This window comes from Puma concolor, chromosome A2, assembly GCF_028749965.1.
Source record: "Puma concolor isolate L17-30 chromosome A2, mPumCon1.1.hap2, whole genome shotgun sequence".
In the NCBI taxonomy this organism is placed as follows: domain Eukaryota; kingdom Metazoa; phylum Chordata; class Mammalia; order Carnivora; family Felidae; genus Puma; species Puma concolor.
This window is the reverse complement of record NC_141668.1, coordinates 54612262-54756440: the sequence shown is the minus strand read 5'-3', so window position 1 is coordinate 54756440 and position 144179 is coordinate 54612262. Positions and strand designations below refer to the sequence as shown.

General features: G+C 38.5%; 2 protein-coding genes, 1 long non-coding RNA gene and 1 pseudogene across 9 annotated transcripts; 2 read left to right on the top strand and 2 right to left on the bottom strand.

Annotated features, from left to right (window-relative positions):
* Window positions 1-44150: 44150 nt before the first annotated feature.
* LOC112866358 (heterogeneous nuclear ribonucleoprotein A1 pseudogene) lies at window positions 44151-46578 on the bottom strand (annotated as a pseudogene).
* Window positions 46579-48144: 1566 nt separating this feature from the next.
* Window positions 48145-110658, top strand: KLHL7 (kelch like family member 7). 7 transcript variants are annotated; one of them, XM_025929615.2, is made up of 12 exons: window positions 48173-48228; window positions 63704-63834; window positions 69529-69631; window positions 70427-70520; window positions 70800-70924; window positions 79128-79303; window positions 81733-81907; window positions 94102-94244; window positions 100814-101054; window positions 103217-103418; window positions 108333-108430; window positions 109336-110658. In XM_025929615.2, the coding sequence occupies exons 3-12, from the start codon at window positions 69553-69555 to the stop codon at window positions 109617-109619; spliced, it is 1617 nt and encodes a 538-aa protein (XP_025785400.1). In that variant the 5' UTR covers window positions 48173-48228; window positions 63704-63834; window positions 69529-69552; the 3' UTR covers window positions 109620-110658. The 7 variants fall into 7 exon arrangements, with proteins under 7 accessions (XP_086550544.1, XP_025785401.1, XP_025785399.1 ...); XM_086694405.1 differs by lacking the exon at window positions 48173-48228 and adding an exon at window positions 48557-49186; XM_086694411.1 differs by lacking the exon at window positions 48173-48228 and adding an exon at window positions 59646-59977.
* Window positions 84146-117428, bottom strand: LOC147583206 (uncharacterized). The gene is made up of 3 exons (XR_015246326.1): window positions 117085-117428; window positions 85726-85799; window positions 84146-84428 (listed from the first exon to the last, which is right to left on the bottom strand). It is a non-coding gene; the product is annotated as an uncharacterized LOC147583206 (long non-coding RNA).
* Window positions 117429-117436: 8 nt separating this feature from the next.
* On the top strand, window positions 117437-135690 carry NUP42 (nucleoporin 42). Its single transcript, XM_025929871.2, has 7 exons — window positions 117437-117633; window positions 119832-120060; window positions 123197-123291; window positions 130004-130080; window positions 130816-130902; window positions 133417-133501; window positions 134722-135690. The coding sequence occupies exons 1-7, from the start codon at window positions 117522-117524 to the stop codon at window positions 135288-135290; spliced, it is 1254 nt and encodes a 417-aa protein (XP_025785656.2). The 5' UTR covers window positions 117437-117521; the 3' UTR covers window positions 135291-135690.
* Window positions 135691-144179: the final 8489 nt, after the last annotated feature.

Sequence of the window (144179 nt, the reverse complement as noted above, 5' to 3'; positions counted from 1 at the left end):
CTGGATTTCTTCTAAATTTCTAGCTTGAATTAGCTTCGTCTGTTTTGAGTTACCTCCCAGCAGGAGTTAACCAGCTTTTCAATGTTTACTCAAAATCTTTTCCTTACCCGGTAGCCATTTTTTTTAGCGTTTATTTATTTTTGAGACAGAGAGACAGATCATGAACAGGGGAGGGGCAGAGAGAGAGGGAGACACAGAATCTGAAACAGGCTCCAGGCTCTGAGCTGTCAGCACAGAGCCCGACGCAGGGCTCGAACTCAGGGACTGTGAGGTCATGACCTGAGCCAAAGTCGGACGCTTAACCGACCAAGCCACCCAGGCGCCCCCCTGGTAGCCATTTTTAAATAAAGTTTACTGGGGTATAATTTGCATAGAGTAAAATTCACCTTTTTCAGATGAATAATTTTATGAATTCTGATAAATACATTCAGCCATATAACCACCACTACAATTAAGATATAAAACATTTCAGGGTGCCTGGGTGTCTCAGATGGTTAAGCATCAAACTCTTGGTTTCAGCTCAGGTCATGATCTCATGGTTTGTGAGTTTGAACCCCATGTGGGGCTCTATGCTGGTGGTGTGGAGCCTGCTTCAGATTTTCTCTTTCTCTCTCCCTCTCCCTCTCTCTCTCTCTCTCTCTGCCTTTCCCCTGCTTGCTCTCTCTCTCTCTCTCTCTCAAAATAAATAAATAAATATTTGAAAAAGACATAAAACATCTTTACCACTTAAAAAATTTCCCAGATGCCCCTTTATGGTCAATCCCTAGCCTATGGCTGTCCTATGGTTTTAACTTTTCCAGGGTACCATATAAATTAAAACAGATAGTGTGTGGCCTTATAAGGCTAGCTTTTCTTTGGTTAGCATAATGCAATTAAGGTTTGTCCTTTTTGTTGTGGAGTAGTATTGCATTATATGGAATTCATGGTATAGGATGTATCACAGTATATGTGTACACAGTACAGATATACCATAGTTTATACTTATCCCTTTACAAGTTGATGACCATTTGGGTTGTTTGCAGTTTGGGATGGTTACGAATAAAGCTGCTATAAATATTTATGTACAGGTCTTTGTGTGGACCTATGTGTTTATTTCTTTTGGGTAAAGACCTAGAAGGTAAGTTAGGTTGTGTAGTAAGTACATTTGATTTTATAAGAAACCATCACACAGTTTTTTCAAAGTGTCTGCACCATTTTATATTCCACCCACAACGTATGAGAGATCCAGAGGCACAGCATCGTTGGCAGCACAAGAAGTCTGTAGTAATATCTCACTGTGATTTTAATTTACATTTCCCTTATGACTAAAGATATTTTCAGTGTTTATTTGCCATCTGTATCTCATTTTGTGAAATGTTTGTTCAAATAAGTTGTTGATTTTTTTAATCAGGTTGTCTGTTTTCTTATTATTGAGTTGTCAGAGTTCTTTGCATATTAAAGAAATCAGTCTTTTATTAGATAGTGTTTGTAAATTTTTTTCCCCCAGCGGCTTCTTTTTTACTTTCTTAGCAGTCTCTTTTGAAGAATAAGTTTTTTAAAATTTTTATCAAGTCCAGTATATCAACTTTTTCTTTCCTAGTTTGTACTTTTTGGATGCTAATTGAGAACTGTTTGCCTAGCTCAAATTCACAAAGATTTTCACATGTTTTCTTCTAGAGATTTTATAATTCAAGATGTACATTCAGATCTATGATCTATTTTGAGTTAAGTTTTTAAAAGGCTGTAAGATATGGGTCAAGGTTCCTATTTTTATACATATATGTCTAGCATTTATTGTTGCAGCTGTATGTATTTAAAGTCTGCACTTTCTCTATTGAATTGCTTCAGCACATTTGTCAAAAACCAGTTGACCATATATGAGATTCTATATCTGGATTCTATTTTAGGAGTTAGACAACCTTTCCTGTAAAGGGACAGATAAGAAATATTTTAGATTTTGCAGGCCATACAGTCTCTGTTGTAACTACTCAACAGCCATAGACGACATGTGAACAAATGAATCTGACTATATTTCAATAAAACTTTACTTACAAAATAGGCAGCAAGCTAGATTAGACCTTCAAGCTGTAGTCTGACAATTTTTGCTGCAGTCTGTTTCATTGATCTGTGTCTATCCGTTTATCAATACCACGCTATCTTGATTACTATGGCTTGTAAAGATTTTTTGTTTTGTTTTTTCTTTTTTTCTGCCATGTTTTTATTTAAATTCTGGTTAGTTAACATACAGTGTGATATTAGTTTCAGGCGTAGGATTTAGTGATTCATCACTTACATACACCCAGTACTCATCACAACAAAGTGCCCTCCTTAACACCCATCACCCATTTAACCCATCTCCTCACTCACCTCCTCTCTAGCAATGATCAGTGTGTTCTCTGTAGTGAAGAGTCTGTTTTAGGGTTTGCCTCTCTCTTCCACCCACCCCCCATGTTCATCTTTTACATTTTTTAAATTCCACATATGACTGAAAACCATATGGTATTTGTCTTTCTCTGATTGACTTATTTCACTTAGCATAATGCACTCTAGCTCCGACAACATCATTGCAAATGGTAAGATTTCATTCCTTTTTATAGCTGAATAATATTCCAGTGTGGGGTGGGGGTGGGTGGGTGGGTGGGTGTGTGTGCGTGTGTGTGTATACACTTCTTCTTTATCCATTCACCAGTCGATGGACATTTGGGGTCTTTCCATAATTTGGCTCTTGAAGATACTGCTGTAAACATTGGGATGCATGTATCCATTCAAATCATTATTTTTGTATCCTTTAGGTAAATACCTAGTAGTGCAATTGCTGGGTCGTAGAATTGTTCTACTTTTAACTTTATGAGGAACCTCCATAGTGTTTTCAGAATGGCTGCACCAATTTGTATTTCCACCAACAGTGTAAGAGGGTTTCCTTTTCTCCACACCCTTGCCAATAGCTGCTGTTTCCTGTGTTGTTAATTTTAGCCATTCTGACAGGTGTGAGGTGATATCTCATTATAGTTTTGATTTGTATTTCCCTGATGATGACTGATGTTGAGCATCATTTCACGTGTCTGTTGGGCATCTGTATGTCTTCTTTGGAAGAATGTCTATTTACTGCCTATTTTTTAACTGGATTATTGTAAGAACTTTTATTAGGATTGTACCGAATCAATATTCAATTTGGGAAGAATTGGCATCTTAACAATAGTGATTCTTCCAAACTATGAACACAGATACTTCTCTCTTTAGAGATTTTATTCTATTATCAATGTTTTATAATTTTCAATATACAAATCTTATACATATTTTGTTAGATTTATACATAAGTATTTAATGATTTTAGTTCTATTGTTAAGTAATTTTTTATTTCAATTTCAATTGTTCTTAGCTAACATATAGAAATACGATTGATTTTTATGTATTAAGCATGTATCCTGCAAGCCTGCTAAATTCACTTATAGTTCCAATAGCTAATTTATAAATTCCTTGGGATTTCTTTTCTAGACAATCATTACCTGTATGTAGAGACAGTATTATTTCTTCCTTTTCAATCTCTCTGCATTTTTTTTCTTTCCTTATTGTACTGGCTACAACCACCAGTGAGGTGTTAAATAGCAGTGGTGAAGAGTATACATTCTCCTTTGTTCTTGATCTTAAAGGAAAGCATTCAGTCTTTCACCACTAAGTATGATGTTAGCTATAAGTTTTTCATAGATGTCCTTTATTATATTGAGGAAGTTCCTTTCTATTTCTTCTCTACTTTGAGTATTTATCATGAATAAATACTGAATTTTACCCAATGTTTTTCTGCATCTATTGAGATGATCATTTAAGTTTTCTTTCTTTAGTCCATTGATATGGTGAATTGCAGTGATTTAGCTTGACTGAGCCACCCTGCCTTCTTTTGCTCAAGATACATTATCTTTTTGATATATTGCTGGATTTGATTTGCTAATACTTTGTTGGGAACTTGGGGGGTCTATGTTTATGCAGGATATTGGTTGTTAGTTTTATTTTCTTGCAATAGTTTTGTCTGGTTTCAGTATCAGGATAATGCTGACCTCACCAAATTAGTTTCCTATGTCAACCTTCCCACTACAAATTAGACAGCTTTTTGATTTTCACCCACTTACTTGATGAAACAAAGTACTTACTTTGAAACAAAGTAGCCTCTTTTTTTTAAATTTTTTAAACATTTATTTAGTTTTGAAAGACAGAAAGAGACAGAGCACGAGCAGGGGAGGGGCAGAGAGAGAGGGAGACACAAAATCTGAAGCAGACTCCAGGCTCTGAGCCATCAGCACAGAGTCCAACGTGGGGCTCAAACCCACAAACCATGAGATCATGACCTGAGCCAGAGTCGGATGCTTAACCTACTGAGCCACCCAGGTGCCCCAACACAAAGTGGCCTCTTCAAGGTGACTCCCAACATGAAAAAGAGTGTGCATTGGCAAAACCTCTTTAGGATATGGGGGGAAAAAAAGAGGGGTGCCTGGGTGGCTTAGTTAAGCATCCGACTTCAGCCCAGGTCATGATCCTGTGGTTCGTGGGTTTGAGCCCCACGTCAGGCTCTGTGCTGACGGATCAGAGCCTGGAGCCTGCCTCAGATCCTCGTGTCCCTCTCTCTCTGCCTCTCCTCCACTCTGTCTCTCTGTCTCCCAAAAATAAATAAATATTAAAAAAAAAACAAAAAAACCTCTTTAGGATATGGATGCCCAGCAGTAAGTTAGACGTATTCATTGGTTTAGTAACTGAATCCAGAACCTTAACCCCTTAATATTAAAGAAAAATTCTAAGCCTCAGAATTGTGTATTAGTGTATCTTACTGATTTCTTACTGGCTTACTAGCTAAAACACATATTAAATCGGATTGAGTCTGGGTCTATGTAATTGCTAATCTAATTTTTGTTTTCAAAGATAAAAACAGAATTCCTTTCCCTAGAATAAAATCTCCTTATAGGCAGGGTATGTAATTTATTCACCTTTGTATTTGCAATGCTTGTAAAAGGCTTGGAAAATGTTGGGCATTAGCATAATTTATTTAATCAATGAATGAGCACTCTAAAAATTAAAACAAGATTTCTGATTTTTAGTTCATCTTTTCCTTGTAAAAAATTCTTATTTCACCATTGAATACTCTCTGAAACAACATATATGGCATAAACACTAAAATTTAAATCTTTCACTGCTACTAGAAGCATTCAATTTGTCTCTGGGTTTTATAGGAGAAAAGCCAATGTTGTTAAATGTAAGTAATGATTATTATTGGGTTTTCTTCACATGGAGACTTTAATAAACCTCAAGATCATGTTGAAAGTTTAATAGGCTCAACTTGCCAACTACACTATATATTAGGAGTTATATTGTTGGTTATACATATTCCCTTTGCATAAATATTTATTTAATCTTCAAAATCTCCTTTAACTTTCAAAATAACCATGATTTAAACTCATGGCAGCTCTATGTCTGTGTCAGTAAGAGAAAAAAGTCCACATGATGCTTTTTTAATATGTATGTACACCATGCATCAGGACACACACAAAAAAAAGACCTTTCTCAATTCCATGCCTTCATGTTAGCAGATCAGTTAGTTGGCCTACACTATAATGACATCTACTGGCACAACCAGGACTGAGCACCCAGAGTTAATCTTCAACATGACAGAGTGATTTGAGTCTTCCTCTATGATTAATGATAGCATGAATTACACCAGCTTGAATTTCTTAAGAACAGAGATCATGAGTTGTTGAGCTCTCTATCTCTAGCATCTAATATTTGTGCTTGTCACCTTAAAGATGCTCTAAAACATGTTGGACGATAATGAACCCGATTGCCCATGATCTAATCTTTTAAAAAGCCTGGAATCTGAGAAATAATCTGAGAGTTAATTGAATTAAAAAATAATAATAGTACAATGCTCTAAAATGGATTGTCTTTGTGGTTGATAAGCTTCCCTTAAATTCCAACAATAAATATAAGTCCCATGTTCCCAAAAAAATCACACGCAACTTTACACACAATTGCACAAAGGTCCTAAATCTGATCTGTCAACTTCAGGTTAAGCATTTTTGATCAAAAGGTAGCAATATGTTTTAAGACACTTTAAAATGCATGCACACAGGGGCGCCTGGGTGGCGCAGTCGGTTAAGCGTCCGACTTCAGCCAGGTCACGATCTCGCGGTCCGTGAGTTCGAGCCCCGCGTCGGGCTCTGGGCTGATGGCTCAGAGCCTGGAGCCTGTTTCCGATTCTGTGTCTCCCTCTCTCTCTGCCCCTCCCCCGTTCATGCTCTGTCTCTCTCTGTCCCAAAAATAAAAATAAAAACGTTGAAAAAAAAAATTTAAAAAAAAAATAAATAAAATGCATGCACACAAATTAAAACAACAGTGAGATGTCACTATGTACCTACTGGAATGGCTAAAGTCTAAAACATTAACAATACCAAACGATGCCAAGATGTGGAACAACAGGAACTCTTACTCATTGTTGGTGGGTAGTGAAACGTTACACTTTAGAAGACAGTTTGACAGGACCTTGTAAAACCAAACATGTCTCATGTGTGATCAAGCACTCACACTTCTTGATACCTACCCAAATGAGTTGAAAACTTATGTCCACACAAAAATCTGCATGCAAGTGTTGATAGCAGCTTTATTCATAATTGCCAAAACTTGAAAGCCACCAAGACATCCTTTAGTAGGTGAACAGATAAACAAACTGTTATGAACACTATGAAACACTATGAAATATTATTCAGCAATTAAAATAAACTGGGGACACCTGGCTGGTTCAGTCAGTAAAGCATGCAACTCTTGAGCTCAGGGTTGGGAGTTTAAGCCCCACGTTGGATACCAAGATTACTTAAAAATAAAATCTTAAATAGGAGACCTGGGTGGCCCAGGTGTTTAAGCGGCAATTCTTGATTTCGGCTCAGGTTATGATCTCATGGTTTGTGGGATCCAGCCCTGAGTCAGGCTCTGCACTGACAGCACGGAATCTGCTTGGGATTCTCTCTCTCCCTCTCTCTCTACCCATCCCCCACTCGTGCACATAGGCTTTTGCTCTCAAAATAAATAAATTTTTTTAAAAAATCTTAAAAAAACTTAAATAAACTCAGGTCACAAGAAGATGAATGAACCTTAAATGTGTATCACTAAATGAAAGAAGCCAGTCTGTGGGGCACCTGGTGGCTCAGTCAGTTGAGCATCTGACTTGATTTTGGCTCAGGTCACGATCCCAGGGTAATGGGATTGAGCCCCACATCAGGCTCTGCGCTGAGCATAGAGCCTACTTAAGATTCTCTCTCTCTACCTCTGCCCCTCTCCCCCACTCGTGCTGTTTCTCTCTTAAATTTTTTTTTAATTAAAAAAAAATAAAGAAGCCACTCTGAAAAGGCTACATACTGTGTAATTCCAACTATATGACACTCTGGAAAAGGCAAAACTATGGAGACAGAAAAAGTTCAGTGGTTGCCAGTGATTAAGGGAGAGGGAGGAATGAATAGGTGGAGAACAGGGATCTTTAGGACAATGAAACTATTCTGTATGATACTGTAATGGTGGATACATGTCATTATACACTTGTTCAATCCATAGAATGTACAACACAAAGTGAACCCTAATGTATTCTATGAAGTTTAATAATAATAGATCAATATTGGTTCATCAATTGTAATAAATTTGCCACACTAATGTAAAATGCTAATAATAGGAAAAATGGTGGGGGGGGGGTGGGGAGGGCGAGGCAGTGAGGGGGGGAGTAGGAAGAAGGGAGATATATGATAACTCTCTACTTTCTGCTTGATTCTTCTGTAAACCTAAAACTGCTCTAAAAATAGTCTATTAATTTAAAAAAAATTAAAAGAAATAAACTTTTATCATACTGAGACATACTACAGAGTCTCTTTGTTACAGTAAAAGAAAAAATGCACGTGGTCCCATAAAGAATGAATAGAACAGGTTTACATTCCCATATTTTTCTCTGCTATAATTTTAAATGACACATAATCTATGCCAGAAGTTTATTTTACAAGTGTTCGTGTAAGCAAGTCTCTCTAACAGAGGCTATTTTGCTATTGTAAGCCCTAAGGAGAAAAAGACTTTTTACTTAATCCTTGGGTTGATGAAATTAAACATTTCATTTGGTGGGCTTTTCATTTTGATGTCCCTTAGGACTGAGAATTGCCTTTCACAGAAAGTATTATAAATCAACTGTGAATTGCTAGGGTGATAAAGGGAAAAAGGATGATTCCATTATAGCTTCTGCCAAGAGCTCTCAGGCACATCTAGCAAGGCCCTGCCAAGAAATGTTTAATAGCATGGTAGGGAGTTCTACATCCTGGATCCTTGTGAAAAACTGAAAATTGCTTTTGGCCTGTCAGTTCCATTGTAAAAAGTCTTAGGCTTTAAAATTGATTACATTTTATCCCAGAAAGCAGAATGGCAGTCCAGCAAATCATGATTTCTATATGCCCCCATCTGAACCCCTGATACCCACCAAAGTGGAAATATTTTTCATTCATCTCCATAAAACTCAAAGGGAAGTGGACATTTGGGCAATGGCTTGAGAAATTTCAAGACAAAAATTTGTCTTTTGGCCTGAGTTATTTGGAGTTTGGGTCTGTTATAACAAAAATTTCACAGGATAACAACTTTCTGTCTTCAGTACCAAGCAGGCCTAACCTTAGTGAACAGCAAAAATAATAATTGTAAGAGAAGATCACGGCTATAACTGTTCACATTATTCAGGTTAAAACATATTATTTTGGTCTCAAGCTATTAAATGTGGTTGGTTTGTGTCTAAGGAAAAGACCCTGTGCCAAATGGAGACATAAAGCCAAAAGAAGTGAATCTCTGCACACCCCTTGGAGTCCTACCTTGCACTTAGCCTGCTCTGGCATCACCTGGTGCATTTACAAAGCCTAATCTACTGGAGCTTCTGAGAGAAAAACAGACCACATGAGATGTGGGGAGCCTTAGAAAATCACCTACCAGCCTACACTCGGGTTAGAAATGCATTTCTTTATCTTATTTTGTAAATTGCAGTTCTTTCTGGTTGCTCATTGTATACTGCAGTCACAGTGGTCTCTAACACTCTTGGGTGAATCCTTTTGTCACATTTCCCTCTTCTGTAGCATCTGGTTAAGAACAGGGCCCTAAAGAAATCACAAACTCTTTTCTGTTTTTATTCAATTATAATTAACCTACAATGTTATATTAGTTTCATGTGTACAACATATCATTCAACAATTCTATACTCTATACATTACACCATGAAAAGTGTATCACCATACAACATTATTACAATATTATTGATTATATTTCCTATGCTTTACTTTTCATCTATGTGACTTATTTATTTTATAACTGGAAGTTCGTACTTTTTAAATATTTTATTTAGGGGCGCCTGGGTGGCGCAGTCGGTTAAGCGTCCGGCTTCAGCCAGGTCACGATCTCGCGGTCCGTGAGTTTGAGCCCCGCGTCAGGCTCTGGGCTGATGGCTCAGAGCCTGGAGCCTGTTTCCGATTCTGTGTCTCCCTTTCTCTCTGCCCCTCCCCCGTTCATGCTCTGTCTCTCTCTGTCCCAAAAATAAATAAACGTTGAAAAAAAAATTAAAAAATAAATAAATAAATATTTTATTTATTTTTATTTTTTATTTTTTTAAGTTTATTTATTTATTTTGGAGAGAGAGAGAGAGAGAGAGCACAAGATGGGGAGGGACAGAGAGAGGGGGAGACAGAGAGTCCAAAGCAGGCTCCAGGCTCCGAGTTGTCAGCACAGAGCCCAACATTGTATATACACAATTGTACGATGGAATATGTATGTATTTGTTTCTATCCATTTATCTATTCGTGGATGCTTGAGTTGCTCCCATATCCTAGCTATTGTAAATGATGCCACATTAAACATAGGGGTGCATATAATTTTTTGAATTTGTGTTTTCCTTTTCTTTGGGTAATCATCTCTTATATATCTATTGAAGAGAGAGAGGAGGAATAATTTTGGAAGAAGAATTGGAACACTTAGAGGATTGTCCAATGCACCATAGGAACAGCCATTCTGCTTCAGGATGTTTATTACAAGCAGCAACAGCAGGTAGTCATACATCTTCGCCTCCTACCTAGAATCCAGATTCCTTTGCTGAGAAGTTAAGAAAATAAAATACCTAGCGGATAACTATTATCACTTTTCCTAACGTTTCCCTCTTCTTTTAGTGCCCTCTTTTACTTGTGGCACCCTTTCGGCCAGATGTTAATTTCAGATACTATCCTGAGGTCTAGTTATCTTTAAGGCAGAGGAGTCTGAGCTACTATAGTCCAAGCAGCATCAACTTGATTTTAGTTAGTCATCTGTCATCAATTGGACTTATCAAAATAAGACAAATGAGTATAGAAGAAGAGGAAATGCTGCAGACACAGTATTAATAGCAGGTCATGTTCTTAAAACCCATTTATTAACACAAGCCATGTATTGGGCACAGAGAGTCTAGAATTTCAGCCCAGGTCACACACCTATTAAGGAGCAGAGTCAGGATTCAAACACAAGCCCATCTGATTGAAGTCCATATTATTTCTACATCCTCTCAATGACACATTAAGTTTCAACTACTGTTTTACGTGCTTTATATCCACTAACTCACTGAATCTTCCCTGTAGCTCTGTGAAGAAGATATTTACACATTTACACATGAAGTCAAGGCAGCAGCAGCAGCTGAAATAACTTGCAGGTAATAAATGGTAAAGCTTGGACTTGACTCCAGGTAACCTTGAAAATACAATAATGATTCTCTAAAAACTATAGATCAAGATTTGTCTTCTTATACATAGATCAATGGAACAGAATAGAAAACCCAGAAAGGAACCCACAACTATATGGTCAATTAATCTTCAACAAAGCAGGAAAGAATATCCAATTGGAAAAAGACAGTCTCTTCAACAAATGGTGTTGAGAAAACTGGACAGCAACATGCAAAAGAATAAAACTGGACCACTTTATTACATCATACACAAAAATAAATTCAAAATGGATTAAAGACCTAAATGTGAGACCAGAAACCATAAAAATCCTATAGGAGAGTACAGGCAGTAATTTCATTAACATTGGCCATAGCAACTTCTTTCTAGATATGTCTCCAGAGGCAAGGAAAACAAAAACAAAAATGAACTATTGGAAGTTCATCAAGATAAAAAGCTTCTGCATGTGAAGGAAATAATCAACAAAACCAAAAAGCAACCAACAGAACGGGAGAAGATATTTGCAAATGACCTATCAGACAAAGGGTTAGTATCCAAAATCTACAAAGAACATATAAAACTCAACACCCAAAAAACAAATAATCCAGTTAAGAAATGGGAAGAAGACATGATTAGATATTTTTCCAAAGACATACAGGTGGCAAATAGACGCATGAAAAGATGCTCAACTTCACTCATCATCAGGGAAATACAAATCAAAACTACAATGAGTTATCACCTCACACCTGTCAGAATGGCTAAAATCAACAACACAAGAAACAACAGGTGTTGTCAAGGATGTGGACAAAGGAGAACCCTCTTGCACTGTTGGTGGGAATGCAAACTGGTGCAGGCACTGTGGAAAACAGTATGGAATTTCCTCAGAAAGTTAAAAATAGAACTACCCTATGATCCAGCAATATCACTACTAGGTATTTACCCAAAGAGTAAAAAAAAATAATAATGATTCAAAGATATATATGAATTATGATAAATATTTGATATATATATTCAAAGATATATACCAAATTATGAGAACAGTCCAAGTGTCCCTTGGATGATGAATGGGTAAAGAAGTGGTGTATACATACAATAGAATATTACTCAGCCGTAAATTAGTCAGAGAAAGACAAAAACCATACGATTTCACTCATAGTTGGAACTTAAGAAAAAAACAAACAAACAAGCAAAGGGGGAAGAAAGAAAGAGAAGGAGAGAGACAAAGAGAGAAACAGACTCTTAACTACAGAGAACAAACTGATGGTTACGAAGGGAGGTGGGTGGGGGGATGGGTTAAATAGGTGATGGGGATTGCGGAGTGCACTTGTTGTGATGAGCACCAGGTGATGTGTGGAAGTGCTGGAGCGCTAGATTGCACACCTGAAACTAATATTACATTCCGTTAACTAATTGGAATTTAAAGAAAAACTAAAAAAAAAAAAAAAAAAAGATTTATCTTCTTACAAATGAATTTTGAATTCCCCCTCAGTAGTGATCAGTTTCAGCCATTAGAAAACATCCCTCTTGGGGCGCCTGGGTGGCGCAGTTGGTTAAGTGTCCGACTTCAGCCAGGTCACGATCTCGCGGTCCGGGAGTTCGAGCCCCGCGTCAGTCTCTGGGCTGATGGCTCAGAGCCTGGAGCCTGTTTCCGATTCTGTGTCTCCCTCTCTCTCTGCCCCTCCCCCGTTCATGCTCTGTCTCTCTCTGTCCCAAAAATAAATAAACGTTGAAAAAAAAATTAAAAAAAAAAAAAAAAAAAGAAAACATCCCTCTTCCTATTGCTTTTTCCCACCCTGGCTCTTCATCTGTAGCAGGTGATGTCATGAACTTAGCGAAAGCAGCACACCACAGACATTCAGCAGGCTCTCTCTGAGTCAGCAGACAGGATTCAGAGCCTAGCTCGCAGCTGTGTAAAGTTGGGCAAGCCCTATAATCTCTCTTTTAGTTCTCTTGTCTGGAAAATGAGGATATTCAACCCTATCTCATGTAATTGTTGTGAGAATTAAAAATGTGTGTATGTATAAATATTCTCAGCCCAGTGGCTGGCACCATTCAATAAATGGTACATGTCGTCACCATCACCATCACCACCATCATCATCATTATCATCACTGTTGTAATTATATCGCTGTGTTACCATTATACCAGGAACATGAAACATGATGGTGAGGATGCTTGCAATTTTTGATGTGTGCTATTTGTGTGCTATTCCAAAGGGAAGTACTTAGATTTCCAGTCCTGTGAAAGATGATTCATACTGTTCTTTCCTCAAAAACATTTGAGCAAAGAGTGGGAATTTAGAACAATAGTGTTCTTTATGTTAAAAACACCATGTACCAAAGAATGGCAGTTACTTTTCACAAGTGCAAACTCAGAAACTTGAATCCAACTTTTTGCATTAATCCATGGGGCAGGGATGAGAGAGGAGTGTTAGTTATTAAGAAGCATCTCCTCCAGGGGTGCCTGGGTGGCTCAGTTGGTTAAGCGTCTGACTTTGGCTCGGGTTATGATCTCACATTTTGTGAGTTCAAGCCCTGCGTTGGGCTCTGTGCTGACAGCTCAGAGCCTGGAGCCTGCTTCAAGTTCCATCTCTCCCTCTCTTTTCCCCTCCCTCTTTCACACTCTGCCTGTCTCTCTCTCTCTCTCAAAACTAAATAAACATTAAGAAAAAATTTTTTAAATAAAATAAAGAAGGAGGGGCGCCTGGGTGGCTCAGTCGGTTGAGTGTCTGACTTTGGCTCAGGTCATGATCTCACAGTTTGCGAGTTCGAGCCCCACGACAGGCTCTGTGCTGACAGCTCAGGGCCTGGAGCCTGCTTTGGATTCTGTGTTTCCCTCTCTCTCTGCTCTTCCCCTGCTCACACTCTGCCTGTCTTTCAAAACTAAATAAAGATTACAAAAAAAAATTTTTTTTCAAGAAGGATCTTCTCCAGCACATAAGAACAGTGACTTATCACAGTAGCCCTGCTCACACAGATCCACCATCATGAACCTTTGGCTGAGAATCCTGTAAAAGACACTATAGATCCAGGTGCTGTTCTTGCCTTCCCCATCACGCCTAGAATTCAAATTTGTTCAAGTGTCAGGCAGCAATATGCTCAAGGAAGGTCAATTCTGCTTCTGGGAAGGAATCATAAGCAGCCAAAGCCAATCACAGTAGTCCTATTACCCTTTATTTACACTGGTATAAGAATGAGTTTGTGGGGTGTGTGGGTGGTTCAGTCAGTTAAGCATCCGATTCTTGATTTCAACTGGGGTCACGATGTCACAGTTCATGAGTTCAAGCCCTGTGTTGGGCTCCATGCTAACAGCATGGAGCCTGCATGGGATTCTCTCTGCCCCTACGCTGCTCATGCTCTATCTCAAAATAAATAAACTTAAAAAACAATGAAAAAAAAGAATGATAAACAATGGGGGTCAAACAATTGTAAGGAAAAACCAGCTAACAGTTATTAAAAATATTTTCTTCCCTGATAAAAGAGAAAGTCATATGAGAAGAAAACCCTTTCTTTTTGTTGGTATGGTCAGATGAGGACAGAACATTTGGATCAGTGACAACTGTCATGTGACCATGAGGAGAAAGCCAAGAGAATTGCAGTCTAGATGACCAAGAGCTCAAACATCCTTAAGCCTTCCAACACCTTCCACTTCCAGATTTCTTTTTTGTAAGATAATGGACCCTTACTGTTTAGCCATGGTTAGTCAGACATTCTGTTACTTACAGTCTCCTAATTAATTCAAGTCATAATCCATGTGGTTTGGAGCTGAAACCATTGATGCATAAATTTAGGAGTATTCCAAAGCTGTCTATGAAAAGGATATGTTATGGGGAAATACACAGTGCACAATCTAACTAGGCTCATAACGACACTGTATTGTCATATATCCCCAAAACCCCTCATACATTAGGATGAAAAAAGAATGAAAAGAAGATGAGCTTTAGAGTGAGACAGGTATGAACTTGAACCTTAGCTCTGTCACTTACCAGTAGTGTGAACTTTTAAGCAAATTATTTAACATCTCTGAGCCTTATTCCTGAAATTTGTCAAACAGAAAAAAAAAAAAAAACTTACCTGGTAGCATTTGTGGTAAGGATAATATAGAAATACATAGAAAGCGTTCTGTTACTTAATCTCTCTTTTGAATATGCAGACCCTGGCACATAGGAGGGCCTTAATTCGATGACTGTAAAATTTGTTGTTTGAACTGGGATTGTTGCAGGCAATCAAGACTATGGTCATCCTATAGGCTTCATAAATGCACGTCCAGGCTGCCTGGGTGACTCAGTCACCTGTGCATCTGACTCTTGATTTTGGCTCAGGTCACAATCTCGCAGTTCATGGGATCGAGCCCCACATCAGGCTCTGCACTAAGCATGGAGGCTGCTTGGGATTCTCTCTCTCCCTCTCTCGATGTCTCTCTCCCCCATTCTCTCTCTCTCTAAAAAAATTAATTAATTAAAATAAAAGATTCTCTCTCCCTCTGCCCCTCTCCCCACTTGTACTCTCTCTCAAATAAAAAATAATAAAAACTTCTAAAAAATAAATAAAATAAATAAATGTACTTCCTTCCTTGTCCCTAACGCCCTCTCCCTGTCTCCCTGTCTCTCTCTATCCCTCATCAATTTAGGGATAATCTTATTTAAATCCTTCATTTTTACATGCAATGTCATTTATGCCTGGAGGCATTCCCAGCCCCTCCTTCCAAGGGAAGCTCTGACGCCTCTCCAGGATTTCAGTGAATTACCACCTCAGGACTTCTCGGGTCAAGTCTCCAGTGGCCTACTGAGCTTCTCTATCCCCCCACATCTCATTACCTCTCATGTCAAATTTGTGACCTTCTTCAGTTTCCACCAAATCAATATCAATATCAAATATCACATACCTGGGGCGCCTGGGTGGCGCAGTCGGTTAAGCGTCCGACTTCAGCCAGGTCACGATCTCGCGGTCTGTGAGTTCGAGCCCCGCATCGGGCTCTGGGCTGATGGCTCAGAGCCTGGAGCCTGTTTCCGATTCTGAGTCTCCCTCTCTCTCTGCCCCTCCCCCGTTCATGCTCTGTCTCTCTCTGTCCCAAAAATAAATAAACGTTGGAAAAAAAAAAAAAGAAAAGAAAAAAGAAAAAACAAATATCACATACCAATATCAAAACCAAAATCGTTCACATACGACATTCCAGAATACAGTAGATTCCACCAAAGATTTCAAGGAAAACAGGGAAGGTTTACACACAGGTAATCTAGGCATTTCATTCTTTTCTTTTTTTTTATGTTTCATTTATTTTTGAGAGAGTATAACTGGGGGAGAAGCAGAGAGAGGGGGATAGAGGATCTGAAGCAGGCTCTGAGCTGTCAGCACAGAGCCCAACATGGGGCTCGAACACGTGAACTACAAGATCATGACCTGAGCCAAAGCTGGACACTTAACCAACTGAGCCACCCAGGTTCCCCAAAAGGATTTTAAAGGCCCAGGGAGATATATGAGAAAGAAAATATCTTCTACTAAGAAGCTTGTAACTCTCAGAGGATCACTCCACAGGGCATGATGCTATCAAAGTGTCTTGTATCAAGGTGTCTCTTAGCATAGATGCCAGCACAGTAATAGAATAAAAGCAGTAGGTGCAGTGTTTCCTTTTCATTTGAAATCAGTTCACCTCCCAGACCTTAGCAAGTCCTGGTGGAGTTGGGGATTGTTTTGAAATCTCCTCTCGGAGATTCTACAAAACTCTACTCTGGATAGGATTTGAGAAGCTAAATGATACGTATGAAGTGCTTTCCATTTCTTAAAAGCCCTGAAGAGCAGGAGCAGCATTAATTCTGTGATTTATGGCTCCTACTAGAATAGTGCTCCCAAACTTCCCAGGGGCTGTCAACCAAGAGAAGAGGTGATATCTCCTCCTGAGGTGCTTAACCCCACAGAGCAGCAGCTCATTGTCACAAAGTTGCACAGCCCAGCGTCTGGCCACAGAAAGAAGGCTCAAGGAATCAGGACAATGCAAATGAGATTTCTTTTGATCAGAGAGCAAGCAAGGGTGGGTGATAAACATGGCAAGGGTTTCTATTGACCAGCCTATAATGACAGCTAATTTGGAGATGACTAATTTATTTTTCTTTTCTATTCTTAGATAATGCTCACCACTCCCTGGCTGCCTACCAATCCCCAAATACACACGTACAAAAAGTTAATGACTGTTTACAAGTGAATATCAACCTTCACGTCATGTATGCCCTAGATTCCTCTCTAACATGTTGCCTAAGAATGCAATAGATCTGAAAGTGGAAACAAATCTGTTTTTCTGAAATATTATTCAACTTGAGCCCTGACAAATACGAAGTGTCAGTAGCAGCAGGACTTTGAAACACCCACGTGTTTTTGTCTTTTGCTTTTGCTAGTCCTTTCTCTTTAATGATCTAAAAGCATTCATCTGGGTGCCTGTTGGGGAGAGGATGGTAATTATGAATGAAAGAAGTAACACTTAGCTTCTGACATGTAAACTAGGATTTTGAAGTGAGAAACTGTCAAGGTGAAAGAGGTTTTCTATTTCTCTTTGGCTCTACTTAACCTGTTAGAAACTAGACCTGGCAAACCAAATCATAGAGCTTTTCCTCCTTTTCCTATAAACTATGCCAAGAAACTTCCTACTCTGTGGTAGAAAGAAAAAGGAATAGAGAAGTAGAGGTAAACCTTTCTCTTATGGTCCAGGGGATCAGGAGAAGGAAAAGAGGGGTCAGAGGAAAGGAAAGGTGGGCAGTGAGAAACTCATGCTCCAAGTTGGTCATCTTACTCATGTGGGATTCTGGGACAGCTACACTGAGTGGCTTCATCTCAGCCTGAGATGCCCCAGCATGAGTAGGAAACTGGAGTGCTGGGGTCCCTGGGAGAAATGGAGATGTGGGTAGAGAACTTAGTTTGTACTCCAAAGCCTACCTTGGTAACATGGACAAATTGTTGAGAGCCAGCAGCCTGCCTTGGGACTGACCTGTTGTGGCAATGAGAGAGACGATCCCACAGTAAAAGTATTCAGGAAGGACAGCCTGGCCAGGGGCTGGATGGGGGAGAGACTTGGAAAGGTCTATAAAAAGAGAGAGCCAAAATGGGGCCAAGCCAATGAGGAAGGGTAAATAGGCCTGACTGAACCAGGAAAAGATAGACAATTTAGTAGCTACTGAAGTTTTCAGCCAAAACCTGGATAAACTGACCAGTACAAAATCAAGAACCAGGAGAAGGCAATAGAGGCTGCTTTCCCTGCCCCATACTATAATACAGTAAGTTCTACTCCTGCCCCATATACTTTCAGATAAGAGAGCAGTGAGGAGTAAAAATGTGGGAAATCTGAGAACCTGAGAATTACCTAATGAGGTGGCTTAAATGACTGGATCAGAATACACTTTAAACCAGATTTGTTTACACTTTAAACAAACCAAGTTTGTTTGGTTTTGTTTTCTTTCCCAGCACCTACCCGGCCATAAGACCAAACAGCTATAGACAAAATAAAGAAACTAAATCTCTTCTAAATGTCTGTGTCATGAGTAATTTTGCAATCCTGCTTCAAAAACACTAAGATCAAATAATGTTAAGTTCACATCATATTACATTTGACCCCAGAAAAATAATCTTTCACTACTTGGAATTTTGCTTTAGATAAAGTCTTTTGAGAGGCTTTTGTGCATAGGAAATGGTAACTATTTGTGCTTTGGCGAATATCCAATATTTTGATCTAGGATGTTTTAAGTGTGATTATGCTATTTGCTTAGAATTCTCCTGCCCTCCTCCTTTTGCCAAGGTTCACTGGAAGCTAAGTGTCCTTCCCTACCTGTTGGACACTGGCTGTAGCCATCTGACTTGCGTTAGATAATGGAATGTGGGCAGAAAAGAGAGCCTGTCAATTTTGAGCCTAGGAATTAAGGTAGTCACATGTTCCCACTCTCTTCTCTTGCATTTCTATTTGCCTTCAGAAAAGCCCTGAGTAGGGGCGCCCGGGTGGCTCAGTCCGTTGGGCAGCCGACTTCGGCTCTCGGTCCGTGAGTTCAAGCCCCGCGTCAGGCTCCGAGCTGTCAGCACAGAGCCTGTTTCAGATTCTGTGTCTCCCTCTCTCTGACCCTCCCCTGTTCATGCTCTGTCTCTCCCTGTCTCAAAAATAAATAAAACCTTAAAAAAAAAAAAATTAAAAAAAAAAAAAAAAAAAAAGAAATGCCCTGAGTAGCTAGCTACTGGTCCCACAACAGAAACACATGGAACATGTCTAAACTCAACTCACAGTGTGAAGGAGAGCCACCCAGCCCACCTGCAGACCATGAGTATGAATAAGTGATTTGGGGGTTGTACTTTATACATCAGTATTGCAGGAGAAAACTGATGCGTTAAGCATTTAGCAATTCTTTAAATATTAGGTGACCAACATTATTCTAAACATTTACACACAATTCATACAACTGATAAACAAATCGACAGATGTAAGAGGTTAAAGTTTCCCAGATATTCAAACATTGACTAGAAACTTATTTAACTGCACTCTCTACATAATTACTTAAAATTACAAATTTAACATACAAGTTCTTATAAATGCTTTAAACAACTTAGAGATAAAACAAACACACAATATTATACTGATTACTAGTACTACAAGGGTTTGGGTAGTCAAGTGATTACTTCTCAATTGGATTTGGAATCTGATCACATAGTCTAAATGATTCCATCCTTAGCCACTAGTTATTGAATTAAACCTCTATTATGTAGATATTCCTCAACTTATGATGGGTTTACATCCTCAAAAATGTCATAAGTCAGGGGCGCCTGGGTGGCTCAGTCAGTTAAGTGTCCAACTCTTGATCTTGGCTCAGGTCACGATCTCACGGTTTGAGCCCCACACCGGGCTCTTCACTGACAGTGCCAAGACTGCTACAGATTCTCTGTCTGCCTCTCTCTCTTACTTTCTCTCTCTCAACAACAAAGAAAGAAAGAAAGAAAGAAAGAAAGAAAGAAAGAAAGAAAGAAAGAAAGAAACTTAAAATATATATCATAAGTCAAAAATGCGTTTAATACCTAGCCTACCAAACATCACAGCTTAGCCTAGCCTACTTTAAACGTCCTTGTGTCTCCCTCTCTCTCTGCTCCTTCCCTGCTCACACACTGTCTCTCTCTCAAAAATAAATAAAGATTAAAAAAAAATTTTTTTAAACTCACTTTTACTTTGAGTTCATTGCTTTACCTATAGATTTGAATTTTTTGATTCATAGTGTCTCTCTACAAAATGGTACATGGTTTCATGTTTTCTTTTTTTTAACGTTTATTCATTTTTGAGAGACAGAGACAGAGCACAAGTGGGGGAGGGGCAGAGAAAGAGAGGGAGACACAGAATCTGAAGCAGGCTCCAGGCTCTGAGCTGTCAGTGCAGAGCCTGACCTGGGGCTTGAACCCATGAACTGCAAGATCATGACCTGAGCCGAAGTTGGACACTTAACCGGCTGAGCTACCCGGTCACCCCCTGGTAGTTTTATTTTTAAGTTTAACAACAGACATAGAAATAAGGACATTTATATACTTTATAAACAGACTGTCGGGAAAAATTGTGAGGCTTTGAAATAGGCAAAAAATAAAAATTATTGGCTGTCCTGTCTAGCACACTTTTCCAAGTTGCACTGTCTTTTAACTTGATGGGGCTCAGGACACACTACCCCAAAACATGGCATCTTGACATATGGAATATTTTAAGCTGAAGGAAGTTGAGAAATGACATGTGCAGGAAGGACTTCTCCTGAAACAAGTTACAAAGCCATCATGTAAGAGGTGCCCCACCCCCCACACACTCAGGAAAAGAACATCCTTATCTCTAACGATGTCCAAGAGGAATCTGAACAAAGAGGTCTTGCTATTTACCCAGTTTACTATACTAAGTTCATACTCTTTTTTTTTTTTTGTCCTATCACATTTTTCTACACCTCTCCACTCTTCATCAAACCTAGCACTAAAACCCTCAGGTATAACCATTTCTTCAGGCCTTCATTTCCTTATGAAAGCTCTCATGTCACACATAATTTATAGTAAACAAACTCTTGTGAATGAATGTCTTTTGTTACAGAGGTCCCAGCCAAGAACTCAGAATGATAGAAGAATAATATACTTCTCCTACACTACAAACTATTTTACAACTCTGTAAATTGCAGTGAACTAATAATAGTAAAGATAATTTCTGTCCATTGAAATGCAAATTAACAGTTGAAGGCAATTTACTACTGCCTCTAGATATACCCATGTTGCATCTGTCTGTAAATTCATTTCAGCATTCCTATTGCCTACAATATGTGGTTTTTTGAAATCTTCTTTGACCAAGTGGTAACAGAGGGCTGATTCTCTCATTAATGAGTGAAATAAACTCTTTCACATAGACTTATTTTATATCTATATGAGGAAATCATATAGATATAATGCCCTCTTTAAAAAATTATCCTAGGGGCACGTGGGTGGCTCAGTCGGCTAAGCATCCGACTTCAGCTCAGGTCATGATCTCACAGCTCATGAGTTTGAGCCCCACATCGGGCTCTGTACTGACAGCTCAGAGCTTGGAGCCTGCTTTGGATTCTGTGTCTCCCTCTCTCTCTGCCCCTCCCCTGTTCACATTCTCTCTCTCTCTCTCTCTCTCTCTCTCAAAAATAAATAAACAGTAAAAAAAAAAAATTTTTTTTTTAATTATCCTTGGGGTGCCTGGTTGGCTCTTTTGGTTAAGTGTCCGACTTTGGCTCAGGTCATGATCTTGTGGGTTCGTGGGTTTGAGCCCCAACTTGGGCTCTGTGCTGACAGTACTGAACCTGGAGCTTGTTTCGGATTCTGTGTCTCCCTCATTCACTGCCCCTCATACTCTGTCTGTCTGTCTCTCTCTCTCTCTCTCAAAATAAATGAATAAACATTAAAAAAGAAACCATTAGCAAGACATATAAATTGAAAAGAAAACTACTCTCTTGACCAATTAAATTCAGTAAAAGGTAAAAATTGAACAAATCTATACATCTTCACCATTCTTTTGTCTTATATTCACCTTTTGTAACATTTATTTTAACTTTCTTCATTTGAGTATTATTATGAACTTAATAAAAATAATCACGTCATTCTTAATTTTTCAAAATTTAGTCAGTTGAACACCTTTAATTTGGCTCCTTTGTCCTTTCAGCTCTGGCGCTAATGTGTTTTTTGTCTTTTTTTTAAATTTTTTTTAAACGTTTATTTATTTTTGAGACAGAGAGAGACAGAGCATGAACAGGGGAGGGTCAGAGAGAGAGTGAGACACAGAATCCGAAGCAGGCTCCAGGCTCTGAGCTGTCAGCACAGAGCCCAACGCAGGGCTCGAACTCACAGACTGCAAGATCATGACCTGAGCTGAAGTCGAACGCTTAACCGACTGAGCCACCCATGAGCCCCAGCTAATGTGTTTTTAAAGAATCCTGTTGTCTGGCAATGGAAGGATATTTCCTGACTCATTAAAATTTTTTTTTCCTGTCTCTAATCTTGGAAACTGCAGTCCAAGGAGTGCAGGTCCTTCTAGTGGAGAAAAGTATCAAAGAGACAAATCTGAGCATTTCTACACAGGAGAGTTGGTGAGGGAGCAAACACTACTGCCTCTGGGGCATTCGAGAAGCCAAGAAGCCAAGAGCTGGTGAATACAGAGCTTTTTAAAGTCTTGAGTTCATAGTGATTTTCCCAAATATATTAAGTTACTATGTCCTACTTTTCTTATAGGCCAGAGTTTTACTGACCTCTAAGAATTTCTACCATGTTTCTGCTAAGAAAAATATGCTAGACCCACAGAAAAATACAGAAATATAGGTTTCCAGATGCAAAGAGGAAGTTTGGGGGATGGCTGAAAAACAAAGGTTTACATTTCAATTGTCATTTATTTTCTTGCTCTAATCTTGTATGGATAGTTATTTACATACAACCAGAGAAGGGAAGAGGCTGGTTGGGAAACCACAAAGATTTGGGCAAATTGTTTTAGAGACAGCATGAGGACAACACATGAGCCATGAGCAAGAAATCAAATATTCTGTCTCAAACAATCTCCATTCTTCTGGGTTCAAACTGGGTCCCCAAAATGGATGAAGTAAAATATTCATTTTAACCTCATCCCTGGCAATGACAGAGAAGTTAGTGCTCTCCAAGGACACTGCGGGATACAAAGTACGGGAGCTTTCCCTAAAGCAGGAAATACAATTTTTTCACACTGGGGTGGGGTGGGGGGATTCAATTTGCCTATGAAAACCAGGTATCACCTGATTCTAAAGAGTTTTCCTTTTACCAGCTAATTCCTCCCCTTAGGTGCGGTTTTCATCAGAACAAATTGCATCCTGCCCCACCCAGAGGACGAGGAAGCAGGACTAATGTAGGATTGTTAGATATAAGCTTTAAATACAGCCACATCTGAGTTAGAGAACTCAGCATATCCTCCCCATCCTCTTGGAAGATAGCCAGAGGTGGAGGGAGACTATGGCTCCAGTACCATGGATTGGTTGCGCCCTAGCACAGAGATCCTGTAACCTGAGTCAACCTTTCCTAAAATTTAATCTAGATTGTTCTTCAAACAAAAACAACAAATCAAACATTTAAGTGCTCTCTCTCTCTCTTTCACACACATATGCATGCCCTCCCCCCCTCCACACAAGAGTATACACAAAATAGGTAAATGCTGTTGCATTACAATAAGATTCTTCCTAAGACTATATCACAGATTACCAGGTAAAGAATAAACTCAAAGGATTTTCATCAACTTTGTGGGAATACTATAGGGTCTACAACTGATAATATATTTCAGTCTTGAAAATGGCTTCTTCCCTGCTTGTCCGAAGCAAGTAGCAGTTCATACCAAGGAAGCACGAAGCAACCAAGTGTTGTGTTCAATCCCAATCACTGAGAAGTTAATATGTCCCCTAGAGAACAGAAGTTATCCTCGAAAAATCACAAATGAACCAAATTTGGGTTCTCTTCTTACTGTCTCTTTCAAAGCACTTATAAGAACAAAATTTTGAGGTATTTAGCCTCAGAGATGCAGGAGGAAGAATAAATGTATAGAAGATTTTTCATAATGAAAGTGAGGTTAATAGGATACCTGACTCCCCTACTTTCTGGAAAGATTACTAAATTTTAAACAGAAAATTCACCAACTCCATTTATTCAATTTCATCCCATTCCAGTACTGGATAGTTTGTGGACAAGTCATATTTATTGTCTAGTTAAGTTTGTTTATGCTTATTTCACTTACTTAATGCCTACTATGTGTCAGCCCCTATGTTAGGAGAAGGGATACAAAGGTAAGGAGGAAAAATAAATCCCTGCCACCAAGATCTCTCTTGGTCCTGATTTTATAAATGGTTCTCTAACTCTTGCATTGAAGACAAGCAGCTTTGGTAGTGAAGGCAGCTAGAAAGGGAACCGTCACTTTGCCTAAATAGACTTCAGTGAGGAATTAGCTGGTGAGCCAAAGAGGTTCCTGAGAAGCCAAAACTGATTTCACACATTCCAAATACTGAAAGTCATGGGTTGAATCCCTAAACATCCCTCCTCCTATTTATTCCTACTTTACACACAAGTCTAGCAATGCTGGTATAGGAAAATACCTTTACAAAGGCTCCTTTACAAAGATAAATACTGACAGCCTTCACAGATAATACTAGGAGTCTCTCCAGAGGGATGGAGAAACCATGCAGTCCTGGTTTACCCTCAACTGATTCTAGTGATCATTGTAACTTTGTTTTCAATGTATAGTTGACTAACAATTTACCACCGATAAAAGGGCTACAGCCTTTAAAGTTGGAGGTTACCCTCAAAGGATTTGATATAGTGTTATAATTATGATTTTATAGTCTTCAGAGAAATTAACACTGAAGATGTTTATTGCCCTATAGAATGTTAACCAGTTTTGTGTCTCAGTTAGTAATGTTTTCTTTGGCTAACTGTACAGACATTTGTGTGTGTGTGTGTGTGTGTGTGTGTGTGTGTGTGTGTGAAAGAAAGCATTAATGGAAACCAGCTCTTCTGTCTAATTGTCTAATTCCTGGTTCCCACACCAGTAGTTTAAATTAAAATTAGGTCCATTCTGAAAAAAAGACTTTGTTCAAGAATTTTGCTTTTAAAAGCTCTGTATTGTTCCACACCTTCTCTGACATATTTACCTTCTTTTCAAAGACTGACAGAAGTTCACAGGTACTTGACCTATGTCATTTTCTTCTTAGTTCCCACCCTGTCTATGAAGAAGGGAGCCATCTTACATTCACCCCAGAGTATTGCTTTCTTAATAGTTCTGATGACTTTGTGGTTGTGCCCAATAGAGATACAGTTTTTGCCCACAGTAGCTCCCTGTAGCTCTCCTTCCCAGCCTATCATCAGCTGTCTGCCACCACGAAGGACTTGACCTGGACCATTTAGATACACCAGTATAACAATCTTACCATCATAAAATACCAAAGTCTTATTATAATAAAATACCAAAGCTCTGTGCCAAGAGAAATGAGCCCAGGGACCTTTTCTGAAAGAATTTTGCAATATTTGTCACTTCCTTGTATTTGCTCTTTCTGTTATTCCTTATTTGTTTTCCTAAAATAAATGGGAAAACTTAAAATAAGAAGAGCATATGTTGAGGGATTATGAGAATATTTTCTCCTTTTTATTTCTGTGCAAATATCTCTCATCCCCTTTATATAAGCATTGTTAGCAATTTGGTTTATAATTGCTTTCCAGACAGATTTTCTGTGTATTTTCCTTTTTTAAACACTATTTTTTTTTTAATTTTGTTTATTTATTTTAAGAGAGAGAGAGAGCAAGGGAGGGGTAGAGAGAGGGGGAGAGAGAGAGAGAATCCCAAGCAGGCTCCACACTGTCAGTGCAGAGCCCCATGTGGGGATGCAACTCAAGCACTGTGATATCATGACCTGAGTTGAAATCAAGAGTCAGACGCTTAACTGACAGAGCCACCCAGGTGCCCCTCTGTGTATTTTCAATATGTTCTGCTATCTTGCCAAGAGGCTGTCTTTTTGAAGCCTTTCCTCACAATTATGAAAGACTTTCCCAACAGACTTTGAATGTTGGTATAGCAATGAATTGTATTCAACCTATTTGGAGATTTAAAAAATCATTGTAATTTTCCATTTGTTTTGCCTATTGTTGGAAATGCTTGTGAAATATGGGGAAAGATAGATCGAAGTGTGGAGGAGAGGATAGAAAATAAGAGTAGAACCACTTTCTTACACCATACACAAAAATAAATTCAAAATGAATGAAGGACCTAAATGTAAGGCAGGAAACCATCAAAATCCTAGAGGAGAACACAGGCAGTAACCTCTTTGTTATCAGCCAGAGCAACTTCTTACTAGACACGGCTCTGGAGGCAAAGGAAACAAAAACAAAAATGAACTATTGGAACTTCATCAAAATAAAAAGATTCTGTATAATGAAGGAAATAATCAACAAAACTAAAAGGCAACTGACAGAATGGGAGAAGATATTTGCAAATGACATATCAGACAAAGGGTTAGTATCCAAAATCTACAAAGAATTTATTAAACTCAACACCCAAAAAATAAATAATTCAGTGAAGAAAAAGGCAGAAGACATGAATAGACACTTTTCCAAAGAAGACATCCAGATGGCTAATAGACACGTAAAAAGATGCTCAACATCACTCATCGTAAGGGAAATACAGATCAAAACCAGGATAAGATATGACCTCACACCTGTCAGAATAGCTAAACTTAAGAACTCAGGAAACAACAGATGTTGGCGGGGATGCAGAGAAAGGGGAACACTTTTGCACTGTTAGTGGGAATGCAAACTGGTGCAGCCACTCTGGAAAACAGTATGGTGTTTCCTCAAAAAGTTAAAAATAGCACTACCCTATGACTCAGCAATTGCACCACTAGGTATTTATCCAAAGGATATAAAAATGCTGACTCAAAGGGGCACATACACCCCAATGTTTATAGCAGCACTATCAACAATACCCAAATTATGGAAAGAGCCTAAATGTCCATTGACTGATGAATGGATAAAGAAGACATGGTGTATATATATATATATATATATATATATATATATATATACACATGCACACACACACACACACACACACACAATGGAATATTACTCAGCGATGAAAAGGAATGAAATCTTGCCATCTGCAGCAACATGGATGGAACTAGAGTTTATTATGCTAAGTGAAAAAAGTCAGTCAGAGAAAGAGAAATATGATTTCACTCATATATGGAATTTTTTAATGTTATTTTTATTTATTTTTTTTTATTTTAGAGAGAGAGAGCCAGCAAGGGAAAGGGGAAGAGGTAGAGAGAGAGAATCCTAAGCAAGCTCCACACTGAGCGTGGAGCCTGACACAGGGCTCAATCCCATGACCCTGGGATCATGACCTGAGCTCATGAAATCAAGGGTCATATGCTCAACTGAGTGAGCCACCCACATGCTCCCACTCACATGTAGAATTTAAAAAAAACAGATGAACATAAGGGAAGGGAAGGAAAAATATAATAGGATAAAAACAGAAAGGGACTCTTAAATATAGAGAACAAATTGAGGGTTGTTGGAGGCAAGGTGGGTGGAAGGATGGACTAAATGGGTGATGGGCATTAAGGAGGGCACTTGTTGGGATGAACACCGGGTGTTATATATTAATCACTAAATTCTATTCCTGAAACCAATACCACATTACATGTTAACTAACTTGAATTCAAATTAAGAAAGAAAGAAAGAAAGAAAGAAAGAAAGAAAGAAAGAAAAGAAAAGAAGACTAGAGAAGGTGGAAATTAAAATTGTGGTCTACAAGGCCTCAGTGAGAAGGGAGTTAGAGGGCAGAATTCCCACTGACTTTACAGAGCCACTCTCATATGTGTGTTTGTGGGGTTGAGGAGAGGGCAATGTGGAAGAATGAAGATAAATATAACTGCAGGAGAACAACTATTCTTGGTAGCAGGAGGGTGGTACTGGAAGAAGAGGCAGCAGAGGTGTATTCAAGATAAGCCCAGGGTGCCTGGGTGGCTCAGTCGGTTAAGCATCCGACTTCATCTCAGGTCATGATCTCACGGTTTGTGGCTTCAAGCCCCGCGTCAGGCTCTGTGCTGACAGCTCAGAGCCTGAAGCCTGCTTCAGATTCTGTGTCTCCTTCTCTCTCTGCCCCTCCCCTGCTCACGTTCGGTCTCTCTCTGTCTCTCAAAAATAAATAAATTAAAAAAAAAAAAAAAAGATAAGCCAGACAAAGATTTTGAAGTTCAGTATTAAGGAATTCAGAAGAATGTGCTTCCTCCCCCCCAGTAGACCTGAGTTCTGAAACAGAATTAAATGCCTTGGGCTGAAATCCTTTCATAGAAGGATTCATGGTCATGTTGTCTTCTTAACTAAAACAACATTTCAATTACAAGCTATGGTTACGGTAAGTTACTATGTGACCCACAGGCAAAACAGTCAATTAAGCAATTATAAGAAATGTACCCATCTCCTTGGGTTTCTTCTGTGTTCCAAATAACTCCTTGAGTGAATTTGAGGTATTGTCTTTCATTCCTGAGTCTTCTTTACTAGAGCACCTATGTGTATACTCCATACTTCTTGATGAGAAAGCATGGCGCAAGCTGAGGGCAAAGTACAGGCTAACAGCAACCCCCCTTCCCCAGGTGGGATATGTGTGATATTTCTCCAATGCTCCTGGCTACCCAAGTCAAAGGAAAGGGGTTTAAGTGCTTGCCATGGTAATTCAGGAAACTAAGGCAAAAGAAAAATTAAATTCCCTTACTGTCTACAGCCCATTGACAAGTCCTTGAAACAGGCAGAATGACCTCCTTCTAGGAGCTCAGCTGCCTTGACGATGACACTTTGCTAGACGCAAAAGGGAATCTTGGCTTGACATTATCCTGATCCCACGGGATTCTATGAAAGTCTACTTTAACATACAAAAATTCCTTTGGAAACTCCTTTTATCCTAATTCCCCCAAGATATATGCTGGCAATCATACTCCAAGCTTATGGCCCCCTGATATATACTTGAAGGGTCTCAAGACTGAGGTTTTCCGAAACGGTAATAAATGGCTTCTTTTCCTAACAGCAGCTAGCCCCTCAAGGTCCTGGAAACCTTGTTTCCAAAAAGCTTAGAGACTTACTTTATCCCTAACCCCCTCCCAACCTAAGAATATATAATCAGTTACTTGTCACAAGCTCAGTGCAGCTCTTTCTGCCCACAGGTCCTGTCTCTGTGCTTTAATAAAATCACCTTTCGCGCCAAAGACGTCTTCAAGAATTCCTTCTTGGCCGTCGACTCTGGAGCACCCCACCATCACCCCAAAACTTCATCATTTTTAAAACAATTTTTTAATGTTTATTTTTTGAGAGAGAGGGACAGACAGAGCATGAGCAGGGGAGGGGCAGAGAGAGAGAGGGAGACACAGAATCTGAAGCAGGCTCCAGGCCCATAGCTGTCAGCACAGGGCCTGATGAGGGGCTAGAACCCACAAATTGCGAGATCATGACCTCAGCCGAAGTCGGATGCTTAACCAACTGAGCCACCCAGGTGCTCCAAAACTTCATCATTTTTTAAACTGAGTATGTGACTAAATTATACTTTTCCCCCTTTGCATACGCTTGAAAGACTAAATATGTTTGGCACTTTAATTAAAAAAAAAGAACCACTATATTCCTGGGCATGGCCACCTGTATTGACATATTGGCACATGGGCTGAAGACCTACCACCTTGTCCCTTTCCCATCACATTTGAAAGAATGTTGACTCATTAACTATATTTTCAATATCAAATTTCCTCTTTGAGATTTAGAACCAAAGTAAATGGTTTTGAAAGACATTTTCTAGCCTTCTTACCTGGATATGAATTTTTTTTTTTTTTTTTTTTTTTTTTTTTTTTTTGTAGTATAACATTGGTAAAGTGAAGGCAATCTAGTCAATAGTGCTTGGCAACTGAATTACTCAGTTAAGAGTTCAGAGCAGAGCCCCATTCTTCCGGGTCCTTTCATGTTCAAGGCTCTTTTTGATCAGGCCTGGATAAGAAGAGAGAATAAATAGATATGTAGGAAATGTGGGAAATAAGTACCCACCTCCCCAAAGAAAAGATCTTTTTGTGGTTAACAAAGTAATAATAACAAGAACCACAATAACACACAATGCTTTTGATTAATTACTATGTGCCAAACACTATGCTACATGCTTTAATTCCCATAACAATCCTGCAAAGCATGGATTATTACCTCTGTTTTTCTAGCTGAAGAACCTCAGGTTCAGGGAAGTTAAGTAACATGCCTAGGATTACACAGCTAGTAAGAAGTGGAAACAGGGATGGAATTAGATTGGCTTGATTCTAATACTCCACTTTGCTTCTTAAAAGTTAGACAACAAAAAACTTCACAAAGTTTTGCCCAAGATCAAGGATAGATCCAGGTTTTGTGGAGCCTAATGGTCATATAACTGGGGGGAGAAAACTTCTTTTAGAAAAACAATATAAAAATATCTTACTTTTGTGATGTGTACCAAAATATGTGAGCACGTGAACACATTGCTAGGGCCCTTTCTATTACTTGGAAGGGGTAGAAGCAAGTAACACTTAAGCTTCATTAACATCATAGCCCACCTCTGTTGGGGATTCAACATTTCAGGTTAACTTTGCCTGGTTAATAGCGAGAGAAGGTGCTTTTTTAAAAGGACATTTAAAAAAAATTTTTTTTAACGTTTATTTATTATTGAGAGACAGAGCATGAGCATGGGAGGCGCAGAGAGAGGGAGAGAGACACAGAATCTGAAGTAGGCTCCAGGCTCTGAGATGTCTGCACAGAGTGTGACACAGGGCTCAAACTCACAAACCGTGAGATCATGACCTGAGCTGAAGTCGGACGCTTAACTGACTGAGCCGCCCAGGCGCCCCAATGCAACAGGACATTTTGATAATACCCTCTCTCCCTCAACCCCCACTCTGTGCCTAAACATATCATCTGCTGTTGAAAACTTAGATACTGCTGGGAATGAGGGCGTATTGGTCAGAGCCCTCAACACATCCCAGTACTTTGGGGAGGAATGGAAGCGAGAACTTCTTTCTTTCCCTCTCATGTTCAAATGAATCAAAATTGTTTGATGGATTTGGATAGCCCAACCCAACAGGAAAGAGCAACAAGATCCCTAGGAGATAATTTACCATGAGGACAGGGGAAAATAGATAAAGAGATGAGCTGAGAAAAGTGAATCCTGAGTCTGGATTCATTAGTGGATATGCTCCCAACACAGTCGGCTGGAGGCAGACTCGGGCCCATGTGTATCATAAGCATTTGAAGGTGGTAAGGCTGGGCTATATTTGGTGTAGATCCCATTTGACAATAAATTGTGCACTTCGTCCCTGTACAATGAGGAACCTCCATAGCCTGGACTAGGATCTACAACATCCAACATCCTTAGTGGCATAATTAGAGCCACAGCTTGAGCCACAGCTGTCTTGCTTGGCCAAGGTCAGCAGACAGCAACCCTGAGGTTCAGCTTTGGCAACAGTAGTGATAATGCAGATGGTCACTGGCCAACATGGTCACATGGGTCATATGGCCTAGTTGGGGCATGTCTTCTGACTGCTCTGGTTTCAGAAGGCAGTATACTAGGCATCTTAGCCAAAAGTGCAGCAGCAGCACATTCTGGAGTTACACCACCAGGGCAGTTCTGTGGACTCCTCTAGCCTCAAGGGGGCACACTGAATTTTGGGTTTGCTAAGAAAAAATAATAGTCAGAATGACAAACATCTGAACATGAATCAGCACCCTTGGGTCTTCTTGAATATACTTGGGGAGGAAGAATATGCATGTCACACTAAATTATGTAGTAACAGGAAGTGTGACTGGTAAGGATCATATGAGGACATGTTTTTCCAGGTCACTCTGAATACTTCTTTTTTGCCTCTGCCGGATCCTTTTTCTCTTTGAGCTATGAGTTAGTAATCTACTTTTGCTCATTTGCATTCTTTTCCTGGAGACTTCATCCTGCATCTTCAATGACTTACTGGACATTTTTACACATGCATTATTTCAAACTCAATTTGCCTAAAACCCACCTCAACAAAATCCAAAAGTAAAATGAACTAAGGACATACACAGGCAATTCACAATAGAAAATACACAAATGGACAATAAACATATGAAAAGATGTTCTATCTCATTAGGAATTTTTTAATATTGTTTTAAATTTATTTATTTATTTTGAGACAGAGAGAGAGAACCAGCAGGGGAGGGGCAGAGAGAAAGAGGGAGAAAGAGAATCCCAAGCAGGCTCCACACTCAGAACAGAGCCTGACCACGACTGTGAGATGATGACCTGAATTGAAATCAAGAGTCAGATGCTTAACCAACTGAGACTCCCAGGTGCCCTTCATTAGGAAGTCTTTAAATAACATTGAAAATCTTTTTTTTTTTTTTTTTGGCCTGTCATATTGATAAAGATTTCCCCAAAACCTAAGCTTCTACTGTTACAATCCAGATCTTAAGCTCTTTTTAAAAAGGTGACCCCAATGTCTACAAGCTTGTTACCAGCTTCCTCTGTCTACTTGGGACTCTTCTCTCCAGGTGAATGATCCCTCCATTCATCAGTTATCTTCACAAAAGGAACAGAGGAGTTTCTGACATTTAGAAAAGCTGAGAAAACAGTATGGGTCCAACAAAAATCAACTGATTTCTTCTAAATGTTCATTCATTCACTCACTCCTGAGAGCAGCAGAGGATCTGGATAGATGAAAAGACACTCATACAAGCCACTCACCTATTTTCACTTGCTACCATGATGCCTTTGATGCTTTCAGGTGTCTTGTAATCCTAAAAGAATCTAAGCTTTTGGGGGGAGGTGGAAGGAGCCTGGAACCATGTTCTACTTCTTTGACTTCTCCTACAGTATTTCTCACATAGAAAATGTGAGATAAATGTTTGTTCATTTCTTGATTACCTTCCACACAGTATAAAAACTTCAAGAATAAATTTAATTCAGAAAGGTATATAGCATGGTTGTTAAGCGCCTGAATGCTGAATGCTAGAGTTGGGCAGATTTAATTTCCTATCTTTTTTTTTTTTTTTAGAGAGAGAAAATGTATGTGCGCATGTGAGTGGGGGAGATGGAGCAGAGGGAGAGAGAGAGAATCCCAAGCAGGCTCCACACTGCCAGCAAAGAGCCCAATTTTCTGGGGCTCGACCCCATATAACTGTGAAATCATGACCTGGCCAAAACCGAGAGTCAGATGCTTAACCAATTGACCCACCCAAGTGCCCCTGAAGTATTTTAGTTTTATGTAGTCCCATGTACTTATTTTTGCCTTGGTTGCTTGTGTTTTTGGTGTCATATCCAAAAAAGTCATTGTCAAGACCAATGTCACAGTCTTTGACCTATGTTTTCTTCTAGGAGTTTTACATTTCCAGTCTTAACGTTTCATTCTCTAATCCATCTTGAGTTAATGTTTATGAGTGGTATAATTTAGGGCTCCAATTTCATTCTTCTGCATGTGACTATCCCATTTTTCCAAATCATTTATTAAAAAGCCTATCTTTTACCCATTGAGTATTCTTGTCTCCCTTGTCAACTATTAGCTAGCTTTATGGGTGAGGGTTTATTTCCATGCTCTCAATTCTATTCCATTGGCATATAAGTCTATTTTATGTCAGTACCATACTGTTTTGACTACTATAGCTTTGTAGAATAGTTTGAAATTGGGAAGTGTGGTGCCTCCAGTTTCGTTCTTTTTTTCTCAATATTGCTTTGGTTATTCAGGACCTTTTGTGGTTCCATAAGATTTTAGGATTGTTTTTCTATTTCTGTGAAAAATGTCATTGGAATTTTGATAGGGATTGCATTCAATCTATAGATGGTTTGGGGTAGGAGAGACACTAACAATATTAATTTTTCTGATCCATAAACATGGGGTATCTTTCCATTTGTTTCAACAAAGACTAATAGTTTTCAGTGTACCAATCTTCATCTCCTTGGTGAAATTTATCCCTAAGTATGTTATCACTTTTGATGCCATTTTAAATGGGATTGTTTTCTTTATTTCTTTTTCAGATAGTTTGCTGTTAGTGTAGAGAAACACAACTGATTTCTGTATGTTGATTTTGTATCCTGTAACTTTACTCAAGTCATTGATTAGTTCTAACAGGTTTTGGGTGGATTCTTTAGGATTTTCTTTTTTTAAATATTTATTTATTTATTTTCAGAGAGAGAGAGAGAAAACAAGCAGGGGAGAGGCAGAGAGAGAGAGAGAGAGAGGGAGAGAAAATCCCAAGCAAGCTCAGCACTGTTGGCGCAGAGCCCAACATGGGGCTCAGTCTCACAAACTGCAAGATCATGACCTGAGCCAAAATCAAGAGTCGACGCTTAACTGACTGAGCCACCCAGGCGCCCCATAGGATTTTCTATATATAAGAACATATCATCCTCAAACAGAGACAATTTTACTTCTTCCTTTCTAATTTGGATATCTTTTATATCTTTGTCTTGCCTAATTTTACTGGCTCGGACTTCCAGTACTATCTTGAATAGGAGTGATGAGAATGAGTAACTGTCTTTCCCTGATCTTAGAGAAAAAACTTTCAACCTTTCACCATTGAGTATGATATTAACTGTGAGCTTGTCATATTATGTTGAGTTACATTCCTTCTATACCCACTTGTTGGGAGTTTTTCTCATGAAAGGATGTTGTATTTTGCCAAACTTTTCAGCATCTATTGAGATAGTCATATGATTTTTATCTTTCATCCTATTAATGATGTATCACATTTATTGATTGGTGTATGCCAAACTATCCTATATCTCATGGATAAATCCCATTTGATCAAGGTGTATGATCCTTTTAATATGCTGTTGGAGTCAGTTTTCTAATGTTGCCAATTTTTGCATTTGTATTTATCAGGAACATTAGCCTGTGGTTTTCTTTTCTTGTATCATCCTTATCTGACTTTGGTATCAGGGTAATGCTAGCCTCATAAAATGAGTTTGGGAGAATTCCTTCCTCTTCTACTTTTTGGAAGAGATTGAGAAGAATTGGTATCAATTCTTCTTAAAATGTGTGGTCCTGGCCTTTCTTTGTTGCAAGGTTTTGATTATTGATTCAATCTCCTTACTTATACTGGTCCATTTAGCTTTTCTATTTCTTCATGATTCAGTCTTGGTAGGTTGTATGTTTCTAGGAATTTATCCATTTCTTATAGGCTATCCAATTTGTTGGTTTATAATTGTTTATAACAGTCTCTTATGATCCATTGTATCTCTGTGGTGTCAGTTGTAATGTCTCTTTCTATTACTGATTTTATTTACTTGAGTCTTCTCTTTTTTTTTTCTTGATTAGTCTAGCTAAAACTTTGTCAATTCTTTTATCTTTTCAAAAAACAGCTTTTATTTTTGTTCATATTTTTTATTGTTTTTTTTTCTGGACTCCATTTTATTCATTTATTCTCTGATCTTTATTATTTTCTTTTCTTTTTTTAATCCAACATTTTATTATGAACATTTTCTTTCTTTTCTTTATATAATTTATTGTCAAGTTAGCTAACATATAGTATATACAGTGTACTCTTGGTTTCAGGAGTAGATTCCATGATTCATCACTTACATACAACATCCAGTTCTCATCCTAACAAGTGCCCTCCTCAATGCCCATCACTTATTATTTTCTTTCTTTAGTTTTTCTGAGCTTAGTTTGTTCTTTTTCTAGTTTCTTCGGGTGCAAAGTTAGGTTGTTTGAGTTTTTTTCCCCTTAAAGTAGCAATTCATCACTAAAAACCTCCCTCTTTGAACTGCTTTTGCTGCATCCTTTATGTTTTGGCATGTTGTAGTTTCATTTTCTTTTGTTTCAAGATTTAAAATTTTTTTTTCAACGTTTATTTATTTTTTGGGACAGAGAGAGACAGAGCATGAACAGGGGAGGGGCAGAGAGAGAGGGAAACTTGTTTCAAGATTTTAAAAAATTTCCTTTGTGATTTCTTTTTTTGACTCATTGGTATTCAGGCATCTTTTAATTTTCATGTATTTGTGGATCTTCCAAATTTTGTCCTGTTATTTATTTCTAGTTGCATACCACTGTGGTCACAAAAGATACATGGTATAATTTCAATCTTCTCAAATTTGCTAAGACTTGTTTTGCGACATACCATATGATCTATCCTGGAGAATGTTCTGTGTGTGCTTGAAAAGAATGTGTATTCTGCTGTTGCTGGATGGAATGTTCTGTATATGCTGTATATGCTATTAGGTCTATTTGATCTAAAGTACAATTTAAGTCCAAACTTTTCTTTTTGATGGTATATCTATTCTTGAAAGTGGGGTATTAAATTTCTCTATTATCATGGTGGTATATTTTTCCCTTCAGATCTGTTAGTATTTGCTGAATACATTGGGTGCTCTAATGTTGAGTACATATGTATTTACAATTATGATATCCCCTGGATTATTTTTCTCCTTTATCATTATATAATGACCTTTTTTTGTTTCTTGTCACAGCTTTTGAGTTAAAATCTATTTTGTCTGACATAAGTATACCTACCCCTGAACTCATTTGTCTTCCACCTGCACAGAATATTTTTTTTACATCCTTTTCCTTTGAGACTATGTGTGTCCTTAAAGATGAAATAAGTCTCTTGTTGGGTCTTGCTTTGCTTTTGTATCCATTCAGCCACTCTATTCCTTTTGATTAGATAATACAATTCCCTTAAATTCAGAAAAATTATTGATACAAGAGACTTAGTAGTGCCATTTTATTCATTGTCGTCTGCCTGTTTTGTCATTCTCTTGTTCCTTTCTTTTTCTCTCATTATCTTCCTTTGTGAATTAATAATTCTCCTAGTGGTATGCTTTGACTCCCTCTCCTTGTTTTTTGTGTATCCGCTGTAGGTTTCTACACTGTGTTTACATGAGGCTATATAAAACATCTTATAGTATATTTATAAGTACATTTTATATTGATAACAACTTAACTCCAATTGCATACCAAATCTCTACACTTTTACTCCCCCTTTTATGTTTTAATGTCACATATCTCCCCTTTTTATATTTTTTATTCATTAACAAATTACTGTAGCTATAGTATTATTTTTAATACTTTTATTCTCTAACCTTTTTACTAGAGTTAAGTGGTAAACACATCATCATATTACCCTATTAGAATATTCTGAATCTGACTTCATATTTACCTTTACCTGTGTAATATATTTGCATATGTTACTTATTATCATCCTTTCATTTCATCTTGAAAAATTCCTCACAGTGGCACCTGGGTGGCTCAGTCGGTTGAGCATCCAACTCTTGATTTCGACTTAGGTCATGACTCCGCACTGAGCTGAGCATGGAACCTACTTGAGATTCTCTCTCACTCTCTCTTTTTCTCCCTTCCTTTGCCTCTCTCCCTGACTCATATGTGCAAGCACTCTCTCTCTCTCTAAAAAGAAGGAAGGAAGGAAGGAAGGAAGGAAGGAAGGAAGGAAGGAAGGAAGGAAGGAAGGAAGGAAAGAGAGAAAGATTCCTTGCAGCATTTCTTGCAACGTAGGTCTAGTAATGACGAACTCCCTGTTTTTGTTTGTCTGGGAAACTCTTTATCTCCTTCATTTCTAAATGATGATGTGGCTGGATTAGTATTATTGGATAGCAGGGTTTTGGGGTGGGGGGGGGTGTTTGTTTTTTTTGTCTTTCAACTCTTTGGATATACCATCCCACTTGCTATTTTAAGATTTCTGTTAAAAAATCTGCTGATAGACTTATGAGGATTCCTTAAGAGACATTGTTTTTCCTGCCACTTTTAAGGTATTCTCTTTGTCTTTTATTTTTGACAGTTTTATAACACTGTGTCTTAGAGAAGATCTTTTTGAGTTGAATTCTTAGGAGGACCTATAAGCTTGATAAACTTGGATGGCCAAATCTGTCCCCAGATTTGAGACGTTCTCAGCCATTATTTCTTTAAATAAGCCTTCTGCCCCCTCCTCCCTCTCTTCTCCTCTTCTCCTTCTGTGACTTCAGTAATTCACAGACTGCTTCTTTCAATAGTATCCTATAGTTTATGTAGGCTTTCTGAAAATCTTTTGTATTATTTTTTCTTTGTTCACCTCTGACTAGATAATTTTAAAGGTTTTGTCTCCCACTTTATAGATTCTTTCTTCTGCTCTATCCATTCTATTGTTGATGCTCTCTATTGTATTTCCCCCCCTACTCCATTCATTGTATTCTTCAGTTCCAAAACTTTCTGTTTGGTTCTTTTTTATGATTTCTATCTGTTTGGTAAACTTTTCATTTTGTTCATGTACTGTTTTCCTAATTTCATTGAATTGTCTCTGTATTTTCTGGTGGCTTATTGAGTTTCCTCAAAACAGTTGTTTGAATTCTGTAGCAGGTAAATCACAGATCTTCATGTCTTGGGGTTGATTACTGGAAAATTGTTGTGATCATTTGGTGAGATAGCATTTCCTTGATTTTTTATGTTTCATGAAGTTTTGTGTTGCTGTCTTTACATTTCAAGTGGCAGTCACCTTCTCAGGTCTTCACTGACTAACTTTGGGAGAGAGATACCTTCCATCAGTCCTGCTACAGATTCTAAGGCTTTCTCAGACCTATGAATATGCCTGCTTCACGCTTATTGCTCCCTCTTGTGGCAAAATTCTTAAACTTGTCTGGGTCTTCCAAAGCAACAGGTCAAGTACTAATAGTCTCCCTTTTGCTTTTATAAAGGTGGTACTAAATTCTCAAGTTTGTGGTCTCTCCCAGGCCTACAGATTTGGGCTTTCGGCATGTGCTCACTAGCTGTCTGCAAAAGCTCCCTCTCACTGTCATTGGGAGTATACACAGGGAACTGGCCATGGGATGGGAATGTGTGTGGGTGAGACAAATAGAGTGCTGGGGGTGACTGTGGGCCAGCTGGGGGGATCTGCAAGCAAGGCATACCCAGTGGTTCATGGGCAAGCCTCCCAATGGAATGCTTGTCAGTGTAGAGGATCTGTGTCCCTTTCATACAGTCATCCTGAGTCCTGGATGCTATTCTCTCACCTGTCACCACCCTCCAGTCATGCAGCTCATGACTTAGTACTCCGGATTGGGACTAGGGAGAAATGGGGTCTTTTTTAAAAGTTTATTTTTGAGAGAGAGAGAGAGAGAGAGAGAGAGAGAGAGAGAGAGAGAGAATGGAGGCATGAAGGAGGGGTAGAGAGAGAGAGGACCCCAAGCAGGCTCCATGCTGTCAGCACAGAACCTAATATGGGGCTCAAACCCATGAACTGTGAGATATAATCCAACCTGAAGTTGGATGTTTAACTGACTGAGCCACTCAGGTGCCCTGAGATAAATGGGTCCTTTTGGCAGCATCCTGCACAAGTGGGAAAGCCAGGTGTTCATTCACATGCTTTTACTTTCCCCTGTGGGAGAAATCATGTGCTGAGAAGGGCTCTCTTAGTACTAAGCTGTGTTGCTTTGTGTGAGAGTTGATACAGGTAGAGTCAAACTGTTCCTCTTACCCTCACCACTGCACTGTCTTGGATTTGTTTGTTTGTCTGTTTGTTTGTGGCTCCAACATTGTGCTGGATCTTATCTGCTGGACACTTGAACTTCCAAAAAGGATCTCTCGTTGTGGGTGATTGCTTAAATCAGTGTTCTCCAGGACCTCCCGGACTATAGCTAAGATAGGCAGATGCCAGTTCATGGGCTACTTCAGGTTCCACAGCCCAAACCAAGGTCTGCATGTCTACTACCTGACTCACAAGTGGGCAAGTCCTCTCTCAAATCCCTTGGTATATAGTGCTGGTAACAGAACTAAAGCCAAACAAGGCTACAGCTAAGTCTTCAAGGATATGAAACTGTTTTGGGTCTACAGCTGGGACTACAGTAGATAGGTCAACTGCCTGGGTGCAGGCCTGTCTTCTCAAAATACCCCTCCTAATTCTTGGACTGCACGGGAAATTCACAATCTCCTATCTGAATCACGCAGCTTCCACACAGGCACTTTTGTTCATGGATAGATGTCAAATTGTTATTGTTGAGGACAGAATACAAGCGAGGGAGGTCTTATTCAGCCATCTTGCTGACATCACCATTAGAGCTCCCCCCAATTTTTCTTCGTGCCCCTTTGTAATCTTTCCCTTTTGTCCCTCCCTGTCCCCAACCCATAACCTAGGCAACCACTGATCTGCTTTCTATCAATACAGATTAGTTTGCATTGTCTAGAATTATAAAATGGAATCATACAGTGTGTATTATTTTTTTCCTGTCCTGTTCTACTCAGCAAAATTATTTGGATATCCATCCATTTTTTTGCATGTATCAGTAGTTCATTCTTTTTTACTGGCACATAGTATTCAACTGCATGGGTATATCACTTTCTTTTGTATCTTCATCTGTTGAATATGGAGTTTTTTCCAGTTTCAGGCTATTACAAATAAGTCTTCTATAAACATTTTTTACAAGTTTTTACAGGACATGTGCTTTCATTCCTTTAGGATAAATACCTATAAATAGAATGGTTGATTTATCTAATGGTTGATTTATCTAATATCTAATCTAATGGTCATATGTTTAATTTTAAGAAACTGCCAAACTATTTCCCAAAGTGGTTATGCATTTAACATTTCCCACTGGCAGTGTATGAGAGCACCAGTTTTTCCAAATCCTCACACACACTTGATATGGTCAGTCTTTGTAACTTTAGACATTCTTTTAGGCATGAAGTGACATCTTATTGTGGTTTTAATTTGCATTTTCTGACATCTACTGATGCTTATTTCCTATCCATATATATGCTTCGATAGAGTATCTGTTCAAATATTTTGCTTTCTTGGTTTCCTGCCTCCGCCCCCCAATTGTTTCTTTTCTTCCTATTGAGAGTTCTTTTATATTCCGGAAATGAGACATTCATCAGGTATGTGATTTACAAATATTTTCTCCCAGTCTGTAGCTTGTCTTTTCATTCTCTTAACAGTGCCTTTTGAAGAGAAGTTCTTGACTTTTGTGAAGTGCAAATTATCAGTGCCTAGTTCAGAGGGCCATGAAGATGAAGGGAATGATATAGAGAAAATAGGTAACAGTGATTGGAATATAGTAAGTGCTCATTAAATGTTAATCTTTGTTGACTTCATTGAAGGAAAAAATGGCTTAAATAATAAAGACTAATTGTCAGCTTAAATCCCCCACTTCCTTACCACTTATGATTATGAGCTGTATAAACAAAACTTGGGGTTCTGAAATAGTTGAGCACTTATCCATTGCTGGTAAGAATATAACTTGGTACAACCACTTTGCAGAACAATTCGACAAAAGCTAGTAAAGTTGACAATGCATATTTCCTCTCTAAGCAATTCCACACCTGGATCATAGAATCTCACACATATATCCAAGGAGATATGTATTTATATATGAATAGCTATGTTTTCGTGATAGAGAAAAAGTCTAAACAACCTAAATGTACCCTAATAGGAAAATGGATAAAGGATGGATATGGACACAACAAAAAATTACATTGCAGTAAAAAAAAATGATAAAGCTGTAAGTATTAAGAGCGATGAGCTTCATAAACATAATATTTGAGGAAAGAAAACAAGATACAAAAAAATACTCCTTAGATTATTTCAAGCCTTTACCTAGTTTCTAGCAACCTGAAAAAGCTGATTTTGACAGTTCCCTAGTGTTCTTGTCGCTTTCAGGGAGGAATCGATTTTCAGAGGTCCAACTTACTCCACCATTTTGCAAGCTGAGGTCACGCTTGTAACTTATATGCTGTATTATAAAATATATGCATGACAAGCATATTTCTACCATTTTTGACTAGAATTCAATGAACACTAAATCTTTTTTGCCTACCATTTTACACAACTGAAGATTGAAAGAATTTTCCACAGACCAGCTTCTGGCTTTATATATTTCACACTTGTTTTTCCTCCACTCCTTATGGTATTGGGCACTGTAGAATATATGTGTGATAAGATCTCTGGCCCTACATCTTGACATTGCAGCACAGAATTGGCACAGTGGGCACAAGGACTATGCCTGGAAGTCATACCTACATTGAAGGGCTGAAAATAACCTAATTATATAGAAGTAACTATGATCCACAAAAGTATATGCTACTAAACCCCAACAAAATGTATCCCAAGCTCAATTTGTTCTTAGTCATGTCTCAAAAAATCCATGTCCACTCCCACACCACTTTATAGTAAAAGAAATATATAGAGATAAAATCAGAGTAGAATGAGACAACAGACTCAACCTAGTATGGTTACAATATCTTTTAGAAATTTTACAAAACCAAATGACTATATGAACACATTGCTAGGACTCCAACCTTGAAAAGGGCCTATTAGAGATCCTGAATTTTAAGCTTAACCTCACTATATGTCTCTGTCTCTGCCTCTATTTCTCTCTCTCTCTCTCTCTCTCTCTCACACACACACACATTCATACACACACACACACACACACACACACACACACAAACACACACACACCACCTGGTCTCTCCTTTGATTTCTCTCTGGATCTCTGGGTTTCTTTTCCTCTATGTAGTTTCTGCAGACTGCTTTACTCTGCTTATCTATGCACATGGCCCTAAGATGGCTGCCTGAGCCCCTTGTACATATACCCTGTAGAATTGCTAAGTGCCAGCTCACTAACATCTATTTGTCCAGTTTCCAGAGAGAAGCTAATTGCTCTCCCCACCAGTTTATTAATTGGCTTTCTTCGGCTCATGTGTTCAACTTTGATCCAATAAGCTATACCAAGTATAAGTAAAGTCTCATAGGACAAGGGTAGCTTTAGAGTCCCATACTGTAAGTGGATAGAATATCAAATCATTTGTGAATGGAAAATAGGAACAGGCTAACCTGATGCCCAAGGCAGTATATTATGGCAAACTTGATTACGTTCAAGCAATAGGTACAGCAAAGTCTTTGCCAAAAACTTCATATGTAAATATATTTGGGATTTTCTCTAAGAACATATATCTTATTTCCCAAAATTGTATCCACAGGGATCCTATTTCAGGGGGATAGGGATTGTTCATAGCACTAGAATTCTGAGGAACACATTTTGGGGAATTCTGGATTAAATAATAACAGTGAAATTATTACCCAGTAAACTAATATTGTTTGTCTCAGCGTGGCACCAATCTAAGCATTTTTGTAATCCTTATGCCAGTTCCATGTGGTAGGTTCTATTCTTACAAATAGAGATGCTGAGGCATAAGAGAAGTTGACCAATTTGCCCCAAGTTGAACAACTAAGGAGTGGGGCTGCTTGACTGGCATCCAGGCAAGTTTTCATGCTTAACTTTGTGCTACATAGGCATACCTTGGAGATATTATGGTTCAGTTCCAGATTACTGAAATAAGGCAAAAATCATAATACAGTGAGTCAAATGAATTTTATGCTTTCCCAGTGCATATAAAAATTATCCTTACACTATAGTCTATTAAGCATGCAATAGCATTATGCCTTAAAAAACAATGTACATACATTAATTGTAAAATTCTTTATTACTAAAAATTGCTAATCATCATCTGAACTTTCAGCAAGCCATAATCTTTTCCCTGGTGGAGGATCTTACCTTGATATTGATGACTGCTGACTGGTCAGGGTGGTGGGTTGCTGAAGCCTGGGGTGGCTGTGCCATTTCTTAAAATAAGACAACTATGAAGTTTGCTGCTTCAGTGGACTCCTCCTTTCACAGCTGATTTCCCTGTAGCATGTGACGCTGTTTGATAGCATTTTACTCACAATAGGAGTAAAATTTTTTCAAAATTGGAGTCAATCCTCTCAGACCTTGCTGCTGCTTTATCAACTAAGTTTCTGTGGTATTCTAAATCCTTGTCATTTCAACAGTCTTCACAGTTCCTAACCAGGAGTAGATTCCATCTGAAGAAACCACTTTCTTTGCTCCTGCATAAGAAGTAACTCCCCATCCATTAAAGTTTGATCTTGAGATTGCAGCAACTCAATTATATCTTCAGTCTTCATCTCTGGTTCTAGTTCTCTTGCTGTTTCCATCACGTTTACAGTTCTGTCCTGCACTGAAGTCTTCAACTCCTCCAAGTCATCCATAAGGGTTGTAATCAACTTCTTCCAAACTCCTGTAAATGTTGACATTTTGACCTCTTCCCATGGGTTATGAATGCTCGTAATGGCATCTAAAATGGTGAATCCTTTCCAGAAGATTTTCAATTTACTTTGCCCAGACTTATCAGACAAATAACTATCTATGGCAGCTATAGCCTTATAAATGTATTTTTATTTTTATTTATTTTAAAGAAAAATTTTTTATTTTTATTTTTAAAAAATATTTTATTACTTTTATTATTTATTCTATTTATTATTTTCTTCTCCTCCATGCATGAGAGGGAGAGAGAAAGAGAATCTTTTATTTTTAAAGACATAGTTATTTAGCATCATGATTAGATTATTACATTGAGAAATCAACAGCATGGGTGCAAAAAAAAATCTACATTAAAACCCTTTGTTGGAGTGCATTACACTTTCCACAGAACAGAAACTAAAATAAACTGTTATATAATTAGTCATGAATATAGTCCTCGGGTTTTAGCCCATACACATGAATATTGTCTAAAACATGGCTCCTTTGTGGCAGCTAGGCCCTGCCGCCACCGTGCTTGGCTGAGCTCACAAACCTGTTGTAACCTGTAGCTTCCCTGTCACTTCTTTGGCCCTCCTCTCCTGCTAAGCTTCGTTTCCCGACAGTAATTAAAACCTTCTGCCACTGCCATAGCTACTGCTGCTGCTGGAACTGCCACAGCCACCTTGGTTTCTGGTTTGACAAAGTATTGGCCTCCAGCACCATAGGGCACAGAGCTTCTGCCTCCAAACTTCCCTCCTTGCAGGGGTCCAAAATTTGAAGACTGATTGTTGTAATTGCCAAAATCATTATAGCTTCCGCCACCTCCAAAATTGCTTCCATCATTACCAAATCCGTTACAGCCATCCACACTGCCACCATGTCCACCACCACCTCGATTGCCACCAAAGCCACCTCGCCTGCCACCAAAGCCACCTCGCCCACTCAAGTTTCCCCCACGACCAGAGTTGTCATTCCCACCACAACCACCACCAAAGTTTCCAGGACCACTTTGACCTCTCTGGCTGGCTGAAGCACCAGCCATCTCCTGCTTAAATAGGGCTCTCCTCACTTCCCAGTGTGGCCATTCACAGTATGGTATTTTTGAATGACAATCTTGTCTACAGAGTCATGATCATTAAATGTTACAAGAGCAAAATTCTCTTCTTGCCACTACCTCGGTCAGCCATGATTTCAGTCACTTCAGTTTTCCCATTCTGTTCAAAATAATCTCTAGGATGTGTGCTTCAGGGTCTCCTTTAAGGCCACCGACAGAAATCGTTTTCACTGTTAAGCGGGCACCAGGTCTTTGAGACTCGTCTCTTGAGACAGCCCTCTCTGGTTCTACAACTCTTCCATCCACCTTGTGTGGCCTTGCATTCATGGCTGCGTCCACCTCTTCCACAATGGCATACGTGACAAACCCAAAGTCTCTGGAGCGCTTGGTGTTGGATCTCTTATTACCACACAGTCTGTAAGCGTTCCCCCATTACTCAAAATGGCTCCTCAGACTCTCATCGGTTGGTTCAAAGCCCAAACCTCTGATGAAAACCGCAGCTGTTCAGGCTCTTTGGGAGACTCTGACATGACGGCGTCTACAGGCAGAAAGCAAGAGAGAGAATCTGCTTGATGCAGGGCTCAACGCAGGGCTCTACCTGGGGCTCACTCTCACAACCATGAGATCATGACCTGAGCGAAAATCAAGAGTCAGACACTTAATCCATTGAGCCATGCAGGTGACCCGAAATATGTTTCTTAAATAATAAGTCAAAATTACTCTTTGACCCATGAGCTGCAGAATGGATGTTGTGTTAGCAGGCATGAAAATCTTTGTTTTATATCTCCATCAGAGCTCTTGGGTGACCAGGCGTATTGTCAATGAGCAGTCATATTTTGAAAGGAAGCAGATCTCAACAGTGAGGCTAAAATATTAAGTAAATCATATTGTAAACAAATGTGCCATTACCTAGGTTTTGTTTTTCCATGTAAATTTAGCATAATTATTAAGGGTCCTAGGATTTTTGGAATGGTAAATGAGCATCGGCTTCAACTTAAAGCCACCAGCTTCATTAGCCCCAAGAGACTAACACTGTCCTTTGAAACTTTAAAATCAGGCATTGACTATTCTTCCTTAGCTATGAAAATACCAGGTGGTCTCTTTTCCAATAGAAGCCTGTTTAGTCTAGATTGAAAATCTGTTGTTCAGTGTAGCCACATTTCATTAATTGCCTTAGCTAGATCTTGTACATAACTTCATATGGCTTCTACATCATCACCACTTCACCTTGCACTTTTGTGTTACGGACATAGCTCTTTCCTTAAACCTCATGAACCAACCTCCGCTAGCTTCAAATTTCTGCAGCTTCCTCACCTCTCTCAGGATTCATAGAATTGAAGAGGGTTAAGATTGTGCTCTGGATTAGGTTTTGGCTTAAGGGAATGTTGTGGCTGGTTTGATCTATGTAGAGCACTAAACCTTTCTTCATATAAGCAGTAACGCTGTTTCACTTAATCATTTGTATGTTCACTGGAGTAGTACTTTTAATTTCCATCAAAAACTTTTCTTTTGCCTTCACAGGTTGGCTAACAGTTTGGTGCAAGAGACCTAGCTTTTGGCCTATCTCACTTTCAACATGTCTTCCTCACTAAGCTTAATCATTTCTAGCTTTTGATTTAAAGGGACAGATGTGTAGCTCTTCCTTTCCCTTGAACACTTAGAGGCCATTAGGGTTACTAATTGACCTAATTCCCACATTGATGCATCTCAGGGAATAGGGAGGCCTGAGGAAAGAGAGACAGGGAAACAGCTGGTTGGTGAAAGAGCCAGAACACACATTATATATCAAGTTCACCATCTTATATAGGGACAGTTTGTGGCACCCCAAAATAATTAGAATGGTAACATCAAAGGTCACTGATCAAGAGTACCATAACAAACATAATAATAATAATAATATAAAATACTGCTAGAATTACCAAAATGTGACCCACAAAGTGAACAAATGCGGTTGGAAAAATTGTGCTGATAGACTCGCTCACCACAGTATTACCACAAACCTTAAATTTTAAAAAATGCAATACCTGCAAAGTACAATAAAGCAAAGCACAATAAAAGGAGGCATATTCTGCAATATGTAGAAGGACTGATTTAACATCAAGTAGGTGATTACTGTTTCTTGGGTTTTTTTTGGCCTTGTTACAGATGAGTATTCCATCTCCTCACCTGTATTTCTGCTTTGGAATCATGGATCCTTAGTGACTCCCAAGGCCTTAAGAGTTAGAAGACAGGTTTCCACTTCTTTCAATTAAAATAAATATTTAAATGCACTCATATTCTTCAGTGTCCTGGGGCATTTGATGAAGTACATAGGGTTTTCCTCATTTCTAATTTCATGAGGAATAAATGGTTTCTATTGCCAGGGTCCAGTATAAAACCTCAAATTATGAACTAGCTAAAATACAAGATCTGAGAACCTCTAGATTAAGAGAAGAAAGATAAAGTACACAGAGGCATAAATGCCTTAGACTTTCGTAAAAATGGAGGCTTATATACCCCTTGCTTTTTCATTTGAGGTATTGTATAGTTTGTCTTCATGAAGAGAAAGCATAATACTTCAATAGCATGTTATTTTCCATAAAACATGTCTCCATATATACCCATATAGACATAGGTAGAAAATCTTCTACCCTCTGGGTTATGTAGAAATTTTTCAGAATGTGAAACAATGTATAATTTCAAATGATCTTGTATATTATCATGCACTAGAACGATTATTAGAGTCACCAAAAGTCTTTTCATGCGTTCTGTGATTGAGTTCCGGTAGAATATTTGGGGAAGACTAACTGAAGATTTCTGGAGCTGACACCTAATCTTCTGGTTTCAAACACAGTAATCCAGCCTAAGTAGGCAGGCGTTCCACATCAGGGAGATGCCAACGGGACTGTACGTTTTTGCTCTATGAATCCCAAGCAAATAAATCTTGTATTCTGTGTAATACGCCTTTCACTGGCAGTACGTGAACATCTTTCATCATTTAATAAATATATATTGAGCGCCTAAAGTTTGCGTCTGATGCTGCAGTGAAGAAAACACCAATCCTGCTCCTAAGGAGCTTACGCTAACGGGAGACACCCTAATGTGTCCTACTGCCTACGTTTCCAAAAATATATATATAATCTCACCACATAACCTAAATTTATAAAATCTGACTTGGGGAAATGGAAGCGCACGCTCGTCCTTGGGGCCGCTGAAAGTCAAAACCGTTCCTGCTCCCGGTGGCGACCCAGCCTCCCGCCCAGCGCCGCGTCGCAGGGAGCGGCGCGCCTCTGTGACGCGCACGCCCCGCCCACCGCTCCCTTCATAGTGCCCCGCCCCCGTGGGCGAAGTGCGCAGACTCCTCAGCCCGGCTCCAGTTCGGTCGGGACGCCGCTGAGCCCGCGACGTCGCCTCCCGGTGAGTTTCTGAGGGGGCCGCCAGGCCTTGTCCTTCCGCAGTGGCCGCGCCGGCAGCAGGGCACTGCAGCCGCAGTCCCGGCCGCGGTGTTTGGTAAGCAGAAGCCCCGGCGTGCCCTGAGCGTGCAGCCCCCCGCCGCTCGGCCCGGCCACAGCCCCGGGCGTGAACGGAGCTGACGGAGGATGGCAGCCTCCGGGGTGGAGAAGAGCAGCAAGAAGAAGACCGAGAAGAAACTTGCTGCTCGAGAAGAAGCTAAATTGTTGGCGGGCTTCATGGGCGTCATGAATAACATGCGGAAACAGGTACCGCCTTTGTGGGAGTGACGGACGCCAGGGGGGAGGGGGTCCGGGACTCGCGCCCCTGGCTCCCTGGGCCGAAACCGCGCCCGGTGGTGATCGCGACTCTCCTCTGTCCTCGCCTTTCCTTCCATTTTCGCACGCCAGCCGAGCTGCTGTTAGTAGAGGGTCGCGTTAACCATTTGTCGAGCAGAAGCGTCTCCTCGTCTGCCGGTGCTGCGTGGCTCGCAAGTCAGGCTCCTGGGAGACTCCTGGGCTGGCATATTCGGCATCGCGTATCGGTTGTGTAACAGCTCTGCCCTAGTTATCTCTTTGTGAGGCGAGTATCCTTCCATTGGCGAGCCGCCGCGTTAAGGTGTCGTGAGATCTCGTGCGAAGAAGCCCATTGGCACAGCCCAGCCCGAAGCCCCCTCAGAAGGGAGAAGCATTGCTGGCCTGAAATCAGCTACTCTTAGATAAGGATCCCCGCCCCTCGTCTGTGTTCCCCGGGTGGAGCTAGTTGAAGGCAAATTCTCCTGTACGTGTTAATTTAGAGCAGAAACAGTCACCGATAAATACCGCGCAGTCTTTTAAGGCTCCTCTGCGCCTCTGTTATTAAGAGGAGCTCTTTGTTCTGTCCTTGACGTGTGGCGCATTAATGACCGTCTTAACGTCGGCGAAAGGTGGGTGATGAAAAGAACGGATTTTAACGCGGAGGATGTAGACAAGAGAGGTTTTTTGGTGGGTTTTTTTTTTTTAATTCCATAACATCTTATACCAATAAGTATAGAAAAGTCACTTGGTTACCATAAGCTTTATTTATAGCAAATAGGCATCTTAGATGTGGGAATGTTTCTGTTCTGTAACTGTGGTCCTGTTTCCAAAGAAGACAAAAGCAGGGTGTATGAATAACTGCAAAACCTGGTTTGCTTATCTAGTGGTTTTGATGGGAATATGGAGAACAGTACAGGAATTTGAGATTTGTAAGAAGATCCTAGCTTCTGATTTCTTGAAGCAAACTCTGACTGCAGGGATCTTGTCTTTGTTCATCAGCTCCTGGCATGGTGCATGAATGCGGTAGAGATCTGTCTGAATGCCTTTCTGCATTCAGTATTGTATGTAACTGACTTTCATGTATCTATTTTCATGTATACATTCAAGTTCCTTTCATGTAAACCTTTTTATATTTGCAACACCGGTGACTTCAAATTACTGGTGCATTTAACAAGTGTGTGCTCCTAAAGGGTAGTTGAACACAGTTAACCAGTGCTCAAATTTGTTTCCGGCAACCCTCCCCCCCCATCCCCCTCCCCCATCCCCAGAGAGGTGGTTTCATCTGTGGACTCCAGCGTTGTAAAGCTTGCCTCATTCCTTATGTAGATAGGTTGCAGCTGGGTTGCAGCATCAGCTGTTTACTTGAGGAAAAGGGGATTGTATGTTTAACTGTTTGGGTTCAAAAATTGAATTGTATCCATTTCTTAGATTTAGCTTTAGACTATGTTAACCTCTGTTTATCCACTGTTAAACTAGAAATAAAGTTACTGAAAAATCAGGATTCTGTTACTGTGTAGTAGGGGAAAATAGAGCTGGAACAACCAGAGAGCTCTTCCACAGTGGTTCACTGATCTTAATCTGCGGGTTCTCTTTTTGTCAATGGCTTTGCATGTTTTTAAGGTATTCTCCAGTAGAATTTTCACCAACTTCATGGAATCCTTTTGCAAGATGTGCAGTTTCCTTTGCAGTTGATGTACATTGTACTCGTATTGTTCTGTTTAACGTCGTAACACAGGAGAGACTCACCAAGAATGACTGACAAGGGCATTTGATGGGATTGGCAGAAATAGAAAGTGGTCTGAGCCAGAGGAAGAATGTTTGAATGAGAACCAGTTTTATAAGTGTTCTTGTTCTTCAGTGAATATTTTTGTGTTGTGACTCTTTTTTCTTTCCCATATGACTTCATTACTTTGGGGATCAGGATAATGAGTGCCTAGATGACAAGGACCCCTCTGTACACACCCAGAAACATTCTTACAAGAACTTGAGAACACTGAAATTAGAATACCTGAATTCACATTCCTGCTGTACCATTAGTTTTGTGATCTTTGATAAATATGACTTAGGTCATTTCATCTCTCCATAACATAGCAGTCAATTCTATACGTAGTGGCCAAGGAGGTTGTACAGAGCCAGCAGCCTCAGCTTCTTATGGGCCCCTTTTCCTTCATCATCCTTGCAGTCATTTCTAGCCTTTTATTTTTAAGTAAACTTTCCAATGAAGTAGAGAATTCACTAAAAGGATACAAATCATAAACATGCAGCTCATTGAATTATTACAAACTAAACACACCATCAACGATAAGAAATAGAACATGAAGAGTACACAAGAGGTCCCCCTTTACACTCTTCTGAATCACTACCCCCCCCACCAAAGGCAACCACTGTTCCAACTTCTATCACCATAGATTTGTTTTTTCTGTTTTTGAACTTATATAAATGAAATCCTACTGTATATATTCTTGAGTCTTGGCTTCTTAAAGCTAACATTATGTTTGTGAGATTTATTATGTCGTTCTGTGTCACTTTAGTACATCCTCGTTGTGCTTAGTATTCCATTGTATGAATACACCACATTTATCCATTCCATCATTATGGACATTTGAGTCATTTCTAGTTTGGCACTATAAAGACTAGTTCTACTTGGAATGTTTTGTATATTTTGTACATGTCTTTGGATGTGTGCATGTCTGCATTTCTGTTGGGAACTACATAAGAGCGGAGCTGTGGAGTCATAGGTTACACTACATTTAGCTTTAATAGACACTGTCCTGTAATTTCCAAAGTTGTGTCAGTTCATGCTCATTCCAGCTGTGTACAAGAGAGGGTTTTGCTCTCATCTTTGTCAGCACTTAGTATTGTCAGTCTTTATAACGTTAGCCATTCTAGCGGGTGTATTGTAGCATCTTATTAGGTTGAGCACCTTTTTATTTCCCTAACATTTTGTTTAGATTAATTTTATTACCTGATACACTAGAGAGGGGCTCTACAAAAGAGGACTGGGTCATAGTCACTACTGCTCCTATCCAGTTGCTGTCACTGTGTTAATGAAGTCTAAGAGACCCTTAACACTTGAGGGATATGTTTTGAGACCTTTCGGAGTACCACTGTAGTTTATAGTTTTCTCATGTTAAATGAATTAAAGCATAATTAGAATTTAAAAGCTTATGTTAAAGCCCTATTGAGAATTATGTGAGAGAACCAAAAAAAGCTGATTTGAAGACTGGATGCTGAGCAGTTAACTGGGATTATTTAGCAACTAAAAGGACTCAGCTTCTGTACAGTCACCTCTTAAAGATTGTTAATTACTGGTAGTCATTTTCTTTAGGGTCTCTTGTGAATGATCTAAACCCTCTGCATTAAATCTTCAGTAAGAGAAACACTTCTTGGGCATGTATTTTCTACCAGCTTTGTCTTAACTTAATTCAGCTAACAGTTCCCATATACAACTCCCATCATTCAGACCTTCCTATTCTTAATTGCTGCCTTCTCCTTTTGTCTGTCCAGTTTAGGAGATAATCATCTCTCTCTTCACTCCCTTTCAAGTGCCCCAGGCTTTCTTGACATTCAGCCTTTTTTTCACAGCCATCTGGCCAAAAGCATTGATGACAATTTACCTTATTTGTGCAAGGCTTCCAAGCACAGCTGGAGAATATCCCATTATTGAACAGTCCTCTGCTAGGTAAGTCCTAATTTCAACAGGGCTGTCAGTACTGGTGATCAATCCTACTTTCCATTAATTTTACTGTTTTTCTCTAACCTGAGTCTTTTCTCTATATCCTCATTTTCAGTAGGGCATCCCTCTTGTGATATCACAAATAAATAGAAGACATTAGTTTGGAACTATCTAACTTTTAACTTTCTACCACCAAGTCTTTAAGCCTATTTTGTCACATTTTATTTTGCTACCGTGAAGAAGCTGCCTCTTTTCCATCTAAAGCCAGTGATTTCACCTGGGCTTTGACTCAGTCTGGTCAGAAAAGTTATATTGTTGGTTACTCCATCTCTGCTAAGCACCCTTAACTACTTCTTTTCTACTAGACTCTAGCCATCAACATTCAGTCATGTTTTAACACTCCCTAGCTTTTAAGCCAACCAAACCAATCCACCTATTCTTAGTCTCAACATTCCCCTGTAAATAATACCTCTCTCCCCCTTGTTAAAACCAAAAGGTGGGTAGATTCACTGCCTTTTTTTGGCTCACTGTTGATTTATTCCCTTATCTCAGTTTGACTTTCTAACTCAGCCCTTCAGATGAATATTTATTGAGACCCACTGTGTATGGTAGGCATTTTGCTAGATTGTGTAGTTGCAGTGATGAGCAAAACCAGACAGTCCCTGTCTTCATGTGGGTTTTGTCTAGTAAGAGAGACATTAGTCAAGCAGTCACACACACACAAATGTAAAATTGCAACAGTGGTAGGTATTATTAAAGAGAAGAACATAGTACAGTGAGGGCATATGAATAAATCATTTGACATCAGGAAGATTTCCCCAGGAAACTGGTAAATGAACTGAGAGCTGAAATAAGAGTAAGGGCACCTTAAGGAGGAGCCTCTTAGGTAGATGGAACAACAAATGCAGAGGTTCTGAGTCAAAAGACCTACTTACCATAGAATGGCAAGTGCAAGATACTGATTAAAGGCCAGTGTGACTGGAGCACAGAACATAAGGGGGAGGACGGCGAACATGAAACTGGAGAAGTAGAGAACTGTCCATGCATAGTCTCATAAGACATTAGGGGGGGTTGCCTCTATCGTAAAACCCCTTCAGATGCGGTGTGTGAGTGTGACAAACAGAAAAGCGATCTGTGAGTATTTGTTTTTCTTTTGAAAAAGATGGTGCCTAATCTGTGGCCAAATGGGAGAACTCTCACAGTGGTTGTTGGCAGACCAAATAGGAAGTTGTTCAGTAACTCAGATGGTCCCTTGGACTAAGGTGGCAGCAGCAGTAGCAATGAGGAAAAGATGACATATTCAAGATTTAGGAGGTAAAATCAATAGATCTTGGTGATGATAACTCTCACATGTGATTGTGATGACTAAATTAGATAGCCAAAGTAAAATAAAGCATGACCTGATAATGTTGGCTATTTTTGTTGCTCTTGTGATATGGTGGTTGATTCGATGCTGAGGGATTTAATACAAGTTGTCAGTTATGACCTCTAGGGTTCTAGAATTCATAACTAGATAGATGATGACATTAGCCACCAAGAGAGGAGACACTAGAGAAAAGGATCAAGGATTTGAGGAAAGGATTATAGGTTGTATTTTAGATATGTTCAGTTCACAATGCCATGAGACAGTAAGGTATATAATGAACTGACAGGTTTGAGAGTTGTGGGTTAAAAGTATAAATTTGTGGTGCACCTGGCTGGCTTGGTCAGTAGGTAGAGCAGGAGAGTGCACAACTCTTGATTTCAAGGTTGTGAATTCAAGCCCCATTTGGGGGATAGAGTTTACTTTAAAAAATTGTTTTAAGTGTAAATTTGTGATTATCTGCAGATAGAAGATAACTTTGTTGAAACTATGGAGAGTCAGGAGTCTGGGATAAAGAATAGGAAGGAGCCTATAAAGGAGACCCCCGCCCCCCCCCCCCCCAAAAAAAAGGCCAGAAGAGTAAGAGGAAAGTGAGAATTTTCAAAATCGGGGAAGAAATTGTTTCAGAAGGAGGATGGCAAATTTTGAAGCCTATGAGAAGTCAAGATATGATATAGCAACACAGGGGAGTTGTTGACTGTAGTGTGTTGTTTTGATTGGAAGACAGATGGAAGTCAGATTGGCATGAGTAGGATATGAGACCATTGAGACAATATTTTTGGAGAAACTTGGCCCAGAAGGGAGTAGGGGAGTCCAAATGAAGGTTGTTTGGTTTCATGTGTTTAAACTGGGGAGATATAAGTGTGCTTCAAAACTGAAAGGAAGAATTCATTTGAGATGTAGAGGTTGAATGTATATGAAACAGAATGTATAATTGATAGATGATTCCTGAGATAAGATCTAAAGTAAAGGTAATTAATCTGTCATGGGAGGAGGATAGTTTCTCTTTCATCAGAGTGGGAAGGAAGAGTGGTTGGAAGAGAGGTTTGGAATCAGAATAAAAGAGCCTCTGTCAGAGGCTGTCTCTCTGAAAAGTAGCAGATGAGACCATCTGCTGAAATGAAGGAAGAAGAAAATGAAGTTAGAGGTTGAGGAAAATAGTTTTTGTGGAGTGGAAATGGTATGATGGCTGGCAGTATTTTTGAAGGTTTTTTTTTTTTTTGAGGTTAATTACCATGGATTTGTAATTAATATTTATCCTCACCCTGGCCTTCAAAGCCCTGTCTGACCTGATCCCATCCTATTTCAGTCAGATTTCATACCACTGTTCTCATAGCCATTTCACTCCAAGGCACCTGTCTTCCTTCAAAGCCTAAAATGTTGTATCAGTGCTTGTAACTCTTTCCCTCTTACTCATGCTCAGTTCTTACCATAAATGGCACTTCCTCCCTGAATGCCCTTCATTGTGTCAAGGGCGTGTACTACATATACTCTATTTCTTTCCTTCACCCATTGATCTTCTTTATTAGATAAACACTTTGTATGTCTTTGCTAGTAGGCGCTAAGTTCCTTGAGGGCAGGGACAATATCTGTCTTATTCAGTGCTATATTGCCAACATCTACCACATAGGTGTCAAATATTTGTTAAGTAAATAGTTGATGTCATAGGTATGGTTGATAACACCTAGAGATTGAGGAGGAAGTAAGAAGAAAAGAAGACAGGATGAAATTCTAGGGGAACATCAACATTTTAAAGGATAGGAAGAAAAGTGCATTGGAGATTGAGGTGTGGAAGGAAGAAAGACAGCAGGGAATAATGTCATTGAAACCTAGATATAAGTTACAAAGAAGAGGAGACAGGAGTATCAAATGTACGTAGGGAGGCCAAAAAAAGATAGTGTTCCCTGGGTTTGAAAAGTGGTGCATTTAGCAAATAAAGTTTTAATGGAATGGTGGGGGAGGGAGCAGATTTTAGAAGACAAAGGAAGGACAGAATGGTGAGTACATGGAGAGGGACCTGCCTCCTCTGTGGCCAAAGCTTTCCAGGATGAGATTAATGTTCTTTAAACACCAGTGGTATATACCCAAAGGATACAAAAATACTAATTCAAATAACCATGCATGCACCCTAATGTTTACAGCATCATTATCTTCAATAGCCAAACTATGGAAACAGCCCACATGTCCACTGACTGATGAATGGGTAACAACACGCATGCAAGCACACACACACAGATGCACACACACTTTTTATTCAGCCATAAAAAAGAATGAAATCTTGCCATTTGCAACAACATGGATGGAGCTAGAGAATATTATACAAAACAAAGTCAGAGAAAGACAAATACCATATGATTTCACTCATATGCAGAATTTAAGAAACAAGCATAGGAGAAAGAGAGAGAGAGAGGCAAACCAAGAAACAGACTCTTAACTGTGGAGAGCAAACTGTACCAGAAAGGAGGTGGGTGGGTGGGTGGGTTAAATAAGGGGATGTAAAGAATGCACTTTTTGTGATGCGCACAGGGGTTGTATGGTAGTGTTGAATCACTGAATTGTATACCTGAAACTAATATTAAACTATATGTTAACTAACTAGAATTTAAATAAAAACTTCAAAAAAGTAAAATGTACTTCTAAATAAAAAAAAAAAAAAAAAAACTCTGGTAGTATAAAGTGCATACTGCCATCATGACACTTACCACATGTGTGTTGAATAAATGAATACAGAAGCACATCTTAAAGGAGACATGATTGTATTAAAATTCCCTCTGAGGAGAAGAAAATCAAGATTTGGGAGCTGCAAGAACCATGCCAACCCCAGAGGCCTCTTAACCTCTCTCTAGGACACTGCCTTCATTGCACCTCAGCTCTGACTACCGCCAATCTGTTTCTCTTTCAGAGTTTCAAATCCTGGAGAGAGAGGATCTGATAGACCTAGTTTGGGTTGAATGTTAACCCTTTGAATCAATGATCTATGCTAAGGAGAACAAGGTCATGTAGCACAAACATGATCTTGAAAGGGTTATTTTATGTACTTTATGTATTCCATTTCTGGGGAATGGAGAATTACAAGTTGGGTAGCTACTCCAGTGGGCATCTATTACAAAGATTCATATCATTAAAACAGCTGGCATATTATATATTTTAATACATAATAATATAGCATATAATTTAGTTACATTCTGTTGAACTGCCTAAAATGTGGTTGATTAATATTTAAGAGAGGCACTCTTAATATGCCATCTATGCTAAATGTCATAAATTCTATACTCAGTATCAGGTTAGTCTACTGGAAAATGGTTTGCCAGAATGAAATTGGTTCTTTTTTAGACCTTTGAATTGCACTTAAATTCAATCACAATTTAATATTATACTGTAAGCTTTTATCATGAACAATGATTTTAAAATGTCTTTGTATCTTCTATAAAACTTCTTTTAGTCATGTTGTCTTTAGTCACTCATTGCTATGGGAAACAATATGCTATAGTGGAAATAACTTGAGTTTTGGAATCAAACAGATCTGGGTTTGAATCCTAGCTCTTCCTAATTGTGTGACATTGGGCAAGTCAACTTCTTTAGCCTTTTATGTTTATATTTACACAATAATGATTATAATATTATACTGACCTACCTTACTGATGTTGGGGATAGTGAGAGAGAGAATGTGAAAACTCTTAATAAATTATTTAATGTTAAATATTGTTGATTTTGTTATCACAACGAGTCTACTGGCATTCTTGGTTATCAGCAAAAGAAATATGTTCTCTCTTAAGTCAAAATAATTTATTGTAAGAAGTTCAGAAGCTTATAATGTTGACCACAGGCTGGAAGATGAGCAAGCATGGCAAACAGGCAGAAATCAGGCATTCTCCGTTAGCTAGGCTTCACAAACCCTGGAGTTCATTACAGTGTAGGCACAGTCTTGACTACCTGCTGCTGCTGCCACCACCGTAAAGAGATTTTTCCTCCATCTTTCTATCATTTGCTCAAGATTCAAAATCCTGAAAGTTGGCATATAATTGACTGGCCTTAGATTGTTTGCCAGGTTTTGGCTCTGGTAAGTGAATAATAGAAACAACTGACTTCTAGTTTCCATAATGAGAGTCAGGCTCTGAGAATTGTCCTCTCACCATTTTCATAATGAGAAAATTTTCCAGAAATGGGAGGTTGGGTTTTGTTTTTTTTTAATTTGTTTATTTTTGAGAGGGAGAGAGAGAGCATGAGCAGGGGAGGGGCAGAGAGAGAGGGAGACACAGAATCTGAAGCAGGCTCCAGGCTCTGAGCTGTCAGCACAGAGCCCGACGCGGGGCTTGAACCCACAGACAGTGATACCATGACCTGAGCCATCCAGGCACCCCGGGAGCTTTGGGTTTTAATAGGCAGGAAATTGGGTGCTAGGTTGCCAGAATCCACAAATGTCTACTGTGATCTATATACCTCAAGCTGTTAAATACAAACATGTATGCACTTATTCTCATTCCTATAATTAAAAAAAAAAAAGTCATCAGTCTTTTTCACTTACCATATCTAACTTGAAGTTCAAGATTATTGGTGATACCAGTTTCTTCTATAGTCTTTTCAAGATTCTTAGGCCTAAGTCTTAATAGATTTATTTGATTGTAAAGGGGAGAGTTTCACATAGTTAAGACTTACATAAATATAAGAGCAAAAGGGTGCCTGGATGGCTCAGTCGGTTAAGCATCCAACTCAATTTTGGCTTAGGTCATGATCTCACAGTTGTTGAGTTCTTGTGCACTGACAGCACAAAGCCTGCTTGGGATTCTCTCTCTTCCCTCTCTTTTGCCCCTCCCCTGTGCATGTGCATGCTCTCTTTCTCTCTCTCTCTCTCTCTCAAATAAACATATATATGTGTGTGTGTGCACGCACGCGCGTGTGTGCAAAGATGAAAATAAAAACGCAAGCCACATTGTTATTTAATATTTTTATTATGCATTGTTTTCATGACTTCATCCTTCCCTGACTATTCCTATTTGTCTTTAGCCAACTCCTCAAGGTTCTTTTTCTGATGGGATGATCTAATCCTTTATTCCTAGGTATCTTGAACCTTTGGTATTACCTATAAAGTCACATTAGTCTTCCATTAATGCTTATTACTAGCTTTAGCAGTATGAGCCTTAGGCAGGAATTTGATTTTATGATATTTATAAGTTGATTAGTTAGCCTGTTGCTGTTTATTTTATTTTATTTTTTTAATGTTTATTCTTGAGAGAGCACACGAGCGAGTGTGAGTGAGGGAAGAGCAGAGAGAGGGAGGCACAGAATCTGAAGCAGGCTCTAGGCTCTGAGCTGTCAGCACAGAGCCCGACGCAGGGCTCGAACTCAGGAATCAGATCATAACCTGAGCCAGTCGGACGCTTAACCAGCTGAGCTACGCAGGCGCCCCAGCCTGTTGCTCTTTAATGGATGCTGGCAGAAGACATGAGACTCCTAGATTAGAGACAATAGACTTGATTACTCACAGCATAGCATTATGAGCATCCGTATGTATGTGTCAGTTCCTCTTGCCCCACAAGTACTATGAGGGTGACCTTCCCGGGGCCCAGATGGATATTATACACACAGTGGGTTTGTATTGTAGCTCTGGAATGAACACTGAGCTTAAGGAATCTGCCATTTTTATAGCAAACAATAAGCAAGCCTGCTCCTTATTCTTGTGAGGGAGAAGGTATCTCATCCCTATGGTTGCTTGCTGGCAACATAATCCTGAGAAATGGTGGCCCAGGGAAAAAGTGTCAGGGCCTTACTTTCTTGACATGTCCGGGTTTTATTTTTTTTTTTTAATTTTTTTTTTTCAACGTTTATTTATTTTTGGGACAGAGAGAGACAGAGCATGAACGGGGGAGGGGCAGAGAGAGAGGGAGACACAGAATCGGAAACAGGCTCCAGGCTCTGAGCCATCAGCCCAGAGCCTGACGCGGGGCTCGAACTCACGGACCGCGAGATCGTGACCTGGCTGAAGTCGGACGCTTAACCGACTGCGCCACCCAGGCGCCCCAACATGTCCGGGTTTTAAAATATATAGGAATTCAAGAGAGCCACAGAGGTCTCTTCTCTCCCAACAGACAAAAGATACCCAAGGGGATCCCCTGATTTCCAGCTATCTTCTGTCCCATAAAGAGCAATGGTTCCCCACCCACCCCCCCTTCTTTGCCAGGTTCAGAGAACCACCCAAATGTAGTAACTTTTGTTCTTTTTACCCATGGCAGGAGGAGGCCAAAATGGCCAGGTTGCAGTTTTAACTTCTAATTCTGTGGAAACATGATTCTATCACTTGAATCATTCTTCTTTTGGGTCCTCATATCTCTAAACTAGCAGAACCCACCTCCAGAGACTGCTGAGATCAGAAGCAAAATATTTGTGAGTGAATCATTAAGCATAAGAGTGAGGGGAGTTTCTTCCATCCTTTGGTTGCCAGGCTAACTCTGGCTATAGAGAAAACATTTCTGTATAAATTATGTGTAATCACATCATTTGAAAATGGATTCTACTGCTTAAAAAGTTTGAAAACCACTGTTATAAGGCTTTTCCCTGAAAGGAAAAGACATATTCTGTCTGTGTGTGTGTGTGTGGTGTGGGCTGGGAAAAACATTTCTGACCTTCACCTTACTGAAAGAGGAAACAAGGTATCTTGAACTCATCTCTCTCTCTCCTACAAATTTTGCCCAATGAGAGAGAAGTTCTAATGAAGCTAGGATTTAAGACGTTGTTTTATTAATGGTAGGGTTACTCTTTTGAGACTTACATACTTTTTGCCCCAAATTTTTATTTAAATTCTAGTTAACATACAGTGCAATATTGGTTTCAGGAGTAGAATTCCGTGATTCATCACTTACATACAACACCCAGTGCTTATAACAAATGCCCTCCTTAATACCCATCATCCATCTAGCCCATCCCCTACGCATGCACCCAGCTCCCTCCCTCAGCCCTCAGTTCTCTATCTTTAAGGAGACTCATATACTTCTACTTAAGGTCTCCATCTGCTAAGGAGGACAGGTAGGATATGTCTGTGGACTCTATAAGGTGGATTTGGGCCCCACTATATGAATATGCAAATTTAAAAATTTAGATTATTGGAGTATATGGGTGTGAGTAGGTGGGGATTACTAAGCACTCACCCATCTGTTTTATTTTGTCTCACTTGGCTGTAAATCTTTACATAAACTCCCTGAGTTGAGAATCTCAGAGGGCTGAATAATAGTATTCAGGCACCAGAGCCCCATCCCAACTCCCAACAGAATGTACTGGACCAAGTAGCTATAACTTCTTATTTCCAAGTTTTTTTTGTTTTTGTTTTTTTTTTAAGTTTTCTGTTTTTTGTTTGTTTTTAACCTGTACAGGGAGTGTTTTGTTCTTTTTTTTTTTTTTTTTTTTTTTTTTTTTTTAATTTGTGTTAAGAGAGAGAGCACACATGCATGAGCAGGAGAGGGGCAGAGAGAGAATCCCAAGCAGGCTCCGTGCTGATAGTGTGAAGCCTGACGGGGGTTCAATCTCATGGACCATGATATCATAACCTGCACCAAAATTAAGAGTCAGATGCTTAACCAACTGAACCACCCAGGTGCCCCGGGAGTGTTTTGTTCTATGTTAAAGGCATCCTCTATCAATACCTATTCTTCCATGTGTCTTCTGCAGACCACCTTAGGAAGATTATTTAAATTTTTTACTCCAGAAAGCTTTAAAATGAGTAGATAATCTATTAACTCTAGACTAGAAATTCACTTGTATTTCCCATCTAAAATTTTTCTCAGCCAAGGTGTCATTCATAGCTTTCCAGATTATCTGGAGTGAAACAAATGACAGCTTAAAGCACTCCATCTAATTCCATACTGGCAATATAAAATCCCCCAAATCTGACTGTTATGAACCCACTCATTATTAAATTCCCACATCTGTGATCTCCCTGTGGGTTAAAATTAAAGGGCCTTCCAAATGTGTGCTCTCTCTGGTTTCTTATATGCCAAGTCTCAGCCAGAAAGCATTCACTTAAGTGTTTGGGTAGGTTCTGGGACTTTGTTCAGCAGCTGCAGCCTGGGCTATCTTCCACTGGCATATATTAAGTTAGTTTAGTACCTCCAAAGCTGAATTTTTCCAGTGTCAAGGTGGTTGGTGCCACATGTTTTCAGAATATCACAGGGTTCAGAGGACTCTTAAGATGAGTACAGCATCATCCTGATCCCCACAAACCTGAAAAGATACAAGCAAATCTCCCATCTCTACAATAGATGTTGACACCTTACTATACAGTCCTAACCCACATTGTTCCCAGACAAAAACAACAGAAACGTCGGTTTCTAGAGAACAGAGAATCTTCAAAGAAAACTTCGGGATATCTTGGCTTTTGGCTTGCCACAGGTTGCCAGTCTGTGTTGGCTATCTATAATTTATAGACTCTAAACTCAGCTAAGAGGAATCACTTATCAAGAGGCTAATAGGGACACTTTACCATATAGGGAAGAATTTTGTCCATGCATTGTAATGTTTCACTGGCATAGGATATTTTGTACTTAGAGAAATTTGCCAGGGGGATTTGCCCAGCTGCCAGGTCTTCTAGAATTTCTCTTGTTCCCCTTTGTCCTGCACATTTAAAGCTTAATTTTTATTTCTTTTTTCAACCTTGTGTTCCTCGCACCCCAATGCTAGGATAGTTGAGTTCTGTCCTTTGAGAGAGGATGATTCACATTTGTAGCAGGCAGTCAGGCAAAGCACAGTCCGTAGCCTTGCATTCTCTACAGTTCTGATCCTCCTAGTTCTGCACCCTTGTGTCCCCATTATGATCCTATCCTGCTGTGAAATTCCTTGTATCTACTAATCCTGCCTCTTGAAGGGGTCTTTTTTCCTTTCCATTTTTCTCAGCTGGAGAATGGCCTTTGACTGATTCCTCTAAAGCTTATGGGGACCAACATGGCCTTTGCAGTGTGCTCCTCAGAATCTTACCTTTCCTCGTTATTTGAGCTTTCCAGACCTTGGAAACTCAGTAGTAGCACACATATTCCTTTCTGTTACCTGTATGTGTCAAAATGGGCTGTGTCTCTGTTTCTTTCAGGCATCACCAGCTGAGTTGTTAACCTGTTTAAGTTAAATCTTTTCCTTTCTACATAGTGTGGAGCTAACGTTATTCAGATCAGAATAACTTCCTTTTCCTTTCCTTTTGATTTTGGGCCCAAATGTTTGTTTTGCTTCTTCTTTCTCTAGTGCCTTTCTTAAAAGACACTGTCCTAGTGAAAACAAAGAGGTCCACGTGTTCAGTATTGATTCAGTTACTGCCAGCCCTCAGCAGAGTAATTCCAATTATGGACAAGTTCAGTATTCACTTAGGCTTGGATTATGGCTGGGTCATTTGGCTTCCCTTTAATGTGATCTAGTACTCTCCCTTAGAGTCTTATTTCCACCCATTTCCCAGATATGTTCCACTATAGCCTGTAGCCTTCCTGTCTTCCCAGACACACCACCTTGCAAATTATATAGTGAAGGAACTACTTTATTGCTGATCTTCCTTTTCCAAAAGTTTACAAATCTATCTGAATTTAATGTAACCACCTATTATAACTGTCCTCTTTAAGGGCAATCCTGTCATTATGTTTATGATTCCTTACCTTTAGCTTTGAAAGAGCTCTTAAAAATTTCCTAGATCCAGGCCTTTTCTGAATTTTATTTCTCTTCCTCCATTATATCTCTTTGGTATGTATCACCTAAATTGAATAAATAAAGCAAAAATAACTCTTTTTCCTAGTCTTATCTTTTAAAGAGCAGTTATACCAAAGTGTATATGCTTTCCCTTTCGAAGCTGTTTGACCTAACCTAACATGCCCTGTGTTTCTGTTAAGGAAGAAGTCCCCTTTTCCCTCTGTTTATCTGGTGTCTAACTTTTTCTTTCCTTTCCCACTGGCCTTATTGTGATTATGTGTCTTTAAATCCAGTGCTGTTTTTCTTGGCTTTCTGAGAAAATGTGATTCTGAAGGCTTTTTAATTTTTCTCTTAGGTTTTGAGTTTATCATAGCTTTGTTGAGGCTTTTCTAGTATCTCAATCCGAGAAGATTTACCCCCATATAATAAGGGCTCCATTTCCCTTTATCTTTTCAGTGATTTAAATCCACCACCCAACTATAGTTGAATCTGCAGTCTACTCAGGGAGTTATACCCAGGGCCAACTTGAAATCACGCTGTGCAGGACTGATTGCAGAACCTTGTTGACAAGCTACATAAACCCAAAGGTTAGTCATTCCCTGGTGCTCTTCTTGGGATACGATGAAGAACAGAATTTGGGACAGCTGATTGCATGCCTCCTACTAATGCCAGCACACATTGTTAAAAGCTAGAACCTCCTGCAATGCTGCGGAGCTTACATGGAGCCTCCTACCTTTTGCAGTCCTACTAAGAAAACCTGTAAAGAGAGCAAAAGGTCATTCTACCAACACTTGCCTGAAATCCTTGCCTCTTTTCAAGTGAACGTTTCCTGACCGAAGGACGCTTCCCACAGAAGTCCCTAATGTTTGCAGGCACTAAAGCATTACCAAAGTTTCTGCCTCTGTCTACAGGGCTTGGAGTGTCTATGCATATGGATTTCAACAGCCTTCTTCCACTGTTGGTTCCAAACATTTGAGATGAGTTATGTTCCGTTTTGGGGCAAAATTATAGAAGAGAATGAACCAGACCAGGCAGTTTATGGTCAGTGACCTCTGCCTTAACTCTTGCTCATCTTGTAGACACTCTTCCACAAGTGACAGTGGGGAAAAGGACTGCACTTTGCTTCTCAGTACTTATTTTCCCCAGAGGAAGAGCATTATGAGAGAGAAATCTAATTTCCCCTAAATGGGTAACAGTTATACCATTTTTTTCCAATTATCCATTCTCTCATCCCACTTTTTAAATTAATAGACTTTGTTTTTTAGAGAGGTTTTAGGTTTACCAAAAACTTGAACAGAAAGCACAGAGTTTCCGTTTTCCCTCTCCCCCTCCCAGTTTCCCCTACTAGTAACATCTTGTTAATACAAGTGTGATACATTTGTTATAATTGATGAGCCAATATTGTTACATTATTATTAACCATAGTTTACATTAGGGTTTTTTCTAAGTGTTATATATTCTGTGGATGTTGACAAATGTATAATGACGTGTATCCACTGTTACACTATCATACAAAATAGTTTCACTGCCTTAAACATTGCCTTCTTACCACATTTTTGAAATAGTATCTTTATGATACATCAAATTCCTGCTTAGTGTAGATCCCTCACATTTCTTAGGTTTACTTCTCAACATTTAATTATTTTGTTGCTGCTATGATGGGTTGTTTTGGTTGTTTTTTTTGTTTTCTCATTTGTGTTTTTTTATGGCTTACTGCTCACATATAGGTTAGCTAGTTGCTTTTTCATATTTATCTTATTTGTGTCTAGCCATCTTTTCATTTAGTTCTACAAGTGTTAGGTTTATTTATCTTTATTTTCTTACTGATTTTGTTACCAAAAAACCCAGGTTCGGCTACTTGTTGCCTGAAAAGCCAATACTCAAGGGAGGAATTTTGATTGGAAAGGAATATGAGCTTTATTCAGGAGGCTGGCCATCTGGGGAGAAGGGAAACTCTTGTCTGAAAACCAATTTTGACTATTCTGCCTGGTCCAAAGAGTTTTAAAGGAACTTTAGGGCATTTAATCAATAAAAAGAGAGCACAGTGGCCTGTAACCCTTCCTGATTGCATGCAGACTTGATGCCAGCTACAGACATCATCATCACAGTGCCAGGAGGTTGTGTATTGGTGCCCCAGGGGGAGGTTGTGCAAGAGGATTTGGTTCTTTCTAGGGAACAATGTATAACCTGTAGATATACAAAGAAAGGCTTAGTTAATCACATGGGCTAAAAGTGCTTTCTGAAACTTAAAGACTACTAAGTTGGCCAGAGGGGCTGAGGTATCAGCTTCAATTTGGGTAAAATTTCTAGAACAATAATTGAAAAAAGTAGTGACAGCATATGTTTCTTAGATGAGAATGCCTCTTCTGTGTCGACATTAATTTTTTTTTTTTTGACGTTTATTTATTCTTGAGACAGAGACAGAGCATGAACGGGGGAGGGGCAGAGAGAGAGAGGGAGACACAGAATCGAAAACAGGCTCCAGGCTCTGAGCCATCAGCCCAGAGCCTGACGCCGGGCTCGAACTCACAGACTGTGAGATCGTGACCTGAGCTGAAGTTGGATGCTCAACCGACTGAGCCACCCAGGCGCCCCTTCTGTGTCGACATTAAACGTGATGTTTGCTCTTTCTTTGTTGTTTTTTTAAATTTATTTTTTATTTATTTATTTTTTTAAATTTTTTTTTCAACGTTTATTTATTTTTGGGACAGAGAGAGACAGAGCATGAACGGGCGAGGGGCAGAGAGAGAGGGAGACACAGTATCGGAAACAGGCTCCAGACTCTGAGCCATCAGCCCAGAGCCTGATGCGGGGCTCGAACTCACGGACCATGAGATCGTGACCTGGCTGAAGTCCGATGCTTAACCGACTGTGCCACCCAGGCGCCCCTAAATTTATTTTTTAATGTTCATTATTTATTTCTAAGAGAGAGACAGTGTGAGCAGGGGAGGGGCAGAGAGAGAGGGAGACCCAGAATCTGAACCAAGCTCCGAGCTGTCAGCACAGAGCCTGACTGAAGGCTCAAACCCACAAACTGTAACATCATGACCTGAGCCAAAGTCAGACACTTAACCGAATGAGCCACCCAGGTGTTTCCTCTTGATTCGAATGACCTTCATTATACAGATGCATCATTTTCTTAAAATTTTTTTTTTTCAACGTTTATTTATTTTTGGGACAGAGAGAGACAGAGCATAAACGGGGGAGGGGCAGAGAGAGAGGGAGACACAGAGTCGGAAACAGGCTCCAGGCTCCGAGCCATCAACCCAGAGCCCGACGCAGGGCTCGAACTCACGGACCGCGAGATCGTGACCTGAGCTGAAGTTGGACGCCCAACCGACTGCGCCACCCAGGCGCCCCAGATGCATCATTTTCTTTATTAAAGAGTATGAAAGGAAATGAATGTTTAATTTTGCCATCTATTGAAGTTTTTTCTACATGAGGTTTTTCTCTTTTAACCTGTATATATGCTGAATTATATTAAAGAGTTATTGTTATTGAACCCTCCTTGCATTCCTAGAACAATATTTGACTAGTAACACTTCTGAATTCACTCAGCAACTATTTGACAGATCTCTAAAAGGTGAAAAGAAAATGTGACCAAAATAGCAACTGGTATTTAAAGAAAAAAAGAAGATGGGGCACCTGGGTGGCTTAGTCGGTTGAATATCCAGCTCTTGATTTCAGGTTCATATCATGATCCCAGGGTCATGGGATTGAGTCCCACATCAGTTTCCACACTGAGCGGAGAGCCTGCTTAAGATTCTCCCTCTCTCTCTCCCTCTCTCTCTCTCTCTCTCTCCCCCCCCTCCATCTCCCTCCCCCTCCCCCTCCCCCTCCCCCTCCCCCTCCCTCCCTCTCTCCCTCTCTCCCTCTCTCCCTCTCTCCCTCCCTCCCTCCCTCCCTCCCTCTCTCCCCTTCTCTATCAAGAAGAAAAGGAAAAGAAAAGAAAAAAGCAAGGAAGCATAATAAGTAATGTAAAAGAACATGGCATATGTAAGATGAAACATAAGTTATCAGTAATAAATATGAAGATTAAACTAAATCTGACTTAAGGTAATCTCAGATGGGGGTGGGGGTGCTGAGTGGCTCAGTTAAGTAACTTCAGCTCAGGTCATGATCTCACAGTTCATTAGTTCTCGCCCCTCATTGGGCTTGTGCTGACAGTGCAGAGCCTGCTTGGGATTCTCTCTTCTGTTTCTGCCCCTCCCCCACTTGTGCACGTGCTCTATCTCAAAATAAATAAAACTTAAAAAAAGAAAGTAATCTTAGATGGTGAGAATTTTTAATTAAATCACCTAAAGCTATCAATTTATGAGAGGCTAAAAATTCAAAAGCTGAAAATAATAAATACAAAGATGTAACAAATATGGGGGAATATAAACAAAAAAAATTACAAGATTTTTTTTTTTTGTTTTGTCCAGTGAACATGTATTGTTCAAAAGGTAGTTCTGTGTAGGTTTCTCCTCAGTTCATATAGATAGGACTTATCTTTCATACTGTCTAACGTAACGCAAGTCTCTGTCTTCCGGTTTTCTGTGGTTACACTCTTCCCAATAGGAGCCTCTCTCTTTAAGTCAGTCCTATCTCTTGTTAAAACCTATTAATCTACTGTAGTACAGTCAGATGCACAATTTGGATACAAAAAGTTCCTCCCTTTCCTTCTACAACATTAATATCCAGCTGGAGATTAATCTTAGAGAAGACTGAATTGCTTTCCAGAGATCTGATTTCTTTAACTTTCTTCAGTGCCTGTAAATTCATGCCACTAGAACTCCCTGTTGCTGAGTGTATATTTTGAAAAGGTTTTTGGGCTCCGTTTCCATACAGTTCTGCATCTTCTGGAACTTCCTGTCAGCAGCCATAGACCCCTCCCTTATCTGATTTGCTGTTCTCTATCAGTGTTCTTTTTCTCTCCCACCTTTCCTTCTTTTCCTTCCACCTTTATTTTTCTTTCTTGCTTTTGAGCAACTAGATCAGTTTCTTTTGGTGGTAACCAAATATTTGGTTTGGTTTTGCTACCTGGTATTTTTGGTGTGGTATGTGGCAAAATCACCTGAAAGCTGACCAAAGGAAATAAAAATTTTAAACTTCGAGACACTATTGGGATAACAATGGCTTTAACTATAAATAATCTGCGTATAATTTCTAAGCAATAGACCATAGGCCTTATTTAAAAAATTTTCACATAGCTGTAAAAGTGAAATTTTGTTTCTCTCTTACCCAACTATAAAATATAAATAAAGCCCATTTCTTTTCTTGTTCTAAGCATTACCATCTCATTTGGTAATGAAAGTATCAGAAACTGTATTAATAGTTTTAGTAAGTATTTAAAATTTACAAAAGGCCACATCCTCTGAGCTACTAACCTGACATTTAGATATGTGATTTTCTTTTACTCTGATAACATTTTCCTCATATTCCCAGTGCCTAAGAGAGTGCCTAATATATCGCAAGTATCAAATTTTCTCTGAGACTAACCTGGAGGTTACATATGTAACTTCATTAAGAAATTGAAATTTTGTTTGACAAAAAAGATGTTTTTTTTCCTTGAAATTCATGTTTAAGGGTTCCAATAAACCTTAAATTTTTTCTTTAATATTTCATTTCCTCAGCATCGTAAGTATGTAATCTGACTCTGCCTTCTTTTAGCAGTCTAGAGTGATACCATTTTTGCCTTGGTTAGAGATCACAATATAAAAGTGGTTGGTATCCAGCTTGTCAGAAGTGCATTTGAGAAAAGTGTTACTTAAGGAAAGAGTGCTGAATGGTCATTTGCTTCGTCCACTCTGTGTATTCTGAGTGGTTTCTGTGAAGGTTACTTTCTTGGGAAATACAGTGTGCACACTGCATCTCAAAACAAATAGATAATTTAAAAAACCCAGATTGTTCTGTTTGAGAAACCATCAAGGATATTGCTCCTATGTCATTTAGTGTCCCCTTAAATTTTTACCATGAGAAAACCCTTAAGAATTTGCGTCAGAAAAAAAAATGGTTTCCCTAACAGATTAGTAGAATACTTCTTTTCTGATTGTAAAGATCTTTTCTTTTTTTCTGTTTTTACTACTGGGAAACTCAATAGCACTTTTTGATACAGCAAATCATGATAGCACCTCTCTAAGGTCTTCCTAAATAGGTCTTATAAACAGATTCTGTGCTGAAAAAAGACTGGATTTGAACAGAAAATAGAGATAAAACCTTTGGCAAGCACCAGTTTTATATGTGTGCTAAGCCAGACCCAGTGAGCCCCTTTTAATTTCATTTATTTTTCTCTTGACTAGAAAACGTTGTGTGATGTGATCCTTATGGTCCAGGAAAGAAAGATACCTGCTCATCGAGTTGTTCTCGCAGCAGCCAGTCATTTTTTCAACTTAATGTTCACAAGTAAGTATCTTAAAGTAATAAAACATGTTATTTTTTTTCCATGAGAATGACTTAGAGTCTAAATTAAAATATCTTTCCAGTACCTGGGTGGCTCAGGCAGTTAAGTGTCCAACTCAGTTTTCGGCTCAGGTCATGATATCTAGGTTTCATGAGTTCAAGCCCCATTTGGGGCTCTGTACTGATGGTGCAAAGTCTGCTTGGGATATTCTCTCTCTCTCTCTCTCTCTCTCAAAATAAAATTTTTTTTAAAGGAAGAAAATATCTTTCTAAAGCCCTTAAAATATTAAGGCCATAAAACATTGAAGAGATTGGAAAGGGGTTATGATGATGTTTGATCAAAAGAAAAATGTCCTTTCACTAGCACTAGAGGCCCAAAGGCTTTATTGATGGAGATGCAGTTTCTAGTTGAACAATTGTCATTGTTCTCATAGATTGGCTCCAGCTATATCAGATGTAGTTTTGCTCACAGCAATTTAGAAGAGTGCCACTAAGTCATTTTAGGAGTTGGGGAAATACTAAATCTAGTTTTATGTATCTCTGTTTACTTGGCCCTTTTTGTTTTTTTAAAGAAGTACACTAATCCACTAATTTCTTACCTTATTTTAAGACACATCTCAAGTGTGGAGAATTAATTTGCATTTGTTATAGGAATGTTGGGCTTCCTGGGATCTTTATTAACAGAGAGCTCTCTGTCCTGTTATTCTTCTCCACATTTAACATGGCCCGGAATGATCTGGTTCTCAGTTAACCTGGTGATAGTAGTCATGTCATTTATATTCCTTCTTTTCATTTTAGCTAACATGCTTGAATCAAAGTCCTTTGAAGTTGAACTCAAAGATGCTGAACCTGACATTATTGAACAACTTGTGGAATTTGCTTATACTGCCAGGTAAGTTAAGAAGGATCATTTCTGTTGTGGAGAAGTAAGGTTGGGATCTACTATGGCAGAGCATTATCGTGACAAATTGATGTGCTCTAAATTCTTCAACAGGAAAAACCATAAGGATGGGGAAGTTTGAGGAGCTTATGCCATACATACTCATGCAAGCAAGGACCGAAAAGTTTAATTTTTTGTTTAGTTTCAGGAGCTAGTAGGATACATTTTACAAAGCATTATTTAAGTAATAAAAAATTATAGGAAATTAAATTCACTTTAACTTCTTTGCAGAATTTCTGTGAATAGCAACAACGTTCAGTCTTTGTTAGATGCAGCAAACCAGTACCAGATTGAACCTGTGAAGAAAATGTGTGTTGATTTTTTGAAAGAACAAGTTGATGCTTCAAATTGTCTTGGTAAGAAGTCATATTCCTATTTAAAATAAAAAACAAAACAAACTTTAATGTGCATTTTAATAAAGGAAAAAAAAAGTGTCATTCTAAGTGTCCTCATTTAATTTTAAAGACATTGTCCACTAGAAAATACACTTAAAAATACATTTTAAGAGACATTTAGGGAGATACCTATTAACCCGGGCAGGAACAAGCCCATTAAAATTTCCAAAATATAAAATAGCTTTAATAATGAGTTTTTGTGTATCTAGAACAAAAAGTAAGGATTGCGTCTGGTGGTGGTGTGGTATGTCATAAACATGAATGTTTACCTTTGTTGCAGTACTTACGATTGGTCTGTCATAGATGAGAAAACAGGTTGTGTATATTACCTGAGGTCTTAAAGCTAGTATGTGGAGGAGCTGGAGTTGGAATTCAAGTCCTCTTGTTCTTAACTACTGTCCCATGTTGCCTCTCCACATTATTAAATACGTTATTGTATACTAGAACACTTAAAAATCCTAGACTATAAATTAAGATACTAAGTAAGAGACTGCTATAGCACTCTATTTTATTTTTTTAAGTCTTTATTTATTTTTGAGAGAGAGGTCAGTTGCAAGCAGGAGAGGGGCAGAGAGAAATCCCAAGCAGTCTCCATGCTATCAGCGCAGAGCCTGATGCGGGCTCAAACTCACGAACCATGAGATCATGACCTGCACTGAAACCAAGAGCCAGACAGACGCTTAACCGACTGAGCCATCCAGGTGCCCCAGCACTCTATTTTAAAGCCATTAATAAAGTATTTTATATTTCATGTCAGGAAAAGCAGAAATAGTTGATCAGAGTTTTCCAAGGTGTGATATGGTATGCTTTCCACTGTGAAATAATCTTTAGTGGCACATAAATGAACATCCAGGTCTTTGTAGTTGTATTTTCTTACCCTTGCTGTGATTCAGAGGGGAAAAGAATCAGGGTAGGAGTCCTAGGAAGGCAGGGAGGAGAGGAAAGCTGAATCAAGGACAACCAATGCAAAGATTTTTGACATATGAGAGAAGATGAGGGGTGCTGACAAGCCAACAGCTGGGCAAAGGGCTCCTGGAGATACATGAGAAGTTTGCAAGGCTTCTCTTTCCCCCGTTTTTCTAGGCTCCCCTCTAGTAATGAACTAGACGGTTCATTACTCCATCTATCACACACCCCTACTGTGAATGCAGAGCAAAAGATCTTTGTAGGCAGGTAAATAGGAAGCAGAATAAATTTTAGGGAGGGATAAAAGGCAGGCAAAGGGGATGGGAATGAGTTTGTAGCTGGTATCCAAAAAAGGAAATGGACCAAATGGAACAGGACAGGTAATAGCTATGCAGGTGAATATACTGGTGGAATTTATTTTAAAGGTGGTTGTAGGTCACAAACGAAAAGACCCATATATTAGGAAATAAAAAGCCAGTCTCTAATCTCATCTGTGCAGCAGAGACACTCTGGAACGAGTCCCTCTATTTCTCTGGGCCATAGTTTGGGGCTCCATTCATCAATAAAATTTATATTCTGAGATTTTACTTATTTCCCCTTATATAAATATGTAGTCTCACAAAATTTATTATAAAAAGAATTCAAAGGAGTTTTTGGAAGATGATGGCTTAAGTACTTCTCCTTAACTCCCTGGCACTCTAAACTTCCAACCAGGTGATTCAACTAGAAAGAAAAACAGCCAGAGTCGGGAGTGGATATGGTGGAACCTGGAGCAAGTTTGTGCTAATCTCATTTTAGGCTTTGGGCTTCTGAGGAGACCACTTGGGAGTGTTACTTCTGGATGCCTTCTGGATCATTGTTTTCGAGCGAGGAAGGATGGTGTAGCAGCCTAGAAGGGAGCCTGATTCTCTAAGCCGGGGTAAAGATAGTGGCCCGTCCAGTTGAGCCAAGTGCAGCTACTCTCAGTACCCAAGGGAACTGCTGCAGCCTGCATTCTTTTTAGCCCTGGGGTGGCTCTCCCTGTGAACTGATTAGAGAACTCCTTTGTTCTCTGCTGCCCCAGAGATCCCAACAAGCTGACTTCCATGAATCCTAAAGGCACCCATAGTATCTGATGAAAGTGGGCGAAGATACCATACCAGGTTAAAGGAAACCTGCTAGTTTGAGGACAGAAATCAAGCTAAACAGCCAAAATGAATGGCTCCTGTAGAAATTTTCATTTAAGAAATGGAGGAGACCTTAAATAGAAAGGAAAGCCATGATTTTCCATCAAATTCAATTGAATTGAAAAACAGAATGGATATTCCTAAAAATCAACCTAAAGAAAATAGAGAAAACTGCCTTATGATAACAACACAAAAATGCAAAGAAATGGAAATCATTAGTGAAAAACATAAAAGACCTGAAAGGAAGATACAGGACACTGATGTGAAGTAGGGATTCCACAAGGAACAAGTGGAGGAAAAGTGATATCAAAGAAATCGTAAAAGAAAACTTATTTGAGACTTAAAAAACTTGAACTTTCACACTTATACCAAGTACCAGACCTGATGGAGTGGGATTTTCCTCTCCTAAACATATCCTAGTGATATTTTTTCACCTCCAAAATCAAGAGAGAACTTATTTTTTTTAATGTATGTTTATTTTGAGAAAGAGAGTGAGCACGAGTGGGGGAGGAGCAGAGAGAGAATCCCAAGCAGGTTCCATGCTGTCAGTGCAGAGCCTGATTGGGGCTCAGTCTCACCAACCGTGAGATCATGACCTGAGCCAAAAGTTGGACGCTTAACCAACTGAGCGCCCTGGGTGCCCCAAGAAAACCGTTTGACGTGATAAAAATGTTCTGGCACTAGATAGTGGTGATGGTGACACAACATGGTGAATGCACTAAATCACTAATGGTAAGTTTTATGTTGCATGTATTGTATCTTAATTTTTAAAAATATAATAAAAAGAATTTATAAGTTTTTAGAAAGGGTATGTATGATAGGTTACCAGAAATTGGTCACAAATTCTTTTCATCCTTGTATGTGTACCACTTATATATGTGACTATAGCTCTTCCATCAAGAAGTGGAGTCTTTTTCCCCTTGTAATCTAAGGTTGGCCATGTGGCTTGCTTTAGCCCATGGGACATTTGCAAATGTGACATGAGCAAAAGCTTAAATGTGCTTTGGGGCTTGCCCTAGTTTGCTGCTGGGGACTCTTCTGCCATCATGAAAAGAAAATTAGAGACCATTTGGGACACAGATGAGTTATACTAGCTGATGTCCCCTTCACCAACCAGCTTGCGTATTACCAAGTATGTGAATGAGGCCAGTCTAGACTATACAGTCCCCACTAAGCAACCAGCTGGCTGCAGAGATTAAACCAGCCCAGGTCAAAAGAACCACCCACTTGACCCATAGAAGTGCATTGTTATTTTGAGCCACTAAGTTTTGGTGTTGTTTTTCCTGCATCAACAGATAATTAACATAAAAGTTTACTTAGAAAAGAAGGAGAATCTGAATGACATTAATTTTTTATCTGCAACAGGAAGTTAGAAGACCACAGCATTACATATGCAAATCGTAGAGAAAAAAAGAATTACATTTAAAAACATTGTTCATTTGAAATATTGCAAAGACACAATGTATAATCCACGTGGAGCCTTCTGAGAAAAGTATTGGGGGAACTACTACAGCAAAGTATGGTAAAGATCTCAAGATAGGGATATGCTGCATCAACTTCCTTAATTGCAAGCAAAATAAACTGACTTTGCTAGTTTAAACAGAAAAGGAATTTATTGAAAGCTTTTGAGTAACTCAGAATTGGCTGGCTCAGCTCAGTTGGTGAAGCATGCAACTCTTGATCTTGGGGCTGTGAGTTCAAGCCCCAAGTGTGGCGTGAAGTTTACTTAAAATAAAAAATACACAAAATTAAATACACAAAATTGCATAGAAATCTCAAATCAAGCTTAGTAAAAGTCTGAATTTGAACAACACAAACTTGTTTAGGTAGATCTCACAGTGTTTTACTCAGTAATCAGAGAACACATACAGTTTTCAGACACCTCTGGAGTGTTTACAAATACTGATCAGCAGCCACAGAAAATCTGGAGCACCTAAAAGAGAAGAGACACAGTCTACATCCACTGATTACAGTGCAATAAAGCTGTGAACTAACCTCAAAAGGAAAGCTGTTTCCTCTCACTCCATTCTGAACACTAGATATTTAATTGAGAAATTTAGGAAAATATTTTTAAAGAGGTATTAATGAACTTACAGGCCAAATAGAAATATATGACAATATATACAGAAAAAAAACAACCCAAACCTTTAGAATGTGACCAAAGTGTTCCTTTAAAAAAAAAAAAAAAAAATTTTTTTTTTTTTTTAATGTTTAGTTTTGAGAGAGAGTGCATATGCAGGAGGGGCAGAAAGGGAGAGGGATACTGAGGATCCAAAGGAGGCTCTGCACTGACAGCAGAGAGCCCGATGAGGGGCTCAAACCCACAAACCATGAGATCGTGATCTGAGGTGAGTCAGATGCTTAACCGACTGAGCCACCCAGACACCCCAGTAACCAAAGTATTTCTTAGAAGAGAATTTGTAGTCTTAAAATATTTTCCAAATAAATGCATTTATTTTTATCTTTCCTTGACTGAGTATTCTACTCAAAGAGATAGGAAAAAACTTTAAACACCTAATGAAAGTAGAAGAAAATCTCTTTCAAAGCAAAATTAATAAAATGGAAAAAAGAACACTAATAGACTGTAGACTTGGCCAGGGAAACAAAAGCTAATTATTTCAAAAAATGGTATAAAATAGTAAACAAGTCTAATCAAGAAGGAAAGATCATAGAACAAACAACAAGAATTAGAAAAGAAACAACATCAAGATATGAACACAAAAGAGAAATAGTCAAAATTGTCTTTAAAAGTTGAAAACCCAGGGGCCGCCTGGGTGGCGCAGTCGGTTAAGCATCCGACTTCAGCCAGGTCACGATCTCGCGATCCGGGAGTTCGAGCCCCGCGTCAGGCTCTGGGCTGATGGCTCAGAGCCTGGAGCCTGTTTCCGATTCTGTGTCTCCCTCTCTCTCTGCCCCTCCCCCGTTCATGCTCTGTCTCTCTCTGTCCCAAAAATAAATAAACGTTGAAAAAAAAAATTTTTTTTTTAAAAAGTTGAAAACCCAGAAATAGAAATGTTGAAAAGGTAAAGATTTGTTCCCAACGAATGCTCCAGGTTTGATGGTTTTATGTGTTAATTCTACCAAGCTTTCAAGCAATAGATTAATTCTGTATTACTTAAATCCAGTGGACATGGATAGAAAACTTTACAGCTCATTCTACAAGGGTAGGATTATTGAGGTGCCAGGATTGGACAGATAACACACACACGCACATATGTGATTTTAGTTTCACTTAGGAACAATGATTTATGGGGCCTGTGGGTGGCTCAGTCGGGTAAGCATCTGATTTAGGCCCAGGTAATGATCTCACGATTCATGAGTTCAAGCCCTGCATCGGGCTCTGTGCTGACAGCTCGCGGACGGAGCCTGCTTCGGATTCTGTCTCCCTTTCTCTTTGCCCTTCCCCCACTCGCACTCTGTGTGTCTCTCTCTCTCTCTCTCTCCAAAATGTTTAAAAAAATTTTTTTTAACAATAATGATTTATTTTAAATTCCTTAAAAATAGCAAATTGAGGGGCGCCTGGGTGGCGCAGTCGGTTGAGCGTCCGACTTCAGCCAGGTCACGATCTCGCGGTCCGTGAGTTCGAGCCCCGCGTCAGGCTCTGGGCTGATGGCTCAGAGCCTGGAGCCTGTTTCCGATTCTGTGTCTCCCTCTCTCTCTGCCCCTCCCCCGTTCATGCTCTGTCTCTCTCTGTCCCAAAAATAAATAAACGTTGAAAAAAAAAAATTAAAAAAAAAAATAGCAAATTGAATCCATCAATGAATATATTTTTAAAAATAATACTTTACCAAAAAAAATAATATTGTAATACTTTACCACCCTGGTGTGAGATGTTGACAATGGAAGAGATTATTTATGTATAAAACAAGTATATGGGAACCTTGTGGTTTCTACTAAATTTTGTTGTGAACCTACAACTGCTGTGGAAATTAAAGTTTGTTAATTAAAACAATACTTTGTGACCCAGTAGGGTTGACTTCAGAAATGTCAGAATGATTGAATGCTTAAGAATCTAACATAATTTGGGGCGACTGGGTGGCGCAGTCGGTTAAGCGTCCGACTTCAGCCAGGTCACGATCTCGCGGTCCGTGAGTTCGAGCCCCGCGTCAGGCTCTGGGCTGATGGCTCAGAGCCTGGAGCCTGTTTCCGATTCTGTGTCTCCGTCTCTCTCTGCCCCTCCCCTGTTCATGCTCTGTCTCTCTCTGTCCCAAAAATAAACGTTGAAAAAAAAAAATTAAAGAATCTAACATAATTTAATATACTACCAAGCTATAGGAAAAAAATAAATTTTATAATCATAGCAACAGATACTGAAGGCACTTTTATATTTCCATTATCCATTCCTGATTAAAAAAAAAAAAAAAAAAACTCTTGCACTAGAAATAGAATATCTAATTAACCTGTGTCTGAAACCAATAGCAAATATTCTTTACATGGAAAGATGCTACTATTCAACTTTTGCTGGAGATGTCCATTAATGCAATCAGTGAAGACAAAATAAGGTAACAGTAAAAGCTTCCTTATCAGGCATAATCAGAATATTAATTGGTTGTCTAATTTAAAATGTCATTAAAACAGTGGTTAAATAAGAGAGGCTCTGCTGTAAAGGTGTTTAATGTAGTATGTAAGTATACCAATCTTCCAGTCTTTGTGAGGCCCAAACCTAGTCTCTCAGTATTGATCCATGTCATGTCTTAAATAAATCACACCAATAATATATATATATATATATATATATTTTTTTTTTTTTTTTTTAGTTTCCTTGAAATGAATTGAGAACTTAGTCTGAGTATAGAATCCCCTTAGAATTTTGCAGTGTTTTTTCATATCTCACCAGTTGTCTTGGTCATATGCCTAATCTGAGCTTTTCTCAAGTTTGTCTGAAATCTGAAGATTAGTTTTCATAGAAACAACTTTCTTTTCACATTCATATTTTATTGAAAAGCATGATATTTAATTGGGTTGCATAAATACAGAAAATTCAACTGCCAGAAATTAGTTAATAAACAAATATTGGTTCTTGGTGAAGATACCCTCTCTCTGTTGGGAGCATAGATACAAGCTATAGCAGACTGCTCACCATGAGCATCTAGCATGCCATGGCATTGGTTGGTATTAGATAATAGCAGTTAATCTGACAAGTTCATTACCAGGCATCAGTTATGAGAACCTCTGTGATATAAATGTGAAAGTATCAAAACTCATTATCTTAAGGCAACATGAGTTGAAACAGAAAATCAAAAATAATGAACTGAAAAATATTCAACCTCTGACTTTGAAGGGGGGCCTGCAACAAAATCACACACAATAATCAGTGGATTTATTTAGAAGGGGGATTGGCCAACTTTTTCTGTAAAGGGCCAGATAGTTAAATATTTTAGACTTTGTATGCCATGCACATGTCACACATGGTCCCTGACACTTCTTTTCCCTCTCCCTCTGCCCCACTTTTTTTTTTTTTATGACCCTTTAAAACCATGAAAAATGTTTTTAGCTGCTGACCAGCTGGTTGTGGGCTGGATTTAGCTCATGGACAGTACTTTACAGATTCCTGAAACAGAACATTAATAGCCAATTGGGGAGACACTCCCTCTCAAACAAAAATATAGAATAGCTAGGAAAAGGCTGAATGGGAAATGTATGAGGGTTTATATAAAGAAATCTGTGTTAATTATATTGAAAATCATAAGAAATCTGAGTAAATGGAGATACATGTCATGTTCCTAAGAGGAGCTCCTCTTGTGTTGCGGAACAGTCCCCACAGTAATCCAGAAATGCACTGCAGTCCTAAGTAAAATTATACCAGGATTTTTTACAGTAGAATGTTATAAGCTTATTTTTAAATTTATTTGCAAGAGAAAAATGTTTAACAGTAGCCAACAAAAATTTGAGAAAACATTGAAGGGGCTTCTCCTGCAAAGTATCAATATTGGCCATACTTAATTCAGCATAGCATAGGCATAGGAATAAACCAGTAGAACAGAGAAGGATCCAGATTTGTTAAATTCACTCAGCCTCATTTTTTTGTTTTCAATGTATGTTTGGGGATTTTTTAAGTGATTTTCTATTCATTTATTTTCTTCTGTGTTTAGGTATAAGTGTGCTAGCAGAGTGTCTGGACTGTCCTGAATTGAAAGCAACTGCAGATGACTTTATTCATCAGCATTTTACTGAAGTTTATAAAACTGATGAATTTCTGCAACTTGATGTTAAGCGAGTTACACATCTCCTCAACCAGGACACTCTGACTGTGAGAGCAGAGGACCAGGTGACTAAATTGTCTTCTCAGTTTTTTCTTAGTAAAATATCTTTTCTGATTTCTTATGTTTCATGTTTGGATACATGACAAGGAAAAGAATCATAGTAGGAGAGAATGTGTTCTTTACATTAAACGGAGTATTCCAACGTCTTTTTCATAGGAAAAGTAAGTCTTGTGTGCTTGTAAGGCTTGCTCTTTGAGAGAGAGACCATTTGGTAGAAATAAAACTATTGGGTACCATGGTAGGAAGAACAGTGCTTCCCCCCAAGGATATCCACATCCTAATTGTCAGAACCTGTTGTGAATATGTTACCTTACATGGCGGTAGGATTTTGCAGATGTGGTTAAAGATCTTTGAGATGGAGAGATTATCCAGGTGGGCCCAGTGTAATCTCAAGCGTCCTTAAATGTGGAAGAGGGAGGCAGAAGAGTCAGTGTCAGTGTGATGCAGTGTGAGAAAGACTTGGCTGGATATTGCTGGCTTTGAAGATGGAAGAAGAGGCCGCAAGCCAACGAATGCAGGAGGAGGCTGCTGGATTCTGAAAAAGGCAAGGAGATGCTTTCTCCTCTAGAACCTTCAGGCATCCCCGCTGACACATGGATTTTGACCCATTGTGACCTATTTTGGATTCAACCTCCATAACTGTCAGATTAAACTGCCAGAGGTGTGAGCTGGGTGGACTAACACTTAGAAATGCAGTCATTCAATTATTCCCTGTTTTCAGTCCCACATCCTTCTCTGTATTTTATTTAATTTGTTAAATCAGCAGTAGCAAACTAATAGAGGTACTGTAGGATCATATGCTTTGAGTTACTTTTGTTCTCCAGATAAAAGATTAGCACTGGGCCATTTTTGTCCAGTCTTCTTCATGGCCCAGCGTATTATATTAGTCTACAAGTTGACAGGTTGGACATGGAAGACCTGACTAGGGAAAAACAAACAAACAAAAATCTTAGTTCTGTGACCCATGACTAAAATTAACTGACTTATATGCATTATGGAAAGGGAATTAAAAACGTAACTAGTCTGAAGAAACCTGGCAAACATTATCTACAGATTATTATTATATCAAGCCTGATGAGCACTATTTATAGGATAATACCGTCAGTGATAAGTCACGTTGATATGCATGGCACCTCCGTAGTCTTCCTCCCAAAACACAGTGCTCCTAGTCTAATCACGAAAAAAACCTCAGACAAACCCAAATTGAGAGACATTTTACAAAATACCTTACCAGAACTCACAACTGTCAAAGTCATCAGAAACAAGGAAAGTCAGCAAAACTATTAGTCCTTAAGACCCTAGGTGACATAATGAGTAAATGTGATGTGCTCTCCTTTATGGGATTATGGGACAGAGAAAAAAATTAGATCAAAAACTAAAGAAGTTTTTTTGGAAATACGGACTTCAGTTAATAATGGATCGTTAGCTGTGATAAAAGTATCATACTAATGTAACATTTTAACAGCTGGGTGCAGGGTATATCGGAACTTTGTGTGCTATCTTTGTAGTTTTTCTGTAAATCTAAAACTTCTCCAAAATTAAGAGTTTTTTTTCTAAAAAAAAAATAGACCAATTCCCATTAAAAATTAATTCATATGGAGGTCAGAACTTAGGCCATATTAACACCAATCTCAAATTAACTAATTTAAGTAACTCAAATGTGGCAGGTGTGTTTTCAGTGTGTCTGAACTAGTGATTTGTGGGGACACCTGACTGGCTCAGTCATTAGAACATGTGACTCTTGATCTCATGGCTATGAGCTCAAGCTGCATGGTGGGCATGGAACCAGTATAAAACTAACAATAACAATAAAAAACTAGTGATTCATAAATCAGGTTGTGTTGATGAACTTGGACAGGTAAATACTACAGTATTATTTTGAAAAAAATTCTTATATAATCTGTAATGTATTTTTTAAACATAGAATTCTTATAAAGTTTCTGGAATGTAGATAAGTCTATCAGTTCACAATTCAGGAATATCATATTGAAATAAAATCATAGATGAACTTCATTTCTCTCGGGATGGACATCCTCTTAGGAAATTAAAGTATTCCCGTGATACCAAGTAAACATATATTGACACTATCATTGACCAGTAGATTTCTTTCAGTAGAAATGTACATCACAGCTCCTTCTGAAAAAAGGTTATATTTTGTTTCAAAAAATAAGTTCAATATCCTCCCTGTCATTACATCATATAGTAGTAATTCTAAAAAATATATTACTGACAAGAATCATTAGAGCAGTGTGTAAGCTGTTCTGAAGCACAGGCAAGTGTTGGGGAATGAAAGAAAATGTCTGATAAAATATTGGGAATAAGTGGTTGCGTCTTTATGAGACCCTCCCCTGACCTTCAGTGTGAGAGTAAAGATAGGTAATTGGAAATGTTTCTGCCTTCTAAGAACTTTACTGTGCTGTTTTTCCCCCCTTAGGTTTATGATGCTGCTGTCAGATGGCTGAAATATGATGAACCTAATCGCCAGCCATTTATGGTCGATATCCTTGCTAAAGTCAGGTTTCCTCTTATATCAAAGAATTTCTTAAGTAAAACAGTACAAGCTGAACCACTTATTCAAGACAATCCTGAATGCCTTAAGATGGTGATAAGTAAGTTGCCTTAATACCCATTTATAACCTGATCCTGTAGGCAGTTTCTCATGGGCTTAAAACCCTTTAGAATGGATCAGACTCCATTCAAGACTTAGCTCTTTAATTCTTTTTTTTTTTTTAAGTTTGTTTGTTTGTTTATTGAGAGAGAGAGGGAGGGATTGAGAATGTCCAAGCAGGCTCTGAGCTGAGAGCACAGAGTCCAATGCGGAGCTCGAACCCACACACTGTGCTGAAACCAAGAGTCAGACACTTAACTGATCTAGCCACCCAGGTGCCCCAAGACTTACCTTTTTTAGATTAATAATCCACTGGGGTTCTTAGCTGTCTACCTGGAGGAGACTTAGCCCCAGCCCTCATTTTATAGGAATGTGTATGATAGAAGGTAAAAATTACTTACGCCTTGTCTCCTTTTGTGTATAATAGCTTTCATGTACTTTGTGCCTAGTGTTTCCTTTTTATTTTACTCAGCCAAATAATATACTGTGATCACTTTTTTTTTTCCTTTTTGACCAGCCAACAACTGCCATATTTTGTCATTTACTTAGTTTTTCTTGGCTTGCAGGCTAAGTCCCAACCCCTCTGTAAAATGCTACTTAATAAAATTGTACAATTAAACAATCTGTTGCTTTTATTTCTTGTAAACATCCTTCATAGAGCCTTCTACGTATTCCAGTGTGGACTATTTGCACTCTAACCCTGAGACACTCTTCTTGTCCTGGAACTTCCCTTCTCTGCCATCCTGGGATGCCCTTTCACTCCTCTCCTTTGTTATATCCACTGCCTTCCCGGACCTCAGGTCTTCCCCTTTTTTAATTTTCCCTGTTGAATGGAATGTATCCCATAACAGGTTCCTGAGAAAGAGTATGTCATCAGTAAATATTAGGAGACTTGATGAATCTCCTGTATTTATTTTACCATAAAGTGTTGAAGGATAGTAAAACTGGGTATATAGAATTATGTTGAAAATCATTTTAGAAAATTCAAGTTAGAATTTTGAAGGCATTGCTCCATTAACTAGCTGCCAGTGTTGTTTTTCAGAAATCTGATGCCAGTCTGATCCTTTTATTTTTTATTCCTCTTTGTAATTTTTTTGTAATATCCCTGATGTTTTGGAGGTTCACAATAATGTAACTTTGTGTTTTGTCTTTTGTTTTTTTAGTAATCATGTTGGACATTGTCTTTTCAATCACAAATTTCTCATTTCTCTGTTACTGGTATTGTGATTCTTCAATACAACTCTTGTCTCTGCTTCTCTGATCTGTCTTCCAGGAGACAGCCTTAATTTTTCTATCATCACTTTTATTTCAGCTATTATTTTTAATTTCTGTGAGCTTTTACCTATTCTCTAATTCCTTATTTCATGGTTATAATACCTTATTCTGAAGTAGCATTATAGTGCCTTTCATGTTTATCTTGTCTGCATTTTCTGTATTACCTTTGAATTTTGTTTTTCTGTTTTTGTTGTTGGAAGCTTTTCTTAATGTGTTATCTGTGAGTCATATTTATAAGACTAAGTTATTAACAAAGCCAATAGCACTGTATATGTGAGTGGGCTCTTGGTTCTTGGCCTGAACTGTAGGGTAATCAGTGTAAACACACTTTTTTTTGTTTTATTTTTGAGAGAGATAGCAAGCAGGGGAGGGACAGATAGAGAGGGAGACAGAATCCCAAGCAGGCTCCACACCATCAGCACAGTGCCCGATGTGGGGCTTGAATTCACAAACTGAGATCGCGACCTGAGCCGAAACCAAGAGTCAGGTGCTTAACCGACTGAGCCACCCAGGTGCCCCAACACACATTTTGTTTTTAATTGAGGACCCCTCCAATGTTAGTATCTATAAATATTTTCTCAGATAGTTGGATACAGGCATTTGGGAGCTGGGTGGGGAATATTTTGATATGTAGACTTTCACTTAACCCTTGTCATCAGGCTCATACCCTTCTCTGTGTGATTCTCCAAAGACCAGTCATCATATATCCTACTTGGAGAAGGCATGGCAGGTTACTGGACTGTGCAGTAGGGGAAGGAAACCTGACAATTAAAGTGTTGTTTATTCAGAATTTTAAAGCTCTCTTGTTTTCATCCCCACCCCACTTTCTGGGGGTACTTCCTATCTCCCATTATGAATCTTTCCAGGCTTCTGCAAGATAATTTGGCTTGCTTCTCATTGGTGTCTCCTTCCACAACCATCTCTTTTTCTTTAATGTTTTATTTTTGAGAAAGACAGAGCACGAGTGGGGGAGGGGCAGAAAGGGAGACACAGAATCTGAAGCAGGCTCCAGGCTCTGAGCTGTCAGTACAGAGCCCGATGGGGGCTTGAACTCATAAGCTGTGAGATCATGACCTGAGCTGAAGTCAGACACTCAACCAACTGAGCCACCCAGGTGCCCCCACAACCATTTCAGGTTAACATTCTATCTGCTATATGTCTTCACTTACTGAGTTTCAGGGTTATATAGATCTTCTAGTATTATCAAAGGTAGAGTTTGTTTCTTGCTTCATTGTTGTTTGGGATGGCTTTCAAGAGAAGAAGAGAAAAAGGTCTTAAAACTGGCACATTCAGTCTCCAGTTCTTTTTATTGTTAAGTCTGAATCAGTGTTTTTGTATTATTAACTCTGAATCTAGTGTTAGGGATGTAGTTGGAAATGTCTTCCTTATTCCAAGGTAATTTTTTAATTTCATAAATTCTTGTCTTGTGCACTTAACGGATTTCTTATTGTCTCCTTTTTAAAAAAAATGTTGAAACCTTGTATCCAACTGAAATTTATTTGAATACAGAAGAGTCTATCTTTTTTTCCTCTTTAAATGTCTGGCAAGATGGCCCAATATCATTATTGAATAATTTATCTTTTCCCACTGATTTGAACATCATGAACTAAATTTCTCCTTATCTGTATACACACAAAAATCCGTTTCTCTTCCATTTCATTCTGGTACCTTTTAATTATTGTTGTACCTCATTTAAATTATATGTCCTGGAGAATTTATAATTTTCTTTTTATAAACTCCTACACTTCTTAAAATCTTTTTTTAGATATTTTTGTTGTTGCTGTTGTGAATTGTATTTGCATTTGTCATTACTCATTTCTTTTTAAAACTTGTTCAGTTGATTTCTCTTGCTTTTTCTAGGGATTTAATCTTTTATCTGCAAGTAATGATAATTTTAGATTCTCCCCTCTACTATTTATACCTTTTATTTTGTTACATTGACTACTTTCAATAGCCTTTTCATGACAGTGTGCAGTTAACTAATAATGATAAATGGCAGCCTTGTATTTTCCTTTCTGGAAATACCTTTAGTCCTAGTGGTGTGGATCTGGGTTCTGACTGTGGTTGGCTGTGTGTGTGTGGTACTAGATGGATATGAGTAGAGTGGGTGTCTATAATTAAGACAGTAGTTTCGTTTTCCTAAACTCTAAACTTTAATAAGCACCCATCAGTTGGTTTTTTTTTCTGAGAGTTTGAGGATTTTGGCAAATATTGCTATAAGTGTTGTTTTATTTTTTTTTTAATTTTTTTTTCAACGTTTTTATTTATTTTTGGGACAGACAGAGACAGAGCATGAACGGGGGAGGGGCAGAGAGAGAGGGAGACACAGAATCGGAAACAGGCTCCAGGCTCCGAGCCATCAGCCCAGAGCCTGACGCGGGGCTCGAACTCAGGGACCGCGAGATCGTGACCTGGCTGAAGTCGGACGCTTAACCGACTGCGCCACCCAGGCGCCCCTATAAGTGTTGTTTTAAAATTTAGTATGCATATTTAAGCTGTACAGAAAGGTATAAAAACTAATAATGAAAATATTCATGAACTTACCTAGCACCTTGAGAAGTCAGTACAGATGAAGCATCCAGTGTGTTCCTCCCCAGTGACGGCTCACATTCTTCTACCTAGGAGGAAACAATAGCCCTGAATATGGTGTTTGATCAGCATGCAGTTCTTTACCATATATATAAGCAACATTTAGTATTGTTTTGCCTATTCCATATATATAAGCAACATTTAGTATTGTTTTGCCTGTTCCTAAATGCTACATGAATGGTAGGTATACTGTATGTATTCTTCTGCAACTTGCTTTTTTTTTTTAATTTTTTTTTTTAACGTTTATTTATTTTTGAGACAGAGAGAGACAGAGCATGAACGGGGGAGGGTCAGAGAGAGGGAGACACAGAATCTGAAACAGGCTCCAGGCTCTGAGCTGTCAGCACAGAGCCCGACGCGGGGCTCGAACTCACGGACCGCGAGATCATGACCTGAGCCGAAGTAGGCCACTTAACCGACCGAGCCACCCAGGCGCCCCTGCAACTTGCTTTTAATATACTTTTTTAATGTTTATTCTTGAGGGAGAGAGAGACACAGTGAGAGTGGGGGAGGGGCAGAGAGAGAGGGAGACACAGAATCAAACTCATGAGCCATGAGATAATGACCTGAGCTGAAGTCAGACGCTTAACTGACTGAGTCACCCAGGCGCCCCCTGCAACTTGCTTTTAAAAATACTTTCTAATTTCCATTATGTTTTCTCTTGTGACCAATAAATTTAGTAGAAGTATGCTTTTAAATGCCTTTGGTCATGGATTTTTAACTTAATTGCATTGTGGTCTAAGAATGTTATGATCAGATACCAGTTTTTTAATATTTATTGAAATTTGTCAATATTTGTAAAGTTGTTTTGTATCTTTTATGACTAATTTTTTGGTCTAGTTAATTTATCATTTACTGACAAAGTTGTATTATATTCACCCACTATAGTGGATTTCTCCATTTCTCCTGTAATTCTGTTAATTTTTCTGTTCTATATTTTGAGAGTTCTAAATATGAGTTTAGAAATGTTATCTTCCTGGTGAATGCAACCTTTTATCATTATGTAATGATCTTCTTTTTCCCTAATAAAGATTGTTGCCTTTCTCTATTTTATCAGATATTTATATAACTAAACCACTTTTTATCTGGTTACTATTTTCTTAGCTTATATTTATGCATTCATTTCTTTTCAAACATTTTGTGTCCTTATATTTTAGTTAGATCTCTTAAAAATAGCATATAGCTTTATTTTCTTTTTTAAACTCTTTCTTACTATCTTTTAACAGGTAAATTATATTCCATTTAATTTATTGTAAATACTATTATATTCTTATTTCTAATACCTTATTTTGCACTTTTTGTTCATCCCAATTTTTCTATGCTTTTTTAATCTCCTTTTGGGTTGAGGTTTATTCCCTTCATTTTTTCCTTCTACTGTTAGAGAAGTTTTATATTTTGTATCAATCTTTTTAATAGTTATGCTTTATATTTTAATATGTGTACCTTAAACATTAATATTTCTACCTGCTTCCAGGGGCACCTGGGTGGCTTAGTTAGTTGAGCTCGTCTGACTCTTGATTTCAGCTCAGGTCATGATCTCATGGTTCGTGGGTTTGAGCCCCACATGAGGCTCTGTGGCTGGCAGCATGGAGCCTGCTTGGGATTTCTCTCTCCCCCTCTATCTGCCCTCTCCCATTCGCACTGTCTCTGTCTCTCAAAATAGATGAATAAACTTAAAATATATATATTTCAGGGCACCTGGGTGGTGCATTCAGTTAAGCATCCAACTCTTGGTCGCAGCTCAGGTCATGATCTCACAGTTTGAGAATAAGAGCCCCACATTGGGCTCTGCTCTGATGGTGAGGAGCCTGCTTGGGATTCTGTCTCTCCTTCTCCATGCCCCTCCCTTGCTTGTGCATGTGCACAATGTGCACTCTCTCTCTCTCTCTCAAAATGAAAAAATAAACATAGATAGATTGATTTCTACCCTTCTCTAGAAGAAAACAAGGGTCTTAGGACATTTTAATTCAGTGTATCTCTTTAGGTGTTTTGTTCTGTATTTTAGTTCTTTCTTTTCTTTCTTTTTTTTTTTTTTTTTTAACTTTCCAAGTGGGACATTATAAATTTTTTTATAATTTTTAAAAAATATAGTGAGTGTTTAGATATATACATGTTTACCAGTTTCTTTGCCCACCATTTCTTGTACCTTAGACCTTCCTTCTGAGATTATTTTCCATATTTCTACATTTATGGTCTGATTGTAATAGCCATTGTAAATGATTATCTGGAAATGTCTTTTTATTCATCCTATTCTTAAATGAAAGGTTAAGTGGGCGTATAATTCTAGATTGAATACTTGAAGGTGTTATTTCACCCTGCATCATTACTGTTGATCCCTGCTATTAGTCTAGTTGTCATTCTTTGTAGATGATCTGAATTTTTTCTGTGGCTTTTTACAAGAGCTTTTCTTTATTTGTGGTGTTTAGCACCAAATGTGTATGGGTGTTTATTTCTTTAGTTTATCCTGCTTGGTATTTGTTTTGTTTCCTGAGTCCAATGATCTGTGTTTTTCATCATTTGGAAAATTCTCAGCCATTTTTTTCTTCAAATAATGCCACAGCTTCAGGAATTCTTCAGTTAGAAATGTTGGCAGGTCTTGCCTTTGTGATTTCTAAACTTTCCATTCATCTTTGTCTCATTGTGTTGCATTTGGGGTAATCCTTCAAGTCTGTATTCCAGTTCACTGATTCTTTCATCTATTTCTATTCTAGTCAGTTGTTTAACTTATCCTTTCAGTTTTGAATATTACTTGGTATTTCTTTTTTTTCATAGCAGCCTGGTCATTTTCAGTGGCCTTTCTTTGCTCATGTTTTCAGTTCTTTTATTTCTGTAAACACCTTAAATATAGTTATTTTATGTTTTATGTTTGATGATACCAATATGTGAAGTCTTTGAAGACCAGATACTGCTATTTGTTGCTTGTTTTGACTCATTTCTGGTTGCTTAATTCCTTATGTGTTTTGTGATTTTTGTATTGTGAGCTTATATTTGTTTGATATTAATCTCCAAGAATATGGGGAGACCTGGGTTGTATTCCTGTGAGTCTTCCCTGCTCACCTCAAGAGGAGAATAGTATTTGCTTTTGCCAAGTGCCCTGGGGCACAAAAATCCAAGACTACTTTGAATTTTTCTTGGCTTACAGTTTCCTAGATTTACAGATAGGTAAATTCAAACCTCAGCCTTTACAAGGGCAGGGCCATCATTATAAATTCTTTGTATAGAATTTATAAAGGAAAGGAAACTTTACCTCTACCTGGAGCTGAAATTTAAATAGGCAAAGTATTATTTCCCCATTCTGCCATAAGGCAGCTTAGTTTTTTGGCATTTTGTTTTGTTTTGTTTTGGCTCATCTTTTCATTAAAGGTATAACAAGTCCAAGTGAATTGGCTTTAGGCAAAGATCTCAGTTCCAACACCTTACTTGTATAAATCTAAAACCTTCTCTCCCTCATACAGCCAATAAAATAAATTTCTATGTTTCCGATATTATCAAAAGCCCTCAGAGTTGCTCCAGAGTCTCTAAATGCTTACCATTCTAGTGTTTAGTTTTCTCATTTTTCACCCTCTGATCTTGGCTGTGCATTTTTTTTTGTCATTTTAACTATTTTATTTTATTTTATTTTATTTTATTTTATTTTATTTTACTCTTTACTCTTTTTACTCTTTACTTTTTATTTTACTTTAAGTAATCTTAAGTAAGCCCAACATGGGGCTCAAACCCACAACCCAAAGATCAAGTTGTATGCCCTACCGACAAGCAAGCCAGGTGCCCCTTAGCAATGCATTTAAAACATAAAACGATGTTTTAACATTTATTATTTCCAGCATTAAAGTTATTTTGTTTTTGTGGAAGTCTAAACTGTCATGCTGCTGTAAGTAGAAGTTAAGCTTATTCTTTGAAGAGGCCTGAAATGTGCAGGCAATGACTGTAATATGCTAAGTTAAGTATACTAATGCTCACTCTCCTGGGCTCTTGAATTCCCAGTCATCCTAAACCAAAAACCACATGGATAGTATCCACAAATGGGACCAACTGTAAGATTTCAATTAATGTGATGATCAAGAAAGCCTCTCATAGAAGGTAGCTGGAACCTACTTTGAACCATTAAGTTGTTTTTGGTGCCTTATCTGGACATTTCATTTAAGGTATAGCTGGTTTCAGGCACAAAGTTAAGGAAATAAATGAAAGAGAAAGGAGCATGTTCCCTCCTGCCTAGGACATCTTTCTCAGGAGTGGCATTAAGTTTGAGTGTCCTAGTAATTAAATAGTATCACTTGCCTCTTAATTTGGAAGTTAAGTAAAATTTTCATTAGATTTATCACACTGCTACTACTTAATAATATCGTTATGGCATTAGGTAGGTTGACCCAATATTGTCCCTTAAATTGGAAAAGTATTATGATATATCCATACAGTGGAATGCTTTGTATTTACTAAAAATATTTTAAATGAATATCTAGTAATTTGGAAATTTTTCATAAGTGGTAAAAGCATGAAACAGTATATGGTATACTATCTTTTTGTTAAATGAAAATAAAGAATTTTTAAAAGACTACGAATATTTTGATCCAGTTAAAGTGTGAAGAGAAAAAAGAGAAGAGGGTATAAGTTAGGGACATATCTTTATGAATACCTACATTTAAGCAGTGGTAGAAGGAAAAGAACCAGGAAAGGAGAATTTATTAAACTGCTTGAACCAAAGGATGGTGTCTTGAAAACCAAGGTATAGAGAGAATTTTAAGAAGTACAGCATAGGTGCCCATTAGTCTCTTAAGTTCATAAAGATGAAAGAAAAAATTGGGACCAAAAAGATACCTTTAGATTAGGGCTTTCACCTTTTGGATTTCACACATGTTAATATTAGATTTTTTGTCATGCCTCCATTCCCACACCGTGTGTTATATTTCTGGTTTCATTGGATAAAGCACTGCACCTGTTTCTTCATACATGATGTGAGCTGTTAAAGACAACTAGCCAATCTCATTCAAGTACATACAGTATTTAGTTCCTATGTGGATTCTGAATTGATTTAGAAACAGGATGGCAGGATTATTCTGGAAATCCAACCAAGTGTAGGGATTCCAGAAAGCCAATCAAGGCTCTGTTATTTATTAGATTATTAGATATTTATTAGATTATTAGATTTATTAGATTAGATTTATTAGATTAGATTAGATTTATTAGATTATTAGATATTTATTAGATTTTTTTTCTTTTTTAAAAATAAAGACCGTAGGTTATTCTAAAATTCCCTGACTAATACAAGCAGCTGAGACTCTTCTAGGCTTTGGGACCTGGGCAGAGCTAAATGGAGGAAAGAAGACCTCAAACCTCCCTTCTTCAGATCATTAATTACCTTCCTAACATCTGCCTTAGCACTGTCTTTTCAAAGCGGAAGCAAAATAGCACAGTCAAAGCCACTGCAAGGGCCAGACCAACTTCTTACTCAAAATTTGCAAGTGACAATACCTGACTCTCAAGGGAATAACTCCCAAAGCAATAAGCCTAAAGAGCAAAGAGCTCCCCAGGAAAGATGTCAGAGTATTTGTTTCTAGCCCTGTCCTTGTAGAGAAAAAGCCTACCAGTAAAGCCCCAGCTTATGCTTCCTACAGAGGTCAACACAGTTGGCCACAGTCAGCCACTTTTACCCAGTGGCCTGTTGTTTGCAAACCATTACCCCCTGTCCCTCTCCTTCCTTGCTACCTGTCTTCTCTTGTTGGGAGTATCCACAGTACACTTGTGCCTGTGTGGAGCCCTCCTAGAGCAGTAGCTCTTAAATTCCAGCATTTCTGATTTACAAAGTCTGGGGTCAAGTACAGTAATTTGTATTTTTAACAAGTTTCCAGGCGCTGCTGCTACTAGTGATGGTCAGGCAAGAACCACTATCTCAGACCAGGAACAGGAAGGCTGAAGAGGAGGTCAGCAAACTACACTCCACAGGCTAAAGCTAGCCCTGAGCTAAAAGGATTATAAAAACAAACAAATGGAGAGTATGTGACAAAAACCATCTGTGGCTCGCAAAGCCTAAAATATTTACTATCTGGCCCTTTCCAGAAAAAGTTTGCTGACCCCTGACCTAGAGCATGTGCCAGAGCCTTGGCTGCAAAGGTCTCCTGCCGTTCCAATACAAAGTGCTTCTACTCAAACTCTGAAATGAAGGAGGTGCTAAATATTGATTTTCATTCCCTCACAAACTTCTCCAACCTGTTTCTTTTTATTTGAAAGCCCAGCACAGCATCATGAACAAAGTGTTTTGCATGTGTTAAGAATTGTTGACATTATTTTGTCTTTGGATCTATAATACTGCACATCATACATAATTCAAAAAGATACAAAAGGGTATATAGTGAAAAGTCTGTCCCCTATCCCCTTGTTCCCTCATGCGGGAGGTTACTTGAGTCTGCATACACATTTACGTACATATACTTGTATAAATTATATAACTGTGTATATATGCATAAAACGTACATTTTAAAACACAAATGGTATCACGCTGTGTACTCTGCTACATATTGCTTTTTTTTTTATTCCATGTTACTCTTGGGAGATTATTCCATGGGTACATATTCCCTTTTTCATTTTTCTTAACAGCCACATACAATACTCCATCATATGGATATACAGTAATTTTTAACCACTTTCCTAACTGAACTTTAGGTTGATAAACTCCTGGAAGAATTAAGAAGAATCATTGACTATAAAGAGTGTGTGCATTTGTAATTTCGGTGGATCACACTATTGCCTTCCAAATAGTAGTACCTGTTCACGTCCCCCAACCCCCCCCCCCCCCCAGCACTGTATAGAAGGCAGCATGTGCTTCCCCACACCTATATTCTACCCTGTGTCCAGACAGTTTGATCTTGGCCAGTTTGATACGTGAAAAAGTATGATTTCATTTGCATTTCTCTAATTGAGCACTTCAGCGTCTTTTTGTATGTTTAAGAGTTAGTATATTTAAGTAGTTCTTTTTCTGTGAACTGTGTTCAGTTACTTAATGGAATTTTCTGTTAGTAACTGGTCTTAATCTTGTTAACGGTATCTTTCAATATTTGTCCCTTTTGTTGATAAATATTTTCTTAGTTTGTCATTGTGTTTTGGTTTTTTTTTCTTTCTGCCATGCAGCAATTTAACTTAAAATTTTATGTAGCTAAGTCAGTTTTTTTAGTTTTTTGTTATTTTTTTTCATGGCTTCTGTGTTTTCTGCCTTAGCTTTTCCACTTGGGGCCTATTTTTAAAAAAGAATACTGTTGTATCTTTCTCTTAGTACATTTATGAGATTTTTTGCATATTCAGGTATTCTTTTGATTTGGAACTTAGAATAAATTACGAGGTAGGGGTATAACTTTTTCCTTTTTTTTTTTTTACATTTATTTAATTTTTACATTTATTTATTTTTGAGAGACCGAGCACAAGTGGGGGAGGGGCAGAGAGAAGGAGACAGAATCTGAAGCAAGCTCCAGGCTCCGAGCTGTCAGCACAGAGCCCGACACGGGGCTCGAACTCACAAACCATGAGCTCATGACCTGAGCCGAAGTCCGACACTTAATTGACTGAGCCACCCAGGCGCCCCATAACTTTTTTCTTTATATCATTATCTAACATGATTTATTGAGCAACCCACCTTCCCATGCTGGTTTGAAATAATACCTTAAAAGTTTTTCATTGTTAAATGGCCATTGACAAAATGAAGGAAATGCTAAATGAAAAGGATCAGGTTAGATCACACTAATTCTGAACTGTCATTGCATTTTCAAATCATCTAAGGCATCTACTTTCTCAAAGTGTGTATCTGAATTACCATGGGATTTTGTTAAATACGTAGATTCTGATTCACTAAGCCTAGTAGGTTCTGGGGTTCACTATTTCTGATAAGCTCCCAGATGCTAAAGCTGTTGGTCTTTGAACTACATTTTAAGTGGCAATACTTGTGCCTGGGCCCCTCCAACAGAGTTTTTTACTTTATTCGTCTGTGGTAGTTTCAGAGATTTCCGAGGTGATTCTAATGTACAGTTAGGGTTGAGAACTGATAGATCAGGAGATCTAAATTTCAGTAACTATTATTTTGGCAAACTATTGCTTGAAGAGCCAGATAATTACCTGGTGTAAAGTAAGTGGGTTTGGCGTTCTTAGCCTAATCGTGATTGCTGAGAATAATAAATTGGTTAGGACTCCAACCCTTACACATTTTCCTACCTTTCCCCCCTCTTCCCTTAACTGCTTTAAAAGGATAATAGAAAAACAGTTACAGAAGCAAATTATATTTGCTTATTTCCTTTTCAAAGCATTAAAGTGCCTAAAGTTTTTGAAAAGTTGCTATATGTTTTTCCACAGGTGGAATGAGGTATCATCTGCTGTCTCCAGAGGATCGAGAGGAATTGGTAGAAGGCACAAGGCCCAGAAGAAAGAAACATGACTACCGCATCGCCCTGTTTGGAGGCTCCCAGCCACAATCTTGTAGATATTTTAACCCAAAGGTAACTGATTTTTATTGTTTTTTTGTTTTTGAAAGCTCAGAGCACATAAACACTCATCTGCCACTAGTAATAATCATACGTTTAGAGAAGTTACAGTTTGTGTTGTTCTTTCACATATCTTTTGATATACATAGTTGTCTTCTTTAACAAATAAAGAAATTGAGGCTACTCAGATTTTAAATGTTTCAGTAATTGCTCTGGAATGCAGTGTAGTAACCACTGTATCAAAGAAAATGGAAAACTAGTTCTCCTATCTTACCTCATTTTGTTACTAACCCCTTGCATTCATTACGACTCCTTGTTTCCTTTAGGTGCTATTTTCAATGACAATATGGTTCTGGAGCTGTATGAGGGTTGTTGTTGTTGTTGTTGTTTTTTTTACTTTAGTAATTATGTTTTAGTGTAAATTAATACATACTCATTCTGGAAAATTTGAAAACCTAGAAAATCACAAAGAAAACAGATAAAGTTACCTTTAACTATGGAAATAATTATCAATTTTAATGTGTTTTCCAGTACATGTTATACCATTTGGACCAGCAGAACCTGAGTCATAGGTCTAGAAATACAATTTTTAATAGACTATTAATTATAACCTTGAGAAAGGCCACTTACATTTCTACCCCTCGTTTCTTAGTCTTGTATGTTTTGGCTATGGAAGGGATAATACCATATTCTGTTAGTACTAAATGTGTTGCTGGGGCAGAGCAAATATCACAGTCCTAAAATATAACACCCCAAACTTGCAAGGTGGTACCCATAACTGGTGTTGAATCTAAGCATATAATGGTCACTTTATTATTTTGTTGGCCCATTTTTGGTTGATGATAGATACCTGCTAAGTCCAGAGCATCCTCTTGACATCAGGATGCTTATCTGATACTTGTTTCTTTGGAGGCAGTCTATGTCATACTGTAGTAGTGATGTACAAAGCATTTGTAATATGGTGATGTTGTCAAGTGTACAAGAGAGAGTGAAGTCCAAGCCAAGTCCAAAGTATTAGTTCCAATGAGGGCAGAGCATTGTCCCTTTAACAGTGGAGGGGTCCCAGTGCAGTTAGCCTGGTATTAGATAACTAACTGGTTCCCACAAGGTTTGGTAACAAATCAAGGGCTTAGGATTGATCAATATTCCTGACAAAGTGGGAGCTGACTAGTGGATAGCCACATTGGCCTTAGGGCAGGAAAGTATGTTAGCTTCCACAGCTGCTAGCGTATGCAGCCTCTGTCATTGACCCTGTGGTCACTCATAAGCCCATTGAGCACAAGCATCAGATTGAAAAGGGAAGGTATAGATGGCAGTCCTATCCATGTAATTATTAAGAGACTTTACTGGTGGGCGCTCTGTTAAGAATTCATATGGGATGCAAGTTTGTGTCCTTTCTAGAGGGCCATCTACATTATCCTTCCTCGAATCTTTCTGTCAACAGTCTTACATTGTTGCTTATTTCAGGTGTGCATCCATCTGGGTGAACCATTAGCTACTGTCAAGAATTGATAAAAACTGACCTTAGCCTGTCTCTCCTGAAGGGCATAATGGAAAATAAAAGGAACTACTTGAAATTCTGCCAAATCAGAAGGTTTCTTCTGAATTGTCCTTTAGTACCATTTTTGAAGGGACTAAAATGCTTTAGCAGTCCCCTCTTGGCTAGTACTATCACAAATGATCCAAGCTCAGGTCTTTCAAATTTATCAGCTGATTTATCAGGGACCACCTCCGCAAAGACATAACCCTGGTCGAAGGAGAAGACCTCCTAGGAAGGAGTTGTGATTCGTCCTTTCAGGTATTCTGTGCCTTTGGGACCTCCATAAGTGCAGGGTTATGTTTACAAACCAAATGATTGGTCAAAGGCATGCTATTTGTGATTTGATAGATCAGGTAAAATGGTTCAAAACAGGTTAATGATATGGTCAACCTGGTTTCCTTTGGTGTCAGACATTTGCTGTCTGTCACAACCTAGTGGCCAGCCAGGAGCTATGTACTGAAAAAAAATGGGTTGGCCTTGCTCCAGAATCCCAGGGGCATGCTCCATGATCATACTGGAACATGCCCCAAGCTATAAGCAGCACCCTGGTCAGTACATCGATGCCCCAGGATCACAAAGTAACCTGGCCTATCTCCCAATAAAAACATTCCCATCAGTACGCTAAGCCCTCGGCCAAATACCATACAAAGACATGGGGGAAATCACTGTTTTCAGAGAGGCTGTGGTTTTAGTGCTCAATTATTATTTTTCTAAGTGATAAGATATGGAGACTGTGCATGAGGACCTCAGTGGCCCTCTTGCCAACATCTTGATTGATAGATGAGGGTGGTTCAGGTCCTTTGATGTCAAGCCCACAGTGACTTAGCTAGAAATACAACAGGAATAAGAAGAACCCAGATTATTCCACTCCCAGTCCAGTGTTCTTTCTAGGAGGCCCTATAAGAAGATTTTTAGAGAGCAGGGCAGTGTAGGAGTTAAGAGCACAGCTTTGGAGTCTTGACAGATTGGGACTTAAATCTTGGATTCACTACTTTCTACCGCTGTGATCTTAACATGGTACTTAACTCTCTAAGATATCATCATCTATAAAATAAGCTTATTCCTCATGGAGTTATTGAGGGAATTAAATAAAATGTTTTAAGATATTTCAGCATAGCTCCTGGAAGGGGAAGTGCTTGAAATAAGTCAGATAATGGCTTTACAGAAAGTGCTTACAATTTGGACATTGTAAACTCAGATTAGATTGACTCCTTGAAGTTTCTGCAAGAAATCTTAAGGGTTTTTTTTTCTTTTATTTATTTAATTTTTTTTGCCGTTTTGTTAATTTTGTTTTCCTTTTTTTCTAAGACCCCATCTTTCCTATGTTTGCTTGGTTTCCTCTCAAAATGATCCAAAATAAAATTCTCGAGTCTTAAAAAGTATTTCTTTTATTTTGGATTTTGCTTGTCTTGATTGTTAAAATATCTGTGTGTGGTGTCTTTATTTTTTGAAGATTCATGTGTTTTCAGAATGCAGATTGTATAAAATCAGTCCTTACTCTCAAGGAAAACAGCAAGCTGATATTTTTGCCTTGAGGGATTTAGAGAGGCAATTACAGCCCCTCACCTCAAGAAGCATTTCACTGTAGTACCACACTACTGCTGGAAAATCATACAGGACACGATGTAATGGAGTGCTCGGTCATCAAGCCCAGACTTAAGTGTGGTGGGGATTCAGAAAAAGACAGGGAAGCCTACAAAAAGGAAAGAAGCCTTGAGCTTGAAAAAAGTCTTGAATGTGGTATATATCACAGCAGAGACAAGAAAGGCTAAGGACAAAGGAAGACAGGATTTTATACACGAGTGTATATGTGTGTGGATGCATAAATGAGTGATGTGTCAAAACTTCCTTCTACCTGTGTCTTTTCCAGGCTTTCCAGTTATCCCATTTTCATATCAGCAGTCAGGCACAGAAAGGTGCATGAAATTGAAACTCAATAAAACTTAACTGACTTACATTGTTTTTAGAGTAACAGTTCCATGCCCACACATATACAATGTAACTCTAGTGCTATGTATGTGTCTGGACTTACAGGAAAGCTGCATGTCTAACTTGACCTGTAGCCTAGGAGCTCAGAGCCATAAGCAACCCTTCCTCTACCTGCAGGCCCCGGGTTGGGAATGGTCCTATTGCTAGGATAAGACCTGGCATTCCTACCCACAGAGGCTTTAAGTCAGACTTCTAATCTGTATTTTTACCCTCTCTGCTTGCTCTCTCAACTGCACACATTATCTCCTAGGCAGTATAACAAGTTATTAAAGGGCAAACATCAAATCACCTTCTTAGTATTGTTTTGGATGAAGTGTAGATGGGGGGAGTTAGTAGATGGGAGTGAGATCTACCATACGTACATGTGAGTAAAAAAGCTCCCTTCCCTCATACATGGATACAACCAAAGCCAGGTATTTTCAAGCACAGGTGCATACCTGTGTATACCTGACAGGTATATTTAATGAGCTAAAATATAAAACATTAAATTTTAGCTGAAATGAAGTCGGATTTACATTCTAGGTAAAATTCTTGCAAAGGTTATTTCATCTATCTGCCTTGAAGATGAACTCTTAGGTAAGAATATTATATGTAGTTAGTATTTATCAAGCTTAGCATCTACAATGTACATTGACCAATGAGAGTATTTGGAGAATTGAAAAAGATTTAAAAATTTGAGGATTTCTAAAGAAATCAGGGCCCGAATTGCAAGTAGATACAAGCATGTGCATGTGCCTATCTATTCCTGGTCACACATGTGTGCACACACACTGGATAATCATTTTTCCCTTGAGCTTATAGTTCTAAGAGCACACTTTATTTTAATCCTTAAATCTGAAGCCTAAGCCCTATGTGACAGGTACATATGAGAACTCATTTATTCCTTACTCAAACCCTTGGGTAGTATCAAAAGTTAGAACTATTCTGTTATCAAACTCTTGGGAGTTATTTGTTTTGTTTTGTTTTCTTTTTGGAACTTCATATCCTAGCGTCTAAATGTTCAAACTCATTTAGCTAAAAGAAAAAGTATTTTGTTTGTGTGTTTAATCCCAGCTCATACATGGGCAGTTATTTTTAATTTGAAGAGTAGCAGGTCTTAGAGATCATTTAAAAGGATATATCACCCACTTTCTCATCCTGAAATAAAGGAAGAGCAGGAAAAGATAATGTTCTTGAGAATATCTTTAGAAATTATGGGAAAGTTCCCATATTGCTTTCTAATAATATCAAATAAATTGGGTGTAAAAGTGGCAAGACTTGAGATTCAGTGAATTAACAATGTATCTTATTAATGAAACTGAAGTTCTCTACTTATAAAGTTGGTCAGGTAGGAATTATGAGTAGATTTGCAGAATATGTAAGAGTCATTAGTTTATACTTTTGAGGGATCATTCCCTGTAGAGTATGGTGATTACTTTCTTATTTTTTTTTTCATTCTGTGGTATGCAACTCTAAGAAAACAAATTTTTAAAATAATTTTCCCATTTTTCAGTGTCCATTGAGCAAAACAGACTTTGGGAAAATGTTATATTTATCCTATAGTTTTGTATGCCTGCCATAGGTATACCACTGAGTAACCCAGGGGGATCCCAAGTTGAGAATAAAGCAAGGATTAAGACTCTTGTTTTTCTAGGGGTGCCTGGGTGGCTCAGTCAGTTAAGCATCTGCCTTCAGCTCAGGTCATGATCTCGCGGTTTGTGAGTTCAGGCCCCACATCAGGCTCTGCACTCAGTACTGAGCCTGCTTCGGATCCTCTGTCGCCCTTTCCCTCTTTACCTCTCTCTCTCTCTCTCTCTCTCTCTCTCTCTCTCTCTCGTCTCTCAAAAATAAAAACATTAAAAGAAAAAGAGAATTTGTATTAAAAAATAAAAAGTCTCTTGTTTTTCTGGTCACCTAAAGAGCAGAATGTTCATCATCACAAGGAGTCAAGGTGCTCTGCATAAGGGGCTCTTTTTCCTGAGACTTCCTGGTGTTGTATGATGCTTTGATCTAATCTGATGAATCCCTAAAACAGTGGGCGCTAGTGTGACAGATATCCATCAGATTTTCCCAAAGGGCACTGAGCGTTAATAATCACACACACACTGCTTTGCTCAGTGACAGCAGGAATTGTTTGGATTTCTGCCAGACCCAAATGATTTTTAGACATTTTCAGAAAGCAGCAGAAACACTATAGCTTCCTTGTTAAAAAAAAAAAAAAAAAAAAAAAGGAGTGGGGGTGGTGGAATCAAAGATGCTGTAGCTTTGGGAGAATCCCCATACATTTACACAGAAAAAGGTATCCTTGGATGTATCAGACATAGTGAGGAAACTAAATGGTGCTGTGAACCACCCTTATTGTGAAGTACTAATTACGTGCTCATTTTTAATCACTGGGAAGAAAAAAGTGAGCTTCCAGACTAGTTGAAACAGATTCTTCAAGTATTCCATAGTAAATATCACAGCTTTAAGAGTCCATCTGAATAAACTGGCTCAACTGAATATTTTTAAAAAGTTAATATTACAGAAGTCCACAAAATGCCTTCTCGCCTTAGATGTCAGGAAGATCACAGCACCTTAAACTTCATGTTAGCCAATGATTATTTACATCTCTCAGTGTATCTGGCAGGGAAGGGATGGCTAGAGTTACATTTGAAATGGGCCTTTGTCTAAGTAACAAAAGTACTTCACTTATTTTATAATTTTCTTGTATTATTATGCTTAGTAACAGAAGGAACAGGAGACTGGTGGTAGGGATGCATTCAAATGTGTGACAGTTTAATCTGGAGCCAGAAAACACCCAAAGCAGCCACTATCTTCCTCTCGCCCTCTGCCCCCACCTAACCCACATTCTGAAGAAATCACCCAAGATTAAGTTAGATAATGTCTCAAGCCAAACATTGTGATATGTACTCTAGTAAATTAACAAACTCATATTTTGTATTTTCTCAACTCTGTCTTTGCCTCATCTGTATCAATTTGCCTCATCAGATCAATGCCTCATCTGATCAATAAGATAAGATCATCTTATCATTTGATAAGTTTTGCATTACTGACCATTTTTTTCCTGTTACAGGATTATAGCTGGACAGACATCCGCTGCCCCTTTGAAAAACGAAGGGACGCAGCATGTGTGTTTTGGGACAACGTAGTGTACATTTTAGGGGGCTCTCAGCTTTTCCCCATAAAACGAATGGATTGTTACAATGTCGTGAAGGATAGCTGGTATTCCAAACTGGGCCCTCCGACACCTCGAGACAGCCTTGCTGCCTGTGCTGCAGAAGGCAAAATTTATACATCTGGAGGTTCCGAAGTCGGTAAGGACTTACTCGGTATCTTTGTTTGCAAAAAGTGTTTTACCAAGTATCTTGGTAAAGTTTCTTGGCTTTTCATATTTATATAAACAACTGGTATGGTCTTTTTAACATAACTTACATACACATCTGTCACATTGTACAGCCCATTTCCCTGAAGGTTTACCTTACTTCGTTAATTTTACAAGAACTTCAGCTTCCTAAGTTACATTAACTGTCCCATTTTTCTCTCATGCCGTCTAGATTTTAGTTCTATGTAGATTGCTTTAAGATACATAATATTTGCTTTAACGATTTCAGAGTGTGGCTCACTCATAGACTCTTTAAGATCTCTTTACTACATTCTTGCTTTTAAAATCTATATTGCCTTTTTAGAACAGCATGTGGGCTTGGGTGTAAAACACCTTTCTCTTTAATGGATAATTTGTTAGCATCAGGAGTGGTCTTTTTCTAAATGAGTAGTTTTTCTAAATGAATATTCTAGGCGCAGACTGGATATATAATAGCATTTACATACTTTCACCTTCTCAGATAATTTCTTTAGCTAAATAATGGGTTTATAAAGAAAACTAGGAAGACCAAGTAAACCTAAGGTACAGAATTTAAATGTTAATTCTTTATTTTCTTTGATAATTTTTATTTTAGGCCAGAGAATGTTTTACTTTTGGTCAGCATATTTATCTGTTTGATGTTTTTACTCCCCCACTAGATGTCAAAAATATTTAGATTCTAAAATGTTAGAAAATTTAAAGTTTTTTGTTTTTTTTTTTAAGTTTATTTTGAAAGAAAGGGAGCATGAGCAAGCACTGGGGAGGGTCCGAGAGAAAGGGAAAGAATCCCAAGCAGGCTCCGTGCTGTCAGCATGGGACCCCATACAGGGCTCAATCACAACCTGAGCCAAAATCAAGAGTTGGACACTCATCCTCGTGACACCCAAGAAACCCAGAAAAATTAAAGATTTTTAAAATGTGACTTAAGAAGTGACCTTTTCCCCCCTTTCTTTTTTTTTTCCTTTTTTTTCTTTTCCCCCCTTTAAAAGCATTCTTCATAGAATGTCTATGAAGACATATTTCAAACACAATAAATACTAAAGATAATAGAAAGTAACTGTTCTATAGATACACTTTTTATAGAAAGCATAATATGTAACTTTACTTCTTCAGCAATTACTGAGTTTTTTACTTAAATAGTAATTTCTTATATCTGCCACATACTCTGTATTTCCCCTTACTATCAACCAATTGAATCTATCAAATTGAAAATGTTCTAAAAGTTAAAAAGAAGTTAATGTTAATCAGGACCCTTGCTTCTTCCATTTGTTTTTCCCTGAATTTTGCCTTCTGTAGACCTTGGTTGTGGTTGAGAATTATAAGGGTGTTGTTAAGCATTAGCAAAGTCCAGAAGAGTGGGAGATGAGAAATCATTTGGTTAAATTTTAACGTTTTTCTTTGGAAGGAAAAAAGCACCTGTTTCTTCATTAGTATTATTTCTAAAATTCTCTATTGAGCCCCTATAACTTGCAGAAGTTGCAAAACAGGATGAACATATGTTTTGCTATTAAAACGTATAATCAAATTACACCAGAGTCATGCAGTGGTACCTTGAGAATATACTTCAGAATGGCCCAGAATGACTTCATGCTTACTCACACAACCACTAAGAGTAGTCAGGAAGAATAGTTTTGTTAATGGTGCAGTGACTATTACGGAATGTTAAATTATAATCCTTAGAATATTATCAGATCATAGTTTTCAGAGTTTAAGGTATGGATTTATCATCTATAAATAACTATGGTTTTTTCCTCTATAAACATTTGAAGTTTGGATAATTCCCATCATGCATAACTGGGCTTGAAGACGTACATAATGTTATTTATTTAATTTTTCTTCTGAATTCAAACCAATCTTTTCCTAAATTAATTGCCAATAAATAAGTATCTTCAGCAGATCCTTTTTTTTTTTTAATATTTTCTAAGGTCTATACAAACAGGGTTAGCTTTTTCTTAAGCTATTCCTACATTTTGCTGTTATTGTTAATTAAGTTTAGAAAAGACTCTACAACTGTAAATTCCGCCCTCCAGTAACTAGTGACTTACTTCTACAATCAGCTCACTCCAAGCCCACACACACACTAAGCTAAGTCTGGTTGGGCCTTTTCTTTTACAGGAAACTCAGCGCTGTATTTATTTGAGTGCTATGATACAAGAACTGAAAGCTGGCACACAAAGCCCAGCATGTTGACTCAGCGCTGCAGCCACGGGATGGTGGAAGCCAACGGCCTGATCTATGTTTGTGGTGGAAGTTTAGGGAACAATGTTTCTGGGCGCGTGCTGAATTCCTGTGAGGTTTATGATCCTGCCACAGAAACGTATGTATCAGTTTAAAAGTCCTATTTTTTTTTTTAATTTTTTTTTCAACGTTTATTTATTTTTGGAACAGAGAGAGACAGAGCATGAACGGGGGAGGGACAGAGAGAGAGGGAGACACAGAATCGGAAACAGGCTCCAGGCTCTGAGCCATCAGCCCAGAGCCCGACGCGGGGCTCGAACTCACGGACCGCGAGATCGTGACCTGGCTGAAGTCGGACGCTTAACCGACTGCGCCACCCAGGCGCCCCTAAAAGTCCTATTTTAAAATCATGCAAGAACAGACCTGTTCTTAAGTCATTGAAATCACACTGGGTATAATTCGTCTTTTAAGTAACATCGTTCTTTAGATATAAGGGTTTGTAAACTTATGTGTAGAAGTGTGTGGGAATAACCTTATGCATAACTCATTAAAACTACACTGTATAAACAAAAAAAAAGTCTTCTTTCAGTTAATTGTATGTAAGCTCAGAGGAAGAAGATGGCAAAAGGCAAAGGAGCCCAACAGAAGAATTTAGTTCTCGTATCAAGAATGTGCATACACTTGGGAATGTGCTAGGTTTGGGACATTCGTGGCCTGGACCACTCCTCTATGCTTTAAGAAATGGCTTGACCTTATATACCCTGTGGGAGCTGCTCTCTTTCTGTTCTTGTTTGTGCAGCAAATGCTGTGAATGGGACAAGTATGACTTGATTCATCAAAGTCATAAAATACTTTTGTTTGAGGTCAGGAAATGTAGGGGAGGACAGGGAAAAATTTATGATCAGTAGTAAATTTGCCTTTAATTGGGAATATCATATATTGATTGGTTTGTATCATTAATAAATTGTACCCCTAGGTATAATGTCTTAATTCTGAGTTTGTATGGGTAGATACATATTTTTCCAGTAAGATTATTCTTAAATCCAGGAAGTAAGTAACTGCTTTTTTAAAGACAAAATGCTAAAGAAATAAATGGTTAGGCAACTTTTCTGACCTTATAATTAATGATGGAACCTGTTCAATGTAGACAAAGACAGAGCTAATGTGCAAATTACTGAACAGTAGGGGGCGTGGGTAAGTAAAATGCCATTAAACTAAGGAAATGACCACGGGTAATATCCAAGTCAGACCTTTTTTTTGATACTCAGAAACAGCCAAAGAGATTTGATAAGACAAGTAACTTACTGATTTGAAAGCATTGTTCTTCCTTTACCAGAACCAATTATTAGGTAAATATGTTCAACTTAAACATTATGCCAAAGAACTGCACCATAAGTCTTACGTTCAAGTTTTACATTTAGGAAATATTGCCAGCTTATAAAACATAGAAGTCTTCTACTCCAGCTATTTTTTTTTTTTTTTTAGTGAAAAGTAATAATTTAATTATAAAATGTGATTAGCCATGTACCATTATTTACTTATACTTCCACCCATTTTTAAAGAATTTAAAATCAGTAATTCCTTCCCCAAACAAAGCTGCAGTTACAATTGTTCTTTTCTCATTTTTTTTGCCCAGCTGGTTACCAGTGCTAGTAATAGAATTGAAAGCAACTTATCTTGAAACTTACCTTTCCTGAAGTGTTGAGACTAGAAAATCTCTCAGAGATCATCAAATTTACTATTCCTCAGTGTTTTTCAAAATATACCTTTGTACTTGCCAGAACACTGGGGATACCCCTTATCTCATCCCATCATCTGTCAGTTGAGCTATCCACCCCATCTTGTCCCAAGTTACAGGAGGGGGGTGTATGCCAACTCTCTTCCCTCCTGTATCCCTGAGACACCTCTGCTTTGCCTCTGAGAAATCTTATGCTCAAAAACTAGTACTGCATATTAGTTGGAAAACTGTGGTCTCATTCATCCTGCTGCCTAATTATTTTTTTCATTTCTAAAAACATCTCTTAAAGTAGAACCCATACCAGATAAACACCAGGATTCTAAATTTTGAGATCTTTATTCAGGCACTGTCAGTGTAAATTAGTATATTCTTATTCATAGCAGCAGGGAAAAAGTATAAAGGAATTCTGCCCCTCAATATTTTTTTTTAAAGTTATTTATTTTTGAGAGATAGAGAGCAAGAGCAGTAGCTGGGGAAGGGCAGAGAGAGAGAGAATCCCAAGCAGGCCGGTGCAGAACTCTACATGGGGCTCAGTCTCACACACCATCAGATCATGCATGACCTGAGCTGAAATCCAGAGTTGGATGCTTAACTGACTGAGCCATCCGGGCACCTCTGCAACCTGAATATTTTATTATTATTATTATTATTATTATTATTTATTTACTTACTTATTTTTGAGAGACAGAGAGTGACAGAGCACAAGTTGGGGAGGGGTAGAGAGAGAGAGAAGGAGACTGAATCCAAAGCAGGCTCCAGGCTCAGAGCTGTCAGCACAGAGCCCAGTGCGGGGCTCGAACGCACGAACTATGAGATCATAACCCGAGCCGAAGTCGGACACCCAACCGACTGAGCCATCCAGGCGTGCCTACAACCTCAATATTTTTTAAAACTGGATCAATACATTCAATTTAGGGGAATATTTTAAAACTTACACAACTTAGCATTTCTTTTGTATGTATTGAGCTTATGTATGAAACCTGAATTCTCTATATTCTCTTCAATGCCCTTAACTTTACCCTAAGTGAAAAGCTAGTGTGACTATAATGATTCACATCCCAAAATGAAAAGTTATATGCTACAGTGATTTCCTTTTTTAAGTGTTTTGTAACTGGTTTAATTGGAAGCTAAGAAATGAAGCCTGTGGAAACAACATGACATAGTTTATGCAGTCAGAACTTTAAGAAAAACTTCTAAACACTAAAGTTCAGGTTGGGGAGAGCATGGACACAGTACATACCCCACATATGAAATGACAGGAAGAAGAAAATGTATTTTGGGAAACTTCCTACTCTAAACCTTCAGGAGACTTAGCTACAAAGATCTTCCTCTACTTACAGTGGGGTTACATCCTGATAAACCCAATGTAAGTTGAAAATATTGTTACCTTGCAAATGCACTTACTCCACCTAACCTGGACATCATAGCTTAGCCTAGCCTACCTTAAACATGCTCAAAACACTTACAGTAGCCTATAGTTGGGCAAAATCAGTTAACACAAAAACTATTTTATAATGTGTTGAATAGGTGAATAGGTGAATACTGGATGTGAAAAGCGGAATGGCTGTACAAGTACAGGATGGTCCTAAGTGTATCAGTCGTTCACCCTCGTGATCATCTGGCTGACTGGGAGCTGTGGCTCACTGCTGCTGGCCAGCATCATGAGAGAGTATCATACAGCTAGCCCAGGAAAAGATCAGAATTCAAAATGTGAAGCACAGTTTCTACTGTATGTGTTTCACTTTTGCATTATCATAAAGTCAAAAAATCGTTAAGTCAAACCATCATTAGCACCAGACCACCCACCATACATACAAATACACTCTTACTTTATATCACGGACATATGTGGAGAAGAAAGGGGTATATATTTTGAATTTTTCCAAGTCAAATACTATGTTTATTGCATTTTGACAGCTCACCATCTGAAGCTCACTGCGTGGAAAGGCAGTGGAGGTACAGTGTGGCTCCCATGTCTGAGCTGTTTGCTGGAAAAAACCAGCATGGGCGAGCATGTGTATTTACCCTGAAAAAAAAAAAAAAAAAGGACCAGTGTTGCCCACCTCACCTTACAGAGTGCTCTGAAAATGAGAGTGGTGACTTTCAAATATCTTTTAAAGCAAACAAAATTTATAGATATAAGGCAACAAAACAGTTGCTAATATTTCAGTTAATCATTATGTCCTAATTATTTTGAAAAAATTGTAAATTTAACTTTTAAAAGAAGAGATAGGGGTGCCTGGGCAGCTAAGTTGGTTAAGTGTCCGACTTCGGCTCAGGTCACGATCTCACAGTTTGTGAGTTCAAGCCCCGCGTCGGGCTCTATGCCTACAGCTCAGAGCCTGGAGCCTGCTTTGAATTCTGTGACTCCCTCTCTCTGTCCCTCCCCTGCTCGTGTGCTCTCTCTCTCTCAAAAATAAACATTAAAGAAAAAAATTTTTTAAATAAGAGATATAAATAATCATATTAAAGAGTTACACTTATGTCCAATTTCCTGTTTGTTTTTGCTTGGAGACTTTTGATATGTTAGCTGTTGAGACACAAACAAGCCTGTGTGCCAGTACTCCCTTCACAGTCAGAAATGTCAATTGGGTATATTGGATTATATGCAAAAGAAGGGATTGAGTCTCATAGAAAAAAGTAACAGTTGTCTGTGTATATGAGGCTGTTAGCTATGATTTAGTATTCTTCAACACTTGTGTCCACATTTATATTCTCAGTCTCATTACATATAGTAGTGGCTGTGAACAAAATAACATGCTAATAAGGTATTAAATTAGACACAGTGATAGTACTTTTGTTACTAGAGCTGCCTAAAGTTTGAGTGTACATTTGAAGGTGGACATGTGAATAGTAACAGATACTACTCATTTGCTGATTGCTAGAGCCCAGTGTTAAATTTGTATTTTACTCATACATAAATATTAATTAAAACCATGTGTGACAATATTAGTATTTTATACTTAAATACCTTCCCTTTTTTTTTCTTTTTGTTACCATTTTAACAAATTATTGTGAACTACAGGGATTGGATTTCCTCCAAAGACGTGTTAGCAGTCTCCAGATATTCTCTATTTCTCATACTCTATCGAAGTTGAAAGGAGTAAAATCCCCATTTACCTGACCTTTAAATAAATTCTTCAAAACCATGTTAGACTTTTGTTTTCTAGCCTCTCAGGTGTGTGTGTTTGTGTGTGAACACATAGGTGAGTGGTAAATGATCACTTTAATTGGGATAACAAACCTTTCTTATAAATTAGTATGAGTACTTTACTTCCTGTGAACAAGTACTCTAAAAACTTTCTTTTATTTTCAGATGGACTGAGCTGTGTCCAATGATTGAGGCCAGGAAGAATCATGGACTGGTATTTGTAAAAGACAAGATATTTGCTGTAGGTGGTCAGAATGGCTTGGGTATGTGATATTAATTCACTGTTTAACTTTCCCAGTGAATTTGCTGAGACCTCCTTCTCTTAAATTTTGTAAACATTTCTTAAAATCTAAATACAAGCATTTATCACACACATTATTATACTTATTTTTATAGTTTCTGGGAACTATTTTATGAGACATTGCAGTGTATTTAACATTGCTGTCCATGAAATGTAGGTAATGTCCACCTCACACATTTCCTGGGTAGTAGTATCGTAATAACCAAAGAACTTACTGAGTAACAGAAACATTGAAATTAAAAAAAAAAAAAAACTTTAAATACAACTTTTAAGATTTGTATACAGACCCTGCATGGCATAATTTCCTAAACATTTTTAAAATTTGCATGAAAATATCAATATTACTATTTTTTAAATAAGTAAATTTGACTTTTTACTTTCTTCAATAATTTATAGCAAAAAATCTTATGGAGAATCTGGACTGAATCTATAGTCCACAAACCTCATTTTAGTATCTTTTAGCATTACTTAAATATATAACAAAGAAATACCTTCTTTCCCTTTTCCTGTCTCTCGCCATTGCTAAATTGATAAACGCCAGAAGGATAATTTGAATAATTATAATCAAAGTTAATCAGAAGGAGAATCCACTGATTTACTTTTCCAGAACAGAACATTTTTAATTTTGCAAAATAAATATAAATATTTAGGATTCTAAACCAACAAGTAAAAATTAAGTTAAATTTGTATTATGCTAAAGTAAAAATAAGAATAGATGGTAGATTTCTGGGCATTCATTGTAAGATTAACTGTTCTGCATGTTTGAAAATGTTCGCAATAAAATGTTGGGAAAATGCAAAAAAATAATACTTTAAGAGATCTTAGAATTGTTCATATAGTCGTTCATGTAATTTTATTCTTTTGAAGGTGGCCTGGACAACGTGGAATATTATGATATTAAGTTAAACGAATGGAAGATGGTCTCACCAATGCCATGGAAGGGTGTAACAGTGAAGTGTGCAGCAGTTGGCTCTATAGTCTATGTCTTGGCGGGTTTTCAAGGTGTGGGTCGATTAGGACACATCCTTGAATATAATACTGAGACAGACAAATGGGTTGCCAACTCCAAAGTCCGAGCTTTTCCAGTAACAAGTTGTTTAATTTGTGTTGTTGATACTTGTGGAGCAAATGAAGAAACACTTGAAACATGAAAAGTGAATGGACTTCAAGATTTATTGGAGACTCAAAAATATGGCCACCAGTGCTTTGTTCCAAGAGTTTGGTTACAAAGGTTTAGTTTGGTGTTTTGTTTTGTTTTGTTTTGTTTTTAAGGAAATTTCAAGTAAAGTAAGATCGCTATAAAATAGATGTTTCTTTTATATGAATTTCCTTACTTAATTCAAAGACCATATTTTAGCTGGCCACTTAACCAAGACATACCTAGTGAGAAAACTTGAAAAATCATAAGCATTTGGTGAAAATACAAATTCTTGAATGAATTTTACATGTGTAACTATGATTATGGCAGAGTGGGGATTGGCTCGTCAGTGAAGCAGTCTCATCTTAGCTCTAGATTCTATTTTCATACATCATAGAAGTGCTATGTAGGTAGGTCTACTTGTTTCTGTTCAGTCAAGAACGAAGACATAGTATGAAGTGTAAGTCAAGACAGGCAACTCCGATGAAGCAGCTTAGTCTCACCTAGTTTTGCTTGTCTTCATTTGTTCCATTTAGTGCCAAATTTATTCCATTTTAAAAGCAAGCCAGAGTGAGTCAAGGCATACACATATTCTCTGACAAAACTTCATAAACACATTTTGGGCTTAGAAACATACCCAAGTCCTCATGAAATATATTCAATTAAATATATTCCATCTTTTAAACACAAAATGTCAAGCCTAGCACGCCGGTTAATTTATAGTACTGTTTTACCCCGTGGTTAAAAAATGATTATGCCTCTTCACTCACTGTTAAATAAAATAAAATCATAGTAAGAATGATTAGCAAAAGATAAAGCTATTTATAGCAAATTTCTAGGTTACTAGAATAGCACTGATAGCTATACAATATCAATGTTGACTTTGAACTAATTATGGATTTAAAAAGATACATGATTTCTTTTTGTTAGCAGGACGCATCAGAGAGGTTTGACCCAGGTATCTCCTAAAAGTTTTGTAATAATTTGAGTTAAATGTTTGTCATCTCGTATTAATTGCTTTTATGTGGTCAATAAATCTTTTACAAACCCAACTACTCATTTCTTTCCTAGTAATGTTTTGCCCTTTTACATTATGGAATGTATGGAATGAGCCATGTAAAGCTGTCACCATCAGTGTTTTTATCCAATTATATTAAATATTTTTTAACTTAAAATAGACTGCCAAGTTTTATTCATCTTTCATTTTAAATTATTTTTTTTTCAACGTTTATTTATTTTTGGGACAGAGAGAGACAGAGCATGAACGGGTGAGGGGCAGAGAGAGAGGGAGACACAGAATCGGAAACAGGCTCCAGGCTCCGAGCCATCAGCCCAGAGCCTGACGTGGGGCTCGAACTCCCGGACTGCGAGATCGTGACCTGGCTGATGTCGGACGCTTAACCGACTGCGCCACCCAGGCGCCCCGCATCTTTCATTTTAAATGTGTTAGGCAACAGTTGTTTTTAAAACTTGTGAACCATTGTTTCTGTTTTGATCTTCATTGTTTTATTTATATGGGGGTTATCTTAAATCCTAAAAATGTTCAAATGAAAAAGAAATTATAAAAAGCATAGTGATAGTATTTTTATTTATGTAGGGTTTTTAATGCACATAACACTTTTCTTGAAATGTAATTTACATATCCTATAATGCACCCATTTAAAGTATACCATTCAGTGGTCTTTAATATACTCACAGACTTGTGCAGTCAGCATCACAATTTTGGAACATTTTCACCACCACAGAGAAGAAACCCCATACTCATTAGCCATCAGTCCCCATTGTCCCCTCTATTAGTTTCCTGTGGCTCCTATAATGAATTACCAAAACTTGGTGACTTTAAAACAACAGAAACTTACTCTTTCTCAGTTTAAGAGGCCAAAAGTCCTAAATCGGGTTGTTGACAGAGTTGCCTCCTTCTGGGTAGAGGCTCTGAGGCAGAAAGTGCCCACACCTCTCCCCTACCTTCTGGTGGTTGTTGGAAACCCTTGGCATTCATTGACTTGAAATTGCATCATTAAAATCACTGCCTCTGTCTTCACATGTCCTTTCCTATGTGTCTCTGTGTCTTGGTGTGGTGTTATAAGGACAGTAGTCATTGTATCTAACCTACCCTCCCTCAGTCTAGTATGATCTTAACTAATAACATCTGCTGAGACCCTGTTTGCAGATAAGGTCACAGTCTGAATTTCCAACTGGACATGAATTATAGGGGGACATTATCCACCCTGATTACATACCCCAAACAAGACAACCATTAATCTTTCCGTCTCTGGATTTGCCTACCTTGAATATTTTTATGTTGGGTTGTGAATTTTGTGAAATTGAATTAGAAAAAAAATGTCCAGTTTAATTTCTTTGAGGGCAGAACATCCATTTAACATGATTTGGTTATATTACTTAATTTAATACAATAATCTCCCATATGGAATATGCAGCACTCTTTGAAATATTTTATTTTTTAAATTATGTTTGTCTTTGAGAGAGAGCATGGGAGGGGGGCAGAGAGAGAGAGGGAGACAGAGGATCTGAAGCAGGCTCTGCACTGACAGCAGTCGGGGCTCAAACTCACAAACTGAGATCATGACCTGAGCTGAAGTTGGACGCTTAACCAACTAAGCCACCCAGGCACCCCCTATTTGAAATCTTTTAAACAGACTAGCCTTTTCTTTAGGCTTTATCAACTGACCAGAACACACTATAAGTATGTAGAGAGATTTGATGTATTGTAATGAAGTGGTTTGGGGGGAGGGGGGTGGTGTTAGTAATCTTAGTAATTACTAATTAGTACCTATTTTCTGCCTTGGAAATACTCTGCAAAATTGTCAATGCCAGGATAATGAGTAATGATGACATGGTATATCGGCAAGTATTTTTTCTATTCCTTTTTCCTCCCCACAAAATTCCTGTCCTTCATATAAAGGTCTCTACTTTCTTTTTCATCACCATGTGATATGTTAATACTATATCCTTTTCAGTGACACGATTTTGATAACAGAAGTTTAGTTGAAATTTTAAAAATCACAACTTGAACATAAAAAGTTTAATGTCTTCAAAAAATGCTGCTATAAAAAAACAGTACTCAATTACAATTTTGACCTAGCTTTCCTGACCTACAATCTTAAAGGAAATTTTGAATCACAAAAATAAGCCATTAAATAAACACATATTAACCAAGCAGTCTATGTTCCTTTTGCCTTATATACTGTTAACAGCAAAAATTTGAGATTTGCCGCATAGGCCAGGGTAAGGGAAATATTTGGAGGAAATTTTGCTTTTTAAGGGTGATGCCATTAACATATACCCACAATGTCAGAAAATTCAGTCCATTCCAACATGACACCAAATTAAGCCCCAATAATTTGGTAAAATGAAAGACAATTTCAGGCTTCATCTTTCATCATGTGATAAATCCTTTAACACTCTTACATTTGCCTCAAAAGACTTAAAAGTTTGAATTTATTTTCACCTTCCTAACTTCCTCCTTTGCAAGGCTATTTTTGGGAGAAATAAAAATTTTAAAGTCTATGCTGGGAAATTGTCTGAAATGTTACTAACTAGAAAGCTTTTTAGTTCCCAGACCTTTAAGCCTCCTCTCATAACAACAGTAATTGGGTTCAGGATCTGGTTTAGTCAGTTCTTGTACGGGATTTCTCTGACTTTATCTTCCAACCCTCTATTCAATTTGTTTTCACTAGCCATGTTTAATTTCTAAGAACACTTTTAAAAAAATATTCTTTCCTATAGTATTCTGTTCTGGGGATACTTTAGTTTCTTTAACGTTTTCTATACACCTTGATGTCATTCAGTTTACTCTTCTTTTTCTGTTTGCTCTTTTCTGTTGGAGTCTTTACACAAATATATGATCCCTGGCTGTGTATTTATATTTAAAATGAGACATTTAAAAATAATTTTTGTGTACAGAGGTGGGCTTAAATTTCAGTGAGCTTTGATGCACCTGGGTGGCTCAGTCAGTTAAGCATCTGACCTTGGCTCAGGTCATGATCTCACAGTTCATGAGTTCAAGCCCCATGTTGGTCTCTTTGCTGTCAATACCAAGCCTGCTTCAGGATCCTCTGTCCCCCTCTTTCTGCTTCCGCACCCCCCCATTCTCTCTCAAAATAAATAAACTTGTAAAAACAATTATAAAAAAGTAAAATTTATCAGTGAGATTCGTCATATGATGAGGAACTGGCCACTTATTTTTGTTGGGGATCTATCAGAGATTCATAGATACTATTCTGAGATGTTTGATTCTCAAAAAAAATAAACTTCCAAACTCCTGGACCTTGGGTGGGGAGGGCAAGTTGGGGAAAAAGGGGACTGTAAGCCTGGCTGCAGGATTTCTGGAGCTCAGGCAAAGGGGACAATAAACATAGGTTGCTTTGTCAGTACCATAATTTCCCCTTTGTCGTTGATGTCCTGGATTCTGAGGCCTCTCTGGTTACCCCTGTCACCCCACCCGCCCCTTTTTTTTTCCAAGAAAAAAACCTATCTCCCATCAGGTACGAATAGTTGCCTCACTAGGTGGATTTATGGAGCTAGATTCTAACTTCACCACTTACAGACTTTCAGTCTACTCTTCTCTGGTTACCTAGAGGCTTTTAGTTCCTGAGGCATTTCAGCCTTCTCTAGGGACATCAGCGTGCACCCCATAGATATTTGATCTTCTAAGTAATTGAATATTCTTCCATGTGCATTCAGTCCTCATAAATTGTGGTTTGAGATTTTGGTTATCTCCTAGTATAATGAAAGATGGTGTTTTTGCTTTTCCCTCTTATTTTGAGATGATTTTTAAGAGGAAAGGGGAGGGGGCATTAGTATTTTCACTCCGCCATGTTGAAATCAGAAGTTTCCTTCCTGTGACCCCACTCCTGATTTTTCCACCTTCCCCTTCCCTGACTGTCACTACTGAATTCTGCATCCATTGGCCCTACGCTCTATTGTCTCACACAGCACTCCACCAAGATGATCTCCATTGGGATCTGGGCTTGCCCATCTCTCTCTACCTTCACACACCACCATGCTCACCCTCACAGCTTCAGCCACCACTGACATTATTTTAGGTCTTTGATAACCCAGCAGAGTCCTTACATATGTTGGTGTTTGCATAGACAAGTCAGTGGCCACAATGAGAAACTGGTTAATACAAGGGGATTACTCAAATGTGAACAGTGGGAACCAAGTTCCTCCTCCCAATCAAAGGAGGGAGTAAGAAATACAGGAGCAAGATAAATCCTGTGATCTTGGGATAGAATTGGAGGTTATCAGTGTAAACTCCCAGTTTCTAATACACATAGACACAGAAATAATGTGTTGGTGTAAATGTGTGTCTGTCTATAGTACATATTTCCTAGCAATGCCCATGAAAGGGCTTGGGAGCAAAGACCTCACAACAGCAACCAGAAAACTTAAAGTTCAGATCATGGCTTCTAAGTACCATTAAAAGACCCAAGATTCCTTGGAGAAATGACTGATTCCAAGACTGGATCAAGGAATGCATAAGATGAGCCTTGCAATCTTTTGGGCCAAGGAGTAAAGAAGTGCTCAGAGAATCATGCGATGTGTCAAAAAACAAAGGAGCTTACAGGGCTCTCGCTGGCCAAATTGGGGAAGATATGAACCTCAAAATAATGACTAATAGATTATAACCCACTGAATAAAACTGGAAATCATGAGGCCATACTGATAGGAATAAATGAATGAATGAACCAAAAAGCTTGAGGAGGAATGACATTTTTAGACTTTCAGAGTATCTCCCCACAAAGTCCTTACTAATAACAAAAGGAAAAGAGTCATTGTAGAGTGAAGTAGCTTGGCACACACCACCTTATCAAGTGATCAGAGTGAGGCAGTGAGACAAATTGAAATTGTGCACAATCTGGGAGGTACAATGTGAAGACCATGGCTTCATTTCTGTGATAATCCTACCAGAGATGCTCAATCTGAATCCAATCCTGAGAAAACATCAGATAAATCTGCATTGAGGAACTTCTACCAAATAACTAGCTATCAAGGTCTTGAAGTAGTGTTAAGGTCTTTAATAGTGTTATGCTCTTGAAAATCAAGCAAATACTGAGGAAATGTTCCAGAATGAAGACGACTAAAGAAATATGAATAAGGCAACAATGATTCTAAACTGGATCCTTTTTTTTTTTTTTAAATATAAATGTGTTTATTTTTGAGAGGTTGCACGCGCATGAGCAGGGTAGGGGCAAAGAGGGGAACAGAAGATCCAAAGCGGGCTCTGTGCTGACAGCAGTAGGCCCCATGAGGAGCTCGAACTCACAAACCTGAGCTGAAGTTAGATACTCAAACGACTGAGCCACCCGGGTGCCCCAGTAGTACATAAATATTAACGTCTTGATTTTGGTGACTGCACTGTGGTTATGTGGGAGAATGTTTTTGTAGGAAATACAGGAACTATTTGGGTGATGGGGCATCAAGTCTGCAATATAGTCTCTTATACTGTATTTGTAAATCTTCAATAAGTTTCAAAGTAAGTGAATTGAATAGATTTTTTTTTTTTTTTTTTAATAAACTAGGTTAGAGTGCCTGGCTGGCTCAGTCAGTCAGCAGGGCATGTGACTTGATCTTGGGGTCGTGAGTTTGAGCCCCACGTTGGGCACAGAGATTACTTTAAAACTTTTTTTTTTTTTACATTTATTTATTTTTGAGAGACAGAGCACAAGTGGGGGCAGAAATAGAAGGAGACCCAGAATCTGAAGCAGGTTCCAGGCTCTAGGCTGTTAGCACAGAGGCCAGCACGGGGCTCCAACTCACAAACTGAGATCATGACCTGAGCCGAAGTCCGACGCCTAACCCACTGAGCCACCCAGGCACCCCTAGAGATTACTTTAAATAAGCTAGGTTGTACCAGTTATTCCCAGTGCTTTGGTAGATTCCACTGTACTCAAAATCCAAAGATGTGAGCAAGAACTATGACCAATCATCCTAAACCACCAGGGATAAACCTGTATTCCAACAAATTCATATTCATTGCCTCCTTGCAACCAAGCAGACTGGGAACCAGGGGGAGAGTAGGGTGTCTCACCATACAAAGGAAAAGACAGTTGTAGGATTTTGTGGGGAAGATGGATTTTAGGTAAAATTTGGTAAGCTCAAAGCAAAGCAGAGTTGTGTGTAAAGGCATCAACATCCAATCTGGACTGAGAAGTGGATGTAGGGTCGTTTTCTTGGAAACTACAAAATTAAGAAAAATATGGACTGTTCTTTTCAGGAACCTGAAGTTCCACACCTGGGTAGAAATCGATGCTACTTCTCTATCTTCGCTCCTCCAAGGAAGAGTGGGATGTTTCATTCTTAAGGAAACAATTTCAAATAGCGGTGTTTATGTGGACTTTAAACCACTAACTTTCTCCTTTTATAGGAGTTGTTATGATACTTTTCAGTTGCTGTCTGTCCTTGAAGGAACCAGTTTCCTGTTAACCTTATAACTGGCTTTATGTGTTACCCACCTGATGAATGGCTGGGCAGATTTTTGCTTCCTCAACAGCAGAAATGAAAAGTACGACTCGGTCTCTCAAACTACAAGTACTCCTGTCCTCCAGGGCCTTGCTGAAGATCTGTTTCCTTAACCTGCTTTCTTCTCATGTCCGACCCTCAAGCCTCCCTTAAAGTCGGAGGCCTAGTACCACGCGCAAACACGCCTCTTTCTCCACATTAACCATCCAAACATTCCGCTTTCCCAAGACAAGCTCAGTGAGTGGGGGCCGCCCCGTTCTTCTCAAACCCTATTGGGTAAAACCCACGCCTCTCATCCCAGGGCGGGACAAGAGAGAAAGGGGCGCGAAAAGATGACATCACGGTAGCGGGGTGGGACCTGTGGTTGCATTGGGCTCTCCTTCCGCTGAGGGTGCCGCCTGAAGACCGTTCCGTGGGCGACGCCGTCGCTATGACCATTTGTCAATTCTTCCTTCAAGGCCGGTGCCGCTTTGGAGACCGGTGCTGGAACGAACATCCCGGCGCCGGGGGTGCGGGCGGGGGACGGCAGCAACAACCCTCAGGTGACGTTCTCCCCGGTCCTACGCCGGTAGCCGACTAGGGGAAGGCCTGGCCCGGGGCTCGTCCGGTTGGGAACGGGCGTCAGGCGTGAGGCCCGCCACTAGGCTTTGCGGCGCTATGCACCAGTCCGGTGACGCTGAGTTGCTCGCGTCGTTCCCTCTTCAGCCCCGCCCACCGGGCTGGGTTCAGGTTCTCTCCGACGCTTTTATTAGCTTGTTAGTCCCTGGGTTGTTTTTTGTTGAGGGGATGAAGACAGGGACTTGGCCTTTGTTACTAATGCGAAACAATGAGTTTTTAGGTCGGGAGTACGTGGAAAGCTACCTTGTCTGTGGGTGGTAATGGTCCGGAGAATTGGTGTAGGTCGACCCAGATGCCTCCTTGCTTTACTACCCTTCTGAGTACTTTTTTTTTTCCCTTATCACCTTAAATATAATTTTTACCAAACTTTTTTCCAGAGAGAGGCTAGCAACTGGGGTCAGAGCCTGGATTCTTAACTTTGGAGAAGTTGCAAACTCCTTTCAAAATCTAATAATAGCTACAAAGGTATACCCCAGGTGAATGTACGTGTTCGTAACATTGGGGGTAAAATTAGAAGGGTGGGATGCCCAGTTAAGAACTGTGAGTTATGAGGGAAGGGGGGTGGAGGACCGCGTTGACCTACTATCTGGGCCTTAGTGATTGTCAAAGTTTTTGGAATATTTAAGCCAATCGTGGATGATGTGAAAGGATGGTGTTCAAGATGAGGAGGGAACAAAAATGAAACCATATTACAATGCAAAGTTTTAAAGTTCAGATGAATAATTAGGTTTTATTTTCTAAGGATTGACAGTAGCCCTTGACAGTGTCACAAGATGCTGACCACCTCTCCTACTCTTCCTTCCCTTCCCTCTTGTGGGACTGTTCATCCAACTCTTCATGTTGCATTGTGGTTTCACGTCTGATCCCTCCTCGTCTTGGAGACAGTCCTTTTGCATCACCCACCATTAGTGAATATTCCAAACCAAAGATTATGACTCGGGGTTTGATAAATGTGAGTGTATTTCCTAGAAAAAAACCACTTAATATTTGACATTCTTTGAAGACTCACTCTAAATGTAGTAATTAAAAAATTAATGTTGAATGGATTAATGGTTGAAGAAAGTGTAAATGAAACTCATTAAGTAAACAGTGTATTTAGTTCCCAGAAAGGAATGCTTCTAGAATTAATAAGTGAAGGCCAAAAGCTATATACAAAAGAAAGAATGAATTTCTTCAGGGTGTCATCCCCCAAAGGATTTGAAACTTCAGAAAAATAAAATACCATTAACCCTTACATGAGGAATCTGGCCCAGCAATCTGCTCCTTTTTCTCATTGGTTTTATTAAGTAGTTTTAGAAATGGGAGATGAATTTTCAAGAAGGAATATATCTCCCATCACTCCAGTTTTTAATATATTTCATGGCATATCTCCTAATTCAGTCAAAAACAAGGTGAATTATCTTGGCCCCCACTAGGAAGTGATGAGTAAATGAGGTACTTTAAGTGAGAAGATTTTTTTAAATACAGAGAGAGGAGAGAGTCCTCTTGGCTCATTTCAATAATTATGAAATATTAGAATCTGCTCATAATAGAACTCAATGCATTTTATTCACATGTAAATTATAATCTCCCTATGAAAGAGAGGTGGGTAATGGTGTTTTCCCAGAGGGAAGATGGAGTCAAATAGATTTAAGCATCTATTCAAGGACAGAGGGTAGGATCTAATTTTTTATATTCAACAAACTCTTTAATACATTGTTCATTTTTCAGACTTTACTGCTGTGTAAGGGCCCAGTAGGAGAACAAAAAATGGTAAAGACAGAACTTTTTATCCTGAAGGAGCTTATGATTTAAGATAGATCTTAAATCCATTATCAAGCAATTATTTATTTAATAAGCTTATATCATCTTAACTTAGTAATATATCATTATTTTTCTGTGGATTTACAGGCCTCTCAACCTTTTTAAGCAAACAAACAAAAAATGCCACTAGACCATTACATGATGTGTTGGTTACAAGTAAATATATAAATCAAAAATGAAGGATTTTGTGATTTAAAATGAGTGGAAATGTGCTTCTTAAATCTTTGCATAATGTCTGCACATAATAAGACAAAATGTAATTAAATTTTTAGAGTTTTAAAAAAGGAGTTGCCAATAAAATTGTTTTGTTTGTTTTCAGGTAGTAACAGACGTGGATGGAATCCCTCCAGCCAGAGATACTCGAGTGTTATCCAGCCATCCAGCTTCTCCAAATCCACACCATGGGGGGGCAGCAGAGATCAAGAAAAGCCATCTTTCAGTTCTTCGGATTCTGGAGCTTCAAATAGCAGGAACAGGGGGTTTGGACTATCCCAGAATCCATTTGCTTCACCCAGCTCTGATGAGCAGAAAGATGAAAAGAAACTTCTGTAAGTGGAAGCCTTCAGAAAAACTACCCATTTGCTTATTTTTTTCAAAAGTACCTATAATATTTTCTTTAAAAAAGAAGTAATACATTATTAAAAAATCAGAATAAGCAAAAAGAAGAAAAAGCACCCATGATCCTATCACTCAGAGATAACTATTTTGCATATGTCACAGTAGACTTTATTTCACTTAAAAATGTACTACCTTGGGGCACCTGGGTGGCTCAGTCAGTTGATCATCCAACTGGATTTCAGCTCAGGTCATGATCCCAGGGTCATGGGACTGAGCCCCACATCAGGCTCCACGCTGTGGAGCCTGCTTGAGATTCTCTCTCTCTCTCTCTCTCTCTCTCTCTCTCTGTCTCTCTCCCTCTTTCCCTTTCCCTGACTTACACACTCTCTCTCTCTAAAGTAAAAATTAAAAAAAATATTGGTCACCTTACCATACCAGTACAGTGACTCTCAGGGCTAATTTTTTTTCCCACTTTTCTATGGCTAACACTATATTGTGAATATCTTTCTAAAGTAGTTCTGTTTAAATTTGTTGCAAATTATGAGGTCTTTGCAAAGTATGAGGTAATTTAAGCTATTTGTAATCTTGGTGGTACTTACAACATCTGGCATTTTTCTTTCTAAAATTTTTATTTCACCTACCCCATTGAAACTGATTTCACTTGATTTCCTTCATTACTGTGGAGTATATTCCTTATGATTTCTTGATCATGGTAGAATGTATGACTGGTGCCAAAATATTCCCTGACTCTCTGTAACTGTTGCCTCAGCTCCCCACTTGAGGACAGAACTTAAATATACTTGTTAGTCTTTTATTTCCCATAATAAATTAGAACAAGTGGTAAACATTTTGAGCCATGTACTACATACAATTGATTTTTTAAAGGTAAAAGAGCAAACAAAGCCTTCCTTTCTATATTTGATGTTGTAAAATAATTTAAAAATTATTTAAAATTCTGTGATAGCTAAAATTTTATTAATTGTAGCTTTTTGGATAGTGGAGGGAAACATTTAATTTAGAGTCAAATCTGTCCACACCTTTGCCAATAAAATAACTATATGCACATGGGTCTGTTTTCCGTTCTGCAAAATATGAGAATTAAACAAAATGGTCTCTAAAATCCTGCCCACTTTATTATTTTTTTTTAATTTTTTTAAACATTTATTTATTTTTGAGACAGAGAGCATGAACGGGGGAGGGTCAGAGAAAGGGAGACACAGAATCCGAAACAGTCTCCAGGCTCGGAGCTGTCAGCAGAGCCCGCCGCAGGGCTCGAACTCACGGACCGCGAGATCATGACCTGAGCCGAAGTTGGCCGCTTAACCGACTGAGCCACCCAGGCGCCCCAAATCCTGCCCACTTTAAAAAGTTTAAGGTTCTGGGTGCCTGGCTGGCTTTACGTGGCTAAAGTGTCTGATTTGATCCCAGTTTAGGTCTTGATCTCAGGGTAGTGAGTTCAAGCCCTGCATTGGGCTCCCCGCTGGGCTTGAAGCTTACTTAAAAAAAAATTTTTTTTTTTAACAAATTAAATAAAGGGATATCTGAATGCCTTGGTCAGTTAAGTGTCTGACTCTAGGTTTGAGGTCAGGTCATAATCTAACAGTTCGTGAGTTTGAGCCCTGTATCGGCTCCTCACTGATGGCACAGAGCCTATTTGGGATTCTATCTTTCCCTCTCAGAGTTTCTGCCCGTCCTCTGCTCATTCTCTCTCTCTTTCAAAATAAATAAATAAACTTCAAATACATACATACATACATACATACATACATACATACATACATACATAAAATTAAAATGTCATGGTTCTGTATTACTCATATGGTGCTTTGTGTCTTTTTCCAGTTAAATGGCCATTGATGTTTATGATAACAAAGAAAGATTAAAGTTAGTATTGTATATCTTATTGTATTTTAGTTCTTTAAATATGTATAGTTGGATAGTTCTCACTTAATAAATGTATTGGTTAATGGTTCAGCTTACTAGAAAACCAAAACTATAAACTTTTTTGGTATTATATTTTTTTGTTTTAATTTTTTAAAATTATTTTTTAATATTTATTTATTGTTGAGAGAGAGACACAGAGTTTGAGCAGGAGAGGGGCAGGGAGAGAGGCAGACACAATCTGAGCAGGCTCCCGGCTCTGAGTTGCCAGCACAGAGGCCAACGCAGGGCTTAAGCTCACGAGCCATGAGATCATGACCTGAGCTGAAGTTGGCTGCTTAACTGACTGAGCCATGCAGGTGCCCCCTATTTTCATTTTTAATGTTTATTCATTTTTGAGAGAGAGAGAGAGAGAGAGAGAGACAGAGTATGAGTGGGGAGGGGCAGAGAGAGAGGGAGTCACAAAATCTAAAGCAGGCTCCAGGCTCTGAGCTGTCAGCACAGAGCCCGATGCAGGGCTTGAACCCAAGAACCACAAGATCATAGCCTGAGCTGCAGTCAGACCTTTCACTGACTGATCCACCCAGGCGCCCCTAATTTTTTTTATTTTAAAGAGCGTTCGAGCAAAGGAGAGGGGTACAGGGAGGGGAAGAGACAGAGATAGAGGATCCCAAGCAGGCTCCCCACTCAGTGTGGAGTCCAACACAGCTCAATCCCACAACCCTGGGATAATGACCTGACCCAAACCAAGAGTCAGATGTTCAACCAACTGAGCCACCCAGGCACCCCAATATTACAATATTTAAAATCATGAAATATAGTTCTTAGTCTATAAATTCTGCTTTAAAGAATACTCTTCAGAAAATACAATTGAAAAAATCTGAAATTATATGTTTACTATAATTTAAAATTTGAGTCATTGAAAATTATAAACAATAAATTTTAACAAGCAGATTAAAAAGTTCCTTTTCGGGGCGCCTGGGTGGCGCAGTCGGTTAAGCGTCCGACTTCAACCAGGTCACGATCTCACGGTCCGTGAGTTCGAGCCCCGCATCGGGCTCTGGGCTGATGGCTCAGAGCCTGGAGCCTGTTTCCGATTCTGTGTCTCCCTCTCTCTCTGCCCCTCGCCCGTTCATACTCTGTCTCTCTCTGTCCCAAAAATAAATAAACGTTGAAAAAAAAAAATTTAAAAAAAATAAAAATAAAAATAAAAAAAAAAAAGTTCCTTTTCTCTTTTTTTTCCAGAGAAGGAATTATAAAAGATATGGAAGTTTGGGAATCATCAGGGCAGTGGATGTTTTCTGTTTATTCGCCAGTGAAAAAGAAGCCTAATATTTCAGGTAATTGAGAAATTGTATGTTTATAAATTGTGTTTTATAACTCTTAGTTTCTAAAACGAAGGTCATGCTTAATAAACTAATCTCAAACTTAGCTACAGTTAGGAGAGTTTAGACATTGTTTAAAGTATTCCGTTTTTCTGGCGGAACTTCATAATTCAGAGATAGAGATTAGAAGATACAGTTTTTTGAGAGGGCGCCTGGGTGGCTCAGTCGGTTGAGCATCTGGTCATGATCATGACCGGTCATGATCTCGTGGTCTGTGAGTTGGAGCCCCGCGTGGGGGTCTGTGCTGACAGCTCAGAGCCTGGAACCTGCTTCGGATTCTTTGTCTCCCTCTCTCTCTGCCCCTCCCCCGCTCATGCTCTGTATCTTTCTGTCAAAAATAAATAAACATTAAAAAAAATTAAAAGAAGATACAGTTTTTTTAAAGTATGTAGTTCTCATGGGAAAATAGTGAAATCAGGACCCACCCCAATTCCAATTCTGTAAGCCCCCAAAGAGTCTCTGCCTTCTTGGTTCCCTATAGGTACAACTTTCAAAACTCTTAGCTGCTAACAGTGAATAGAAGATTCACATCCATGGGGCGCCTGGGTGGTGCAGTCGGTTAAGCGTCCGACTTCAGCCAGGTCACGATCTCGCGGTCCGTGAGTTCGAGCCCCGCGTCAGGCTCTGGGCTGATGGCTCGGAGCCTGGAGCCTGTTTCTGATTCTGTGTCTCCCTCTCTCTCTGCCCCTCCCCCGTTCATGCTCTGTCTCTCTCTGTCCCAAAAATAAATAAAAACGTTGAAAAAAAAATTTTTAAGAAGATTCACATCCTTCTTGTCATTAAGGCCTTGGCTGCCTGATTCTCTTCTCCCTTCCCTGTATTTCCTTCCAAAGATAGTTATTTTTTGTAAAGCATGTTGAGACCTATTCTGGAGATAGCATGTGAAGGTAAAGAGCTTTAGCTTGGCTACAGGGATAGCATTTCTTTAGAATACCCTTTTTCCTCCCTGTTTTCTTTTGTGCGTAGTCCCTAAGCCCTTTCTGAACTCAAACCTAGAGCACCACACTTTTCTAATCCTATTTTGGGTGGTCCTGGGCCCTCTGTGCTGTTGAGTAAATAGCAAGTACCTCGCAGATGAGAGCCCCTGCAATCCCTCAGAACTCTGGGATCCCTACTCTGTCTCAGCTCTGCCTGCTTATTCCCTCTGAGCATTTGTCACACCAGTCCTTAGTTATTTATTCACTCAGCTGTTCAACAAAATATTTACTGAATTTCCTTTGTGCCAGGCCCTATTCTAAGTTCTAAGAATATAGTGATGAGCAGGATAGACAAGCTCCCATGCTTACAAAGCTTATGTTCTTGAGGGAGGGAGACAGTAAATAATACAAATAAATTAGATAGTTTTAGATAGTGTTTTCTATAAAGAAAATAAAGAAGTACTGAACCTTTTTTAATCAGTTTGGAATTAAACCTAATGTCTAATGCCCTAAAGCAATGGTTCTCAAACTGTGGAATATAGATTCCTACGTAGGATTGCCAGATAAAATACGGGACACTCGGTTAAATTTAAATTCTTTTTTAGGTAAATAAAAAATATTTTTAGTATATGTAATATTTAGGACATACTTATACTAAAAAAGTATTTGTTATATATCTGACATTGAGATTTAACTGGGCATCCTGCATTTTTTTTAATGTTTATTTTGAGAGAGAGAGAGAGAGAGTGCTTGTGCACGGGGGAGAGGTGGGGGTGGTGAGGACAGAGGATCTGAAGTGGACTCTGCGTTGACAGCAGGGAGCCCAGTGCAGGCTTTGAACTCTCGAACTGTGAGATCATGACCTGAGCCGAAGTCAAACAATCAACTGAGCCACCCAGACACCCCTGGGCATCCTGTATTATTTGCTAAATCTGGCAGCCCTATTCCTGAGACCCTTTTAAAGTTGTACAAATTTGGGGTGCCTAGGTGGCTCAGTCAGTTGAGCGTCCAACTATTGATTTGGGCTCAGGTTATGATCTCACAGTTTGTGAGATCCAGCCCCACAGTGGGCTCTGTGCTGACAGCATAGAGCCTGCTTGAGATTCTCTCTCTCCTTCTCCCCCTGCCACTCCCCTTCTCACTTGTACTTGAGTGCGCACACACATGCTTTCTGTCAAACTTTTTTTAAAAAGCCTCTACAGGAGCGCATGGGTGGCTCAGTCGGTTAAGCGTCCGACTTTGGCTCAGGTCATGATCTCAAGGTATGTGAGTTCAAGCCCTGCATTAGGCTCTCTGTGTCAGCATGGAGCCCACTTCAGATCCTCCCTCGCGCTCTCCCTCTCTCTCTGCCCCTTCCCTGCACTCTCTCTCTCTCTCTCAAAAATAAACTTAAAAAAAAAATAAAAATAAATTTTAAAAAATTTTCGAAAGGCTCTACAAATTCAAAAATATTTTCATAATAATACCAAGACATTAATTGCCATTTCACTCTGTTGACATTTGCACTGTTGGTGCAAAAGCATTGATGGGTCAAACTGCTTGTATCTTAGCATGAATCAAGGCAGAGGCAACATAACTGTACTAGCAGACTACAGTAGTCAATAAAAAAAATTTTTTTTTTTTAATTTTTATAAGTAATCTCTACACCTAACATGGGACTTGAACTCCGGACCCTGAGGTCAAAAGTCACATGCTCTTCTGACCAAGCCAACCAGGCACCCCAATAAAAAAAACTTCTTAATGCCATTTTCACGTAAAGTTTTTGATGAAGAGGTAAAAATACTGATTTTATTAATCACGACCCTTGAGTGTACACCTTAAAAAAAATTTTTTTTTTTTGGGGCGCCTGGGTGGCGCAGTCGGTTGGGCGTCCGACTTCAGCCAGGTCATGATCTCGCGGTCCGTGAGTTCGAGCCCCGCGTCGGGCTCTGGGCTGATGGCTCAGAGCCTGGAGCCTGTTTCCGATTCTGTGTCTCCCTCTCTCTGCCCCTCCCCTGTTCATGCTCTGTCTCTCTCTGTCCCAAAAATAAATAAACGTTGAAAAAAAAAAAAAATTTTTTTTAATGTTTATTTATTTTTGAGAGAGAGAGAGAGAGAGACAGAATGTGAGCGGGGCAGGGGCAGAGACAGAGGGGGAGACACAGAATCTGAAGCAGGCTCCAGGCTCCGAGCTGTCAGCACAGAACCCAACGTGGGGCTTAAGCTCATGAACTGCAAGATCATGACCTGAGCCGAAGTCAGTCACTTAACCAACTGAGCCACCCAGGCGCCCCACACTATTTTTTAGAGAGAGAGAGACAGAGACAGAGAGAGAACAAATCAAGCAGACTCCACACTCAGCACTGAGCAGCATGCGGGGCTCCATCCCATGACTCTGGGATCATGACCTGAGCTGAAATCAAAAGTCAGATGCTCAACTGACTGAGCCACCCAGGTGTCCTGTATGCACACTTTTTTTAATCTGTGTGACAAAATGAGAAGCACACATGAAATGCTTCTGCCACGTACTCAGATGATGGTTATCTTCCTTGAGGGAAGACACGAGTGATCCTTTGAGTTGTGAGCTGAACCAGCCACTTTTTCCATAGACCGTTTTTACTTGAAAGAATGACAGCTATGGTTATCTAGACTTAGGAATTTGGCAGCATTTTCTAAAAAAACAAATGGAGTGAGTTTGTTGCTTCAAAGAAAACAACTGTTTATTGCCAGTGACAAAATTCAACTTTCATGTGAGAATTAGAATTATGGAAAACTGTTTTCTGCCACTGTCAGCTTGATGACTTAACTATCTCTTTAAGTCTCTTCTGATGAGATGGACAGTGACATTAAAAAATAAGAGTTTTTTGATATTGTAAAATGGCATGTGGCAATATTTGAAAGTTCTAGATGACTCAATGAACCAGTAGTTTCTAAATGACAATGTACCATGTTATAAAAACATGCATGGCTGAAAAATTCATTCTAAGCACAAGATAAACCACTGGATTTAATATAATAATACAAAAAGTTAATTAATATTAAGGCTTAAATTTACATTATAGCTAAACTTGTAAGAACCTAACACCACAATTACCTGAAAAGATTATTAAAGTCCTCCTTCCCAACTCCCTATCTGTGTTAGAACAGATTTTCTTCATACACTTCAGCCAGGTAGTATATTGCAACAGACTGAATGTAGAAGTAGATATAATAATCCAGCAGTCTTCTCTTAAAACCAAACATTAAAAAAATGTACAAACAGTCCCTCCATCAGCAAAGAGATGATGACTCACTGAAAGCTCAGAAGAGGGTTAGCATTTTTTAGCAATAAAATATTTTTACATTAAAGTATGCAAAAAAACATTTACAAACATAAAACAGTGCCACTCATCTCACTAAATGTTTATTTTTTGCCTGAAAAATAGTTTTTTCATTTATGTTGATATGTAATTGGTTTCTTATTTTTATGTGAATTAATCAGTATGTTCTATTATTTCTTATTTTTCATTTTAAATATGGTAAATATGTATATTATAACCTATATAAGCAACAGTTCTTTGGCATTGTTAATGATTTTTAAGAATATAAATGGGTTTTGAGACCAAAAAGTTGGAGAACTGTTCTTAGACATCAGTTGTAATGAATTAACTCTCTATGCATCTAAAATGATACTGCTTTTTTACCCCCTTGGGATAACTGTGAGAATAGTCACTCAGATAATTTTCTGTGTTCTGTGGTTCAGATGAGGAACAGCTGGAAGGAGGATAAAGTAACTGGAGGGACAGTTTTTCTTTAGAGTAAGTTATCCATTCTTACAAAGCAGGATTGGAGCGGAGTCCTAAGTGAGAAGAAGGTGTCTCTTATGGGAAGATTTGGGGAAAGCATTCCTGGCAGTAGGAATAGCTAGTGCATAGACCCTTGTAGGAACAAGATTGGCAAGTTTGAAGACAAGTGAGGCCAGAACCCCTGGAGGAGAGTGAATGAGAGAAAGAGTAATAGGACATAAGGCCATAGAGTCAGCCAAGAGCCAGATCATGTTGGACTAACTGTACAGGACAGCCATGTGGAGCTTTAAGCAGAAGGACATGATCTGATTAGAAAAAACTCAGTCGGACTGTTGTATGAAAGAAGTGGTCTGTAGGGAGTGCTGTGGGGTGAAAACTAAAATAGTGGCAAGGAGATGAGTTAGGAGACAAATGCTGGTGACTGACTGGGTTAGAATCGCTAGCAGTGGAGACAGAATTGGTCAAATTCGTAGTGCGTTTTGGAATTAGAACTGGCAGGATGCTGATTAATTAGATGTGGGGAAAGAGATAAATACAAGGAGATTCCTAGGTTTTTTGGCCTGAACAGTTATTAAAGATGGTATAACGACAAGTTGTTAGAGGGAATCCAAGGTTCTAATTTGAACATTTAGTCTTTTCTTTATTCTGGGGTGTAGAAGTCCATGGAGTTAATGATATCAGGGTTACAAGTAATTCTCTGTAGGAAATATCCTGAATGTTGTTTTTCCTTTCTTAAAAAGTTTCCTAATTATAAATTTACAGCTGTTGCCATAGAAAACTTGAAAAACACAGAAATCCATAAATAAAATAAAGATCACCTGGTGTCACAAAGATAACTATAATATTTCAGATTATTCCTTTCAAAATATGCACACACAACCATATTTCCTGTTTGTATATATATAATTAGGACCATAATCTAGTTTTGTATTCTACTTTGTTGTTTTCAGTTTGTCTCTATTACTAAAAATACTAGAATGAACACCTTCATACATAAAACTCTTTGATTATAGGTCTGATTATTTTCTGAGGTTAAATCCTAGAAATTCTATTAAGGACAGAAGGTACAAACATATTTAAGGCATTTGACACGTACTGACAATTGTCCTCCTAGAAAAGTGCCTTTCTGGTTCCCTTAAAGGCAATTTAGGAGAATGTCAATTTTACCACACCCTTACTAACAATAAATACCATCCATTTTTAATTTTTGCCATTAAGTAAAGTATCTTATCTATATTTTAAGTTGTATTTTTAAATTGAACTTTTTTTTAAAGAATTTTTTTTTAAGTTAGTCATTTATTTTGAGAGAGGGACAAAGAGAGCAAGTCAGGGAAGGGCAGAGAGAGGGAGAGAGAGAATCCCAAGCAGGCTGGCTCCACACTGTTAGCACAGAGCCCTATGTGGGGCCCAAACTTACCAATTGAGATCATGACCTGAGCAGAAACCAAGAGTTGGATGCTCAACTGACTGAGCCCCCCAGGTGCCCCTAAACTGAACTTTTTTATTTCACTTACTTACTGGCTATTTGAATTTTTTTGTGAATTGCCTGTTTCTTATGTTTGCTCCTATTTGTTTGTCCTATGGATTTGTAAGTGCTGTTTACACATTGACATTAGCTCTTTTCCTGTCATATATGTTAAAGTTACTGTTTTCCATTTGCCTTTTAATTTTGCTTATTATAGTTTCTGGCATACAGAATATTATTTTAGACAGAGATTTGAATGTATATGTAGTTAACTCTTGTATTATTCCTTACACTCCATTTATCTTTAGAAAATTCCCCCTTTAAAGATCAAATATACAACTATATTTTATTTTAATCTTATACTTTATTAAACATATAGGCTTTGAAATTTTTCCTTATGATTATGAAAATTTTCTTATGATCAACATTAGCATATATTCTTGTCTAGGACTTCTAGCTTTACTATACTATCAAAAGTACTGGTATTTATTTTAAAGATTCCAATTGATTCCTCACTTCAGGTTTTACAGACATTTCACCAGAGGAATTGAGGCTTGAATACCATAACTACTTAACCAGCAATAACTTACAGAGTTATGTAAGTTTGTTTCCTATTCATCTACCTTAATACCAGATTAGCTGTTAATTATAGTCTTCTCTGTTTGTAGTGGCTTGCTTGTACATTGGCAAAGTGGATGAGGTCTAATAATTTTTCTCAAGACAAGGCTATTTTTATTTTCTAAATTACTTTCTTTGAAATTGGTTGGTTATCTAAAATGGTAATAATATATTTTGACTATATAACTAGGAATGTCACTATTTTTCTTGCAAATTATCCAGTGATCAGTCATAGAAGTCAGACCCTTTCATCATTTGACACTTATGGAGCATCTATTAGGTACAGACACCATGATGAATTCTAGAAAAGCAGTGAAATAAGACACAGTCTGTGGTACGGATTAACATTCTCACATATGAGATATCAAAAAATAAAAAAGCTGGACTTCAGTAAGTTAGTGCTTAAAAGAAATGACATAAAGTGTATTTTTGTGTTGTCTACGGTCATGATCATGCATTTCAACTAGTATACATGTTTGTTCCCATCCAGATATAACTACCTCTGTGCTGCCACATTACTTGAAATTCTAAACCAGGTGACACAAGGTTTTGGAGAACAGGGAGGGAACTATAGCTGGAACATCTTGGGCAAATTGTACGAGTAATGGGCCATAAAAATGTTTTCTAAACTTGTGATTTTAGCAAATAAAGACATGAAGTTAGAGAGACTAAACACTCAGAATTGACTGATTATTTTTCTGTCTTCTCTCTTTAGCTAAATTCCCTCCAACAGTTAATAAATCAGTGGAGAAACAGAGTAAATGAACTGAAAAATCTAAATACATCGGCTAACATAGCTTCGGTGAGTATTGGGAGAGTTTTCTACAGGGAAGTGTCTTATCTATTTTTTTGCAGAGAATTTCACTTCGGATTTAGAAAGCAAAGCTAAAGTTCTCTGTCAAGAATTATGATACACATTCTCAGGATTTTATCATTTAAAATCACAGTCCTGGAATTGCTTTCTCTCTGTTCCTCAGTCAGAAAAGTACAGGTAACTTTGCTTTCCTTAGGGTAAAGTTTTTGACTTAAGTAGTCTAGTTTTGAAAATGTTACATAAATTCAAATATACCAGGTTATTAGCATTTACAAAGAAATTGCTTTGAAAAATGATCTGAATACACATTTAGACTACTGTTTGCTTTTGTGACTGGAAAACACTCACCATCTATTCCCTGACCTATATAGAAATGCCTTTAGTAGATGTATACCCACTTGTCTCCAAAGATACATGATCCTGACTATAGCATATTCATTATCTTGGTCAATAAAGTTATGATGTTTCTATTCCCATTAAAACTTCTTAAGGACCTTATTTTGAAATAAGATATTTAGAGTTTCCCAGACGATTTGTATTTCTACCTTCTAAAAAGGATATGATGGTTGTCACTGCCTAACTTAGTAAATGACTGTGTGACAGTTGCAGTGCTCCACCCCTTTCTTAAATATGTACTTCCTAAACAGACTCTTGTGTAAGCTAATTTCTCCACTCTTTAGTTGTTATAATGCCATTTAAGTTTAGTAGGACTTCTTGAAGGATTCTGTCCGTACATGAGAGGTAGCCCACCATCACCATTACTGATGTAAAGGGGATAACTGAGTCCAAAGAACTACACAACTACCCTCAGGGTTAGACGTTCCTTGCTCTTTGCCACTTTTCTAGGTGCCCCTCCATAGGTTAAGATCTTGGACAGCCCCACCCACAGTGGGCTTAGCATATATGAGTAGTTCATTCTTTATTCTTTTAATCCAGTGTATGAATATATGTTTATCTGTTTACCTGTTAATGAATATTACAGTGAAGGAGAGAAGCTGGACCAAAAAAAAAAAAAAAAGTACATACTATGTGATTCCGTTTATATGAAACACTAAAGAAAACAAACCTCATCTATAGTGATAGGAGATGAGTTCTTCCCTGTACCTAGCATTTGGGAGAGAGTTGACTGAAAAAAACACAAGGGAACTTTTAGAGGTGATGGAAATGTTCTAAATCTTGATTGTGGTGGTGACTAGAAGTTTGTCAAAACTCACTGAAATACATATATACGATGGATGCATTTTATTGCGTATAAACTATACCTCAATGAAATTGATTTTTAGAAAATGCTATTGAGGCTTCCAAATAAGAGAAATTATATCTGTTTGAGTTAGTTAGGAAAAACTTCTTGGAGGTAAGGAGTAAGGGAAAAGTTCCTTGAAAGGGATTTTAAAGGAGTGCCTGGCTGGTTCAGTCAGTAGAGCATCCGACTCTTGATCTCAGGGTCATGAGTTTGAACCTACATTGGGTGTAGAGATCACTTAAATAAATAAAACTTAAAAATAAAATAAAAGAAAGGGAGATTGAGATTTCACTATGCAGAGATGAAAGACATTTCTAGAGTAGAAAATAGTAAGAACATAAAGTATTTTCAAGGAATAGGAAATGTTCAATAGATTTTAGTAGTAAGTTTTTAATTATGTAATTGTGAATCAGTTCAGTTCAGGCATCAGAATAAGTAGACTAGGTAGCCTCCAAAGGCCCTTTGCCTGAAGTCTAGATTTTTTGATAATCAACCTGGTCATTAAAATGTATTATTAAATTTTTTTTTCTGATTTTAATATAAATTCATTGAAGAAATTTAGAAAGTATTTTAGAAGCATAAGTAAAATTAAAATCACCCATAATTCATCACTCATAATTCATGAGTTGCTCTTAACTCATTGAAATTAGTCCATTTTTTCCTATGCGTATTCATATTGTGGGCATTTTTCTATGGTAAACATTTTTTTTTTTTTAATGTTTTTTATTTATTTTTGAGACAGAGAGAGACAGAGCATGAACGGGGGAGGGGCAGAGAGAGAGGGAGACACAGAATCAGAAGCAGGCTCCAGGCTCCGAGCCATCAGCCCAGAGCCCGACGCGGGGCTCGAACTCATGGACCGCGAGATCGTGACCTGGCTGAAGTCGGTCGCTTAACCGACTGCGCCACCCAGGCGCCCCATGGTAAACATTTTTAAGTGCACATTTAAAAAAATTTTTTTAACGTTTATTCATTTTTGAGAGAGAGTTGGGGGGGCGGTGCACAGAGAGAGAGGGAAACACAGGCCCAAGCAGGCTCCAGGCTCTGAGCTAGCTGTTCACACAGAACCCAATGCGGTGCTCAAACTCACAGAACATGAGATCATGACCTGAGCTGAAGTCGGATGCTCAACCAACTGAGCCACCCATGTGCCTGGTAAGTGCACATTTTTAAAATTTAATTTGGCTGTGAATTGAGAATTATTCATCAACTAATTTATTATTTGCCTGCTTTTTTTTTTTTTTTTTTTTTTTTTACAGCTCTCAGATGTAAAGGGTGGAGTAAATCAAGCAGCAGCTACATTTGGATTTGGCAGTATGCAAGGAATAACATTTGGGCCACCAGGTAAATGATAAAGTGATGCAAGACTTTATCCATTTTGGAAACAGGATTTTAGAGGTTTCAGATCATAAAGTCTGAAGGTGTGCTAAGGGACATTAAATTACCATTGCATTGCAGATTCTACTGTCTTCCATAATGGAGTTTCAAAGAATTTGGCTCATCAGTCATTTGTGAAATGGAGGTCAGATGGAGCATGTTTTTTGAAAGACCCTATGGCTCAAGCTTTCAAAGTGTATTTTAGGAGTTTTTTCAAAAGTTTTATAGGAATACATAGTAACTGTTGTAGCAGCACCACAATTGAGGACCTTCTTTTCACTGTGTATAACAGCATAGTATTGTCTCACGTGGCAATACTGTGTCACTTTTTGTTTTTGGTTTTTTTTTAGTTTAAAGGACAAATTTTTTAAGTTAGGACACAGGTGAACAATGGTTCTTAGAGACAAATAAAAATGCAAATTAGGACTGAGGGTTTCAACTGTCATAAAAAGTATGCAAAAAATGGCAACTCGGGAAAAATTTAGGCAAAAACTAGAGATGTCGATTATTAGAGTATGATTTCATCATATTCATCTTAGTTGAGAGCTGGAAGGGGCTTGAGAATCTATATAGGAGGAAACTGAGATGAAGTGACCACTCTGTATTTGCTTAAAAGAATATAGCTGGCGCGCCGCCTGGGTGACTCAGTCGGTTAAGCATCTGACTCTTGGTTTTGGCTCAGGTTGTGATCTTGCGGTTGGTGAGATCACATCCTGCGTTTGTCTCTGCACTGACAGCATGGGGCCTGCTTGGGATTCTCTCTCTCCATCTCTGTCTCTCTGTCTCTTTCTCTGTCCCCCCTCCCCAAAATAAATATCTTTTTAAATTAAAAAATTTTTAAATAAAAGAATATAGCTGAGGAAAGAGTTACTTCTTTGATAATGGATATAGCTGATTTACTTGGGGCACACAAGCACAGAAAGCGAAAGTCCACCTCCTAATCCCAGAGGTTTCTCAAAGCTGTTTCCATGAGTGTGGATAATCATGGTACAAATGAGATCAGTACAGCAGAAAGACAGGACGACAGGGTTTTAATGGGTTTGTTCTAGCTTCTTCTTTTCACTTTTTCCAATAAAGCTTCTCAACATTCAAACATGGCAGAAATAAGAAAAAAAGGAGGGGTGGTTAATATGGTTACATTTTCTGACTTATCATAGGTTATTTTTTCCTTTTTCTGGTTTTTGTAGGTTTTCCAGTGCATAACAGCAGCAGTGCTAATGCTCAGAATTTTAGTTTTAAACCAAGCTCTGGATTTGCCTCTGCCGCTTCTGCAAGTCCTTCTGTGTTTGGAAATACTCCAGCGTTTGGAGCCGCACCCCCTGCCAGTTCTGCCATCACTACTTCCACTCCAACATTTGGATTTGGGAAACCTGCAATCACATCTGCTGCTTCATTTTCTTTTAAAAGTCCTGCAGCTTCCGGTTTTGGATCACCTGGATTTTCAGGATTTCCAGCTCCCATGGCAGCAGGCTCTGTTGGAGCCCCAGCCTTTGGAAGTGGCAATTCTGTGGCTGGTTTTGGTAATCTAGGCTCACATTCTCACAGTGCTTTTTCCAAGTCATCCAGTGACACCTTTGGAAATAGCAGCATATCCACCTCTTTACCAGTCTCAAATGGCAGCATCACAACAGATAATGTGTTATTCACACCCAAGGATCAACTAACAGCAGAAGAACTGGAGCAGTTTCAATCCAAGAAATTTACTCTGGGAAAAATTCCATTAAAGCCACCACCTGTGGAACTTCTAAATATTTGAAAGGACAATTTTAAATACAGAAAAGAACAGCTCTTAAAGTTATTTTGAGTGGTTCATATATAATTTCTCTGAGTGGTTCAAATATATACATATATATGTACATATATACGTTTAAGGAATATAAGCTTTCAATAGTAACTTCAGGGGTTTTGAAATTCAATATTTTTTTCATAAAAAATACTCAAGAGGTTTTTTGTTTTTTTTTTTACTTTAATTATGAATGGAACTGGAAAAACTGTCAGTGTGCACTGAATTCTACATCACTTTACTGTCATACCCTTTAAAGGTTTACCTGTAAACATTTTTTTTTAGGAAGGAGATCTTTCCTAAAGCCATTAGGGGAAAAAAATGCTTAAATATGTAGCTTATTCACCAAATAAACATCAGTAACATCACTTTCCTTTATGTTAAAATTCTCTTAAAGAGAAATAAGTTTTTAAAGGGCAAAAATGTATTTTTCAGGTCTGTGGAGACATTTTCCCCTCATAATTTTGTTTCCCCCTCAGTTTTAACTTTCTCATGGGCCACTATTTGAGTATTCTTCATCAGTTTTAGGCAAATTCTTAAATGGGCCCAGGATTGTAAGAGAAATGGAAATTGTGGTCTCATGTGAATAAATAGTGTCTGTGGTGGGGTCAAGATTCACCAGCTCTAGTGAGCTTCTCTTAGAATTCTCATACATGTTGGGTCTCCCTGTGTCCTTAGATTGAGAGAGGAATGCTTCTGTCTCTTATGTACAGTTGACACAAGAAGCCAAAGACTTGTCATGAGTTGAGGCATATGTATCAGAGTTCTGTGCTCCTCCCTCAAGCCTCCAGAAGGACATAGCTAGCACTACAAGAGCAGTTACCTGACATAGATCTGGTGTTGAGCTGATATAAGTGAAAACAGAATCTTACCTAATAAAAGGCACTCCAAATGATTTTAGCACATATGCAAAGCATTCAGTCCTCAGAGGATCCAGTTGTTACTTCTTTCAAAGAACTATATGACTCCCAGCTAACACTTCTGGAAACCCAAAATTTGGGATAGAATCTATAGCCAAGGGGTATATGTTTGGAACCATTCTTGGTGTAGAAATGGTAAATAGATCCTAAGTTTCTGCTTTGGCCTCAAGCTCTAAAGACTTTTCAATGTTTATTCCAACTTACAGATGACGCCAGGAATTTCCTACCCTAATGGAATGAACCCTGTGCTACCAGACTTACCAGTCTCCCATGGGTCCCAGCTGAACTTCCCAGTGTCCTGGAGGCTCTGAGGATGCAGGTTAAGGGTCTAGTGTTTCTAAATTTGCCTGATGAGAAGGATTACCTGAGGTGTTTGTTAAATTATATATCCAGAATAATACATATCCACAGGGCTAGACCTGGGGATGTGTTTTTTACCAAGTGTTTCATGAGATTCTACAAGCAAATTTAGGAAACAGGGGCCTATCTAGTTGCATATACACTACTCAGTAATATGTGATTTGGGAGTTCTGTTGTAATTGCTGAAGTGTATTTTATGTGCTTTCACGCACACGTGCTCACCTCCCCCACCCCCCACACACGGTGTGGTGAACTTAATGAGATTCAAGGTTGTCAAATAGTGCTGCTGTCAAAAAGCACAAAGAAGTGCTATGGGTTACTTAACAGTGTGAGGAACTAAAGCAAAGATGTTTACACAGTAGAAACCAGCAGTGTGCGTGCATGCCAGTATCAGGAGTCAAAGAAGGCCAGCTTAGACCTGGCTAAGAGGCAGCAGTGCTTCAGAAAATAGAAACAGGTACCAATGAGGTGGTGGCCAGGTAGATTGAATTTCAAGACCCTGAGAGTGAGTGGAAGGGAAAAAGCAACCCCAAGAGCATGTGCTACCATCTAGATTTATTCAGTAAGGCAGGAACCAATTCTGGGTGAGCTGGTCTAACTGGAAGGTACACCCCCAAATAAGCAAAATCCACCTCCCTTCACAGCTGCTGCAATGGCTGTCCCTGTTTACCCAGGATGGGAGCAAATTACAGAATTGCAAATAAGGTTTTATTACAAGTAAACTTATTTAACCAGCTTGGTTGTGTGATCACAGATTAGAAGTCTAATAGCTGAGAACTGATTAGAAAAGGAGAGAAAAAAAGCTGAGATTATCACTGTTCAAAAGGCATAACATGATTTAGCTACACAGTATTATTCATAAGAATAAAATAATTCAGTCTAGTGTCCAACAATACTAGACAGCCTTTCTAAATGGCCTAAAAGAGGGGTGCTTGGGTGGCTCAGTTGGCTAAGCATCCGACTCTCAGTTTCAGCTCAGGTCATGATCTCACAGTTCCATAAGTTCATGCCCTGCATGGGGCTCTGCGCTGACAGTGCAGAACCTGCGCGGGATTCTCTCTCTCTCTTTCTCTGTCCCCTCCCCCCTGTCTCTGTCTCTCTCAAATAAACTTAAATGACCTAAAAGAGAATAACTTGGAAAAGACTTTCTTCTGTAGTCAATGGAGAAAAGCCTATTATAAAATAGTATGTATAATGTGGTCCATTTTAGGGGGAAATTGTATATTCATAGGGAGAGGAAAGCCTGAAAGTTCATAATAGCTCAGATTTATTACTGTAAAAAAAAAATTCACAATATTAAATTTATCATCTTAACTATTTTTAAGTGTATAGTAGTGTTAGGTGGTGTGTACAACATTCACATTGTTGTGCAACAGATCTCTAGATCTCTTTCATCTTGCCACACTTGAAACTATCCCTTGTTTGTATGAACCGCATTTTCTTTAACCATTCATCTGTTGATGGGATTTGGGTTGCTTCCACCCAATGGAAGCTACTGTAATAATGCTGCAATGAACACGGGTGTGCAAATATCTCATTGAGATCCTGCTTTAAATTCTTCTGGATATATTTCTAGATGGGGAATTGATAAGTCAATGCAACTCTTATGTTTAGTGTGTTGAGGAACCTCTACACCACTTTTCACAGCAGCTGCACCATTTTACATTCCCAGCAGAGTTCCAATTTCTCCACATCCTCTCCAACACTTACTTTCTTGTTTTGATAGTAGCCATCCTAATGGGTGTGAGGTGATATCTTATTGTTGTTCTGATTTGCATTTCTCTTGTGATTTGTGATATTGAGCATCTTTTCAGTTGCTTCTTGGCCATCTGTATATTTTCTTTGGAGAAGCATCTATTTAAGTCCTTTGCCAATTTTTTAATCCAGTTATCTGTTTTCTTCTTGAGTTGTAGAAATTCTCTATATAGTCTGTATATTAACCCTTTATCAGATATATGATTTACAGATATTTTCTCTTATTTCATAGATTGCCTTTTCACTCTTGATTGTTTCCTTGGACAGATGGAAGTTTTTTCGTTTGATGTAGTCCCATTTGTCTATTTTTGCTTCTGTTGTCTGTGCTTTTGTTATCATATTCAAGAGACCATTGCCAACTCCAGTGTCATGAAGATTTTTCCTATGTTTTCATCTAGGAATTATATAGTTCTAGGTCTTACATTTAGGTATTTAATCTGTTTAAATTTATATATATGGTGTAAGGTAAGAGTCCAATTTCATTTTTTTTGCATGTGGATATCCAGGTTTCCCAATACCATTTGTTGAAAAGACTGTCTTTTCCCCATTTTGTAGTCTTGGCACCTGTGTCAAAAATTATTTGGGTATATATATGCAAGAGTTTGCTTCTGGGCTCCATTCTGTTTCGTTGGTCAATACATCTGCCTTTATACCAGTACCATACTGTCTCATTAGTGTTGCACTGTGTTATGCTTTAAAATCAGGAACTGTGAGGCTGCCAGTTTTGTTCTTTTTCAAGATTGTTTTGTATATTTGGGATACTTTAAGATTCCATATAAATTTTAGGATTTTTTCCTACCTCTGCAAAAAAAAAAAAAAAAAAAAAATGTATATACACACACACACACACACACACACATATATATACATACATGTATGTATGTATACATGTATATAAAAATATACATATATATATGCCATTGGGATTTAATATAGATTGCATTGAATATTTACATCACTTTGGATAGTATGTATATTTTAAGTGTATTAAGTTTCCCATTCCATAAACATGGGATGTCTCTATTCATTTGTATTTTCTTTCTTTTCTTTAGCATTGCTTTATAGTTTTGAGTGTACAAGTCTTTTACCTCCTTGGATATGTTTATTCCTAAATATTGATGCCATAGTAAATGGGATTATTTTCTTCATTTCCTCTTTGTATTAATTATTGCTAGTGTATATAAATGTAACTGATTTTTGTGTTGACTTTGTATCCTACTACTTTGCTGAAAATTTTTTTAAGTTTATTTATTTTCAGAGAGAATGAACATAAGTGGGGGGAGGGGCAGAGAGAGAGAGAGAGAATCCCAAGCAGTCTCCACACTGTCAGCACAGAGCCTGACTCAGGGTTTGACCTCACAAACCATGAGATCATGACCTGAGCCAAAATCAAGAGCTCAACCGACAAGTCATCCAGGTGCCCCTTTGCTGAAATTATTAATTGTAACAGTTTGTGTGTGTGTGTGTGTGTGTGTGTGTGTGTGTGTGTGTGTGTGTGTGTGTTGAGTGTTTAAGGTTTTGTACATATAAGATCAAATAATCTGTGAGCAGAGATAATTTTACTTTTTTTCCTTTCCAATTTAGGTACCTTTTATTTTTTTTTGTGTAATTGCTTTGGCTAGCAATTCTAATACTATGTTGAATAGTAGTGTTGAAAGGAGGCACCTTTTTTAAAAATATTTTTTTAAGTTTATTTTTGAGAGAGAGAGAGACAGAGTGCTAGCAGGGGAATGGCAGAGAGAGAAAGGTAGAGGGAGACACAGAATCTGAAGCAGGCTCCAGGCTCTGAGCCTGATGCAGGGCTCATACTCATGAGCCATGAGATCATGACCTGAGCTGAAGTCAGATGTTTAACCTACTGAGCCACCCAGACGCCCTGAAAGGAGGCATCTTTGCCTTGTTTCTTTCTTTTTTAAAAAAAAAAATGTTTTATTTTTAATACGGAGAGAGACAGAGCAAGAGTGGGGATGGGGCAAAGAAAAAGGGAGACACAGAAACTGAAGCAGGTGCCAGGCTCTGAGCTGCGAGCACAGAGCCCGACGCAGGGCTCGAACTCACGAACTGTGAGATCATGACCTGAGCCGAAGCTGGCCACTCAACCAACTGAGCCACCCAGGCACCCCGGCCTTTTTTCTGATCTTAGAGGAAAAACTTTTAGTCTTTCATGGTTGAGTATGATATGTATTCACTGTTGAGGTAGTTTCCTTTTACTCCTAGTTTTGAGTGTTTTTATCATGAAAGAGTGTTATATTTTGTCAAATGCTTTTTCTGCATCAGTTGAGATAGTCATGTGGATTTTGTCCTACATTTGTTAATGTAGTGTGTTACATTGATTTTTTTTATTATTGAGCCATTCTTGCATTCCACATGTAAATCCCATTTGATTATAGTGTATAATCCTTGTAGTGTGCTGTTTAGTTCGGTTTACTCGTATTTTATTGAGTATTTTTACATTGTTACTCATCGGGAATATTTTTCTACAGTTTTATTTGCTTGTGTCTTTACCTAGGTTTGATGTCAGAATAATGCTGGCTTCATAGAATGAGTTTGGAAGTGTTTCCTCTTCTTCAATTCTTTGGAAGGTTGTGAGGAGGATTGGTGTTAACTCTTTAAATGTTTGGTAGAATCCTTCAGTGAGTCATCTGGTCCTGGTTAGGAGGTGTTTGATTACTGCTGGAATCTCCATACCAGTTATAGGTCTGTTTAGATTTTTTATTTCTTTATGATTTGGTCTTGGTAGGCTGGTTGTTTCTGGGAGTTTATCCAATTCTTCTAGGTTATCCAATTTGTTGTTTTAGAATTATTCATAGTAGTCTCTTATAATCCTTTTAATTTCTGTGGTATCAGTTATACCCACAGTTTCAATTCTAGTTTTAGTTATTTTAGTCTTCTATCTCTTTTTCTTAGTCTAGCTAGGGCTTTGTTAATTTTGTCAATCTTTTCAAAAGACAATATCTTAGTCTGCTCAAGCTACCATAAAATATCATAGACTAGGTGGCTTTAAAAAACAGGCATTTCTCACAGTTCTGGAAGCTGAAAGCCCAAGGTACCAGCATGATCAGGTGCTGGTGAGAACCCACTTCCTGGCTTGCAGATAGTTGCCTTCTTGTTGTGTGCTCACACGGCCTTTTCTTGGTGTGTGTGCATGAAGACAGAGATTTCTCTCTCTCTCCCTCTTCTTACAAGCCCATAAATCCCAACATGAGGTTCCCATCCTCATGACCTCATCTAAATCTAATTACCTCCAAAAGGCCCGACCTCCATATACTATTGCATTGGGGATTAGGGCTTCAATATATGAATTTGAGGAGAAACAGAAACATTCAGTCCATAACACACCAACTTTTGGTTTCATTGATTTTTTTCTTTTATTTTTCTGTTCTCTATTTCATTTGCCTCTGCTCTAATCTTTATTATTTCTTTCTTTCTTTCTTCTAAATTTAGATTCAGTTTGTTCTTTGTCTCCTCAAGGTGTAAAGTTAGGCTATTGATTTGAGATCTTTTTTTTTTAATTATTATTAGTTTTCTTTATTTTTGAGAGGCAGAGAGAGCACGTGTGGGGTTAGGGTGGAGAGAGAGGGAGACACAGAATCCAAAGCAGACTCCAGGCTCTGAGCTGTCAGCACAGAGCCTGACGTGGGGCTTGAACTCATGAACTGCGAGATCATGACCTGAGCCGAAGTCAGACGCTCAACTGACTGAGCCATCCAGGTGCCCCAAGATCTTTTTTAATGTAAGCACTTACCATTATAAAATTCCCTCCTAGTACTGTTTTTGTGCATCCCATAAGCTTGAGTATGTTGTGTTTGTTTTCATTTGTCTCTACATATTTTCTAAGTTCCCTTGTGATTTTTTTCTTTAACCCATTCATTAAGAACATTGTTTAATTTCCACATATACGTGGATTTTCCTTCTATTGATTTCTAGTTTTATTCCATTGTGGTCAGAGAATATACTTTGTATAATTTCAATCTTCTTATATTTGCTAAAACTTGTTATGTGGCCTCAGGCACCTGGGTGGCTCAGACAGTTAAAGCATCTGACTTTGGCTCAAGTCATGATCTTGCGGTTTGTGTGTTTGAGCCCCACATTGGGCTCTGCTGACAGCTCGGAGTCTGGAGCCTGCTTTGGAGTCTGTGTCTCCCTCTCTCTCTGTCCCTTCCCGGCTTGCACTCTGCCTGCCTCTCTCTCTCTCTCTCTCTCTCTCTCTCCCAAAAATAAGTAAACATAAGTATATATATATTTAAAAAAAACTTGTTTTGTGGCCTAATGTGGTATACCTTAGAGAATGTCCATGTGCACTTCAAAAGAATATGTATTCTTCTTCTGTTAACTGTTCTATGTATATCTCTTAGGTCCAGTTGGTTGATAGTGTTGTTCAAGTCCTCTGTTTTCTTACTGATCTTCTGTCTGGTTGTTGTATCCATAAATGAAAGTGGAGTATGAAATCTCCTAATATTGTCTTGCTGTCTATTTCTTCCTTCAGTTCTGTCAATGTTTGCTTCATATATTTGGGACCCCTAATGTTAGGGGAATATATATTATAATTGTTTTATCTTCCTGGTGAATTGACCCTGTTAGCATTATATAATGTCCTTTTTTTGTATTGTGTGATAGTTTTTGTCTTAAAGGCTATTTTGTCTAAATATGGCCTCCCCTGCTATTTTCAGCTTCCTGTTTGCATAAAATATCTTTTTCCAACCTTTCACTTTTAGCCTATGGTGCCTTTAGATATAAAACGTATCTCTTGTAGACAGTATATTAATTGGATCTTGTTTCTTACCCATTCAACCAATCTGTGTCTTTCAGTTGGTACATCTAAAATCCCTTTACCTATAGGGGCGCCTGGGTGGCGCAGTCGGTTAAGCGTCCGACTTCAACCAGGTCACGATCTCGCGGTCCGGGAGTTCGAGCCCTGCGTCAGGCTCTGGGCTGATGGCTGATGGCTCAGAGCCTGGAGCCTGTTTCTGATTCTGTGTCTCCCTCTCTCTCTCTGCCCCTCCCCCGTTCATGCTCTGTCTCTGTCCCAAAAATAAATAAACGTTGAAAAAAAAAATTTTTTTTAAATAAAAATAAAAATAAAAAAATAAAATCCCTTTACCTATAAAGTAATGCTGACAGGGAAGGAGTTACTGTTGCCATTTTGTTCATTGTGTTCTGCCTATCTTATGGCTGTTTTATCCTTCTTTTCTTCCTGCTACCTTATTTTATGTTTCATTAATTTTTAAATTTTTTGGGGGGTGCCTGGGTGGCTCAGTCAGTTAAGCATCCGACTTCGGCTCAGGTCGTGATCTCGCAGTCCGTGAGTTTGAGCCCCGCGTCAGGCTCTGGGCTGACAGCTCAGAGCCTGGAGCCTGTTTCAGATTCTGTGTCTCCCTCTCTCTGACCCTCCCCCGTTCATGCTCTGTCTCTCTCTGTCTCAAAAATAAAGGTTAAAAAAAAATTTTATAATTTTTTTTTAGTGACACATTTTGATTCCCTTCTCATTTTCCCTTTGAGTATATTCTATAAATAGTTTCTTTGTGGTTATCATTGTAAAAGCATTTTAAAGTTGTAACAATATATTTTAAACTGTTAATAGCTTCACTTCAATCACATAAAAACTTGCCCCTTTACATATTTGCACCCCCCCTTTGTTATTGAGACACAAATTACCTCTTTTTATATCACATATCCATTAGCATATATCTATATATAATTGCTTTTCATGTTTTTGTTTTTAAAATTCTTTTTTTTTTTTTTTTTAATTTTTTTTTTCAACATTTATTTATTTTAGGGACAGAGAGAGACAGAGCATGAACGGGGGAGGAGCAGAGAGAGAGGGGGA

Bases quoted from the DNA above. Each gene is read 5' to 3' on its own strand.
- KLHL7 (XM_025929614.2), top strand. From the start codon at position 48,411: ATGGCAGCCTCCGGGGTGGAGAAGAGCAGCAAGAAGAAGACCGAGAAG. The intron at 81,908-94,101 runs GTAAGTTGCCTT...GTTTTTCCACAG, and splicing joins ATGCCTTAAGATGGTGATAA to GTGGAATGAGGTATCATCTG. The intron at 101,055-103,216 runs GTAAGGACTTAC...TTTCTTTTACAG, and splicing joins ATCTGGAGGTTCCGAAGTCG to GAAACTCAGCGCTGTATTTA.
- NUP42 (XM_025929871.2), top strand. From the start codon at position 117,522: ATGACCATTTGTCAATTCTTCCTTCAAGGCCGGTGCCGCTTTGGAGAC. The intron at 123,292-130,003 runs GTAATTGAGAAA...TCCTCACTTCAG, and splicing joins AAAGAAGCCTAATATTTCAG to GTTTTACAGACATTTCACCA. The intron at 130,081-130,815 runs GTAAGTTTGTTT...TTCTCTCTTTAG, and splicing joins GCAATAACTTACAGAGTTAT to CTAAATTCCCTCCAACAGTT.